The sequence below is a fragment of the Platalea leucorodia genome (genome assembly GCF_965183815.1).
Source record: "Platalea leucorodia genome assembly, chromosome: 9".
Classification (NCBI taxonomy): domain Eukaryota; kingdom Metazoa; phylum Chordata; class Aves; order Pelecaniformes; family Threskiornithidae; genus Platalea; species Platalea leucorodia.
In genome coordinates this window covers 16,311,591-16,455,769 of record NC_138831.1, presented here as the reverse complement: position 1 = coordinate 16,455,769, position 144,179 = coordinate 16,311,591, and the positions used below count along the sequence as shown (strand labels likewise).

The following is a 144,179-nucleotide window of genomic DNA, read 5'->3' as shown; positions in this document are numbered from 1 at the left end:
TTAACACCTGAGTCAAGCTGGGATCACATCCAGGCTGATAAGTCCTTTCTTCTGAACCAGTCACCCACCTGCACAAACCTGCAGGAATCACAAATATGTCTCTGCCTTCAATCCCACAAAGTGCCTCACTCACAAGCATGCTCATTAACTGCTTTTTCAGGCTCCTAAAACAATGCACACAACCCCTGTCTTAAAAATATATATTCTCTAATTTGAAAGCTGTTTTTTACATGGATCCTTCATGATAAAAGATACACGTCCTCTGAATTCACATCAACAACAGAAGTGCATGCTTGCGTATTAAAAGCTCTCCCACTCCAGTATGTCAGGTAGACACAAGCATTTCTGATACCCAGCAGATGTCAAAGCCTAGAGTGCCTTTCAGGTCATATAGATTTCTCTCAATAACTGTTATTTTCTGAGTTGACTTCTACAGACAGAGAAAAAATAAAACAGTTTCATTTAGCTGCCGACTTCCAATAAATAATGGAGAGCGCTACAGAAGTCCTGCAGGAGTTGGCTGCAAGTGCAACTGCTCTGCCACCCTTCCCCGTTTATCTCATCTCCCCTCACTGATATATACAGGTCACAAATTTACTGAAGGCTCCGGCAGCCTTGGAAACAGCTGCAATTTGCAAGCATAAATGTACCTTTGTGTCTGCATTGTAGATATCGCATAGCTCAGACATTTCAGGACAGTGCAAACACAAGCTGCGATGCTGGATACAGCATGTACAGCATTTGTGGACAGCAGTGCTGAGATGAACTGCAGTGAGTGCTCATGCTCAACTGCAAGGAGCAAGTAACAAGGCTGGCCAATTGCTGTCCAATATCTCATCCTTATCTTTGGTGCTGGATTTTGGGTCCTTACCTGGCTGAACTCTATGCTTTTCAACTTGCCTCATCATCTACTCCAGGCAAAACAAGGGGACACTGAAAGGTTCGTGTTTCATCCCCACACCAGTTTTTTTTTTTCACAGAGGTACACAGACATTAGAATATCAGTTAGTGTCAGCTTGCATGTGAGGTGCTCCTTGGGAAGCTAAATTAACTAAGCTAACTTAGCTTGGGAATCTAACCTGAGCCATACATTAATCGATCTGCTACAGGAGGAGACTTCTCCTTAATAGGGCTCAAATGAGCTAAATCATCACTGAAATTGGATTCAAGAGTTCCTTCATGCCACGCCTGGTCTCAGGGTAAGAAGGAGGTCTGAAGTTCTCTACAGCCGCTGTGCCGAAGCTCATCTTCGGCCATGAAGGCCAACTATGCTCCTTCTTCAGTCTCTGCTAGCTGTATTTGTAAGGTACAGGTCTTTGCATTATGCCCTATTTCCTCATCTGAGGCTAAATCAAAGCCTTCAATCTCAATATTCACACACCTGGAAGCTCCATACTCTTTTTTTTTTTATATTGGGAGTAGCTAAAAAAAGATGTAAACACATAGTGGTATTGACTTAATAAATCTTAACAAGTTATTAATATATACAACCAATGTGTTTTGTTATGCTTCATACGAGTCTGTCATGAGTATAAAGAAAAAATCATGCAGCTTTGTTATACAGAAATCTTTATCTCTGACAGCATACTCCACAGTGTATTGCTTGTCATGACAGAGGCATGAAAGATATATGGAAATATATCTCCCTGAAGATCACCACAAGCAAACCATGCTTGTGCATGCAGGCAGGAACAAGAGTCATGCTGTGGAAACAACAATATCTCAGAGTGTGATATTATGTCAAGGTGACTTTTAAGTTCCCATTCAGATTTTAAACCCACTAGTTGTCACCTAGCAGCACTCCCACCTCCAGACAGTGCAAAAAGGTGTTCCCTTTTATCCCTGAAGAAAAGGCAAAATGGCAAATGCTCTGATTTTACAGTGGAGGCACATGTCCTTTCTGAGGATAAGGCAAAGAATTTGATGAACTAGTGAGTATAGAATGCACTTACTGAATTTAGTTCACAAGTCCTTGGATATCAGTAATACTTAGGACAAGTATGACATAAAGATTTTGCTTTTACTTCAAAAGGGATATTAAAATGTTTATCTTTGCCATGGGGCTTATAGTATCCCCAAGGCTTGCACTGAAGCTTCCCTCCACCACAAGACATTCCAGGGCTGCCAGCAGTAAACATCAAGCACTTAACAGTGCTCATGTTAGTGCTGTAAGGTGATACCATTCAGAAAAAAGCAGAGAAAGGGCCTCCAAATTTCTATCCCAGCTGCTTATACAGCATGGGTATGTTTAGCCTCAGTGAAGAGCAACAGAGCTTCATTGACTTCAGCAGAACTGCTGCCACTTAAGTTGAGAGACATTTCTCTCCATTGGTTGTACCTAAATTACCTGTTTGAAATGGATGAGCTCTAATCATGGGCTTTATCCCTGACCTTCCAGCTAACAGCTGTACATCTCTTGGTAGCGTATCTGCATGAGGATTCATGGCATTGAGTCCATGTTATCTCCTCTCCCTAAGGCACATTAATGCTTTTAGATTGGTGTCCAGCAGGAAGGGAGACGGTTTGTCCGGCACCGCTGCCTTCATAATGCCGTAACTCTGTGATTGCTAAAATAATTTAATAATAACTTGTCTCATCCCTTTTGGGGGAAGCAAACCTCCCTAAGAACTACTTGCACAGACTGTCCATGCATAGAGAACAAATGGGATAGAAGGTAGGTCAGAAATGTGCATCTTTGTTGTTTTAGAAGGCTTCACATTCTTCCTTGTAAATATCCATGAAAAAACTTCCTTTGTTTTACAAGCACATTTCTCCAGCAGAGGACTGCTAAAAGTGTATGTCATACGTTTATTTAAGGGAAGGCCATCAAAGAAGCTCCCTGGTTATTCTTAGTGCTGGGTTACTGTTTGTTAACAGTGCTCTCTTTCAGCTTCTTGGAGACCTCTGTATCCTCTGTTGAGTGATAATTATGAAAGTAACTGTGGAGAAATCAACGTGCTGGCTGAATCAGAGAACAGGCAGAGAATATAACCGTGATCTCATTTGTTCCCAACCAGTAGTAGCCATCAAATCACCAGCTGCTCATTTGCATCCCCTGCGATGCAAATAAACAACAAAGTCTTCGTAGAAGAAGAAATCTAAAAGAGTCCGTAAAAGGGTAAGACTAAACAAAGTGAGCATTAACAACCATCGCATGGTCCTGGCTGTTTGTAGACTAAGGTGACAGACTGGCATGAAAATCTGTGTAATTAAAAAGGCTCCTACACTCAAAGATCACCATTGACATGACTCTGCTAAGCCACTCACCAGGAAGCAGGAAGCTCTTGGTGTGTACTAAGCAATACTTGGGTGCTCTGGTCATCACTTGTGTGAGCATTGGCAGGTGGTACAGGCTCCAATGGCTGAGCTGCTTTTGTGATCAATTGATGCTTTAAGGACTAAAAGTGTGCTGGTGGCAATATCTCCAAGGTAAATAAAAGCACAATGAATCCAAGAACCATACATCTCCAAAGCTCTCCCTTCCTCCAAACACACAGGCCTGCTCTCAGCTCTTACAGGACACCCAAATACTTTGGGCAGTCTGGCAAACAGCTCACCTTTCCTGAACTGTTTTTGCATTTGCAGCTGCTGCATTGAAAAGTTCAAATGTTATAAAGTCAGGATGCTTCAGACCCAATCTCTTTCTATTCCCAATCTCTTTCTGTTCGCATCTCTTTCTATTTCCACATGAGACGTTTTAGAATTACAACAAAAAGTCTGTTCCTAGAGTCCCTGTTTCTGGTGTTCTGCCAAAGTGAATGCACTCAGGTATTTCGCAGCCTAGCCCTTTGAAACGTAGACAAATACTGCTATTTAGATAGGTACTATCCAAAGTGCTCACACAGCACTCATCCCCAAAGTATCTGAGTGCTTCACAGAAATCAGCAAAAACTTGTCAAAGTCTTTTGTAATACACTTTTTTTTTTTCCTTTTTGCTTCTGCACCTGGGAACAAGTGCAGGGAGAGCTGGGTGACAACTCATGCTTGAAAATGAAGAAAGGCAAAGAAAAATTAGGCTGGAGATGATGATAATTTCATCATCTTCCTTATTATTTTTGAATAAAATACTATGTCTGGTATATTAGTTGTAATAACCCATTGGATTTCTCCTTAAAATGCTGTTCATCCTATAATTGTAATGATGTTCTTCCCTTGTTGGCTTTCAGAGGTCAATAAATATAAGCAGTACAGCAGCTGCTTGGTCCAGGGCTTGATTTAATTAGCTCCACAGAGCCAGCTTGTGAGAGTGGAAGTGAAGCAAAATCCTATTTGGATCCTAGTTTAAATAAATTGCTCCAGCCATGGAAGATGAAAATGCCAAAGAATTCTCCACTGTAAAATGGAATATATAGACTGGTGTATGGAGGCGAGCGCTGATTGCTGAAAAAGCAGCTATTTTGATCAGAGTGGCAACAACTTACATCAGTCCTCATTTTGCAAAGCATTGATAACTGCAAACACAGATTTGCTTATTCCAGGCAGTCATCAGCTAACCCTAGTTACTTTGCCACAAAATTTTACACAAGGTTTCCAAAGGGTCCTCAAACGACAACGGGGTTCAGCAAACTCAGCTTTGAAATGCTATTGCACACATGTATCCCACAATCAAGTTTCAGGACCAAAATATGCCAGTTGATTGTTAACCTTAAGGATGTTTCATGATACTTTATTGGCAACAGCATAGTATGAAAAGTCATTTCAGTTTAATGGGAAGCAATTATATAGGAGAAAAAAGAATTTCCACAAGACCTTCTTCTTCCCTGTTTGGTGGAAGAATTCAAACCTTCATTTTCAGCCCTTCCTCCAAACATTCCAGTCTTCTCAGGAAGGTTAATTTATGTGGTGAAGAAATCCGCTTCTCAGCAAGTCCTCGGACAGCACTCAGAGAAGAAACAAGAAGGAAGAAATTAATATAGAGTGGCAAAAATGGGGCTGTATGACAAGCTAGTGAGATACTCGAGCAGAAGAGACAATTTGGCGGTCCAGAGAGGTCTTAGGAGAGGACTGAATAGATTTGATACAATGAGGGGAAAAAAAAGTTTTGCACCACAGGGGAAGAAGAGAACCATCACTGTTTGTAGACATGGGTGGGAGGTTTGTTTAGCTTCATGGTATCAAACCCTGGATATTTTGCTAAGATACTTTTTATGGGCTCACATCTCACCTAAATGAAATCAAAAAGGTTCCACTGCTCAGTCCATGCAGAGGATTCGATCTGCCATGTTTATACTGGTAGCATCTCCTTTTCATTTCATACTCTATAGATTAACCTGCTGTGTTTAGAGAAAGAAAAGTGTACTGTACTCTGCTAATTAATTTTTAGTACAGCTTGACAGCTTTGGTGAACAAACTGAAATAAGCTGGTTGTCTCTGTCTCCTGCACATCTTCATCTAGTGGAATATAGTCCTTATTTTATGATATTGAGCACCTGGTTTCAGAACTGGGCTCACATCCAAGAGTTGCAAATTACTCTTCACAAATGAGCCAGGCTGTGCAAGAGTTATTCTAGGTCAAGATTAGAAGAGCAAGTTTGGATCTGGATTTTAAAAATGCCTTTGACTGGGAGTCTCAGTTCAAACTTTGGTTTCAGCTCTTTCTGGAGAGATGCTTAAGCTGCAAAATGCAAACCTTTTCACTTTCACTTTTGCTAAAAGCCAGGATTTTTTTTTTAAGAAAAGGAGGCATCAGTGTTAGGACAAGCAGAATCACAGCTATAACCCTGACAGTTGTTCTTAGGTTGATATAGAATTTTCCATCAAAGCAAGATTTCTGCATAGGAAAAACTGTCTGTGGTGCATGTGAGTGGGGAAAGTTTTCTAGGAAGGAAACTTCTTCAAATGTTTCTCGGAGCATTTTTCCTGCTTCCTGATCATCTGGCTCTAATGTGCCCATATTAATCTTCCATTCAACAGATGGGCAGAAATTGCTAGTCTGCTTATGCAGCAAGTAAATCTTGCATTTAGTCCAGCTTATATGTTATAAGAGGACCATACTATCCAGTGCCTGACTGAAAAAATAGCTCTGTCAAAGAAAAGAGACAAAAGAAAGTATAAAGCATTAAATGAGAGAAAAGAGAAAGAAAATAGGAGGAAATTAAGCAAATGCAAAACCAATTATGTATCTCTGAATTTTGTTAAAACCAAAGAGACAGGGAGAGAGAGTTTCATCCTTCAAAATGGGCATATTTTACCGTAGGAATTGTTTTAATTGCTTTCGTTCTAAATTGAGGTGAGTAATCACTATTATAGCTTTCATTAGATATTACATTAGCGCAAAATTGTCCCAAATCAGAGATGGGGCAGTCCCTTGATACTGTACACAAACATAGCAAAGAGGATCCTTACCTCAAAAGGGCCCGAGTACAATATAGGAAATGAGAAGCCCGTGCAGGGAACCTTGTTATTCAAGTGCACCGTGCCCACAGGACACTATCATGCCATACTGAACAGAGATTTGGTGGTATTTGAAGGCGTATAGCATTTTCACATTTTTTTAAAGTGAAAAATTGAAACTTGTCATAGAAAGCAGATACTTTCACAGGAACACATCTTTTCCTGAAAACTCACTTTTTTTCCAGCAGAAAGCTTTTTCAGTCAGTGGATTCCAAGCTGGATTCCATGTGGTGGTTTGTGAGGCCACAGAAATGATGCTCCATGGTCAGCTCTCTATGGAGTCATATTATCTTCACAACTTTTCCAAGTAAAGCTTTGATGGAAAGACTACTTGGTGGAGTCATTTGGAAAGTCATGGAAAAGAGGATCCAAAAGAGTTGGGGAATCATGCGTCTAGGTGAAGCATTTCTAAAACACCAAGATGTAGAGGACCAATGATTCGGCAGTTACTATAATGCTCCACAAAATAGCAATTTCACCATTTGGAAGAATTCCTTCTTCCATCTGCACTTGTTCATAAGACTACTACACACACAAACACCAAAAGCCAAGAAAAATGTAATTCCTTTGTCTCTAGATCTAACCTAGAGGTAGGTACATGCTTTTCCCAAGTTGCTGAAGAAGAAAAATGCATACTGCGAAATCTCTGATAGAAATTTCTAATAGAAAAGCTTAGTTGAATAAGATGACCATTCACAGATGGAACCCCGTCTGAAACTATTAGAAGTCAGAAGGGTGCCTGCATCTTATCAAGCTTGTTCTGAAAGGTCTCAGAAGAGATGGAAAAATATGAAGGCTTTCTTTTATCCTATGGCTTGGCTAAATGACCTCATTATGGAAAACAAACCCTGTTCCAGCCAGCTGTTATCATTTCATCCCCACCCCCCCGTGCTTATGTCCTTTGAAGTTGAGCACAATGTGGAGATTTCCAGAGACCAATGTGAGCTCCCCATGCTCTCCCTTAGCTAAACAGTGTGAAGGAACAGCCTTCCTCCCATACAGAACCCTAACCACAAGCCTCACAGCTGCTCCAAAGCAAGCCACAGAGTCAGCCAAGAAATGCTTGTAATAGAGCAGTCAGGAAGGTGCTGAGACACCCAAATGCTGTTGCTGGGAAAAACACATTTCAGTCCTTCACATCTGGATCTCACAGTTGATGATAGGGTCACCTCATGTGTGGCCAGAGACACTGCCAACATACTTAGGAAGTTCACTGCTATCTTTCAAAGGTCACACTGCATGCAGCATGGCAGAATCAAAATAGAAAACACAACTGGAGAGCAGAGCTATAGCAAATGGGGAAGAGTAATTACACCTGCTATATTTAGCTCATCTTTTCAAGGTGTTAAGTTGGAAAGACAGTTTTGAAACTCAGCTGTAAAAATTCATCTCTCATTTATGTGCTTTTTTTAAATTGTGTTCCATGAAAACATGAGTCACATTCTTACGTAGTATACCAAAAAGAAAAATCAAAACACAGAAATATTTGTTCCAGGAAAACAGTTATTTTCATTTTCAAAGTTTCTTTATGACAGCATATGCATGTTATTTTCTTTAATTCTTCTTAAAAAGCAGTTATCAGTGTGTGCATATTTATATTTATATACGGTAAACATATGTATGTACACATATATGCACACAATAATCAGTGTATGTGTGTAAATACCTATACAAGTACATATGTAAATATCTATAAACAATAAGCATATTATATGTATATTTAGATGCCTGACAGTTCAGTTGAATCTGATGAAAAGCTCATAATCTTCAAAACTAGGCTGTAAACTAACAAAACACAGGCTTTGTGAAGTTTTTCGGAGGCTAGGTCATACCAATATCGTAAGATACAATATGTATCAGCTACCATGATCAGTCGCTTAAGCTGACTTGACCAGTCAGTAGTTTAACTGAGGTCAATTGCATAATACTCAAAATCATGTAATTATGGGAGCACAGTCCTGGGAGGTAGCTTGGAGACAAACATAGGGACAAATTCTCTTCTGGTGTAATCCTGGTGAAGCCATTGGAAACCTGCTGAGAATAAGTATGTCTTATTAGGACACAAGAGCTGTGTACTTGCTCAGTGGCAGTCATTCACCCCTCTGGAGGGCACCAGTTTATCCTCCTGATCTTTCCAGGAGGTTTACAGAAGGATTTCTTTGAAGCTCAGGGCAGAAATTATCCGATTTGCCTATTACACCTGGATCCATAGTCCTTAAGAGCACATACCGTAGTTTCATTACTGTGGTAGCAAACCTCACAGGACTACACAGCACCCGCTAAAGATGGAACACTTCCCTCTCCGTCCCTGGATCCTACGGCAAAGGACAGCTTTGGTAGCCAAGCTGCTAAAAAGAAAATGCTGTGCAATTCTTTCCAGGAAGTGTCTTCTTGTCATTCTGCCTTCTAGGCACAGAGTCCACCCTAGGATCTACCACACTGTGTCATCTTACAGATGTTCTGCTCAGAGGGTGCTTAAAACTGAGCCAACAGCAACAGAAGTAACAAAAATGTCAATATTTATCAGCTTCTTGTAGTCTGTTTCAGTTTTGTCTAAGATGTCAGCTCTTCAGGCAGGAAAAAGGTATTTTTCCTTGGCATGCTTAGCAAATAATAACAGTAAATTGACCACGAGGTCTTCAGGACACACGGTATCTGTATATATGTTCATACTTTGTTCCCCCATAGATCCTACTCATAGGTTTAAAAACAACATGAATAAACTATTGCCTTGCTAATTAAACTCACATGTGACCCATGCTATATAGATTCCATTTCAACTGGTTATTTTATCACGTTTTGCACTATACCTACAAAAAAGGTTTCGTGCTAGATTAGTACAGATCAAGCAGATTGGGGTCTAGATATGTGTGGGCAGTGTGTGTGATACAAGGATGTGGATGGATAAACATGAACATATATTTCCTTTGAACTGGATTTTTTGTAAATCACTTTCCTAAATTCTCCTTCCTGTCCATTAAAGAAAATTATTAATTGAGTAATCTATATCTGGCCTACAAGGAAAAAGGAGGTGGTAGAAAAATTTCAGGAGCTTACTCCTGGTATAAAGAAGGATGGAATGCACAAATTGGCAAGAAACTCAGCTGGGCAAGGGAGTTTTATAGGTAGATCATATAAATCAGGGGACTTGCAAGCAGGGGAAAACTATGCAGTGAAAAACTGTGGAGACAGAGATAGGAGTGCTGAATCAATGATGTGAAGCAGAAGATAATGCATGAATTTGAAGAGGAGAGGAGACAAGCATGGAAGGCGATTACCAGCTTTGTTTCATGCAGGCCACGATGGGAGAACATAGAATCATAAAATGCTTTGGGATGGAAGGGACCTTTAAAGGCCATCTAGTCCCTCCCCCCTGCAATGGGCAGGGACATCTACAACCAGATCAGGTTGCTCAGAGCTCCATCCAGCCTGGCCTTGAAAGTTTCCAAGGATGGGGCATCTACCAGCTCTCTGGGCAACCCGTTCCAGTGTTTCACCACCCTATTCGTAAAAAATTTCTTCCTTATATCTAGTCTGAATCTCCCCTTCTTTAGTTTAAAACCATTACCCCTTGTCCTATTGCTATTGGCCCTGCTAAAAAGTCTGTCCTCATCTTTCTTGTAATCCCCCTTTAAGTACTGAAAGGCTGCAATAAGGTTTCCCCACAGGATTCTCTTCTCCAGGCTGAACAACCCCAGCTCTTTCAGCCTTTCCTCATAGCAGAGGTGTTCCATCCCTCTGATCATTTTTGTGACATGACTATTAGTAAATCTGAAAATGAGGAGGCTACACTAACCAGGAGAGAAAGCGCTAGGGTTTGGGTAACTTTTCTGTCTGAAAAGAAGAGACAGTTAAAAAAAATTCCTAGAGATAAAAATTATTCTGCAAAACGAAGTCACAATTCCCTTGCAGCATTCATAAATAGCCTAAAATCTTGTTTACAGTTGTAATTTCTATTTGATGGAGTTATTGTCAAAGAGATTAGCAACTCCTTTCAGTTCAGAGACATTTAAATTTAGCAGCAGGAAAAAGAAGTTTGTTGAGTGTGGAATCCACCCCTGCTGCTCCAAAACAATCAGAAACAGGAAAAAGTAATCAAAAGGGAGTTTTAATGAGTTATAGAGCTATTGTTTACTGGGGAGGGCTGAAAGCCTGAAGCCCAAGACTGGAGGACCTCTGTGACCCTGCACTGCCTCTCGGTGGCAAAATATTTGCTTGAAATTACGTCAAAACAACACAATGTGTGTGTCCGAAGGCCAAAGGGGGGGGGAATGTTGAGAAAAATAGTGGAAATTCCCTGTGTCTCTGAACGTACTGAAGGCTTTCCTTGGAAAAACAAGGCAATAAACAGCAGCTGTATTTGTACGTTCAAGCTAACAGAGGCAGTGTCTCCCTCAACGGTGCAAAGGGGAAGGCTGTATCTGCCCGACAGCCCAAGAAACACTTGCAACCCTTTGCTCCACAGCCACCAAGTGCAGGGGAACTGCAGGGCTGATCCTGCTGGGGCACAAGGCTGAAGGGGGCGGAGTGGGCTGCCAGTGTGTGTGCAAGGCGCAAGGCCCTCTGTGGCCAGCAGTCCCAGCGTACAGAGATGCTGCCATCGTCTCCTGAGGCTGTCAAAGTGAAAGCTTCACAGGGAGATGAGGAAGCTCTTCTGGAGAGGGGCTGAAAACAGGAAGCTCATTTTTCCAAGGAAATAGTTACACAGAAGTGCTGGGTTTTTGAGGAAGGAGGCTTTTGTTGCTTTCCCAGAACTCTCCCTGAAGTAAAAAAGCACAACATTAACTCAGTGCTCAAAAGCAACAGGACAATTTTACTGTGGTGCTCACCAGCAGTTATTTAATCAGTAGCATGTGTCTGAAAGTAGCCTGCTGGACCTGCCTGGTCAGGGAAAGATAGCATTCCTTGCTGCCTGTCCCTAGTGACTTCTTGGGTGTAAAAATCTCTGCCAAAATGCTCATGACTTGCATTAAATGCAAGTCACCCTCCAGGGAATGGGTACAGACTCTACCAGCCTTCCCAAAAGCATCTGAGCAGGAGGAAGTCAACAGGTATAAAAATAAGCAAAAAAAGAGAATGTTTCCCAGGGAAAATGGGCACATTAAAATGAACTGCAGACCTTCCCCTGGAGAAATAGCAACGAGCTCTGTGAACTGCTCAGACAGCAGAGTCAGCGGTGACAGGGGTGCAACATGTAGGCTTAAGTTATGTAATATGGCAGATGACCTGCTCAGCCACACACCGCATGACCTGGAGAATTTGTTTACCTGTCCATCAAAGTAATATTTCCAACACAACAATTCCGCTGGGGTACCAGCCAGATCCTTGGGAAAACTACAGTAAGTGTCATGGTCATGAGCTAGCTGCCCTATCTAGGCATTCATCTCCTGTCTTTTACAAATTGGACTCATACCAGTTGGTGGCACCATGCACAGCTTTGCAGCATCCCAAGAGATTCCCTTGGCAGCTGGCAAGGGACAGGTTTTGCACACTGTGGAGCCAGCCAGGAAGCAACTCACAGCAGCTTCCAGGTTAACAGTCCCAGGCAAATTTTGGTTCTTCCAATGCCCAGCTAAAAAGCAAGCTTTCCTTTTGCATATCACACCCTGGCCAGCATGATGTCACCAACAACCCTTACATTTTGTCATTATTGCCACGAATAATCAACTGAAAAAGACAGATGAGAGTCAGCTGCCTTACAGGTAACAGGGAATGCTATTTGACACGGTACTCGACGTTTAACACACATTAAAATTGCTGTTGCTTTGCGTATCTGTTTCACCAGACAAACTGCCAAGCCAGATCAAGTATTTTTATTTCACCAACACCTACTACACTATGAACAAGTTTGTTAAGCCCCCAGACTTTATTTCACGTTTACCTTTGTTAAAATTCCAAATAGCCATGTTTTATCTGCACAAGATCACTTAATCGGGCATATGGCTTTCTAGGGAAATGTAAAACAATGGCTTTGTCTAAAGTCATAAAATTTTCTATTCACTCATATCGCTCCACCAAGAAGCCAAAATATTTTAATTAGATAGAACGTGTAAAGTCAGGCTGCAAGTAAGAATTTAAAAGCAGAAAACACCCATAAAGAGACTTTAAAAGTGGCTACTAAAATTCAGATTCTTCAGCTTTTTGCAAGACCAGTTAAAGATTTTTAGCCCATTAACATCCACAGCACCTACAGCTGCCACTAGAGCTATAGACAGTCAGCATTTCTGCAGGTCAAGTTCAAATGAGCTGAGGCTGGACTCAACAAAATTAAAGCATTCAGGCCCACTGACAGCATCTGAAAATTTCATAAACACTCAATAATACATACTTGTACATTTACATCCACACACCTGATTTTCTAGAACATGTGCAGTCATGAGCAGTCCTAAGACCGACTAAGGTCTTGCATCGCTATAATTAGCATCTCACTTGGTATATCTATACCATACATATTAAGAAAAATCTCACCTTGATGTCGCGCATGTGTCTAAATAAGACCCAAGATGTTTGTTACAAGTTACTCAGTTAGTTAGAAGTATAATCTACAACAAATGTAATATAAATGAGCTAATACTACACAGTTTCTCAGCTTTTACCATGCTAGTAACTTTAGGTCAATTTTTTAATTTAGAATCAGATTACGGATTTGCATAGATTTACCAATACCTGTAAGAACATCGTGTTTACATACATTATCAGAAGCCTAATTACAACCATTTGTAATATTTTTGGCACTTATTCTTCAAAACCACAAGCACTTATTCAGCTGTCAATCTGGAAAATGCCAGCATGTCTCAAAATGTTATTTACAAATGAAATGCAGGTCATCAGCTTGACCTTTGGAGCAGAAGAAAAAAAAAAAAAAAAAAAAAAAATATATATTTTACGCTGGCAGAAAAAATAGCTGTAGTTTCCTTTCTTGATGAAGAAAAACATGTTTTGCCTTGTCTTATATCTGTAAGCAAAACTGGATCTGGGAAAAAAAGACATATAGTAAAAGGCACAACTACCCCCGCCTTCCTCACTGCTCACTCTCTCCTGCAATTGTGTAAAGCAAGGAAGTAAAAGGCTGGTAGAGACTGAAAAACATGTTTTTCTTTGAAAGTCCATCCGCAGAAATATTTATCAGCTGTTGGCAAAACACACAAAAAATAATATTCTTTTTTTAAAAGCCAGAAACAAATAGGTTCTTTTTTCACTGAAAAAATGGAGGATGTTTGAAGTCCCTGCTATGAAAAACATGTTTTTTATTTGCTGCATTTGTTTTTTTTACCGCTCACTAGAAGTCACTGAGGTCTTTCGCTGCTCAGATCTGCAGTACTGTCCAGTGTATTTTTGCCTCCTGGTCAGTCACAGTCTGCCTTCTTCATGAATGGATGTCACCAAAGCTATCCATGGAAAAGAGGATCTAAAAACCCACTCATTTATTCATTTGCTGTAAATAATTGGCTAGTAGAATGATCAGCCAAGGATGAGTATGTGGGCAGAGGCAGGCTGTGTCCGCACCATTCAGAGTAGCTGGAGCAATACGACTCCTGGCAGACTGCCTTCAGAAAGGTCTCTGCTTTGGAGGATGAAGGAGCCACGGTGGGGGCGGTCTCTGTAGAATACACCAGGTCCACAGCCCAGCCAAAGCCAAACTCCAAGCCTTTCTCTGGTTTAATGTAAGCAGCCTGGCAGGTCTCAAGGTCCAGGATGGTCTTGTGGGTATATAAGGACATCATAAACTAGGAGCTAAATCCCTCTCACAGTTCACCGTGAGTCCTAGAAACAGACCTCTTTCTTCCCAGCCTCTCTGGCTCCCTTCTCTCTTTAGCTTGCAGCAGGGAAAGTTGCTCCCAAAGGAAACACATTCTGAGTCCTTCCACACCAGTGCACAACAGGATCTGCCAAAAATGGACTTAAACTCTTCTCCCACAAACAGATGCCCAAGGAAGAAAAAAAAGGTAGAACAAAGTCTTTTTCTTTATTTTCCCACTTCATTTCCTCAGTGTCCATTATGCTGAAATCACAGCACTTCACAAGACTGTGAAGAATCCTTCATTATGGCAGGAAGAAGGATGCTTAGAAAATGTGGAGAGATACAAAAATGTCCCAGAACTAGCATGACCTGAATTCTAATGGCTTCAGTAAAGAGGTGTGCAGATACACACTATCTGTGTTGTAACGATATGGAAGTAATGGGCTAAAAGCACCGTGACACACAACTGGTTTCATCACTGTTGCCTTAACTAAGGGATACAAAAAACATCCTCAGACTGACTATGAAAGGGATCTGGTTCAGCCACAGCTAGAGGAAACCAAAGGTGTCCTGGAGTGATGGAAACCCGGGTAAAATATTGCCTAGCTTCCTGAAAAAAAAAAAAAAAATCCATAGATACATCACAAGCAGTTTATCCCACAATCCGGGCCATTGTGAAAAATGTTTCCATATTCTGATCACACCACTTTTATATTACCTCTCCTCATGCAGCATAACATCAACTTTTAAGAGCTAGGTTTAGGTTTTTTCCCCCAAAGAACAAGTCACAGAAACAGTGATGAACTGGAAACACCGTAGCAGCAACCTTGTGTCTCCTTACATTCTTCTTACATTTATAAGTAGGCTAAAACAAGAAAAGGTACATTCAGCTTGTATTTAGCTTAAAACCTACTGTTTCTTAACCTAATCTGGTGGGGGGAATGAAGGTGAGCTTGTCTGCTTTATGACCCAGGTCAGTCAATCTATCAAAATAAATTGCTTCTCTCAGCAAACTTTGCTTCTCCCTTTAAAAGTCACTTGCAGTGAAAGGACACGCTTCTGTGTGTATGAAAATCACAGGGAAATTACTGGGAAACCCTTCTGCTGTAAGGCTTCTCTATCCACTACTAGCAAAGACATTCAGGTGGCCTGGGTTACAGCAGACATAAGCCACAAGTACGTAACAGCTTCCCCCTGTGCTCAGTAACACATAGCACGTTCCTGTAGGTACAGGCATACATGAAATCATTAGCCGAGATTGTGAAGGCAGCCATTCTAGGATCAACAGCATAGCTTGCTGGCAGGAAATCGGATAGTCTGAGGGGATCCTCCCCGTAGCACTCTGCTCTCAGGAAGTATTTGGTGAGAAAGGAGCTGAACACAAAGGAAAGGATAACTTCTGAACGTTGCTGTGTCCTACTGCTCTATTTCCTTGAGCCTGAACACCAGGAAAAATACTCAGACATCCAAATGGCTCAGTTTTATGGGTGGAGCAGACAGGGACAGCTCCGTGGCTTTGCATTTGCTGTGAAAAGGTGAGCGGGTAGGTAGAACTTATGTCCAAAACCAAAAATAAGAACAAGGATTTCTCACTGTTTACCATTTTCACCTATTGCATTCGGTTTTATTCTGAGGGGCACTTTAACCCCCTGTCAGATACCTCCGTGCTTTTTTAAAAGAACCCACCAAATTTGAACTTCAAAGCCAAATTTTTGACTGTCTGTGCAAATACAGAATTACAGAAGTTAACACTCATTTCAGCTATGTTCCACTGGCTCTGCTAGCAATGGTCCCTCAATGATGCAAACTGCCAATTATAAGCATGTGTGTAGTTTTCTCCAGGACTATAGTGGACTGCATTCAGACTACAAGTGATTTTCTGAAAGCTCCACTTCAGACTTCTCAAGGAGGCCTAATCGTAACTGGGAAATTACTCAATGAGCAAAGCATGAGATGTCAATATTTTTTAGTCATGCAATACTTGTAAGATACAAGAAGTTGTCATTAAAAAAAAAAAAGGACTACATAAGATTAAGATACACCATGCAAAAAAACTGAGAGGGTGACAATGTTGCCATGTTCAGTTACCTCTCCAATGTGAAGCTGGAGGGACAATATTACAAAATTATGTTCCAGAGGTTGCTGACACAGGATCAATATTTAGTCATGAAGATGAAAAGCATTTACAAATGCTTCCAGTGGATAGTATTATCATCTGCTAATTAACCTCCAGACTGTTTAATGAGGCAGCAGCGTGGGCACAGAGGGGTGGGAGCAGTGCGGCAGAGACACGCACTTTCCAGCCTTCAGGGTAGATTATGGCTTGAATTATGACCTCCCACTGTATCCGTTATGGCACCCCAGCGGTTAATAGGAGCCTTCTTTGTCCAGGGGTTGCTGCGGAGACGGTTCCTGTACCTCAGGAAGCAGGGAGAAGAGAAGTTTCCTGTTTTGAAGAAGGTTTAAGAACTATTTTCCTCCAATCAGGCAGCAGATGCCTGGGCAGGAAATGGAGAACGCAGATGCCAGCCCCACTCCAGGTCAGTGGCGGTGCTAATCAATGCAGCCAAGGTTTGCCATAGCCAAAAAGGCCCCGGTGATAAGTGGGTTGCAGAGTTAAGGGGAGGACTTGTGGTGGAAGGTGCCTGGAGCGAGACTGACACTGGAGCGAGACCAAAACAAATCCAAATACTGAGAGGAAATGGGTGTTCGGCTTCCTCCCTATATGTACCTCTCACACAGCACATTGCACCCAGTATATGGCCCTGATAAAAAAGAGGCGTGTAATTAATTGTTGTGGTTCAAAACAATGCTCAGAGGTAGCAATAGTCATCGTTGCCATAACCTTTTCTCTCGTTGATGATTCACTGCCGAGGGAGACTTGCATGTATTGGGGGTGTCAAATGCATAATCCCATCAAACGCAGGAAGCCAGTAAAAATTTCTCCACCTGGGTGGGGTTTTTTTTTTCCTCTTTTTCAGATGAAATTTAGCAAGAGTGTTTGCTGACCTACAGGAGTGAAATTCAGCTCTGGCCCCAGTGAAGCTAGAACTGCTGTTGACATTGTTTATGCCAAGTCTCAGCCTTTTTGACTCAGTGCCCAATTTTTCTTTCACTGACATCACTTTTACACCTGCATAATGCTTGACCCTCAATGGTATTGCTCCTCACTTACACTTCCTCACTTTTAGTGATGCCTGAAGCACCCATCTGCCATCCTTCAGCTCCGAGCTCACAATTTGATTCTCTGTGATGTTATTTCCTCGGGTGCTTTAAGCAACAGACAATGTCAGAGAGGGCGTGAAAGGCTGGAGAAAAACAAGACTAACTGCAGTAGGTAAATCCATAGAAGTGTATTTTCAGCTACTTCTCTGTTTGTTGCCAGTAGAGCTCTACTGACATTTTGCAAATACTGGCATGAAGTGCTTTGGAGTACAGGATCGTCACATCCTGATAAACATGTTTCTGGACACATCCTTGCTCAAGCTAAATTACATTAAATGAAGCTTTGCCTGGGTAAGACATGGGCCAAAACCAAGCAAGGACTCGAGAATTAGGCATCTGGGCAGCTGAGAAGGAAAGAAAATCTCCATGGCAGTGAGAAACGAGTGGACCCAGCTGTGGCGTTGTATAAGCTCTCAGATTTTGTACCATTGCCTACAAATATTCTTTTTATACAAAAATCCTAAGCAATAGAAATCTCAGAAACTTGATGCATCAGAGGAACCTTGATGGAACCATGAACCTGAATGGAAGAACATAAACCTCCTTCCTGAGAGGACTGGTGCTCTTGCTAGGGGCCCTTTACTGAAAATGGTGAGTGAAACAATCAGATGTTCATTTGATTAAGTAAGAGTCAAAGACATTTAGATTATTGCACAGTTGTATTCCTTTGTAAGGAATACAAACACAGACTGGTCTCCCAGGAACTGACTCCACTATCCTAGCCTCCCTCTCCCAAAGCATTCCGGGGGCTGTACGCATCAGCCATCCTTCAAAATCTAGTATCTCCTGCAGTCTGTGATGAACTCCCATAACTAGATAATGGACAGCATGTTTTCAGTGTTAGTCATGAATAACTGGTAATTGTAATCCCTTTTCTCTTATTGCAAAAAATAGGTACTGCAAAAAAGATGCTACAAAGTAACAAACTTCTGGTACAGGAAAGAATATTCATCATCTTCTAGCTATAACTCTCCTATTCTTCTCTTCCTCTCCACTCCCTTTGTGTTTGTCTTCACTTGTCTTCTCTTGACTTTGATTAGGATGTGAAATCTTCAGGGCCAAGACTGTGACATATGTTTGACAGGTCCTTTGCTATCAGTTTTCATGTAAAGAAGAGCACAAATGTAGAGTGAAGGCAGTGAGCAAACTGTCTATCATAAAAGGTACATTGGTGCTCAAAAATAGGAAGAAATGTTCTTTATATACCAGAAAGTATTGCACCAAGATGAGGAGATAATGCTGTCAACTTTGACATGAGCAAGCTTCACTTTAGGATACTTTTAGTTTAGCTAGTTGACGGGCTCCTGGAGGGTCAAGGATTTCATCTCAGTTCCCAAAAGACTTGACAGCATTTGTTTGAATTTCTCTCTTCCAAAGAAGGGTTCACCACTAATCTTTGAGATATCATCCGAGGCATGGTCCTTCAGCTTCCTTCTCTACCAACAGCTCTCAAGAGAGCGTTAACTTCAAAGTGCAGGATCCTGAAGTGCTACAGTGCTACAGACCTAAGACACATTCCTGCCAGTGCACCTTAAATCCTAACACAACACCTCTCGTGGCTCCCCAGGCAACCGGCCAGTGACAAGCTGTCATGTACAGCACTCCCTACTATTCTGGCTCTGAGCCCCTCAGTGTCAGGCAGGCTTTTGAGCAGAGATGAAAAAGAAACCAAGAAAGTGAGGGAGAGATGACATACCAGTCACTGCAGGATATACAAAGTTCCACAAACACAGGAATTTGTCATCAGGCAGCAATGACATCAGTCTACAACTGCCCCCAGTGCTATTCCATCACAGCGAAGATAAATATCTAAAAAGTGTTTACGTACCAGTATTTACCATAGGTGGCTATTACTATACTCAGCTCATCACGGCTGCCCACATTTTACATTTACTTTTATATGCTATCCCAAGGAATGCATGTGGTTATTAACATGTATTCACTCTTTTCCATCCTGCTTTAGTAAATGATTTCACTTTTTGTGACATGCCACACCAGCTTACCTGTGAATAATTGAAATGCTTATGTACGATAATGTTAAAGCAGACTGGATCAGCAGTAATCCATGCCAACATTACAGACTTTCTGCCATATATTAAGCCTTTCAGATGTCCCCGGCACCCTTACAGAGATAAACACAATGGATTAGCTGCCCTATGTATTCTGTCCTATGGATCTACATGCTTGGGCTTTGCCAGATCACCAACAGGGATGAGTGCTGTTACACCACCTCTCCCGGTCCTGTGGTTTCCCAGGTGGCGTACTGCCAGCTAGAATGCACCAGGAAATATCAAAACAACATGGAAATAGGTGATTTCTCAGGCAACTAAGACCAGATGCATGTAAAGATTTATAAGGTGATGTCCATTTCTGAAATTATACATACTAGGAAGTAGGAAGTTTAGTTCAATGTCATTTTGGGGGCAAAGCCCCCCTCCCTCCCTCCCCAATGCTGTATTCTTAGTTCGATGCCAGAAAATTTCTTTTAGTAAGGCCACTGACACCAAAACAGTAAAAAAGAAACCTCCAAAACCCAAACTTATAGCCCCTAATGAAGAAGAGATAGCAGGGTGAAAGATCATGAAAAATGCCCTGAAAGACTGCTTATAATGAAGAACACCTCTTGAAGAACACCTCTACGTAATAACATAAAGAGGCTTAAAAATAACAATTAGGATGCATAGGTAGTGTAGTATGATAGACAAAGTCTCGAGAGCTTCATTAAAATGGCAAACAGAGTGCTAGTTTATGTTACAATGATAAAAAATAAGACTCCAACATGCCAAATAGCTCTGATCTAATATGGCACTTAAGTACATGGAGTAGCCCTACTTAAAACAGATTATGCACTTGCTTAGATTTAACCATGTGCTTTAAACATCGGCTGGATCAGGACCTATAAGCCTAGAATGTTCACCTGAGTTTTAAAATTCAGGAAACTTATTCAATGGATAGTTGGATTATGTTTTGAAGGAAATCCTTTGTTAAAAGTCATCTTATTATTAAAAATTAGTTGGAATTATTTAAAAAGTATATGTTTCATTTATTTCAGTAATTGAGTAATGAAAAAAGATGTGTCGATTTCACTTCTAGTCAATTAAGTCACGGATTGTCCCTGGGGAAGATGGTTCCTCTGTGCTGAACCCTGCTAGCTTCAAGGAGTGTTTCATGTGGTGTGGCCTCCACCCTTCAATACTCTTCATTGCAGTATATGCTCTTTTGGCCACAAAAGTTTAGTTTGACCTTTCAGCATCTCCTGAACATGTTCACGTGCATTTACCTTCACACTCTTCCATTTGTAATACAGACCATTCCCCATTATTTTTGAAGAGAGTTAGAGGATAAACTGACAAATTTCAAGCAGTTCTTTTATGGTTCTTATTTGCATTTAGCTATAAAGCTCCTAAAGCTTTTCATCATTTCAGTACAGGAAATTATACCCTGGATTGTCTTTTAGACTGACAATAAAGAGAATATAAGCCTTTTGCTTACTAAATATACTTTTGTTGTTTTTAAGATAGCGATCACTGCACAGATGTTTGTTTCTTTTTCCCTATTGCACCCAAATTGTAACTTAATTGCCCATGCAGCAGAGTCCTTGGGGTCCAAAATTAGTCTGAACTGCTCAGGAATACATTCCTTGGTGAACAGTGCAATATCTTGTAGCAGTGCATGTGTTGCATTTTTAACCAACACAAACCAGTTCAGAGTTCAAACCAATCATGATCTGATGAAAGAGAGGAGTCAGCGACTGCTGGAGGTACCCTGGCACCCTGCCCTTTGCAGCAGGAAGCAGATTTGAGAACAGGCAGACAGGAACTTGTGAGGAGCACTCACCCTTTCCAGCGCTAGGTCATAAAACTAATCATGGGTAATGCCTGCTCCTCAGCCAGACTCCGAGGTATGGGCATAATGCTAGGAGCAGGAGTTGCTCCTTGTTGTTAAGTATAGGGTTCTGCTGGAGTGTTTAGTTCCTTTCACAGGAGAGAGAAAAGAGTCATTCTTTGCTCCATGAAATTTTTCACAAATTGGTTGTTTGGATCAAAACCTGTGAGTATCATAGTTCTTTGCCCTACAGCGGACCAAAACGGATTTTGAGTGAAGTGCACATTAGAAATAGCACAGCAACTACAAGACCACCTGACCTATTTGGAGAATCTGTTTTACAAAGGCTTTGTTTTGCTATTAACATACTTAACCAACATTTTTCCATTATGTTTCTAGGTATGAGAAAACTTAGCTACCCAGACTATGTTTTTCAGGTTATTAGGAAAATCCCCCAAATTCTGCAGCCCACATTCTCAGTTCTTCTATGAAAACATGTTTCTTTCCTTCCTGCTGCTCCCTCCCCTAGTGCATTAGTATTTTGCAGCTGTTTAACCAAAAAGTTATTCTGCTGGAAAACATATTTAAGGAAATTTTTCCAAATCACCTGTACTGTGCTTGATTATTTTAGTTGTGCTTTCTTTTCCATTGTGTTACATAAATTTTTTCCCACACTTTGCAAGACCCTAAGTCTGTATTCCTGAAGCTGCTTCAGATGATGCTTTCTATTGACTTAAGTTATTTGTGTTGATTGACACAGACATAAGGGCTGCAGGTGGCAAGAATAAATCAGGGACCAGTACATGAAGATGGGAGAAGGCCAGATGACTGCTGGCCATAGGTGGGCCAGGGAAAGCCATTTCATTCCATGCACTGGGGCACACACCAGGCTTGTCATGCTATGAGGGAGTATATAGGCCTTTCCATCTCCTCATCTATGTCAGCCAGAGTAGTAATGAAAGAGCTGCTACTGTGAATGTACACGTCTCCAAAACCATACAGGATTACAAATGCTTGCTTAGAGGTATAGTGATATAACCAGGGTCCCCTAGAGAACCAGAACCCAGCATTCCTGGATACCAGCCTCGGTGGGAGAGAGACTCAAGCCCACAGAAAGAAGAGTTTAATTCCCATTTTCCTCACTGGTTGCTTTCTCTCTTCAGAGGTCTGTGCACTAATGTGCAAGGCACTCTGCACCCCATCAGTCACAGTGAAACAGCATTGAAAGGTCAGGAAAAAGAGCTTTGACTATGCTACAGAGCATCTGCCAGCAGGATGATGTTAGCTATTAGGTACTTTGCAAAAGCAGAACTAACAACATTTAAAACGAAGTTGCTCTGGATGATGTTAGCAATAGTCCTGATTTCTGTGGGATTCAAAATGTCAAAGCAGGACCTGACTGCTTCACACACACACACCCCCCCCGGCCTGGACACTGGGCAGGTAGAACGTGCTGCTTCTCCCCCTCCCCAGCCTGCTGGCATGCAGGGCTCTGGGATGGCTACGAGCAACCGTCCTGCCCCGGGGAGGAATGCCCCCCCCCCCCGCCCCCCCCGACTAGGGAAGCGACCCTTGGGGTCAGCTCAGCCCTCCTGGGGTTCCTTTGCCAGGGCAGGGACATTTGCAAAGTTGCGCTTTCTTGCGTGAGCAATACCAGCTCCCCTGGGAAGGGAAGCAGGGCTATATTATGCCTCCATTGAGAGGAAGAGGGCGATCCAACCTTGTCTGGGGGTTAGTGCTGCTGCCAGCCCGAAAACGGGGAGAAGGGTCCAGCCACAGGATGCCTGTGTTAACTTCGTTGAGCCAGGAGCTGGTTTATGGGAGAGGGGAAAAGACAGCAGTCTGGAGCTGCCTGAAACTGCTCTGAGCAAGCGTGGTTTGTATGCGAGGGACCGTCCGTGGTTTCCCTGCACTCGGACACCGCTTCCAGCAGCAGGTGCTGTCGGCTCCGCAGGGATGCTCCGGGCCAGGGGAAAACGCCCGGGGCGGGGCGGGGCTGGGGGAAGGGGGGCTTCCCTGGGGGTTCCGGGGTCGGGCCGGTCGTGTCCCACGGGGGAATGGAGCGGGGGGGGGCGCGTAGGATGGGGGTGTGTGTGTGAATGGATTGGGGAGGACGGATGGAGGGGGGGAAGGATGGAGAGGAGGGAAGGATGGACGGGAGGAAAAGGATGAAGAGGGGGAAAAGGATGGAAGGGGAAAGGATGAAGGGGGAAAGGATGGATGGAGGGGATGGAGAGAAGGAGGGAGGGAGGGGGGATGGAGGAGACATGGAGGGAGGGAGGGAGGGGGGAAGGCGGGAGGGGGGATGGAGAGAGGGGGACCAATGAGGGTGCAAAGAGGGACCAAGGGCGGTGGAAAGGGAGTGGGGAGCACGAGAGGGGGGCGCGCGAAAGGGGGGACGCAGGACCGGGCCACCCGCCGCGCCCTGAAGTGCTGGCGCCCCTGGGCGCCCCCGCCGCGCCCCCGCCCCCCCGCGCCCCGCGGGAGCCCCGGCTCCCCGCGGCGGGGGATGCCTGCGCGGAGCCGGCGCGCCCTGCCCGGCCCGGCCCAGCCCGGCCCCGCCCGGCCCAGCCCCGCGCGCCGCCGGCCGTGCGGGGCCCCGGCCGCCGCCACCGCCCCCCGACGGGCCGCGCGCGGGGCAGGGCGGAGGCGCGCGGCGGCGCTGACCGCCCCCGAGCCGGCACCGCCGCCTGCCCAGCCCGGCGCTCCGGCTGCGGCTGCCCCGCCTGCGCTCCCATGCCCCCGCAGGGGCGGTAGGGCCGGGCGCGTCCGCGAGGGGCGAGGGCGGCGGCGGCCCCCGGGACCATGCGCTGAGCGCCCGGGGCAGCCAGCGAGCGAAGTTGCGGTGGAAGATGAACAGCGCCGGTAAGTGCGCGGGTCCGCCGCGATGGCTCGCCGCCTCCGGACATCTTTTCCCCGGAGCCGGCAAACGCCGGGCGGGCTTCCTTCCTCCGGCACCGGCACCCTCCTTCCCTCGGGCCGGCACACGCCGCCTCCGGGGCCGGTACCACCGGGATGGCAACCCCCGTCCGGGCACTTGCTCCTCCGGGGCTTGCACCCCCGGCCCGGCCCGGCATCCCTCCTTCGGGGCCGGCAGCTCCTGGGCCGTGCCACCGGGGCTGGCGCCTCTCCTCCAGGCACCCTCCGTCCAGGGCTGGCCCTCCTCCTCCCCCCGCCCCGGCGGGTGCGCACTGGCTCCCCGCGGGGCGCCGCGCACCCCGGGGCTGTGCGTGCCCCGCCGCTGGCCCCGCCGGGCCGGGGAGAAGCGGCGAGCCCGGGCCAGGCGGGGGTTCCGGGGCCAGGCGGGGGCCAGGCAGATCGGGAGGGCCGCGGCTCGGCGCCCGCTCTTCCCCCGGACACGCTCAGCCCTTCACAAAGCCCCTAGGAAATTTGCTGTGACTTTCTTTCCGAGAGTCTGGTTTTTGGGGAGGTCATGTTTTTTGCAGAATTTTCTCTCCAAGGCAAACCCAGACCCTTCCTCCTTCCTTCTGTTAACTTCCCAGAATTTTTCCTTGATGGAAACTGGGAAGGTGAAAGAGACGGGATGAGAAGGGAACCGATACTAAAGACAAGACCTTCAACAGTTAAACATTAAAAGAAGTCACTGGAAAATTGGGGCAAACTTTAAATTCTCCACCAACACCTTCTGATTTTCAGGGGTGAGGCACGTGTGTAAAAAACATAACAATCCAGGAAACAATTATTACTATGGAGTTATTTAGAAAAATCTAATGCTGCATCTAGAATTAAAGAGGAAGAGAAACAGTCCCTTTGTGTTAGCCCTAAAATTTTCCACTGTGTTTCCTTGTTCCAGAAGGTGAATGTCGCTGGGCACCTCGCTTGCATGGGTGCATCCTGAAGCCCAGAGGTTTCACTGCTAGATACCTTGCCCTACAACTGTCATGTGTTGGGAAACTGTGAATCACTGTTTGCCAAAGCACAGGAACATAGGATTGGAAAAGATCTTTTAGGTCAAACCCAGCCCTCTGCTGTTGTATCAGCATGTTGTACCACTCCTCTGAGTTTAAAGCAAAAGGTTCTCTTTCCCCTTGGAGCGGGTAGTGAGACACTTTCCTACCCAGAAAGTGGTGACCTTTCCATTCTGTTTTCTGATCCTGTCTGGACCGGACTCTGTCCCTCCCAGGAGACAAACTCATTTGAAAGTTAAGTGAGCCAGCCAAAAATTGCTTTAGCCATGATGCTCCAACCTCTCTTTCTTCATCTCTCCATTATTTAAAACAGACCAGCTCTAATCTGATCCTGGTGTCAGTGGAAGAGCAGTGTAAGGAGTATCAGCTGTATCCATTTGTAAAGACCTGAATTTTATTAGCAGTTTTTATTTTTCAGGAGTGTAGGACTGAATGGGACTACCTTCATTACCAAAAGCAGTACCCGTTGTTAGAGAGCACAAGGTCATATTACTCCTTTTCTTAATTCATCAAATTATATCTTAAACCAAAACTTTTTAGATAGCTCTCCTGCTATTCCTGTCACAAACCAAGAACCTCTTACCATTGCCAGTTCTCCTAGTTTCCAGACCAGATTCATCGCCATTTATTCTTGTGATTACATTGTCCTTTTGCTTAAAAATAGTTCTTTTCCTCCTCTGGTGTTTACCTCCAGGTTGTATTTATAGAGTGCTCATATCCCTTCTCAGCCTTTGTTTTGTACGTTCACACAATGCAAGGAATGTCTCTCCCATCAGTGCAAAGCAGAACTTCCTACCGAATCTGAAGGAGAGGGGCGTTTGTTAACCGGCACAACTCAGGGACCGGCATTAGCGATCCTTGTATTACCTTAAGTAATACATAGCACCAGTAAGTAGAGTCGTATGTGCAGGCATATATGGCAGCCTTGATCCCACAGAAGTTAAAATAACAACAGACAGAAAACAGGAAGGGAGATATGGATTATCCTCAGAGATGTGGAACTGATATGAAAAGAAAGATGAAGCAATCCACCCAAGGTCACAGGAAATCTGTGGTAAGAGACAAGAGACAGACCCCCATCTCCCAGCCTCGTACCTAGGACCTTTCCAGCCTCTAAGTACCGATTTGTTTGCCAGGTGCTGAAATGATGCTGCCCATAGGAAGAATGTACAGATTAGTACATACATTAGTAGATTAGTCTCCAGATTGTTCAGAGGTGTAAGCAGACTATATATTCTTTCAGGTGCTACTGAAAGTGATATAGGAAAAGCTGCCATATGTACCTGCCAGAGAATTTTAACCAACGTCTTCTTTGGCTCTTAGGAAGCAATATATGAAACAACAGGTGAATATGAGCTGTCTGCTGCAGTGTGAGCTTCCTGTTGTGAAATCACAGCCAAATTGGAAACATCACAAACAGTTACAGTTACATTAAAAAGAAATATATGCCAGTAGTTTAGAACCAAGATTATTTAATTGTCATATACATGTGGTTTTTCATAGTCAGGTCCCCCAGCCCTACCAAGACTTGTATGTACAGTCTGCTAGAGACAGTGAAAATGCTGGAGAATTTTCAGGATCAAGATTTTTTGGTGTTGAAATTCATCCTTTTCTGCTTATATTCTCTTTAGATTTTTCCCCTGTGTTTCTCTGTGGGACGTTATGCTGTTGTATTATATTTACAGATGGCTGCAATAAAGTTATATAGTAAGAGAAATTTGTAAGCTATTGATCTGGTATCCCAGAGTCATAATGCATTGATCTAATCATAGAGGATGGATTCCAGTAACTGTGCAGAACAGCATTTTATTTCTGCAGAGTGGGATGTGCTCTCACAGCCCAGCTGTTAATATTTCAATTAAGATTTGTAAGAAGACAAAATTCCTATGGGATAGTTACTACTGACTGTAGGTCTGTCTCCATACTAGAGGAACCTTCTTGCTATATACAGAGTACTTTTGATCACACATTTGAAGAACATGCTGATAAGAGAGGGTAGATGTTTTTCAAAAGTATCAGACTTATGCAAAAGCTGAAATACCATTTTCATAAATGTCTGAGGCATTTAGGAGCCAATGACCTGCTGGCTTTGAACAGGACCTCAGATCTCAAGTGCCTAAAGCCCCAATTCTCAGAAGACACTTAAGTATCTAATTCCTGTTCAAGTCAAAGTGGGAGCTGATACCTAAATCTGGACTGAGGTCCCATTTGAAAGGGAGACTTGCGCTCCTACGTCATTAGAAAATCCTAGTCTAAATACCTTTTCCATTTCAAGTGACTTCCATGCAACTGTTTTCATTTCTTATGTAACTTTTGTCATTTCAAACTTTTCTGACAGTGTGAAATAAGTGATGCATTTAGATGCTGTAAAACAAAGAGAATTATTTTTGCAGTGAATATTGCAAAATTAATGACATCTTGGTTATTTACAGTACATCCTGGGGTCCTACCAGTGACAGCACTGGTGTTTTATGAATTGAACCCCTCAAAGGCATTATACTTTCCTTGTAAATCATGCTACCTCATCTATTTCATCTCCAACATATTGAAGCAGGTTACACAGTTTATGCTCGGTAGTTAATTCAGAATGACATTAAAATGGCTTATCTACATAGGCAGCTTAAACACACCCTCACTGTCTGACTTGGACAGCTGGCAGAATTGTAATTACAGGTTGGAACCTACAGCTTCCTGTACTGGAGATGTAATAAATGAGTTTTAGGAGACTCTGCTTGGCTTGCCTTACATTCCTGGCAGCATTACTACAGTGGTTGGTGCCCGTGGTTGGTGCCCGTGTTCTGGTCAGGTCCAAAATCAGCTCTTCATCTGCAAAGGAGAGCTGTCCATTTCACTTACAGTGAAGCTCCATGTGTTATTTTGCTAGGAAGCTCTGTCTACCATTCTCTCAGAACAATTTCTTCTCTAAGGAGTAAGCACCATGGTCAAAATATAAACCCATGTATTAGACAAGCTGAAACAGACAAAGGTACAGAAAGTCCTGCTTTGTTAAGAACTAGGTGTTGGTTTGGTAGCTGAGGCGTGGAAACTTCTACCTATGACTGTGCAGTGCAGTCACACTGTTTCCGTGAGTTTCTGGGTTTGTGCAGCACTTGGCACACGTGGCTTTTGTCAATGGTATGAGCTCTTAGATAGCACTGATGTGCGAGGGAGTGTGAGCATGATGGCTGCTGGTATAGATCAGGTTCTTTGTTTCATGTCATTGCCTAGTTCATAAAATAGAAATGCTACCATGAAATAACTTCTATCCTTCCTGGTCCAGTTAATTTTTATGTCTATAATAGTGTTTCAGCAAGTGACATGTAAATGAATTCCTATATTTACTGCTAATCTTAAGGTTGCTTATTCTCATTTCCTCAATTGTGGGACTTTGCTTGCTTCAAATGGGGAATTTGATCCCAGTCTTTGGAAGAAGTTACAGATTTCCTTGATAAAGGCAACTGTATAGATGCAAAGACAGACATGCATTGATGTCTCCGTAGTATTTTAGTAGTGCATTCTGATTTAAGAGAAAAGGACTTATAACAGAAATAAAGTCTGGGTTAATTAGACTGAGGACTGGATAACTGGCAGTAGCAAATCTCTGTAGTAGTTATCTCTGTCACATTATCAAATGGTGGTATGCATGGTGCTGGGACCAGGATTATGTTGACACTGTCCAACATTTTCCTTGGTAGGAAAGGAAATAGAAAAGTATCAGATGACAAAGTTCACTTTATGATGTAAAGATTCGTGAAAGGGTAATTAACAAAGTAGGCAGGGCAGTTATATAAACAGATCTCAATCATTAAGTTGGATCCATTCAAACAAATTATGCTTAATGCATATTATAAAGCTATCAGTTTAGAGACAATGAACAGGCAACACAGCCTTGGGAACAATTTAGAGGTCATAATGGACAAGCAAGTCAACCTGATACAGTAACAAGCTAATGGAGAGTAGTGAGAACTGGGTCTAAGAAAGTACTGAACTCTGTAGACAGCATCATCAGTAGCCACTGTGGAATTCTTCCCATAGGTCTGCCCCATGTTGGGGCCCCCCAATATATATGTCCCCCATATGGGGACCATTGGAAAATTGGAAAAGATTCAAAAAAAACCCAAAAGAAAAAACTTCAGGAAAGGAGAAATTGTCCAGCTGCAAAGATTTAATGAGTTCATTTGTTCAGTTTACCAAAAAGAAGAATGTACCAAGACATAGCTGTGGGAAGTATATGTCTTCCCTAGAGAAATACTGAATAATAAAAGGGTCTTTAACCCAGTGGAAGAAACAATAACAAATGGCAGAGATAGAAGCTGGAGATAGAAGCCAGGCAGCACTAACTGGAAATAAGGGCTTTATTTTAAAAATGAGCGATTCATTACAGGAATAAGATAAGGATGATACTAAAGTACATAGTCCACCTTTTGTTGACTTCAGACCACAGCCTTCTAGAAGACAAGTTTTAACTTTATCCTGATATAGCTGAGTGAAATTATACAGCTTCTGATCAGAGCTGAACAAGACTTTCTGATGCCCTTGTCTGGACATTCTCCCTCTACCTCCTGTTTCTCAGGTGAGAAATCTGTGGATTTCAATCTCTTCTTCCTGGGCAGAAGCAGTGACAGACAGGACTTGTGTGCATTGGTTTCCACTGGGATTCTAGGTTTGGTTGGTGCAGTCTTATCCCACTGTTGCAATGTGGTCCCTCCACCTGCATTGTCACTTCCATCCGAAAGCTCTGCAGATCCCTGAACTATGCAGTGCATTTCTGTCCTCTGCCCTCAGTCTCTCTCCCATTTTAACATATGTCTGAGTTGAATTAATGCCAACGGTATGAAGAAAACACAGGTCCATAAAGGTTCGTTGGTCAGAAAAAGCTACTTTCAGCATCGTAAGAGATGCCTGAACTGGATTGTGGTACCAGCCAAGGCTGGAACTGGTATCTGCACTGTGGAGCTAAGTCATTTCTTGGGCCACCATCAAAAGACCATGGGCCTGGGACATGTCTACAAATATCCCTGCAAATGTGAAACCTCGGTGTTTAATTAGGTCTTCACCCCAAAACCAGCTGCTTGGGGTGGTGGTAGATATGGTCCCTTATAAGCCTTAATTAAATTCTAGGCTAATTCCTAAATCTGGAGAACATTTGAAAGTGGGTAGTTGCAGTGTTTCAGGCAATACCTCACTACAAAATGTTTTTTGTTTCAAAGAAACACTTGAACAGTGAAGGCCGTATGGGTTGATGATTGCCATTCCAGGAGAGCTGCTAGGCTGCTCTTCACTGCTTAGAAACTTGGAGGGGAGGAGAGTAATGTAATTTCATATGGGCCATGGCAGGAATGAAACCATGCTGAAATGCAGGTTTGCCTGAAGGAAGGTGGGTAAGGAGAGGAAGCGGTCCTTGTCAGTACAAGGAAGCATCGAACAATAAGGGGAGGAGCAGGCTAAAGAAATTCCTATTCCCCAAGAGTTTCCTTTTAAGCACAAGGTGGGTGTGTCTCCCTCCAACATAAAACACATCCTAAAATAAACATGCACAATTATTTGTGAACATACACATTCCTTATGGTGCAATGTTGTTTTGTGTCCATTTAGAAGTTACAGCCAAAACCTTTCAAGTGGCTCAGACAGTAAAGGAAGCAGAAATTGAAGCAGAATGGAATTGTTGTGATAAAAGGCAAAGAGTGGAGCTTTCTTTTCAGTAATTGTTTGGGTTATTTTTTAAACAAACACTTGTACTCCTCCCACTGCCCTCCTCCCCAGCCCCAAAAGAAAAAAAAAAAAAAAGGAAAGTTGTTCAAGGAGCCTCGTGAAAGGAAAGATCAACACACAGAGCAGTTAGGAAAAAACTATGGAAGGAATCAGTAGTGACCAGTAGCTGGCACAAGTGGGTAAGAAAGAGTAGGACATTACAATGCCTGTTATTACCATACTATGAACAGGGTCCATTACTGTAAATTCTCTTCCACTGAAGGTAGCAGAAGGAAAAACTCAAGATTACTTGATGCCTTTTGCTGTAGAAAATTACCACTGGAGGGAAAGTGGGTAACTATGTTTAAGCTGTATTCTTTTTTTTTTTAAGTGGATGTCTGCATGGTTATTTTACATAAAGGAAACGAGTTAGTTACATTATTTTATTTCAAATTTGTTTATAAGACAAAGCTTGGGAGATCCTGGCATTCTCTACAGTCCAGTCTTTTTCTCATTACTCAGTGTTTCAGTACAGACACTCTGGCAAGAACAAGGATGCAAATGCAGAGACTGTGCTCAAGCCTTGTCACATCCCAGGAAAGGAGTAGGTATATCTGTATCCTACTCTTGGATAGATATTCCTAGGAAAAGCCAGACACTGCCGGAAGTGGTATAATACCTCCAAAGTGATGTTTCTTCCTTGGAGTTAGTCCTAAAAATGCATCGTTATGGTGGTAAGGGGTCCAATGCTGATTTCTGGTGGGAAAGGTGTAAGGACTCAGTTTTAGCTAATAAAAATTTCATGGATTTTGTTACCAGAAAGTTAGTTTAGGATGTTTAGTCGTTGCAATAGCTGATTTAAAAATCCAAAAGGTAGATCTGGCTGGGGAGCCAGGCTTAGAAGATACTCAACCCACTTTTATTCCCTCCCTGTTTCTGACTGGCAACAGTTTTCAGCACTCTGCAGCCTTCAGCTGCTGCAGACTTGCCGCTGGCTGCAACAGAAGCAATGGTACTTCAGCGATGGTGAAGTGTTTGGCACATAATGTTTCCAAAATAATCTGGAGGGAAAGATTAGCTACCCATTCAGTGATTTCAGTAATTAGACAGATGCCCTGCAGCTCAAAGCAGCAGTAGCTACTGTGAAACAAGAGTACACACTACAGTACTGGAGACTGGCGAATATGCAGTTCTCTTTCCCTCCTTTTCCACAAGTTGTTTTAAGCCTCACACACATGAAGCTGGATTGGATAAAACCCCAGATACAGAATAATTCTTAATCAGTATATGTGATAAGGCGCCTAATTAGAACAGCCTTTTCACTCTTTCTGGGCTGAGCTAAGATCACTGTCTCAGTTTTTAACTTAGATGAAATCTCTCTGGTGTCTCATAATTCTAGAAAGACTGCTTTCTGGCTACATCAGAATGCCAAATTGTCAGCATCTTTCTGAGTATTGGAAGAAATTTCAGCAAGGTTAAGAAGATCAGAAGAAACAGCCTCTTATATCTCCCAGAGGCTAATCAAACAAATATGCCAGTATTAGTTCAATACAAATTACTCCAGTTGGACTAAGATACCAATAAGAAAAGTACCATGACACCAAATATCAGAACAATCAGAGAATCATTTTTAAGCAGTTTGCATATAGTACTACTTTATTCTCAGTGTGGTGCACAGCTGCATTTTAATTATCTTCCCTTCGAGATGTCAAAAGTCTGCATTCCAAAATACTCAAAACATAACAACACGGTAGCTACACGTCCTGAAACTTATACCATGATTTAGGATGGGATTTCGCATAGGAACCATGTCCCAAATGGTGTCTCTTGAGATGCTGTTCCCTTATTTCCTGTGTGTAGGGCATGAAGATTTTGCACAACGAATTGTTCCTGTCTCTCTCATGGTGAAATCATTTGTCTTGTGCTTTTCTTTACAATGGATAGCTGCACTTTTCCCACTAAAATGTGTTAATTAAAATTATAAAAAGAGTTAGAGATTTCTGATTGATTAACCATATAATTACCTATTGATGGTTAGGAAACATTAGTACGAGCAAACCCCTTCTCTTTACTTATTACCATCTGTAACCATTTGGTGCGCTGGCTTCTTCACACCACATATTTCATCTCATCTAAAATCTCATGAGGGAGGATCCCTATTGTTGCCTATTTATGCAGCCTTTCAGCATTTCGTTCAGTTATTTAAAGAATATTGATTTCAGGACCAAGATAGCTGGCAATGGCTGTGGCATGTAAACTGTACTGTTGAGTAAAATGGCCATATATGACTTAATTCATATAGCTTCAATCTAGCTTATTGTCAATCTACTTGAATTCCCCTACACATGTGTCAGCACTTCCACTAGAAATAGTTTAGAGACCCTGACTGACCTTATTTTGCAAGATAATTAATTTTTTTAAAGTATATTTTGATGTTCAGAGAAGATTGTATCTGCAAGGGGTCCAGGCATTTACAGGAGGATGGAGGATCTTTTGACTAAAGAAAGGACTGAAGAAGCTGTACACTGACAACTGAACTTAAGTTTAAAGCAGTAACTCTCTTCACGCTTTGGGTTGAGGTATTTCATTCAGTGCATTATAGCCTAGCTGCATAATCAATGTAAAGTATTATCCAAGCTTTTAGCAAACCATCTTATCCCTCATGATTATGTTGTTTGACAAACAAAATGTAACTCCATATTTTGTTACCATGGCAATGGCATATGGGAAGACTGTGTGTCCAGGCACCAAGTGCTCACTTCGGTTTGGCTGGGTTGAGTTAAACCTTGATCTGTTGGTAGAACTAATTTTGTTCAACGCTGAAATTCTGCAAACTACATATTGAAATTAAAATCATTACTACAAAGTGTTTGTACTGTGTTATAAGAACAGCCACTATGGCTGAAAGGCATTTCTTTCATTGCAGCGAAACACTGCAGCATCATTGAATCAAAGTGCTCATACTTAATCCTAGGGCAAACAGGTTTCTGTGGCAGAATCAAAAGGTGTCTAGTGTCATTAGTACTTCTGAGTGCGGGGAGTGTTACCCATCTGTGGGTATCTGTGTATGATATACCCCTGGCTCTGCAGCTGTACATCTTTCTCTCCCCAAGTGTGCTAGGGCTGCATCTAGTTCAGTTCAGTTCAGTTTTTGACCTTAAACCCTGTTCCCTGGAATAGCTACAGTGCCACGTGGAAGCACAGCGCATATGCTTTGCTTCTTCAGTTCTCTTTTCAGAGCTGAGCCTTTTATTGGCTGGACTCCTTCTGCATTAGAAGTCACTGGTATAAGATAAAAGTCTACTGTAGGATATATTCTGCTGGCTTTAATAAGAAACCAAGATGACTAACATGGCTTTTCTTTCTTTTCTCCAGAAATCACAAAGCCACCACTAGCACCAAAACCAAAGATTACCGGTCATCTTTCTCCAGTAGCTGTCTCCAAATTTTCTCCTTCACTACCAAGGGCTGATATTCTTCATAGCCCGAACTCTATGTCTAGAGGTCCCAAACCACCTATTGCTCCCAAGCCAAAATTCTCAGCTGACACTGAGGGCAAATCCAGTGTTTATGCCAACAATAACTTAAATATATGCTCAAATGGGAAACTGGTATGTCTTGATGGAGAGCTGTATGAAGGAAACCAATGCAATGCTGATTGCCCAGAATCTGAGGCAGATAATGAATACATTGTAGTTCCTGAAGCTCGGCTGACCAGCAAAGACTGTAATGACTTGGAACATGAGCATGATCAGAACCTGGATTCCTCTGTGGAAAATGAAGTCTCAGAAACTCCAGAAGAGGTAGAGAAGGAAGAGGATAACATTGCTAATGATGAGGATACCAGTAATCAAGAAGTCACCGAAGATGAGCACCATAACTCTTCAGATGTTGCTGAACCAATGGAACCAGTGTCAGAAGAGTCAACCAGAGACTGTGACCAGTCCGAAGCACTTTGTGAGGAGTCCTCAGATACCCCTGATGGGGATAATGATGCTTCCAAGAATGTAGATGAAGATGAGGATGTTGTAGGTGATTGTAGTGAAACCAAAAACAAGGAGGAAACTTCTAACAACCTGGAACTGGTTAAGGACCATAGTGATTGTAAGACTGACACTGATAACATTTTGAATAGAGATGAGGAACTAATGGATGATGTCTGTAAAGATACCATTGTAATGCCACTACCTGCAGATGAATCAGTCCCAGGTTGTGAGAAGGCAGGGCAGGAGGAGGAGGAACTGCCTGAGATTTTAGAAAAGGGAGATGGGTGTCTAGCACATGATGGTGATCACAGTGTGCGTGCAGAGCTTGATTTGAACATGGAAGGGGAGTTAGAAAATGATGACTGTGCAAGCCCTGACATGCTGCCCAATGAGGCCAGTGAAGAAGCAGCTCCTGGCTTAGAACTGTGTGAAGATGAACCCAGTGCTGAAAATGGTTTAGGAGAGTGCATCCATCAAGCAGCAGCTGAAGAGGAGGAAGCAGACCCAGATGAGCACAACAATACAAACACAGGAAATGCCAGTGATGGCTGCCAGATCACTGAGAGGGCAGATGAAGAGAAGACATCAGAGGTAGCCTGTGAAGCAAGCAAAGACTCTGGGAAAGGGGAAGAAGAAACTGTGAATGCAGAGAATATGGATGATGGCTGTCAAATTGCTCTTTGTGAGAATGAATGTGGTGAGGAAATACCCATGGAACATTCAGATGAGAATCTTCAAACAGAAGGGACCTCTCTGGATGAAGACGGTGTGATCTCTGATAGTCTACCTAGTAGTCCAGGGATGGAGCCAGAGTTGGAAGATGTGACTGTTGAAGAGCATAGTGAAAGTATTGTGGAAACCTCTAAGTCAGATGAGCTACAACTTGAAGACAATGAGGTGGAAGCAAACAGCCTCAGCAAAAGTGTCCCAAGTCCACCTCAACAGCTCCCACTTGAGGAAGAGTTAGAAGTCCATAAGCATGCTAAAATGAATGCAGCATGTGAGACCAGACCTGTCTTGCATGAAAATCGAGCAGTCCCTGAGGTGGTCATTGTGCCTGAAGAATCAGAGGAAAGAGAAAGTAGCGGTGATTCCCTAGATGACCCTTATGTGCTTCCCGCAGAAAATGAAATTGCTCGTGATGGGCAGACTGATTTGGGAGCTGATCACAGTAAAAGGGATGAATTAGGCATGGATGGTGAAAACAACTTGCTGCCCATTGATCGTAAAAGCATTGTCACTAGAACACGGTCGCTTTCTGGGAAGATGCCAGGCTATGTCCCAGAAACAGTTCCGGAAGAAACTGGACCTGAAACTGATTTACCATCTTCTCGCAATGGCTCTGGGAAAGAAGATTTAAGCAATAATTTATTTTCAGCAGAAGGAAAACCAATGGAAGCCAACAGGGCATTACCAACCAAGTCAAGACGTTTCATTTTATATCCTCGATCTTATTCTGTTGAAGGGAGAGAGATACCTGTCTCTGTTTACAGAGAAAGTGATGGCTGCATACTGGATGATGGTAGAATAAAAAGGACAGAAGACAACTTGTCTTTGCCTTGTGTCAATGGTTCATCAGGTGGTTTTTCCCAGAGAAATCATCTTTCATCATGTGGCGTATCTACTCCATCCTCAGTTGTTGATATACCACCTCCTTTTGAACTTGCCTACATCACCAAAAAGCCAATCACTAAAAGTTCTCCTTCACTTTTGATAGAGAATGACTCACCTGATAAGTATTCCAAGAAAAAGAAATCTTCCTTTAAGAGGTTCCTCACTCTAAAATTCAAGAAGAAAACTGAAAGTAAAGTCCATGTAGATGTTAATGTTTCCTCTTCAAGGTCCTCATCAGAGTCTAGCTATCATGGGCCTCCAAGGCTGATGGAGCTGGACAGGAGGAGCCTGAGTAGCTCACCTCAACTAAAATCACATGTGGGGAAGTTCCGTGCATCTGAGTCTCCCTCAGCTGTTCTTTTCTATAAGGATGGTAAAAGAAAAGGAACGCCTAAGTCCTTCAGCAGGAGTGTGTCAAGGGTGGAGTCCTTCGAGGACCGGTCCAGACCCCCTTTCATGCCGCTCCCACTAACGAAACCTAGGTCCATTTCTTTTCCCAATGCCGACACGTCTGACTATGAGAACATTCCTGCTATGAGCTCTGACTATGAAAACATACAAATTCCTCCTCGAAGATCCACCAGAGCAGGAACTTTTACTGAGTTTTTTGAAGATCCCAGCAGGGCCTTATCTGCTGCTAATGAGAATGACGGCTATGTGGATATGAGCAGCTTCACTGGCTTTGAGAACAAGCAGCAAACCACAGACCAGGAAACAGAAAGGTACTGTAATAAATTCTTATGTAAGACCTGCTAGCCTTGGCCAAACAGGCAAGGCCTCCCTTGCTAGGTATCATTGGCAGATCCTCCATGTTGCTTGGCTTATACCCCCTCTCGGGAAATGCTTACAAGATTCGAAGGATACAAGATAAGCCTCTATCAGTGAAAAAAAAAAGACACCAAATTAACTCTTTACCTTGTAAATGTATACTAACAAGTCCAGTGTATCTGGATCCTATGGCTTACAGATACAAACCAAAGAACGTTTAAAAATATTTGGTTTATCCAATGGATCTAATTTTTGTGGCTTGGGGCGGGGGGGGCGGGGAGAGCTTGCTTTGTTCTTCAGTAAGAAAGGTTTCTGACTTCTTAACTGAATGAAAAGAGACCCTATTTGCTGGAAGGGGTCTTGCTTCATTTTTTCATTCCTGTCAATTTCTCAAAGCAACAGTATATATATAATCTCTCAAAGTACATCAGTTAAGTATAGACCAGGAAATCCAAATCATGAACTAATCAGACTAGACAATTAATTTTAAAAGTTGCTTTAAAGCCTATCATTATGGCCCTTTGACAGAGCTGCTGATTTATAAATTAATTAAATAGCTCTGTCTGAAATCATGTGCATTGCTAACATTAATAACAGTCTTTCATCCCATTCCATTAGATTATTTGCAAACAAGAAAATGTCTTTTTCATAGTTACATAGGAGCAATGCACCCAAGACCTTTGAATTTGAATCTGTTGTCAGATTATAGCATACAGTCAGTGGAGTGCAGAGATGTAAACGAGAAGTGTGTCTTCCATTAAGTTCATGCTAAACAGGTAATGAGAAAACAAGGTGCAAAGCAAATGAATGAAAATGAATGTCTTTAATGCAGTTGCATTTTGTTAGAGCTGCGTGAAAAAGATAAACATCTTAAAAGCAAGGTTTTCATGTCCATTTTCATCCATCATTCTTCTAAAGATGTAATACTCCTGTTTCTTTGCAATATTTATTTTTTATGGTCCTCTCCCCTGTCATTGTGAATGGAAGAAACCATGGGCATTTCACACATCCCTCTTTTGATATTTCAGACTTGGGGAGTAAAAGAACCTTTCTTTAACACCTCTGAATGAATCTTGCAAACCATTTCTAAGACAAGAACGATGTACAGTGCTTTGTCTTTCTGAGAGAGGCGAGAACTGGTGGGGGTGGGGGGGTGAGTATGACATGGGGAAAGAGATTGCATCAATGCTTAAGCTGTGGATCCAAACGTGCCTGAAGCTGAGGGGTCTGGGACACAGGCCTGTGGTTTAGCTCTTCAGAGATGTTGGCTGCCTATGGTGTTGGGAGCCGCAGTGGTGCTGACACTGGGACATGGTGGAGTACAGTGCAGCTTCACAACGCACACAGCCACATCCCCGGAGCAGTGCTCAGCAGAAGCTGCCTTAGCAGGGCCTGATGGCCCATTAGTCACACTGCTTTCAACGGTTTGCATTGCGCCCAGCACGCTGACGTTTGCTCTTGGAAAAGCTGGCCAGTTCTTTGTGTCCATGAAACGCCGCCCATTTTAGGTAGTTCTTGAAGAACCAAGTTAAAAATATTAAAACTACGTCAATTGCTGTGACTTGGGCCCATTTATGAACTTCCTGTGGAAGCCTGTTGTTTCAAAGGGAGAGCCAATCCAAACTGGTTCAGGAAGTCTCAAGGTCAAGGCGTGAACATAATTTTTCAGTCTGCTGCTTGTTGTGCATGCAGTTTTTGCTGTTGGGGGAGAAATGAAGGCTAGGCTCCTGAACAAGCCCTTTATCAAGATAACCGGGGTGGAGGGGAAGAGCATCAGGCAGACAGCAATATACACACATTGCTGCTGAGATAGCTATTATTTGCTATATTTGTCAGGAGGTTTTGGACAAAGACATGCCTGAAAAGCTTTGATGAAATGTAAATGGGTAATACACATCCAATGGCATAATATACTTGGAGAAACAGTGTATGGTCTAATTGTAAAGCAAAGCAAATCGTACAAGTACATGCACATGAACCTATTTACGCATGCATACATGATGTATGGACATGGATGTTTTATTTCCTGCTAAAGCAGTTCTGCTTAAAATACCTCTCAATAGATATAAGCTTTCTAATATGAATACCTATCAAACACAGCTCTACCACAACCACACAGGGATAAAAATTACTTTGAACTCCAGCCTGCTCATATCCTGAGGCTTATTTCAACCATTGAGAGTACAAGTGTGTTGGATTAAACCCTCGCAATACGTGAGACTTGAGCCTGTGAATTTCTCTTTGGTGTATTCACCTGCAGAGCATTGGTATTTAGCATCTGCTGATACCTTATGGAATTGCTACATTTTGATGAATGGCCAAGTACAACTCTTTTGTTACATTTCAGAGAACAGAATATGAGAGTGCTATAAAAGATTATAATAGTCTGGGAACCTCCACTACTGTGTGTGATTGGGGGAGAGCGGGGTGGGAGAGGGGCTTACAGAAATTGACAGATGAGAAGATTCACTGTTTAATTTTCTTGCTTAAAAGGGAAGACCATGTGGAGTAGATTTAAACCAATAATTTCTAATTAGAAGCAATCATGTTTATAGAAAAAGTCCAATAATGAAAGCGTTCTAGAAATATATCTTAACTTAGAATTACCATTGCCAGAATAGAACTGGGAATATTGCCCCCTGAAGGGCAGTTATTGTGTATCCCCAAAATTTAGCTATCTGGTATTAATAATTAAACTCTGGTTCGAGTGTATGACAATCTAGATCATCATTAGCCTTCTGTACAGTGTAGAAATAATGGGACATAAGTAGAATTGGACAAAATTCCCCTGATCTTTCCCCAGTCCACATAGCCTGAATCAGACTCAATTTTCATTTGCTTTTGAAAATTCTCTTTCTAGCCCCTTTTCTCTGAAGAGTTGCACTACAAAGTGCAAAGCAACACAAACCAAGTGTTCAGGCTGAAAGCAAAAGGCAGCTGTGCCCCACCTCTGGGACAGTACACGGTAACCTACAGCATTGCCTTGACCCTAAACAGCTATAAGTCAGAGCAATTTCACCAAAGTTACTGGCTAAACTTTCATCAGACGAAAGTCAGGTAGAATTCAAGTATGCTGGCACATGTCTTAACGAATAGCTTCACTAACCCAGCTTGACCTTCAGAGCATCAGCCATGCATATGGCAGTGGGATAAACATCAAAGGGATGGGAAAGAGATACCTCAAACACTCATTTCATAGTCTACCACAGTATCACTTCCAGTGCTTTTAGGAGAGATGGAGACAATCTTTTATCAGGGTTTAGGTAAGGGCAGGAAGATGGCATAGGTTGGGTGTTTTCAGAATTTCATTTTCCCTTTTTGCTTTCTACTTAGAGTCCATAATTTGGATTTACCAGGTTTGCTAAGTCTCAATCCTCCTTTCTGCTAAGATGCTCAAAATCCAGAGAGGAAAGAAGATAGGGAGAAGAGAGGAATAAAAGGAGTATACCTGCAGTTCCACAGATAAGAGTGATGTTGAATATTCATAAGAATATTCAACATCACAACACTGTGATGTTGAATATTCATAAGAAATGAGCTAAAAGCCCATGTTGATGTTACCTGTACATTCCTATATCCTTCTACATAAAATGGTCATCGATACATACTAGAAGAACCTCAGTCTGATTATTGTACTTAACTAAGAGCAGGACTTGCTCAGACTTTGACTCTTAAGTGAATTCTTAGGGGCCAGTGTGGGGATGCCAGTGCTCTGTGCAATTACACCAAGGCTCATGGTAATTCCTAATAAGTCTCTAGAATTGCAGTCTCATGCCTGTAAATTACTCCCAAGGCTCCAGCTCTGACTTCCCACTGCTTTTCAAGACATATGGCACCTATCTGATGCTTCTCAGCTTTGGTACCATCAAGAAAGCTGATCACCCCTTCAGTATCCTATTCCTTTTAAATGTGTTTTATTACCAAGGGACGTGCTTCTTCAAGAAGATGGAGAAAAAATACTCTTTACTAGAAAGCCAGGAAAAAAACATAGTTTATTTGTGTTAAGCAAGTTACACCTTTCCTTTAATTTGGCCAGACTGAAGCAGGAACACACGGGTGCTTAGGGACTGATACAACAGTGCTAGCTAGCGCTGGAGAGGATGCTTCATGGGTAAGCAGCTATGTTAAAAGCTTTGTAAGCAATCTTCTTTGCACATAGCCATAGAGAGTCTGGGCTTCTGCGAGGTCTACGCACAAGATCACAAGGACTATGTCAGCACAGACCAATTCCAAACTGTATACCAAAATCATGGTATAGTTAGAGAGCAATAGAACCGCGGGTTATGCTTGATGGGCCATAGAGAATGCAAATCCCCCTCCTTTAAAAGGAGAAAAATCCAGTGGATGAGCAATTACTTCCCGCTCCAGTGAGTATTTAGCTGTCCCCTTGCCTCACCACTGGATTCATCAACCTATGTTCTGTCAAATTATGCCACTTATATCCTCTCTGCTCCCTGGAGGTCATCAGTCACTGATTAGATCCAAGACTGCGGGCAGGGACAGTCTATATGACCGCCTATTCCCTACCCTTTCATAACACACACAAAAAAAGCCTAACAAAAGCTGAGCATAATAAACATCTTAGAACATGAATTCTCTGCCTAAAAATGGTCTGAATAGCATGCTACTCAGACCTTCATATGCCCTTAAGCTTAAGGTGAAATTTAAACCATTGGAGTGAATTTCCTCCAACATAGCACATGTTTTTAACGAATGAAATCAAGATGTCGTGTTCCTGGCTCTCTCTGCTCCTTCAAATGAGAAGCACATACGTTATATGAGATTAAATCACCAGCTCTTAGAAAGGCACAGTGTGGTATCTAAGCACAGCATATGAAGGATAAGGTGAAAGTCTAGAGATAATTATGTAATGGAAGCTTCAGTATAAATAGTTCACACACCAAAATAGCAATGACCAAGAAAGGACAATCAGTGTTTTCATATTTAAAATAGTAAAAGAAATATACAGGAATATTATATATCTTCTGTTATAATTGTGAATCAATGTCATTTATATAACCTCAAGGAAATTCACTGTGCTTTAATTTACATAAAAGACCAGTAAGTTTCCAAATAAAAAGAAGGTTCTTAGAACACCCAATGCAGCGATACTGCTAGGTTTGTCAAAGTGGCAGCATGTCAGAGGTGCTCAGATACTGTAGTGAAGGACAAACGGGCGAGCAGGCAGAGAGATGCTTATTTGGGGAGAGACGCTAATGAGGTTAATAAATGCACCTGATATGTTTTCAGAATAACTACTGAAAGAATCCATGAACTCTTTATCAAAGGCTGATGTGGAATTCAGCTCCACTCTTTATCTAACATGTTTAAAAATCAGACAAGTACTTGCTGAACTGAGGCTCAGTAAGGGTGCCAGTTAACCTACAAGGCTGTTATTTAATGCTCAGAGCAGAGAGGCACAGCTTGAAAGTCTGATGTATGCAAGGGCAGAAGCAAATGTTCAGGACTGTTCTTCTGTGAAGTCCCGCAGAGTAAGCTGAACTAAACCTGCATGCAACTGCACCCATTAAAGCAGGGGGAAGCTGAAGATGCCACCTCTTCATTTCTTTAAATTAGTTGAATAAATCACATTTTCTTCATCAGTTTCTTCTCCCCACTCCCCTCCATTGTCTTTTTCTTTCAATTAGTGAAGACATCTGAAATAACTTAATTTAACTTCTAAAGTCGGTCAAATAATACCCGCACCACAGAGTTAATCCCCAACCATGATACGACTGAAGCCTGTAAGAATGTCTGCCTTCAAATGCCTGCCATAGATCATAGCCTTTGTATGTTTTCCTCATTGCCAAAAAGTTCTGGAGATAGGTATTTTGGAAGGTTGTAGTTCACGCAGTCAATCTGTCATTCAAGAAAATGTAGCTGTAATTGTGGTTCATAAGACAACTCTGTTCTCTCATTAGAAAAGAAACCAGAACTAAAAGGCTGGTCTGTTTTACTGCTACTTCAAATTCACACACTTTTATACTCATTCCAAGAGTATCAGAGAGCTGGAAAGGTTTCTGTAAAGGATATTAGAAGAGTTTAGGAAGTCTCTTCACAATTTGTTAGAGATTCCTTTCATGCAAATATTAATCAGGCAATCAACAAAGACTTTAGAGGATTTTACAGAAGATGGCTGAGATTAGAGTCTGGCCCTGCGGATCTCTATTGCTTGTAAGCAGAAAGCACTTTTTCTTTTGTTATAATAAATGTCACTAACATTCTTTTCCTTCAAAGACTTTTACCCTTTAATAAGAGGGTAAGCAGGCAAAACTTTCCTCCCCTCTAGTGATCACTGGCCCCATGTGCTGTAATCACAGATAGGTGTGTTTGTAAAAGCCTATATGTAAGAAAATGGGTGAGAAAGAAAAAGTGCATAGAGTAAAAGAGGAGATAGTCTGCATGCTAGAGAATTAATTGTAGAGCTCATGCCATCCAGTGTCTATGGCTGAACTGTGTAGCACTGGAAAGCCCTTAAATACAAAACACAGTGTGTTTGGAAGGTTATTGTCATTAAAACATGAACATAGAGATGCTAATTCCCTGCTATGTTGAATGCAATTGTAAGTAACTGAGCTTGGCCCTCCAGCCGGTCATTCTTCCATTGACACTTCAAGGTTGGACAGTCAGTGGAGCTGATGTTGGGGTGGAGATTTTGCCTGTGGTTCTGTCAGGAACACTGTGTGCAACTCTCTGGAGCATGGAATCAAGCTTTTTGACAGGTTTCAGTGAATGCATCTTGCCAAATTCGAAAACATCTTCCCGCTACTTTATCTCTTGGGGTTTATATTGCATTTGGAAGGGAAGTCCCAATTCATGACCTGATTTAAGTAAGGCAAAGGGCAAGAAGTAAAACGGCCAGATACAGTGATTTGACCAAAGGTCATTGACCAAGTAAGGACTTTTCAGTGTCTTCAGTGAGAAAGCACGTAGATGTGCCCCCTGCAGTTGACCGTGCTGCTTTCCCAAGTAATTCTTGTTGCAAGTTGTGTTTTCCCTGCCATTCTGTGGACATTAACACTGTGGATCCCAGCACACAACCAAGTTTTTGGGGAGATCACTGGTGAAAGAGAACAAAAAGCCTTCCCAAGACAGTAATTGTAGCTGCACATCAATTTACTGTTATCGCTGATCTCCCAGCCCCAGGGAATGACTGGTCCTTAAATTTGTGCATTCATGGATCCCATATACCATCTCTATTGCAGATCAAAAGTTACCCAGGAGCACTCTCTGAGGGTGTGGCAGGTTATTGTCTGTGTAGGACTTGTTTCTGCCCTGATGCCTGATTCCTGCAGCAGTTCTACAATGCAAAGGCTCTCTGTGAAAGCAAAGAAGCAGGTAGAGTGGGTCCAAGCAGGAATCATCACTTTGGCGAAGACCATAATTGCTGATCAGAAAAGGATTAGGGCTCCTTGGTAAAGTCTGAGCAAGTAGCACAAGCAGGTATGACAGTGGTTTAGCATTTGAAGTGTGCTAGTATGCAGCTGGCAGGAGAATCCTAACAGCAATGTCACCATTTTGATCAGCTCTGAGAAATACAGCTGTGGTATTGCACCAGATGAGCACAGAAAACGGCCACTAGAAACTCCTGAAGCCTTTCGCTCCCTGGATAAATACAGCAGCAGCAATAGGTACAGCTAAAGCACCTGATTGCTTTTAATACAGATGCAACCTGCCCCTTCCATTGATAATTAATTCAGTTGAACTGTGGCCCTAAGGAAACCACAAGGCTATCGTTGTTTCTGCCTCCACGAAATAAAAATGAGGGGGAAGAATTCTACAGAGAGCAGCAAAAGAGCCTCATACATAAGGAGGACTTATGAAAGGAGAGGCAGCACCAAATTTCCAGTTGTTTCTGACATTTCCTAGAAGATAGAGGTGGAAGAAAGCCACATGATTTGTTAGGTGAAGAGCAGGTTTTGCTCTGTAATGTGCTTGCCCGTATGCTGCCCATATCAATACTATTCTCATCCCAAAGAGCAGCCCAGTTACCATAGTTTCTTGTTTAGGGTAAAACGCAAGGAGGGTTTTGTCAAGAAGATAAAATCAACTTATGCTTTGTTTTTTCTGCTTGTTCCAGCTAGAGCTGCTCAGTACCGGCATGGCTGTTAGAGGATATCCAAAAAAGATCCCCATTTTCAACACTGTTCAAACTGTCTTTTGGCTTACTGCTGTATACAATAATAGCAATGCTGCCGACATTAGTTCATGCTATTTTACCATGCATTTGGAGTAGAAGCAAGTTAACTCTAGACTAGACCTGGAGACAAACCTAGGCAAAGCAGGCTCTCAAGGCATCTGGACTTGGGAGGAAAGTTAAGCCCAGAGCTAGAGATTCGGCCTAGATTTCAGGTAGTTGTTTTGGGACACCTTTCCCATCCTTTCCTCTTTTTGCTTTCTCAGAGAAACAAATCCTAGCTGCTGATTCCACTCAGTTCCTAGTTCTCTGCCCCATAAATCCCTGCTCTGTGCCTACACTAAGCTAGCATGCACCCATAGCACTGATGAGAAGCATTGCAAAAGAGAGAATTTCCTTTTTATAGGTCAAGCGCGTCCCAGGGCTGAGTGATAATATTAATTATGGAGGTAGCACTGAAGTGGTCTACTAATGGGGCTCAGGTCCCTTAAAGACTTGTACAGGTCTATTGTATGGAATTCTGCTGACAGTTATTAAGCCAAGGAGAAACATGATGATCATAAGCATTGTGAGAGGTTCTTTAAAGAAACATAAATTATTTTTAAAAACTTATGCGTATATAAATCTATACATCTTTATCTCAATGTGGAACACGTGCTGCACTCTGGATCTTTTAGATGGGAGAAAGTCCCATAAAAATACTGTAACAAAGGGAATGAGGACCAGGGATTGAGCCTAGAGACAAGGGAAAGAGACATTTTCACTTGTGGTCTGGTGAACATGATGGAAAATAAAATCTCAGCAGCTTTCATCAATTGTTGCAGTTTGCAGCATAAACCTGAAAGAAAGTTTTGTACGTTCATTGCAGAGCAAGAGACCCCAGTACTATACCCTGACTTCAGGCTGTACACAGCCTATTGAAATTCTTGACAATAGCCACAGCCAGCTCTGACATGAGTCATGTCTTTATTTCTGTTTACTTTAGTATTGTCTGAATTGCCACAGGGAGTTAGAAGGTGATAGCGGTTAATGCAGGACTTCCAGCTGCTCAGAGACAGGGAGCAGTCTGCGGGAGATAACCCCTTGCTGGTCAGGTCTGGGCACAGTGCATGCTTCACCTTGTATCCTCAGGCATAAGAGGGGTGGGGAATTGTCTTTCCAAGACAGAAAGGACAGAAAGACAGCTATTAAATGCTCGTTGATGGTGGAGCTTTTCAAACAAGCACCTTTGAGAAACAAGCACCCTGTCTCTGGACAGGATCGGTAATGTTATATTGATACTGAAGAAAGAGAGATTTGTCCTGGTTCATGCTGGGGATGCAGGCGTGGAGGGACAGTATAGGTGGTCAGGAAGGCAATGTGCTACCCGAGCACAGCTTTGCATTGCACCTCACCATCCTGCACACACAGCAGATGTATCCCAGCGTAGCCTCAGAGGGCTGCCACTGCTCAGCCTCAACATGCTGGATCCAGCCCTGGTTTCGTTTATGAGGAATCACAGTCCCATATACCTCCCAGGAAATGGTCCTTAGTCCTCAGTAGATGTTGGTTTATTAGCAGCTGGATTCCACTCTGATATAGCTACTTTTCTAATTAAATTACAATGCAGAGAAGGAGGAATGTATACATCTGTCCATCTTCATGTCCTGAGGGCTTATAAGCCTGGGTAGACTTCTTTGTCTTCTCTGTTTCCATTATATGAACCAGAAATATATTTCAAGTGGGGTTACACAAGAGGAGGGAGTCTGCTGTGTATTGCAGATTTGCCCTGGATGATGTTTATGGGACCTAGAAGTGCTACTGGTGTGATTTAAGCATTCCTAGCACCACACAGAAAAAAGCATGTACTGCAGACAGGGTGATGAGACTGCAGATTGGCAAGATGCAGCCTGTTTGAAATGGTCAGGACTTTTACTGTCAATGAGTGTTCTATGCACGCCTTTCTCCTCTCCCACCCCCACCCCGAGCCTTACTGAGAAGATTTATTGAATGAGAGATTGCACATTACAATTCTGCAGCCTTTCCAGAATCCACTGCTCGATGATATGGTGTATATCTCTAGATTAGATTTGTAACAACAACGACAAAATGCTATTGCATTTTAAATGCGAATCTAATCTAGTAGTTTACGGTTTGTTGTGCCACCCAGCAAAGTTATTTATGACGTATAGTGCATTTTTAATTATCCTACAAGAATTCTTCTTTTACAGGACCCAAGGGGGGTTAATGTAAAAACTGCCTTAAAGATTTGCTGTTCAGTGGCATACAACAAAATTAATTTTATCTTAATCGACCAATTAGAGTTAATGGATGGAAGAACATATTTAAGAGGCACTGTCTGTTTTGCCAAGACCCCTCTTAAAGAGCTTATAAAAGGACCCTTTCACTTGAGTAATTGGCTGGATTAATTAGATGCTATTCTTCAAAGGCCTAGAGCAAGCAGATTCAGACCTATCATCAGTGAACACCTTTTGGTGCTCTGTCTGACTCATGCTATACCAGCTTTATCAGTATCACAGGGATGTCCTCAGACTTCTTGTTCTTAAAGGAAGTACAGCTAGGTACTGATGAACTGAGACAAGTGATAAGTCGCTTGGATCTGTGTTCAGTGATCTCCATCCAGTCACTCTCAGCTGTCTCAAATTAAATACCTCTTCAGTCTGTTGGCAGTTTGTCCTTATGTCTTGAATACATTTAGTAAATTTGGGCCAAAACCTCGCATATTAACCCACTACATCTCCCTGATGGGCCCTCTAGGCAGGTGGACCTATTCAAGAGTAGCTAATTTGGTGTGGCTGATGAAAGTTTCTCAGTGAGGCTTGTTGACCCTCTTGCATTTCGACTGCATTCTTAGTTCTAAGAATTGGCTAGAAGAGCTCAGAAAGGTCTCAGCACCTTGCCTTCAGAAGTAATGGACTGCATACAGTACAATAAATCTTTGCAGTCAAATCTCCTGGTCCTTAAATAGATAAGGACAATATGTGAGCTAAAACTGAGCACCTCAGAATCTTTCCTTTAAACTTTCTGCTTTCACATTGTCAGGCTTAAAAAATCCAGACAACGGCAGTGAAATGAAAACACACCACAGTGAATACACTGAGGGTGAAGAGCCACAGTGAGAGTGACATATAGTAAGATGAAAATAATGTAAAAACATATTTTAAACTGTGATGGACAAACAACTTATCTTGTCATTTGATTGCAGTTCTAAGGAAAAACATTGCTTCAGTGGCTGCAAGAGAAATAAAATATGTGTGCCTAACTGAAAAGTCCAAGAAAATAAAAATAAAAAATAAAGGAATTCTGTAGTTCCCAACATTTTTTCTGATTATTTCATTTGCAAGTAAAAAGAAAAAAAGATATGGATACTGAAGAGAATTCTGAACTAAAACATACTTTTGAATTGCAGAATTAAGATGGTTTTGATTTTCCAGAATTATTGGCGGAGAGCAGAATTAATTAATAAATTAATCCCAGGCAAATGTCACAAATCTATGCAATTTTTAATCATGCCAAGCCTGATTTTTCAACTAAAAAAGCCTCAGCCAAGCAAAAGTGCAGCCAGCTCTAATTTTAATCTGGGAACTAAAACTGATGTCTGAGGAGACAGAGGAGAGCCACTGAGCACTTTCATTCGGCCCTACATATTAGCAGTTGAGCTCTGTTTCTCTCCGTTTGGAAATATTCTGCTTTAACAACTGGGTGAATCTGAAATACAAGAAAATTCAGTTCACTTGATGTTTCCCCCAAACTCCAGGAAAGAAAAGCCAGATACAAGGTCTTGGTTAGTTTAGAATTCCAGGAGCTCTGTTTGTTTTCCTGGTAAGGCTGCAGGGTAGTTGAGTCGCAAATCCGATATGTGCTTTCAAGTCCAAAGGGAATCCCTGCTGGAAGGACAACTGTGAAGATAAGAGGTTTCTTAGTAGTGTCAGTTCTTTTCATATGTCCTCAGATCTCTCTGAAAACTGATAGGAAAAGCTGCCAAACCTCCCTGCCCTTCTGATAGGGAGGTATTTATGCACACCCAGCTTGCAGGAGCTCAGGAACTTCAAAACCCAAGAGACTGGGCACTGCTTTGTTCGGGACTGGTCTTTGAGAGGGGGAGAGAAGCATTCTGGACACGGTCTCCCTCACACTGCTTGAGGTGACTGAACCTTGCAGCACCAGCACTAAGAAGCACTATTTACAATCATGCAGGAAAGAGATGATTGCATTTTTCAATGTTTTCCTTGACCAAATGACAGGACAAGCATATGCTGGCCTGAGAGCAACAGACAGCTCAGTTTTCAGCTTGTGTTTCGAGGGATCTGCTATCTAAAACTCCCCAGCTCTTTCCTAGTAGCAAGATGTTGTTGGGGATCTTAGCATGAGGCTAAGACACATTTAGCACTGCTTCAGAAAGTCTCTGTGGGAGAGATTTAGGCCAGGGCTGACCATCTATGAAAATGGCCCTCAAGAGTGAAGGACATTTTGGTCGATAACAAGAAAGGTTGTATAATCTGTACAAATTCCTTTGTGGCTCTGGCAACACAAATAGCTGGAGTAATGTTGACAGCAGTAAGAGAGGAGTTTGTAAAGTCTCACTCCAGTCAAAAATACTTTGTTCTGTTTTGGTTTTTGTTTTGTTTTGTTTTGGTTTTTTAATAGGAAGTATTACTATTGTCATCTACACAGGTTTCCTTCTGATCCTAGCTTCACTGCATTTTTCCCCTGGTTTGTTCCCAGACCTGGCTGCGTGGTGTTGATAAAGCAACTGATCCTGCTAGTACAGGGAAATGACAACTCCCCTTCCATCTTAAGAGTCCTGCAGGGCAGCATGGTGTTCATTATGTTGAACTTAGTGTGAGTATTTTCCATGGAAAGTGTGGAATAACGAACCGGCAATAAAATGAAAATAGAACATAAAGACTCTGGTTCCAAGTTTTAGTGACTAGGTTACACTGCCAAAAATAAACAAAGAAAGAATAATCAGGAACATACCCCTGATCTCCAATCTACGATATGTGCCATGTCATCAGACAGTTTCTTTTTGTGAAATGTATCATCTTTTTCTAACTGGATCCAGAACTTATAGTCAGAAAAACATTGCTAAATGTGTCATAGTCGGAAAAGTGACTATATAAGTGGAATCTGGATGAGAAAACGATACTGTGCCATATGATCATTTGAGGTACACTGGCATGCTCTGTTGATTTGTACCTCTGAGGATCTGAACAGCTGGTTATGATTTGACTGCCCTGATAATTCAGGCTAGCACCTGAAAATAGAGCAAGCTGAAACATTTTCCAAAAGAGAAAAATTCACAAAAGCATTCTGTGTGAACAATATATCTGTTTTGACAAAGTTTAAGGGAAACTCCTATATGCTGTAGCCTAAGATATAGAAAACCCAGTCTCTGCTTCTCCCGGGTCTGGTTTTCATCCCAGATCACTTGGAATCAGTCAGCACTGGGAGTTAGATTCTGAGTTTCTCACGACCCAGTGCCTAAAACACCAGCCACAGGGAGAAAGCAATACCTACAGGTTTTTGTCTCAGAGCAACCAAAAATGGACACAGTTCTGCTTCATTTCTAGAACATCTGAAATAATTTATTTTCAGTTTTCTGAGGCTCAAGAATAAATTTCTAAGCTTCAGATGTTGCAGCAAAGAGAAACAGTTGTCTTCTGGTAAAGTCCTCTACAAACTGAAGTAACAGTTCAGATTCTGCAGTAATCAGAGTTTGCCATTCTACATGTAGCAGATAAAATACCTTTTTCATCACTGCTTTAAGCTGTGAAGGAGTTCAGAGCATCTGACTTTCAGAGTCTGTGTAAAGTAAGCGTGTCTCAGACGAAAAGCTGGGTGAATGGGATGACAACTCAACCAAAAAGCTTCAAGGCATAAAGGGGAGTGACACTATAGCAGGATGCTATTTTAAAAGGTATCATCTGAGGACTTTTCACATAGATAAACATGGCATCACTTGAACCATGGAATCTGTGTGACAGGCCAGGGACTTCAGAGAATGGGACCATGATGGGAAGCTGGGAAGATTTGTTGCAAAGTCTTGGAGCATCCCCTACTTAAAGATACTGATTTGCATTTCAGTGATAAGTGAACAGATATTGTTTAGGGCAGAGAACAGTGTACGTGCTGCAAAACATCATGCTACACCATATGGTATAGGGCCAGACAAGATCTTTTCAGAGTGGTTACAGTTCCGTCTTGACTTTTCACAACTTTTTTTGCCAGTGGTTTCAACACCACAGTTTGTAAAGCAACACCTACCTGCAAAGGGGTTGTTGAACATATCAGTGATTTCCCCGTGTCAGCCAGCTATTTCCCCATGTCTGTCATGTAGCCAACCCGCTGGGAGTGTGTGAATCACTCAGGTTACCACATCTCTTATTCTACCAGTGTACATTCATTCCCAGAGTAAGGAGAGAACTAAAACAGCCATGTTTTGATGCAGCAGGCAGAGGGTAGCTGCAGAGAATCACAACAGAAGATGGTAATAGGGCATACCTGGATACTTTTAAATCTGTAAAGAGTAGGCAGCTTCACTGCGTTTTCCATGGCTCATATGGATACTGCCTTTCCTTGCACTGGTCTCCTTTCTGATCCACTGTATGATACACTGGTCTTCCTGCCCACGGTGCCCTCTGAAAAGTAAACAGCACAAAGTGGTTGCAGAATACACTGCAGAGATAAGCAGGACTGTGCGCACACCAGGACACACTGGTGTGTGTGTACCCCCCATGGCCCCGTGGCCTTGTGCAGCCCACATTAAAGCCCTGACTATGGTGTTAAAACAATTTAAGCTGATCTATTCCACTACTGCCTAGTCCCACCCTCCTCCTTGACCTTGGCCATGTCATCTTCCTCTACATTTTTCCAAGGGCTTGTTTGACCCCATTCAGACAGGTAAATGGGCAAAACCTATTCACTTTCCTGGTGTTGAGCTAGTTTCAAGTTGAGGACCCAGGCCATGCACACTAGGTTTATTGGTCAAATAGTAATGGAGGCACAGCCTGACTCTCCATACTACAGTTATGCTGCCAGATCTATGACTGCAGTACACACACACAAAAGAAAGAGTTTTGTCCCCTGGAAAGTGAACCAATAAATGTGGAGCAAATCCTAAATCTGCCTGCACATAGAACACTATTACAGAGATAGAAGCAAGATTAAGCCACAGAAAATCGCTTGACAAGGGCCAGCTCTTGTCTTTTGTATTCCTGCTTCAAGCTGTCATAACTGGGCCATGGCTTCTGGCCACATCATTACACAAGCTCCCTGGGCTGACAGTTCTGATGTTGCTTATATTGCTGGCTGCTTCTGCTCGCCCCCAGAGAAGAAGGCTGGGCTGCACTTTCCACGCTGGTCTGTTTGCCGAGCTCTCTGCCACATCAGTGAAGTCAATGGGGGTGCCACTTGAAGAATGATGGCAAGAATTAGTGCTAGTTTAGCCTGTGTGGGAGGTGTAAGCGCTGGGTCATTTGATCTGGGGGGGACAGAGGAACACTCTCAGGCTCTCTCTCGAGGAATTAGGGAGGCTGTGTTTAAAATGCTTCTGAGGCTTGTTCCTCTACCCTTATTGCATGGCATGCTGTTTCATAACAGAGCTCATTCCTCATCTTTTCTTGTTCCTTCACAGTTTATAAGGCATATGTTACTCCTTTTACTCCTAGGTCAGGAAGTCTGCCACAAATTGGCTGTCTGTCTAGGCATTTAGACTTGCTTGTTGCCCTAATACATGCAGCAGAGGAAAGTCCTAGCCCCCACTTAAAGAGATTCCCTGATACCTCTAATATATAAGCATCAAGGTTTGAAGCTTTGGGACTTTTTTTATGTCAGTATTCCAGTTCTGGAGCTGAACAATAAAGATACAGGAGTGCTAAACGTCTGATTTCAAGCAACAAGGTTTTGTGTACCTGTGTCATTGTTGTAATCTACCTGCCATTTGAGTGCCATGAAAAATTCTCTTTCCACTTTCCATTAAAATCTCATGTCAAGCAAGCATCCAGATCAAAATAGATAGTACTTTTTTACCTTCTCGCATTGCTCTAGCAATTTTGATGGACTTGGCTCTTAGGAGGCAAATGCAGAATGCGGATCTTAGGGCTTGAATTTGAAAGGAATAGGCTGATAGGTTTACAGTATTTTGTCCTGAAAATGTTAAATATCACTTTGGGGCCCCACCCAAATCAACATTCTTGGGTTTAAAATTAGCACCTGAACTTCATCCTGTAAATCCACCTCTTTATGGCTTTTTTCCCCCATAAAGTTTACGTTTGGGGTCCATAAAGTTTTCTTTTTGGATCCATTAATAATTTGGAACCTTAAAATCATTCATCAAGCCTCAGAAAACCTGACAGAGTCCAACCAAATTATTGTTTTTCTGCAGAGTTGGCAGCCTGGGATGCAGTTTGACACCTTATCAGCATCCACTGTTCCTGTACCTCTCCCTTAACTCCCCTCTAACCTCAGTACCATTCTCAGCCTGAGGCACATGTCAAATGAAGGGTTTATGCCGAGTTACTGCAAGGTTAATTCTTTGACTGCAGGACAGAAATATGTAAAGCACAGTGATATCCCGTGCCAGCTGCTACTGAAGGCACTCACACTGCACACTTGGGAACTCTTGTACCGCTGGATCTGAAAGACTGATGTTGTTACTGCATTGAAAGGGACACCTTAAAGCCATATATTGCAAGTGTCATTTCCACTTCAGAAATGGCAATTACAAATCACAAGTGGCCTACTGTTCCTAATACCACTTTCGAAATTCATTGCTCTGCCCTTATTCTCCCATGTGCATAAGCAACTGTTCTACTTATGCACAAATGAAACTGAAATCAGTAATGCTATAACAATGCTTAGAGATAGTTCTCTTATTTGGACTCATTATCATGCAAGGTGTTTGTAACCACTTCTAAGCAAGGCAGTTCTTGCAAGAAATTCATATATTGTCTGAGTATTGGAGCAGATTTAGACCTTGTGAAGTATTAGTGGTGTGTTACTGCTACTTCTAATTTAAGAATAAAATCTGCTTTTTTAAAAGAAAGAAAAGAAAAACTGAAAACTGTCATTACCTGCTTTGGAAGTATAATTTTCTCTGTTATCTAAAAGGCTTTAGGAATACTAATTTTAAGTCTTTTCCCAACACAACTCCCAACAGCTTAAAAAAATCCAAGAATGTTTCCCACCACAAAACCAAGCCCTCTGTCTTCCACCAGTTCTGCTGTCTTTTGGAATAAGAATTCAGTTTCCTATTAATAAGTAGGTCACTGAAAATTCTGGCTGCAGCAAATGATGATTGATTCCAGTTCAGTTTTGTGTTTGCTTTTCACTGACACCATTTCCAACCTGGCATCCTCCTTTGAGTTTTCACTTCTATTATCACTTAAGAACTATGCTAAGCTGGATCTTCTGAAAGGATTATAATGAGTTGGATCCCTTCACTGCTGTAAATGATCACATTTGCCTAATTGACACCTAATCACATCTCAGTCCAGGCTAGATTCCAGAATCAATAGTGTAGTCCCAGCTGTACTCTGAGTTTCAGGACTACATGTGCAAAAGTACAGAGCAGCTGCTGTATTGCACAAATCTAAAGATACTGAGGAAAAAGACTTGTAAAGATATTCTAGTTCTGTGTAGCTCAGTGTAGTCAATAACCTCCTTGTGCAGCCATGATACACATCTGGACCCAGATTCTTACCTATTAAAAACTCTTTATTATGCTTGTAAGATAGCAGAATCAGTCCACCAACACCGAGTACCTCCAGGAGAGCCCACTGTGTGTTACAAACATGCCTTTGTTCTGCCTAGCTCCGTTTGCAAAACTCCCAGAATGATTTATGCAGGCCTTTTTCTGAAGTGTCTATCTGCAATTTTTTTATAAATTGCAATTCCTTAGGCAAGTAGCACTGCCTAAATCTTCCATTGTTGGTGTTCTTCTCCAGTGTGTGCCTTTGTGCAGAAATCATGCCAGCTTGACTGCTTGAAAGCAACTGAAAGCCTATAACTCAAGAACCCCCACCGCCCGCAGAAAACAGCAGCACTAGCAGACATGACTGTTAAATGGTTCCAGATAGAGTTCTGTATCTCAGCTTGGCTACAAGAATGTAAACGTTATGCTGTGCCTTAACTTAAATAAGCACGGGCATGATCCTGGGAGTACCCATCCCTGTTTGACTTAAGGACTGGACCGGAACAGTGAAATCCCTTTTAGTTTGCAGTCAACAGGAAGAACAGAAGCAAAGCTGTGCCCCAAGGGGGATGGACAGAGCAGTTCTGTTTTAGATGCTGGTAGGGATCTACAGTGTCCAAAGCCTTCAGTGTTACCTGTATTTTAAACATGACATTGCTCTGGGATTAACCACTTTACACAAATGACAGCCAAAGCACAAAGAAGTTAAGAAACATGCCGAAGATAATAACAAAGAATTTGTAGTAGGGCAGGGGTTTCAGCTTTGCTTCCCAGATAGTGGTCTCCCCACAGAGGTGTACTTCTTGTACTCTGAGATGACCATCAGGTGACTAGCTGAAGGTCACTTCTTACAGGAGGTATCTTTTCCTTCTCCTTATTAATCCAGTTCTAGGCGGTTGGCTTATTCTGTCACTGATTTATGAGAAGAGTAAGTCTTACATAGGGTTCAGAGTGAAATCAGAGGGTCTTATTCTGCTCAAAGATCACAAGTATAAATATAAAATGACTCCACTAAAGTCAGGGTGAATTCCTTCCAGTTTTACACCACAGCATCCAAAGTCAGACTGTCACTAAGATAAGTCATTTTATATGGGAGAATAGGGCAAAAGTGCTGAGTAGTTTCATTGTCAGAGGCCATTTGCGCTGTGCCTAGGGGTTGCTCAGCAAATCACTTGAAACCCACACTGATAATTAGTGGATGTTTTCCTTGTTATCTTCTGTCCCTTGACAGATGTGCAGTATGGAAAGTTTCAACATGATGCAGATGTATGGCCTGCAAGGTCTGGGAAGGAAGAAGAGTTTCACAGCACAAAACAGAGACTTTTGTCACTGCCAAGCACTCAGGTCTTCATGTTGCCCCTCTCAATTCAGGTTTCCAAGCATTGCAAGGATTCAACATAGCAAAACGTTACCAGAGATGGGGAAAATATGGTGCTGGAGAACAACAGGGCTGTGATTTAGCAAGGGAAAGAAGAAAAAGAGAAGCATAACAAGAGCTTTGCTGATGCCTTAAGAAAAACCTCTGCTGGTGCTGTTGGATAGAAAAGTTCTGGGTGCCTGTGAAGCTAATGATTTAATGAAAGTAAAAGCTCTGTGGTGGCTGACATGCAATGTAAATAATGTGCTCGAAGGAGTCTATAAAGGGCAGAGCTGCCTTTAATAACCTATTATGTATTATCAGCCGCCCCATTGTACCTTCTGGCATGGTGGGGCGTTGGGTGCGGTGCAGCTGAGCGTCAGCCCTCGCTAGTTCATTGCCAGGTCATCTCTGGGGAGGAAGTGTTCCCTGTTTACAGGAAATGCAGGACAAGGGCCGGAGGGCCAGGCTGAGCGCAAGCTGAGGCCGCCACAGCTTACCGCCTCTCCAGAGTGCCTGGGAGAGCAGGGAGGGGGTGTGCCCGTTGTCCGAGGCCCAAGGACACCGTATTTTGTTTTCAGGCATGTCCAGCTTTTACTGTTGCTTTGTTTTTCCTAGTGGTTTAAAGCCGCAGGATCAGGGAGGGGAATGGTGCTCACAGACAGTGGTGCACCTCTGGGTACCTGTGGCTGAGCCTGAAACATGGATTGGCTGTGCAGGTTTGTGCAGGTGCCTCAAAGCAAGAGCAGCCCATCCATCCCAGCACACCTGGGACATGGCTAGTGAAACCTCACTGCCAGGCTTTCTCTTATCCCTCCTCTACTTATACTGCCCCAGGCTGGGCCAGAGGACATTCCCTGAGATGCAGCCCAAACCCCTGTGTGCTCCTCACTGCCTGCAGAACTAGACCTAGACCTGAACTAGACCTGCACCAGCACTGTTGTTCTGTGAGCACCTCCAGGAGCAGTGGTTGAAGGTGGGAGAGTTTTGTCCCTAAAGTTCAGAACAGAGCAAAAGCCTTACACACCTGACCAAAAATCCTCTTCCCCTCTCCTATATCCTGCACCACACCAATGCAAGAAAGAGCAAAATTCAAACTGAAACGTTTGTGGCATGAGGAAGAATTCCTTTCTGGCCTTGGCAGGCAAACAGCTTATGCCTCAGAGTGTGAAATGTGATTATCCCTGTGTTACCTTGCCCTGTCAGCCTATGTATGTTATTGGCAGACATTGTGTCTTTCCTGCCCTTTTCAGACTTAGCTGCAATATTTGCCTTGATGATCTGCCATAACAGGGAACTGACTGGCTAAACCCATGCTGTACTAATAGGCATTTCCTTTTATTGGCTTTAAATGCATTCGGACTTTAATTTCCTTCAGTAATGAGCCTTCCTTTTGCAGAATGAATTTTAAAAGTCATTTACAAATGGATACAAGAAAATAAATAATCAGTTTTAATAAAACAGGGTCATTCAGCACCCCATTGCCTATCCCAATTACGATCACTGCATTGAGTTCATATGATTTTAATTTTTTGCAATAAGGATATCACTGTCTGAGTAGTAACTGCTGGGCATGTGACTTGAAATAAAGCCAGGGAAAGGGATACTGCATGTAGAAAAAAGCTGCATTCAATCCATTTGATCCTAATAATAGAGGGGGTTTTGGGGTTTTTTTTCCTCTCCACTGAGTAGAGGGGATTTTATGTGTGTGGGCTTTGCATAACCCAGCTGTGTGCAGGTGAGATTCTGGTCTCCCTCTTGCATCCAGTACATTATATCCAGTTATGAGCTAAGATCCGTATGACAGAGGAGTCAGAATGGGTACAGGCTGGAGTCTGTGGATGAGAAGGTTATGGCAGCAGTCTACTAGTCATTTGTAAACTGAGCATGTCTGATTCTGAGTTGGTGTGTCAACCTCATCACCACTCAGTTGGCTTCAGGGCGGTTATACTTGTAGAGGACGTATCCCAGAGAGATAATAACTGTTTATACCTTCCTAGGTAGTTCCTACAAACCTGCTTTGCTGACTCAGGGCAAATAATTGCCAATGCAATCACTAATACACATAGAAAAATATTTAGGGTCATAACTGACATTCATTTCAGAGCTTTGGCGGATCTAGGCCTAACTGAACTCAACACCACTGCCTCTCCTTAGCAAAGAATTGAAAGAATTGTCCTTTAGCAATCCAGAACTGTCATTTTGCTAATGAATGGATGAAACATCCTAGACAAAAAGACAGTATGCCCCCCACAAAAGGCAGAGCAGAAGTCAGCATATACCCCAGAAACCCAGAGAGTTCACTTACTTCCCATTCCCACTATGTGGAAACAGTGAATATGGTGAGCCATGTGTTGATAATTACTGGCAAAAGCAGCTTTTAATAGCAGTTGTTCTACTGTAGGAATGGGACCAAGGATGTGGTTTCTAGCCTCTTCTGCTGCTTTCTTCGTCTTGCGGTGACATTTTGGACCCAATACTGCTTTGATGTTTACTTCCAGGCACTTTTGAAACCATAAGAAATTTTCAACAAATAAATTAGGAGGCTCTTTGGCCCTTCAAGTATGTTGGCGGTAATTAAGTTGCATCATCTAATTTGCAGTTTGCAACAGATGCAAAGAAAAGAAATTAGCAGGATCTCTAGAAAAAAAGGTTCTGTCTTTTTTTTTTTTTTTCTTTTTCTTTCTTTCTTTTTTTTTTTTCCCCTTTCAAATTCTATTAAAGATAGATAGTGTCAAATATTCTCTCTTTCTCTGTCCTGGCACTGACTGGGGATGTAGAGTGAAAGACGGCAGGGAGGTAATCCAGTTGTCATTAACTGAATGCTGCCACAATGGTTAAAACATGAGCACACCCTGGACTCTGTTTCTGGAAACCATTAAGCAAGGTATCCCTTGCCTGACCTCTGCGTATTATTAGCTCGATCATCCTTTACGCTGTATATACCTTATGGAGACAAATTATGGGTTCGGTTCAAATATGAACACAGCAGAGGTTCCTTAAGTGCTGCACTTGTTTGTACCATTCTTTAGACTGAAAGGATATTGAAACCTACTTCCAAAAGAAACCAGTTTACTCCAAGGAAGCTAACTCATGCTGGCTGGTGACAGTGTGTTACACTCCTGTGATTGATGATAAGCTACCCAGTCTCTTTCTCCAGAAACTGCATTTTGGAATACTGAAACCCAATTGTAGAAGTCCCCTGTCCCTGAAGGGACACATGAGAATGAAGGAGGTGCTCAGGAGCTGGGATGGAGGAATCTGGATGTCCTCACTGGCCACATCACACTTGCCCTGGAGATGGGTCCAGTCACAGGAGTGTCCCACTGGCCTGCTCCCTCCCATATGATTAACATGGGGGGAATCACTGTGGCGCTAAAGCTGCACAACATCTGAACCCTACACAAATGCTCACTGCTTCAGGGAGATGCTGAATTGCTCTTGATTGACCAACACATTTCTAGCACGCTTACACTGTCTGAGCAGGTTCAGTTGCAAGGCAGAAATATGTTGTAAGTCTGTCCCAACACACATGATCATACTTTATAGACACTGTGATGGATCTGCTGCACTGGCATTTGAAGGGACATTGCCAGCACATCTTAACAGCCTAACCAGCTGCATTTCAGATGTATAAGAGCCACTTGATGGAAAGGATGGATACTCCACAGGTGTCATAAAGCATAACTGAGAGGTCCAGGGATACATTAATATAAATACCTTACAGGAAAGAGCACTCCCCTTCGCTGCTCATGATCACTGCTGGAGCATGGACCATGAAGCAGAAGGCAGGTGAGATTTATGAGCCTTTCTTTAGGATGCATCACTTGATGTACAGATTCATTGAAAGCAAACTGCAGGCAATCTGATCCTTACTGGTACAGAGGACTTACATCACCTAGTGGAAGTGACAGGCCTTAAGTTTAGATTTTCGCCACTTCAGCTTTTCTCTTTTTTTTTTTTTTTTGAGACAGTTTGTGACTCTGAAGGAGGAAACAAGGCATCGCTTGTGTGTGTGGCCAAGAGATGAGCATACAGCTAAGGGCATTTGTGTCGTTATGCAAACAAAAAACCCCATGGTCTTCCTAGGCCTTTATTGTAGTAACCTTGGCTGGGTATTTTTGCCACTATTAAATCCCCCAGTTAAATTCTTACATCTCACTAATGCTGACTGGATAACTTCTAAAAATCCTAAAGAATTGATGTGATCATTGCAGAGGAATGGGGTAGAATTTGCAAGGTCATTTGAAGGACAGGTGTGGAATTAAAAGAAGGGCAAGTATCTCTGAGAATTGCACATTCAAGCTAGACAAAATACAGTATTTGTCAGTCTGTGAATCATGTTCTATGAGCTCTCACACCTGTTGTGTATCTCCACAGTGCTCCCTCGCTTCCCATGCACATACCATCTGTGCTCAGACTTGTCCCAACCTGTGCTATGGAGGCATCATAGGTAGTAGAGACTTGTGTCTTGACTTTATTAACAAAGGAGCTAGTGCTATTACAATGATCAGTTCAGCTTCCCTCTCGTTGATGGCTTCATCCTCCGCTCAGTCCACAGATCCTTTTCCTTTGAGGTCAAATGTAAACATCACTATAGGGGCAGGATAACCAGAGAGTCTGTAGACTCCAAAACACCTTTTCCCAGATGTACCAATAGGTGTTCACAGGTGAAGGTACATAGATAACTAGTAGAGTGCATCTATACAGTTTCTCCCTACTCAGTACCTATCAGCAGCTCTGCTAATTATAATGTAACTGGTGCTAAATAAAAGACTTCTGTTGCACTGCCTCCTCCTGCATTTATTCCATCAATTTAAGGTTAGACTGTCCCAGAAGGCCCATTGCTTCCTTTGTTGTGCTGGCTAACTCTTGAAATGATTACAGACAATTGCTGGAGGAGCAGCAGATAATGTGTCTGCAGTCTGCTCTCATTCAGCCATATCATTGCTACAAGGAAGAGAATTAGTTGAGGATTACCATGTCTATTGAGATACTACCAACTCTGGGACTATTTCTCCCCTTATTCTCCACACCCACACTTTTATTAGCATCTTCCATTGCATTAAAGTTCATTGCTTGCAGTAAGTTTATTTAGCACTGTTTTTAATGAGCTAAAGAAAAATATCATTTAGCAGAATAAAGAAACACAAGGTTTTGAACATTTGTGACTCATGTATATTATTGTATATAATTATAGGTTATATATGCATAATTATTTAATTATTAATTATATTCTATATAATTATAATGCTTAATTTTATAGAAAATCTTAGCCTTGTTGCAGGTGTAGTTTAAGGTAATGAATTTGGCATGGAGTCATCTTACATGCACTTAGATATACCCTGTAAGTCACACAAAGTGTCAGGATCCATTTGAACTCTGAGGGAGAAAGAGAAAACTGCTGTAGCTGGTGAACAACCATGTTGTTTCAATAAACACCGATGTTATTATGGCAGGTCTGTAAAGACACTGGGCACTGAGGAGGAATAAGAGGGAAAATGAAGGTAAGATATCCTTTTGTGACAGATCTATTTATTTATCCACATTCTCAGACCCATTAGAGGGACATTTTCTTTGCAGGAGTCTGACAATAAACTTAGTGAAAGAACAAATAAAACTCTGCTGTGGGTTGTTGTGGGTTTTTTCCTTGCAATTCAGCACAACAAAATAGTAGTTACTTCCAAAAAACCATCTTGTTGACTTGTGTCCAATCCATGCTGATTATCCACAATGATCAGGAATGTTTTTTTTATACACTGTGTGTATTTTTGCTTCCCTCAAAAGTACAAGGATTTCTTGGGGCACAGGGTTTCTAAACCTGATGGATTCAAAGGCAAACCCTACATTTCTAGTGCTGTGGGGATGGCAACATCAAGACATTTTCCCTTTCTTAATCGAGCACTAGGGAACAACTAGGTGGCTGCTGAGCTGAGAAACGCTGCAGCACTGATAGCTCAAGCTGCTGTAGGTTCAGTGCAGAAGCTGGTATCAGTTCCTAATAGGCTGTTTGAGAAAAGACAGAAGGTAAGTTCCTAATCAGCTATCAGGGAGTAGCACTGTCCTGCTTGATCTGGATTCAAGGGAAGAAGCAAATGAAATAGCAAGTGACTGAGACAACTAGCAATTTGTTGTGTCACAGGTTTATGCAAGAAGCAGAGTTTGCAATTCAAACCACTGAGACTTTCTGGTGAGGTGCATAACTGCAGTCTTTACTAATCACGTCTGCAGCTGTACCTGTTCACACTTCACTCCTCCTGTCAAACTCCTCTACTTGTTCCTGCCCAGTCAAGGTGGCAATTACTATGAAATCTGGCCTGTATCCCCAGTTGCAATGACCTAATCACAGATTTGGAGGTAGTTTCCCATATTCTGTCCTGTCTGTGATTTTTTTTCATCATTTCTAGACCCATTTCGTTGTGAAATACAAGGTATTGCTTGGGTTTTCTTATCAGGAACTGCTCAGCTCCTCTTCCACCAGGAAACCAAAGTGCGCTTCCTCTGAAACTCAGCCTCACTTTATATCTTACAACAGTTAATGAATTCTTAGCCTTAACCAGACTTCCTAATAATGCCACTGACATTTGCAGAAGACACTTGGTCATGAAGATATTATGCTGGAGACATCTCATGGGGTCTGTCCAACTTTTTGACTGAGAAAAACCTCATGATCAACAACGTCTACATGCTTTCCTAGCAAACTTGCAACCCTTGCTGCTCACTCTTTCAAGGATGGAGGGAGAGCAGAGTCAGGGAAATGACAGGAGAAAGAATAAAAGCAAAAAAAGATTCTTTCTGTGGAAAGAATAAAACCAAAATCAGATGCCTGAAAAAATTTATGCCCGTCGGCGTATGGGTTACGTGTGAGTTTGTATAGGTCTCCTTACCTTAAAAGCATGTCTAGGTTCATGGTGTAATTAAGTGGTAGACGATTAAGGATGTGGGAACTAAAGAAGGGCTCAGCCAGGTGAATAGGGGACTGGGGGCAGATGGGTGGAATATAGATTTTAATCACTGGGCTACGGAATTACGACCCAAATACACTTCTTAACTTCTAAGGGCAGCCTGCCTTGAAGAAGGCAGGCCACAGTTGGTGGAAAAAGAGGTTACAAACTGCAGTGAAGACAGAGACCTGATGTAACATCATGTCTTACTGGTTAAGCATTCTTAGCACTTGGGAATGTAATATCTGATTTCCACATTTGTGTGCATCAGGAAATCAAGGCCTGAACGCAAACCCCTGCCTTTTATAATCATTTCATGATGCTCTTATCTGATTGAGTTACAAAAAAATTGAAGTGTGAGGTTTAAACACAGCAAAATATTTTTGCATCCAAAGGACCCAATGTGTCTCTGTGTTATAAACGAGACATTAATTAGGGGCTCCACTGATCATGACAAAGATGTCATGGTTAGAGCTCAGGATTTTTGTACTTGGAAATGCAGCTAGACAACAGCACAACTTGACAGTAACTGGACTGTAGCAGTGCACCAAAGGAAGTTTACAGAGGACTGTAGCTACCCAGAGATGCCATCTTCTACAGGTTCAACAGTTGCCCTAAATGTGAATGTAATGACAAGTCCAAGACTGTAGTCAGAATGAAGTGATCCCTTATTCTGCAGGACAGAACTCAAAACAAAAAAAATGCAAAGACAGACATGCAGTATCTTCTCAAAGAGGTCAGGGATAAACTAGGAGTGACCCATTCAATGCAATTACTTACGTGAAACATGATAGTAGATTGGAAGGCAATAATAATGGAGAGCAAATATAAATTATCTCCAGCTTTGGACCCCAGCAGGAATACTGCATCCAGCTCTGGGGTCCCCAGTACAAGAAAGACATGGACTTGTTAGAGCGGGTCCAGAGGAGGGCCATGAAAATGATCAAAGTGCTGGAACACCTCTCCAGTGAAGAAAGGCTGAGAGAGTTGGGGTGGTTCAGCCTGGAGAAAAGGCAGCTCCATGCAGACCTTATTGCAGCCTTTCAATATATAAAGGGGGCTTAAGTTATAAAATAGCTTACCAGAAAGATGGAGAGAGACTTTTTACTAAGGCCTGTGGTAACAGAACAAGGGGTAACTGTTTTAAACTGAAATTGGGTGAGTTTAGATTGGACAGAAGGAAGAAAATTTTACTATGAGGGTGGTGAGACACTGGAACAGGCTGCCCAGAGAAGTTGTGGGTGCCCCATCATTGGGGTGTTCAAGGTCAGATTGGATGGGGCTTTGAGCAACCTGATCCAGTGAAAGATGTCCCTGCCCATGGGAGAGGGCTGGACTAGATGATCTTTAAAGGCCCCTTCCAACCCAAAGCATTCTGTGATTCTATGTAGCATTTTCAGTGTTCCCAGATGATGGTAACAAAATATGAAATTAAGAGAGGTCAAAAGACATTGGTATCCCATTGAAGAGTCTCCTGCATATCTAGGATAGCTGAGAATTATATTGGATTCATCTTGAAAAGCTACTGACTGTTCCAAACCTGTTTCAAGAGCACAGATGGACAGATCTAGATGGAATGGTTTCCAAAGTTTCTGCAATTGAACATTAGGTTAACATAGCTATTCTTATCTCCTTTTACTTTCCACCATAGTAGGGGAAATCTTGTAACTAACCACAAGAACAATGCTGAGAATTTCAGCACAAAACTAGCTAAAACCAACTTCAGCAGTGTAAGCTTGCACTAGCAGACATTTAAAGGAACTGGAATTCAATGGGATTTTAGTGTCTAACTGCCTTAAGTTACTTTACAAATCCCATCTGCACTTTCCTGTTACCAGTAGAGAAGCAGCATCAGCATTACAATCTTCTGCTTGTAGCTGTTTTCCCCATTTCCCTGCAATATACTTTAAAATAGCTGAACAAATTCTGGGATTTCTATCAGGATGTGCATGGGGCTGAATGATGTTTTTCTAACTAATTGCTATAGTGAGCTCACCTGATTTTGCCTGAGATGACACTGTCCAAATCAGTATTGGGAAGTAGTTGCCAGATACTCTTCTAGAATAACTTCATTGAGCTCTGCAGAAAACTGCCATGAGATAATGTAAGTTGATACCACTGATTTTGCGGCCTTTCAATACTTAAAGGGGGCTTATAAGAAAGATGGGCACAGGCTTTGTAGTAGGGCCTGTTGCAATAGGACAAGGGGTAATGGTTTTAAACTAAAAGAGGTAGATTTAGACTAGATATAAGGAAGAAATTTTGTATGATGAGGGTGGTGAAACACTGGAACAGGTTACCCAGAGAGGCTGTATGTTGCCAATCCCTGGAAACTTTCAAGGTCAGGCTGGGCGGGGCTCTGGGCAACCTGATCTAGTTGAAGATGTCCCTGCTCTTTGCAGAGGGGTTGGACTAGGTGGCCTTGAAAGGTCCCTTCCAACCCAAACCATTCTATGATTCTCGTTCTTGGTTCATGAGATCATTGCACTCATCACTTCACTATTCTTTCCTAGCCTCTATCATCTTATAATTTCACACAATCTTTCATTCGAGAGCATGTTAGAAACTCATAGGCAAAGATCACACAGTTCCTGAAATGGAGCTTCTTCTCAAATACAACAGTTGTTGTTTTAATTCAGTGTTTCTGTATCCTCTTACAGAAAGTAATTTCTCATCTCAGTTTGTGTGCATTTTTAAGATTTTATACTAATGCTGCTCTCAGAAGCTGTCACTGGGAACCAGTAAGTACCACCTGTGACTGTGGGGTTTGTGATCTGGACATGTTTCCTGAGGGAAATGGGCTGGCAGTCTCTGTCCTGTCCAGCAGAGTTCTCTCCTTGTGTTATCCTGTGCTGCAGCTTGCAGTTTAACTCGGTGGTTCTGCTGTACCATAGCTTTATAAAGTTAGGTTACTGTTTGTCCATAAAAGGGTTATTCCTTACAAAACCAGACTGAAAGGTACTTCAGAGACACCTAAAGTCAAGGTGCCCAGAGAAAGGCTAACGGTATCCTGGGCTGCATTAGAAAAAGTTTTGCCAGCAGGTCGAGGGAGGGGCCCTTCCCCTCTACTAGGCACTGGTGAGGCCACACCTGGAGTGCTGTGTCCAGTGCTGGGCTCCCCAGTACAAGAGAGACATGGACATACTGGAGAGAGTTCAATGAAAGACCACAAGGATGATTAAGGGACTGGAGCACCTCACAGTTGAGGAGAGGCTGAGAGACCTGGGACTGTTCAGCCTGGAGAAGAGAAGGCTCAGGGGGATCTCATCAATGGATATAAATACCTGAAGGGAGGGTACAGAGAAGATGGAGCCAGGCTCTTCTCAGTGGTGCCCAGTGACAGGACTGGAGGCAGTGGGCACAAACTGAGATACAGGAGGTTCCTGTGAATATCAGGAAACACTTTTTCACTCTGAGGGTGACTGAGCACTGGTTGTGGAGTCTCCATCCTTGGTGATATTCAAAAGCTGCCTGGACATGGTCCTGGGCAGCTGGCTCTAGGTGGCCCTGCCTGAGCAGGGGGTTGGACCAGATGATCCCTTCCAACCTGCGTCATTCTGTGATTCTGTGATCAAAGGAGATTAAACTGCTTTAGAAGAACTACAGTGACTATTTCCCTAGTATTAGAGATGGACTCTTGTCATGATCAGTGGTTACATCTCATTAATCTTGGTGACTCTATTATCTTAATAAAGCAGTTTATTTTTCTGTTCTTAAATATCGAGTTGGAAGGTTCCTCCAATAGTAGCAGTTTACCAACAACAAAAGCAACGTACACAGTCTCTTGGAAAGTGCTAAAACATGTCCAGGTGATTTTTACAGGGTGCACAGCAGCTTGTACTAAGATAAAAGACTTAATATGCAGTTATGGTAACTGGGCATACCTGAAGGGTTTGCTCTGTGGGTAAGACCTTGCCTTGCATTAAAATTACTCTCCATATTGTCCTTTTATAAAATTTCCTGAAACCTTTTGTGCCTCAGAAGTCATCTGCCACCTATCCCTGCATCCTTGGTGTTTTCCTCCAGGCACCTGGCAGTGGGATTAGTGAAGATCAGGCTGCCCAGGGCACCTTCACTTGGTGACTGGTTCCTGGGCACAATTCGAGTCTTCAGGAGCTAGGATTGCTAGAAGACCACAAGAGCATAGACATATAAAATGGATGAAAGGATGTGAATTCATTGGAGTAAAACACATACTGGGTATCAGGAAAGGTGTACTGCCCAGGAGCTCTATGACAGTATAGAACAGTATCAGAAGACCTGAGTGCTGCTCGAGTAGCTGGAGAAGGGCAGGATGGAGAGGGTGGCACAAACATGCCTGCGCCCATCCCACGGGCAAATGAGACCCATAACATTTTCGGACTTCTCTTTAAACACAAGCCAGTGCCACTGAACTGCAGGCCTGCTATAAATGAAGTCCATGCAACAGTTCAGCAATATTGCAAGTTTTGCTACTGTATGAGCCTTTAATAATGCCATTCATAATGATTACCAGACTAATATACTGAGGCATTCTTCCCAAATTATAATGTGTTCTTACATTAACATAATGCATTTATCTCAGAGAGAGAAAGAGAAAGAAAAGGAGGGAGGGAGGGACTTAATTTCATGTCTGCTGGGGCAAACAATTACAAATTGCAGAAAGGCTGTGCAAGTAAGGAGGGAGACTGGCTAAACTATTAATAAGCCTCCAGAGCTGTTGCTGTATCTGCCTTGCTCTTGCTTTCACTTGTGCTGAGGCCCTTTTGTTGTTGTAGCTAGGCAGGTTTTCGGAAGTGCTGTGATGCTGCCCACACTGAAAAACTGCAGACACTAATAATAAACAAAAGAAGACAATGGTGAGGAACAGTGCTGCTGCTTGGCTCTTCGCCCAGCCATGGCAAATGCACCAGGCAGCTTGTGAGAGCTCCTTGACTCTGCGCATGAAGGCAAAGCTGGCGGCATAAAAGAAAGGCTGGCAGCTGCACCTGCATGGGAGGCAGAGAGCCCTGTTTGCAGCTTGGAAGTGAATGCAGATATGTAGGGAGTTTCCTTTCCGAAAGGAAACATGAGTCTGGTCAGTGGCCTTGGGAGTCTCTTTCTTCATTGCCTTCCCACTTCCATTAACCCATCTTTGCCCAGCCTCCTGTCACTCTAGCATTGGCTTTGAAGCTTTGGATTTGTTCACATCTGGGATCCCCAAGTGGGAGACCAAAGAAAAATAAAGAGATGAGGCAGACCTGTGAAAGCAAATTAATAATGCTTCAGAGGAAATGAGAACTAAAGAAATCATATACACTGAGTAAGCCAGGCCCATGTTACCGACTGACCTGGTTGGCCAAGATGTCTCCTGGAACACACAGAGATGTCAGATTTTGTTTCTTAAGACAACAGACTTGCCCTGTTGGCTGAACGCTGGAACCTGCCCCTGGAAATGTAAAAGGCTTGGGGCCACTCTGGTGTATAAGCTGTATATAAGCTCCCAGAATGATACTGTGGCCAAAAATACTAATCTGTAAAAACACAGTAAAGTCAGGTAGGAATAGATGGGTGTTACCACTGGTATACTTAGCACTTCTTTTGACAATGCCGGAATATTGAGTCTTGTGTTGCAGTACCAAGAACAGTACTAAAACTGGCTGGTAGTAAAAACTGGTGCTAAAATGGTTAGTAAATTGGATAATGCTAATGGATAACTGGAAAAAGTTCAGAGATTTTAGGATGATTAAATGATAGGAGAGTTTATAACCTTTGGAAGAAGGGGCAGGCGACTCAGGAGGACTACAAGGATGTCGGGAGGTTATGCAGGGAGAAAATTAGAAGGGCCAAAGCCCATTTAGAACTTAATCTGGCTGTTGTGGTAAAAGACAATAAAAAATGTTTCTACAAATACATTAACAGCAAAAAGAGAGCTAAGGGGAATCTCCATCCTTTATTGGACGCGGGGGGAAACAGTGACAAAGGATGAGGAAAAGGCTGAGGTACTTGTTGCCTGTCTTTAAGAGTCAGACCAGTTGTTCTCGGGGTACCCAGCCCCCTGAGCTGGAAGACAGGGACGGGGAGCAGAATGAAGCCCCCATAATCCACGGGGAAATAGTCAGCAACCTGGTACACCATTTAGACACACACAAGTCTAAGGGGCTGGATGGGATCCACCCAAGGGTACTGAGGGAGCTGGCGGAGGTGCTCACCAAGCCATTTCCCATCATTTATCAGCAGTCCTGGCTCACTGGGGAGGTCCCAGTTGACTGGAAGTTGGCAAATGTGACACCCATCTACAAGAAGGGCCGGAAGGAGGATCCAGGGAACTACAGGCCTGTCAGTCTGACCTCAGTGCTGGGGAAGGTTATGGAGCAGATCATCTTGAGTGCCATCACACGGCACGTACAAGACAACCAGGTGATCGGGCCCAGTCAGTGTGGGTTTATGAAAGGCATAAAGGACGGGTGTACCCTTCGCTGGGTAAAAAACTGGCTGGATGGCTGGGCCCAAAGAGTTGTGGTGAATGGAGTTAAATCCAGTTGGCAGCTGGTCACAAGTGGTGTTCCCGAGGGATCAGTATTGGGGCCAGTTCAGTTTAATACCTTTATCAATGATCTGGACAAGGGGATCGAGTGCACCCTCAGTAAGGTTGCAGATGACACCAGGTTGGGTGGGAGTGTTGATCTGCTGGAGGGTAGGAAGACCCTACAGAGGGACCTGGACAGGCTGGATCGATGGGCTGAGGCCAACTGTACGAGGTTCAACAAGGCTCAGTGCCAGGTCCTGCACTTGGGTCACAACAACCCCATGCAATGCTACAGGCTGGGGGAAGAGTGGCTGGAGAGCTGCCCAATGGAAAAGGACCTGAGGGTGCTGATCATCAGCCAGCTGAATATGAGCTGGCAGTGTGCCCAGGTGGCCAAGAAGGCCAATGGCATCCTGGCTTGTATCAGGAATAGTGTGGCCAGCAGGACCAGGGAGGTGATGGTCCCCCTGTACTTGCACTGGAGAGGCCACACCTTGAGTACTGTGTTCAGTTTTAGGCCCCTCCCTACAAGAAGGACATGGAGGTGCTGGAGCGCGTCCAAAGAAGGGCAACGAAGCTGGTGAAGGGTCTAGAGCACAAGTCTTCTGAGGAGCGGCTGAGGGAGCTGGGGTTGTTTAGCCTGGAGAAAAGGAGGCTGAGGGGAGACCTTCTCGCTCTCTGCAACTACCTGACAGGAGGTTGTAGTGTGGTGGGGGTCGGTCTCTTCTGCCAAGTAACAAGTGACAGGAGGAGAGGAAATGGCCTCAAGTTGTGCCAGGGGAGGTTTAGATAGATTGGATATTGGGAAAAATTTCTCCACCGAAAGGGTAGTCAGGCACTGGAACAGGCTGCCCAGGGAAGTGGTTGAGTCCCCATCCCTGGAGGTAGTGAAAAGATGTGAAGACGTGGTGCTTAGGGACATGGTTTAGTGGTGGACTTGGCAGTGCTACATTAACAGTTGGACTTTATGATCTTAAAGGTCTTTTCCAACCTACACAATCTGATGATTCTATGATTCTATAGGAGACACGGCATAGTAAGACACCAGGATCTTCACCTGTTTCATATAATTGACAAAATGAAGGGACAACCTGAATACAGCCTGTGAGTACCTGCACAGTAACAAAATTTGGAAGACTGCCTCGAATTCAGCAGACAAATGTTTAACAGGATCCAGTATCTGGAATTTGGAGCTAGGCATATTCAGATCAGCAATAACAGGGACCTTTCTAAGGGAAAGGGCAGGCACCATCTCAAGAACCTATCTTTAGTCATGCTCTGTGGAGGTTTTGAAATCGCTGGCAATTTTAATTTTAAAAAAAGATTTTTTTTTCTAAAAGAAAATGCTGGGAAGCCACTGGCCTGTATTACACACCATATCCAGGACTCTTATCACATCGCTTTCTCTGGGTTTCTGGAGCTGAATTCAGATTCCCTTGAAACAACTCAAGGATTCTGGGATCTGAGTACCTTGTGCTTTAATTGATGTCATTGGTATTACAATTATACTTTCCTCATCCTTCTGACGTTTTCCCAGAAAACGCATTGTTACAATATCTAACTTCCATTTTTAATGAGCACTGAGATGTTAGTATGATTTTATTATATCCATTTTGAGGAGTTGACTAGGGAGAACAAAGCAGTTCTGGTTGCAACTAATGAACTTTTTGCTCCAAACTGAGCCAGAACATTGATCTTCTGGGGAAGGTTGCACAAGTTTGGTTAACTTCCCACTGCTCCTTTCAGATCCTTCTACTTGCCTAAATGGTTGCTCTTGAACCTGGCACCAAAAAATCAAAGCTTGAGAAATCTTGCTTTCCAATACTAGCAGGTCTGCAGGGATTCCCTGCCCCTGACTGGTTATCTCTGGGCAATGTGTGTTATGATTTGTTATGTCTGAGCAAGAGTGAGTGTCTGGGAATAACACCAGTGAGCTAGTCTGGTTTTTCTCTCTGCAGTGCCTACACTGAGCCCTACAAGGTGTGCCCAGTCTCTGTGATACCGACGGAGGTCGTGACATCAGATGAGGAACAGAAGAGTTCAGAAGATGATGAGAGCAGTCCAGGTGATCCCAGCCTCATCAACAAGGTAAAAGAGCTAAAAATGGGGAATGCATGAAACCTGGAGAGGGAGAAACAATTTGCAGAAGAACCTGGATTCTTATCTCTGTTCTTTGCCTGGTGCTCATTTAGAAATGTAAGAGCCATCAATCCTTTACTCCCCCAGTGCACTAGCAACAATTTACCCATAGAGCATGTGGCAAAGCCAAAGAACTGCAGTCCTAAGATGGACAGTGGAGGCAACATAGCCAGCAGGAAAGGCCTGACTTGAATGTCAGGAAGAATGTCTCACTCAGAAGAAGGATTTAGCTGCTATCTTGAGAATTTTAAAACTACATTGAATAAAACAATGACAAATACATTATTGGGACCAGTTCTGCATTGGCTGGGAGATGGAGTAAATTATCTAATAGGTCTCTGCCATCTCAAAATTCTCTCATCATGGGAAAATGCACTCATGTTTGGGTTTATTTTACTGACTTCTGATGAATAAAACAGCTCTTAAACAAATTATGGAGAAGACCATGGAAATGTAACTACAGCTTAAGGCCATACAAGGCTGTTTGAACCTCCAGTAAGCTGACTAACAGTGCAGTTGTTAAAGAAATGGCACTGAGCAGTTCTAGGCAAAAATTTATCTTTGTTTTTCACAGAATTTTTTTTGTGTGTGTGTTCTTAAAACCTAATATAAGCCTAACAATCTAACGTTGTATCTCTGAGTACAAGCACCCACTGCATAGTCCATTTGGTATGCATGCAACAAAAGGGTATGTTCTTCTGAAGTCTTCCAACTTGAGCCCCAGGAACTAAGGCTGCGTAGGAAAACAGCAAATCCTGATTTCCTACACCTCTCTCTGCCATTCATTTTGGCCTGGTCTCTCAGTGTCAGCACAGCTATGTGGCTTCCTGATTGTAGATGGCTTGTGTCTGGTCATGGGCATGTGTCAGAGCCTGCAAAAGTCTGTGCAGATGGCCCTCCAAAACCAAATGATGGCTGAATAAGGGTCAACTCTGTCAAGGAGAAGCATAAGTATATTGATTCAAGGAAGATCAGATCTCTTCAAGCATTTCCAGAATGTGAAGCTTTGTTTAGGGGCAGGTGTAGAGAGAGCGGGGAGCAGAATTTTCCCCTTACCAAGGACACCAGTTCTTGAGAAACAGAAAAAGAAACTGCAAGCGGAATGACAGTGAAGGGCAAATGAAATTGCTCTTGCTCTGATCTCCGAGGGATTATAGCATCCTTTGATTTCCCTGTATGCTGTATCACTTTTAGGTCTACCTTGCAGGGTGCTGAGCTGCCTCTGGTACCAGTGGAAAAGACTGTGGTTTGATCTCCTTGCTGACATGAAACAAATGAAACAATTGCAAGCAACCTTATCTTTCTTCCTCTGAGATTCATGAAATTTTTTTGGTTGTTTGTTTTCACACTGTTTTGGAAAGGCAAAAGCCTTTAAATTCTGACATTCCCTCTTAAATGAAAAATATTTTTCCTTTCAGTTGTATTAGTTAGCTGACAAACCACTAGCGTTTATAGAGCATACACTAGTGTGTTATCTAAGCTGGTCAGGTTTCTCAGCATCTCTTAGTTGTGATGCCAGTGGAGAAGTGACAACAAAATTGTGACTTGAGTTCACAAGGGAAATGCATGCAATCACTATGCACTTGGAAGCAAATTCAAGGCTGCTAAAACCAGTTTATTGCCATTTTTGTAGGGTTTACTCAAGACACTAGGAAATGATGGTTTTCTAAATGGCTCCCTTATTGCATCTCATGCATTTTAATTGTTCTGTTGTGCTGGGGTAACCACACTGTGTAGCTGTCATAGGAGGCGGCAGCACTTACTTAGAGAACAAGCAAGTGCTTCAGAGTCTAACTAGCGGTATCCCTCCCACTCTTCAGGCGAATACAAACTAAACGTCTGCATGTGCCTGACAGAGAACATCAGAGCAGGTCTGGTTGTTTGGCTGGCCTTTGCTTCCCAAGCTAATTGTCAGCAAGGATCACAGTACACAGGACCAGACTTCCACAAGCTCCTGGGGAGCTGTCTTAAAACAGCTCCATTTGAGTACAGGCCATATTTCCAAGCTGGCTGATGAATTAGTGCACGTGGCTATTTACCCTGCCAAGAAGCAGGCCAGGAAAGTAGACATAATCTGATCTGCCTGTTATAATTCTGGCTGTAGGAAGATTAGCCGCTCTGCAATCTACTGGGCTGTAGCTACAGACTCTTTAAAAAGAGGTTGGAGCAGCAGTAATTTCATCCCTGGATAAGCCATTTGCTTAGTAAGCCAGGTCAGGGAGCTATGCTTGTATGTGGGACCAAGAAAAGATCTAGAGATGGGAAGTGGCACTGAGACACTTTTGAGTGTCTTTGTTCTTGTAGCCCCACTAGGGCAGGCATCACTTTGGGCAGACTAAGGGGGTCCTGGGGACCATCCCGTCCAAGCCTGTGTGTCCCAGCTGTCCCCAGAACCCAATCTGTTAACGGAGATACCTGATCTGGGCAGTCAGAGGCCATCTAGCATCAGGACTCTCTTGCCACTCTGTAGCAGCCTCAGCATCACTGCTGCAGGCTGTGTGAAGCAACAACCAAAAGATGGCCAGGGAAGACCCAGTTTCCTAGGGAAAAGTCAGTGCAGGGTTCTGACATGAAGGATGCAATATATTTAACTGTTGTCTTTTGCCCATGCCAGCCACAGAATAATAGTGATATGGGAATCTTCCAAGGTCTCATGCGGCCCACGCTGCAGATTCTCTGTCAGACAAGGGCTTCCAGTTCACTGTAATTAAGAGTAAATGGGATAAATTCCATCTGTCCACAGTTCTTGTCTCAGAAAGCACTGGTGTCTTTACAGAGGACTGACAGAGGACTGTTTCTCCGACCCTATTGCTCCTGCCTCTTTTTATTGTCTTCTCATGCAAATCTTCTGGGTGCCAAGGGAACATTAGCCGCCCTGTCAAAACCTGTCCTGTAATGACAAAAGGCAAGGAACTTGTCCAGCTCCCTGATGAAGCGATGTATCCCTTGGAGCAAAATCCTCAGGACAGCACAGAGTGGCTGTACAACATTAAAGAGTTCAGAAGCACTGTCACTTGGGGAGAATTGGCAGAGACATGTTGGTCTGGATGCCAAAAATAGTACCACGGATTTCAAAATGAGCTAATCTTGTTAAAACAACTGTTTGGGGCTGGCCTACTAAGAGCTGAATTTGGATTTTAAAAAACACATACGCACACACAAAAAAAACCTTCTCGGGTTTGTTGGTTTGATTCCTGTTTTTCTCCTCCTCAGGGAAACTTGGTTTAAATAAAGGCATGAAACAGCCTAGATGATAAAATCTCCTCCCTGTGTTCAGATATATGATTTTTATTTGCATTGAGCTGGATTCTACCTGCTGCCTTTCACTGTTATGATTTAATTCCTGTACCAAAATGCAAGCAGCATGCTTTGGTTTTTCTCACCTGCTTTCTCCTAGCCTGCTTGCTGGAGAATCACGAGACTTTCAGTTTGCAGCAGAATTTTTTCCTCTGATGTTTCTTTTTAAGGCTCATTTTTATAAGTAAATATAATTTTAAAAATTAGCTTTGTACACACATTTCCTGGTATTGTTTCAACAGCTTGTCTCCTTTGAATCCCTTCTCTCCTGGGGACCAGATTCACATGAGTGTGGAGAAATTTTTAGGGCCTGCTGGAACCCCTGTTCTGTAAACAATTTGAATCATAGCCAATAATATATATTGAGGTAGTTTTTACATTATATCAGCTTTATTTTCAAGAGCAAACAAAGAGGGGCTTTAATCTCTATTGTGTTACAGGAATTTTTATTACTAAAAACCTATTTGGAATGGGGCAGGTATAAAAATGTAAAACAGGAGGTAGGTTTCTAATTTTTGCCTTTATTCCACTGGGAGTACCTCAGACCCTGAGAAGCTCAGCATTTGTCATCAGAAGTCACCCGGTGGTTTTGATTCTTCTGTATAAGACTAACAGTGAAAATTCATTCTTTCTGGTTAAATAAACACTTTATTTCCTTCTCTTCAGTCTGCTGGCATATGATAAAAACTTAGAGAACTCAGAGGCTGTAAGTTTTCTTAACCTTTGTGCTTCTACCTGGTTATATTATAAAAAGCGATGCCCTTCACTTACACTACTGACGGAGAGTCGCTCTGGCTTTTTTCTCCTGCTAAGCTAATTTAGAAGAGCTCCTGGGCCATCTCTCATTCATGTGTCTTTTATATATGTTCATTTAATTAAATCCCTCCCAATTTATCAGAAGGTGACACATGGCTTTTCTGTAGTGGGCTCTCAAGGTTATATGATGGCATCTGAGCTGCCTACAGAAAAAAAAAATTGGAATTAGGGATTCCAGTTAGGAACAAAAAACTTGTATCAAATAAAATAAGGACTTTCTCTTTATCTCCTGCCTCTGAACCTTCACTCACTAGACAAATGCTCAAAGTCCAGGATGTAGAACCCCAGATTTTTCCTCTCATCGTTGAGCTGGATTCAAACATGAACTTCGTGATTATTTTTTACTGCTAAAAAGAGATAAATCCATCTTGCACCCACCCAGCTAATGAGCATTAAAGGAATTAAAGGAGAAATGAGCTTAATGGTTCAGATTTGACTAGACACTAACTTCAAACTGAGTTCCCTTTGACAGAACTTAGTTTTTGTAGCAGTCTCAGAATTTCCAGTTTTAAAAAGATCAGAAATAGAGACAATATAATCTTGAAAGTCTACTTTTGAGAAGCTCAGCTCCATGGTTTGAAATGGACTAAAACCAACACATGCTGGTACGTTTCACCTATTGCTGGTTATGATCTGAGTTTTTGAATTGCCTCGGTAGTTTGAGGAAGATGCTGCATATGCTGAATCATCAGCTACCCCTCCCTACCTTGCGCCTCTCATTTTAGTGTCAGAATCTTCAAGCAAGAGTCTTCAGACAGTTCCTTTCTTGTAGGTACTTTTTAAGACTGGATCTTCTGGCCAGTTGACCCCTTTTGTCACTAACCTCCTACAACCTCCAATTGTTACGAAACTGAAGTGAGCCCCAAGGCAATTCTTTTACCACACGTAACCCTCCATCTGGCTGAAGATAAGGACCCAGCGGGAGGAGTGACTTTTATGCTGGATCCAGAGAAGAGAAAAAAACCCTCTGTTGCAGATTAGAGATCAAACTTGCAGGCAAGGCAGACAGCTAGGTACTAGCCTTTAGGTTCATTGTGGGAACACCAAGCCTTTCAAGGGATTCACTAAGATGATGGTATCATCAGGAGTGCATCTGCCCTCCTACCACTACATTAACAGCTCTGCTTGGAGAAGTAGGTTAGGCTTGGGGAAGGGCAAACACCTGTGGGACAAACCACAGCAGGGAGATGCAGCAGAAGCCCCATGGTGGTGTGAAAATTTTCTGAATAAATACATGGAGATGAAGCATCGGGTTTGGGTTCTGTGGGGATGGGTAAGGGGCAGGAACCCATCTGCCAATTTAAGAATTAATTTTTCCAGCATCTTGCAAAAAGCCATGCAGACGGTCCTGTAACAACACTATAAAGCGTGTTGCCTTGGACTGGGCTTCAAGAGCTATTTCCATCACACTGCTTGATCCCGACTGTCACACACGTGCTAAAGGTGTGCTGATCAAACAAAGTAACAGGCTTAAAAATAACCCCAATAGTCAATGGAAGGCATTTAGACTGCGATCAATTGCGCAATTTGCACCACAGTGATTAGAAACTGCGTCTTCCTTTACAGGGTGCCTTTGGAAGGAGAAAGCAGTGGCTGGGTAAACAGGGTGCTAGGAATACTGTAGCAACATCAGCTATTTTAAGAACTCTGTTATAGTTAGGAATGACATATAGCAAACCCTCCATTAAGCTACTAGGCAAAGGAACAATTGAAAACGCTCTCTTAAACCTGTCTGTAAACACAGGAGGGAGTTTGATCTGAAAAACTGAAGGGAATCTCAGCAGAATAATAAGAATGTGATTAATCTGGGTGAATACCTGTAAGAACTATAGTCTATAAAGCACTCAGGAAATAAATTAATACAAATCCTAGGACAAGTAATAAAGCCATAGCTGGAACATAAAGACATTTCTTTCATCCAGAACACAGATCTGCCTGCCAGTTAGCCGTATGGGAAATCTAAAAGTAAACCAATCTGTACACAAATACTGAGTTGAGTTTAATCTAAAACCAGCAATACGTTACAAGGAACTGTATACAGAGAGCATAGGAGAGAGGTGATCTTACTCTGGTGGCAAAACGTGAAAGTCTGTAGTGAGGTGAATAGTGTGTAACCAGAGCAAAATGGTATAAAGGGAAATCAGACCAGATGTGGCTGGATTTTATGCCAATGAAAACCCAAAGCATTCTGGCTAGTCATGTAGGACTTTAGGTTTAATATATCTAATCCTAGCCAGACTGGGGGCGTGCTCATTACTATTGTATGGGAGGAGGGCATGAAGGGGAACTTCATGCAGAAACGATCCCAATTGCTGTACTTGTGAGCAGGCAGCACTGGAGGTAGGATGCTCCACCCTTCTCCCAGGTATGAAAATAAAAGGCAGTGGATAAAAAGGGGGGCAGCAACCCAGTATGGCAGATGGAGAGGACCTGCGCCCTGCCCAAGCAGGGAACGCTAAGCTTAGCCACAAAGGTCTCACAACAAGCAGGGCCGCTACTGTCTCATGGCAGCAGTACATAAAACTGCCTTTGCTGCTCCTTATCCATTTCCACTGGGTGGGCTTGGTTTCCAGACTCCATTAATCATTCTGTTTTGCAAACCTTTAACCTTCACATATTAAAACACACACACATGCACACACACACGCACAAAACTGAAACATGCTGGAGTTGGGAATGACAGATTTGTATGCCTTGAGGAAACACCTAATTCAGACGCCTTTCAAGGGACAGCTCCTGATTTATATAATTACACAGATTCATTCCCTGGGAGAGCTGCAATCTAGCTCTTCAAGGAAGGGGCCTGTGAGACAGGACATGTGGACTGCTTTTCCTTCTCTCTCACTGATTCACAGAGCCAGCCTGAAAAAGTCACTTGTTCTTGTAACGCCTCAGTTTACTGTTGGCACCACTGTGACATCACTGTGAACTGCTACATAGTTCATAATAATTACAAAAGGAGCATTATGAAGTCACTCAGCTCAGAGGCTGAAGCTTGCAAACTGCTGTCAGCCTCCGATTGTGACAGTAGCACTCTTGTGCTGGGTACCATCCAGCTACTATGCACCTACCCTGAGGAGTCTGTCAAACAAGACACACACATAGGAAAATGCACGAAGAGATGCAGTTTGTCCATGTCAGCATGGCAAGCCAGTGGCACATACAAGAATGGAGCTGCTGCTTTTATGTCTTGCGTAGCTACCCTGCTTTTGAAATGCAAAGTACTCCAGATGAGTGGCTTGCACAGTACTAATGCTTCAGTTTTAATGAACTGCTCTGTGATCTACTTGTGCTGCTCTTAGGCCATACAACCCCGTTCCAGCCCCATGGAGTCAGATTCACCCCCAGCCCCACAATTTTTTAAGCTGGATCAGGAGACCAGTCTGGTTCTGATCAAGGTCCTGCAAACAGCTGGGTCAGCACAACTGAGAGCTGTCACGGGGCTCAGCGGAGAGTGACTGGCACTGTCACCGAAGTACCATCTAATCAAAGCATGGCCTCTTAGGGTCCATGTCAGATGCCTTGGCATTGCTCAGAACAAAGCCAGAGCATATAAATGACTCAGTGTGGAGACATCATCCCGACAATAATGGGATCACTACCGCACAGAGAACGGAATCCTGCAACAATGAATTGCCACATTAGCACCCTCAGCATGGGCCATTAGCCACCTTTCTCCACCATTCACTACTTGCCCCTTCTCAGCCCAAATGTTTGTTCTATCAGGAGGCATAAAAGGGACATGAAACCTAAAGTTTTTCAGTTTGAACTACCGAAGACTAGTACTTCAGTGCTGCTCACGCTTGTGCTCTGTAAAGAGCTGCAGACTTTTAGGTCTTTATTGTTCTAAACAAAAGCTTTCTGGTGGTGGTGTGCCTCATCATTATACATTGGGAAACATCAGCTCTTGGAGAAGGAGAAACTGAGCAAGTCACAAGTCATCTCTAGGTCTTAGTTTTCTATCAGTAAACTTGGTATCCATTTGGAGGAGGGCTGTAGGGCTCAGTTTGTTAGCCAATGGAGAGATGATTGCACAGTATCACCTTTGCTTCGCAAGTTATGCTGATCAGCTGAGCTGTAGCAACTGTACAAGCTCTTAACCTGATTAAAGGGCTTTCATGTTTGCGACCTTCCTGGCACCAGCATGTTTTTCAGAGTGGAGAGAATGGGGAGATATTTCAGTTATATATTGCAATTTTATATTGTATATTGCAAACATTTTATTAAGCATTTGGTTTTGGGGAGGATGGGGTGATGAGGCCATGAGACAAGAAGATTCAGTGAAGCAGAAAGCCAAGAGTCCCCACATGGCTGCATGGCCTCCATCTGCTAAGCAGTGGCATGCATTGAGGCTTGGAGTGCAGCTTCTCAAGTGGGAACTGGGAAGGAACACACAGGGCTGGGCACAGGACTGGCACAGGACTGGCTGCAGGGAGTAAAGATTACTAAAAAGGTGGCAGCTTGGCAGTGTTATAATAATCACTTGCACTTTGTTTCAGAAACTTGATGCTTGAGGGACCTGCACCCCCTCTATCCCCTATTCCCAGAAGTCTGTCTCCGGACACTGTCGTCAATCTCAGAGTTCATTTCCTGGTTAAACAAACAGCAATTAAATAACAAGACAGGCAACGCCTAGAGACTCTGTCTCAAACTCGCCCTAGACAGGCCACGTGACACTGGGGTCCCTGTGTTTTGTCTCTTGGCTAAGACAAATTAATCATAAGGGAATTACAGAGTGCGACAATGTGTGTATGCAAAGGGAAAGTGGGCCTGGCCTGCTGGGGAAATGCACTCTGCTTCTTGGCAGTGCGGAGCCAGGCTTGTCCACAGGGGACGTGTTGGGCAGCCAGCATTGGGCCAGGTGACCCAGACAGAAACACACCCCCTTTCATTTGCTCTGCTATGCCTGTGTAGAGAAAATGAGAGAGAATAGAAAACTCAGTGCCTCTAGCGTGTTCCTACAGCAGTTGGGACAGCCAGGAGAGGCACATCATGATCTTCAAGAGGTGTTCACGAAGTGGAACCAGGGGGAAAGGGGCAATCAAATATTTACTCCCAGCAGGAAAGTGAAACTAAGGAAAAAATGCAAGATCTTTCTAGTGCACTCTATTAAACTGTAATATAGTTCTCCAAAAGTAAGTGATTCAAAGCATGCGCTTTGGTACCCATCAACTGAAAGGAACAAAGCACTAGGGGACATGCCCTCAGACTCCTGGTGCTAGAGGAGAGATGGATTAGACATCTGAGACTGATGAATAGTTCACTCTATATTTCCTTTGGCTCTTGCAATCTTTAGTTGCCTCCCAGTAAAAACACACAGAAATAAACTAGAGATGAAAAAAACGTCATTGTGACACTGTTCATTTTCTGTACGTGAAGCCTCATTCATTTAACCCATCATCATCAGGGTTCAAGGACTTTTTCACTCTCATTCACTATTGATCAGATCTTAATCCTCCTTGGGGTCCATCACCCTCAGGGTGAAAACTCAGAGAGCAGCAAGGGATCTTCAGTCTCCTCATAGAAACAGAAGCCTTTCCTTTGCTCATGTGTGCAGTCAATACTGACATCTATTTGCAACACGCTTTGACTGGCCCTTGGTTCCTCTGAAATAGGCAGTGGTGAATTCACTTGTTGGTGCTTGAATTCCTTGCTTTTGTAATGAATGCCTAAAGTTATTAAAACTGGAATAATCTTAAAAATATAAATTCTGTTCCATCACATATTCCTCTTTTAATTTACGAGTGTTGGGCAGTGAAATTGCTTCAATTATGTTTCAGTTGACCTTGCTACTGGGTTTTTTACACTCCAAGTATCCACATGGCTGAATTTCAGCTTTTAGCACTTCAGGGAATGTTTCATTCTTTCCTGCACTGTTTGCAGCTTACTGCAGGCAGAACCAGAAACTTTGGGAGGGGAGGAAAATCCTGATATCCAGAAGGTGATCCCTCTGTAGATACAAAAAGTAGCAGATGGTTCCCTGTGATGATGGAATGGGACTTTGAGCAACTCAGATTGTTCTATCGTGTGGCAGAACACCTGCCTCCCAAGGGAATGCTAATGAGGAGGAAGGACAGAGAGTGAAAAGTCTATAATGCATTTAGGTTGAACTGACTTAGATGTTTTTTACTGCTCAGATCTACTGTGTAAATCCCAATTGTGTATCATCTGATCTACCAAGTGTGATTTGGGAAGTCAGCATTTGTGGGAAGCTGAATTTGGGTTTGGGGTCCTATCAATACTTTTTATGAGGGGTCCCAATTAAGCTTCGTGTTCCCTGACCCCTAGCAGCCCTCTCATGCAGAATTTGTGGAGGAAATATAGCCACAGACTTCCCACCTGACTGTTATACCAAGGGACTGCATCCTACCTCAGCAAGTCCCAGTCTCTCCTGAGTAGGCTTTCAGAAGCAGGATCTGTAAGCAATGGGTTTCCAGCATACCTGGCCTGGCATTCGCCAATGTCGCAAAGTCTTGCTGCTGAACTCATCTCCCCTGAGTCCACTTTAGGTCACTGTGGGCTGCTTTTCTTTACTACTACTAGACTACTGTTTTAGTTCCCTACTTCACCACTGCTAAATAAGTCAAACTTTTCCCAGTAGATTCCTTTCAGTAATTATTTCCGTGCTTTGGTTATTTCTTACCATAAGGATGAATCATGAAATAGGAGCAAAATACCCTAATTAGCCACTTGCAATTCAGAGCCATACACTTTGCTTCTTTCACAGTTTTCTGTGTCTTCCGAGATGCCTACCAGTTAAGTAGATGCCACTGAGATTTCAAACAATGTTGTCATCTGGAGTACTGAATTGTTTGCTTTCTGGAGATATTTATGGCCATTTAGCTTAGACATTTTGTTTAGCATGCAATAAAGCCCTTTGCCCGATTTGCTTCCACAGGTCTCACAGCAGTCAGAATAGTTTGGAATATGACCATTTTGATAAAAAACTCCCTTTTCCATGTAATTAAGAGTACTAAACACATGGTATGAGCCTCAACAGCCATGAAGCTAGCCTATTCAAAGCTAAGCACTTTCTGCTTTTGGACTTGTAAAAATCAACAGAAAAGTTCTCTCCTCCTTCAATAAGAACATGTTTTTCAAACTTGACATCTGTCTTAGCAGCTATTATGTTGTACTATATTACTAGCATTCGAATTGCAGAAACACCCTGTCATGTAAAGGACTTCAGGATGCCAGACACTGAACAACAACGAATAAAAGCCTGGTGACTATTTTTACTGAAGGAATATGTCAGTTCAAAGTGCTCTCTAATACTGTTTTACTTCTCGGAATGAGACATCTCTTAATTGTCCCTGTTTTTTGCTGCTGACAGAAAGAAGGCCAGTCCAGAGCTTACCTCATTGCCCAGGAGCTGATGTCTTCAGAAAAAGTGTGAGTTCATTGTTACAACCTAAAACTGAAGCTGCGCAATCCACCCTTCAGCATTGGTTTGACGGTAATTAATAAAAGTTTGTCTCTTTCCCCAGATACGTGGAGATGCTCCAGCTGTTATGTATGGTAAGTAAATAATTTTAATCACTGAAACCTAATTGTTCTTTTACTTAGCTGCAATTTAGAAGACATAAAAGCATTGAAGGGACTGAGGTGAATTTGAGGAGGAATGTCTTACTGTGAACCATTGCAAAGGAATATGTCTGCCACTAATCTGCTCTTGCTACAGATCCTCAAATCTAGCATTTGTCATTCACAGGGAAAAGTGTTGGCCAACAGTGGTTGCTGGGGCTCTGAGACTGGTGTAAGATGCAGAATAAACCTAGTGCAGAGAAGGAGATGGTGATAAACAGGGGTGAACCCTCTTCTTCAGAGAGAGGCAGATAGGAGCAGAGCTATGAAGCATGGGGATTTGGTTTGAATGGATTCACTCTGCTTCCTTTTAAGCTTCTTTTTTTTTTGATAATGCAATATCACTAATATCCAGCGTGGCCTGGATATCCACGCTGTGACACAGGTAGTCACCGTGGGCAAAATACGGACTCTGGTGTCAGAAACTCATGAGGCAACACACACAAAGAATCACTTGTAGTGCCTGATATAGAGAGCCCTTGCATGGTATAAACCCACTGGTGGCTTTGTCCCAGAGGACTTTGTGTCTCTTTAACAGAGCTGCCACTGCTTCCCTGGAGAGTGGTTCACAGCTTAGATGATAGCCTCGCTCTCAACATCTTTCTTGGCTGTTAGTTGCAAGGCAGCAGGGAATAACAGCCACCACACAAAGCATGCCCACTGCTGCTTGGAAAGAAATTCCCTGAGAAGACAAAAAGTAGCCCCAGGTTGTCCTTGGAGGACACCCCAAACCCTAGCAGTGGACAGGAACTCTGATGGAGAGAAAAGTAATGAGGTCAGCATTGTATTGCTGCCTGCTCGTTGTGCCTCTCAAGCAAGCTGCCAAAGCTTAAGAGCCTGCTCAGGCTTGGGCAGCAGAGGCAGGAGGGCAGCCTTAAATGTGATGAACACCTTGTAGAAGATTGCATTTCAACAGATCAGACACTGCCAAGCTGGTCAGCTGGGAACCAAACACTTTGAGAGACTTAGCTGCTTAGCTGGAGTCTACCAGTATTTTGATAAATTTGTGATAACCTGCCTAGCCATTTGCCTCATCTGTCCTGGCTTTCCTCTGATTTCTCCACAGCCAAACACATTATTTGACACTAGTGAGACACAGTAGTAGTTATCCATTGTCCTCTGGGGAAGCCCGGGTGGTTTCTTCACCTATGGACTACAGGGCTTCTGATCGTTAAGAATACCCACAGAACTCCTTACTGAAATTAAGATTTCCAAAAGTATCACCAAGAAAAACAAAGAGAAAAGCCTCTGACAGCTTCTAAAAATAGAAGAGAAACATACACACAGGAAATTACCATGCGCAGAGAGTATTAGCCACTCTGCACCTTCATTAGATGCATCCAATTAAAACTTTCTTAATGTATTTAATTTTCCATTTCCAAGTACATTTGTACTTTGGTACATTATGGACAGCATGTAAATGCAGGGCTGAACTAGAGTGCATGTACAGTGCACTGTATTTAGTGGCGGTGTCTAGGAGAGGCCTCTCCTTTGCATTATATCTTAGCATTTTCCATATACCTCTAGGAGATAAAAGTGACTCACTAACATGGCCTGAAAAATCTTCGATTTATACATCCAAATTTTGCAATGCACTTCAGTGCCTTTAGCCACAGCATGAATGGCTGCACACCCTCATGGCTGCTATAGCATCATGTTACTGTCAGGCTTCCTTGCCTATGCTGTTGCTGGGCCACGAAAGGGATGCTTCAGGACTTTCCCAGTCCCTTCAGGACTTACTTTGCCCTTTTCTCCTTCTCTGGTAAATCCCTATGTGGTGAATTTGGCTCTCAGGCTATGCATGTAAATGAGTAATTTATGCATTTTCACAATAATCCTATTTTCTGCCTGTAGAAATCATTTGGAAGGAACAGGAAATGTCATTTTTGCTCTCTTTTCCAAGTTGACAACTTTAACATGGGACAGGGGGATTCTGGTTTATATCTTTGCTAAAATTTTTTAGTTTAGAAACACTTAGGGATGCAAGTGCTTGCTGCTCCCCTCCAGCTGGATGGACTCCAAACTGTGGGTAATCCCTAATAAAAAGAATCTTCATAACAATTACAGCTCATAGGTTAGTTAGGGAAAAACTCTGCTTGATTGCTAATTTTATCTGCTGCAGTGCTCCAGAGCTGGCTCAAAGATATGAGGGAATGAAAACAGAGAGTTTTCCTGGCTTGACTCAAAAATCCTGCTCTCCTGTTGGGGAACTCAGACACTTTCTAAGCAGAAATGTTTATTATAGAAAAGAAGTAACATTACCTGGCCTGCCAGTCCTGGAATTAAGATTTTAAGGCATGAGGGAAATTGGCTCTGTTTTAATCGTACTTAATCACTAGGTTTGGATCAGCTGGTTAATTTATCAGGGAAAAGATACTGGTAATAGCACTCCTATGACTGGGCAAGTTCTTCTACTTCTATCAGTCATCAATTTTAATTGGAAGCACTTGTTTGGTTTTTGTATATGTTTCAGTCCTCTAATGGAATATTCCACTGAATCCTGTTTTGCTGGGATTTTGTTTCCCTGCCTGCCCATCCCACTGGAGTAGAGGGATCTTATGAGTGTTTTGCATATGCTTGTTATTTCCTTAATTATGAAAGTTAAAGCACCAAAAGAGGACCTAAAATTTCAGATTAAAATAAGAGATAGGGCTCAAGTAAACCCTTGAATGAATGCATTGGTTTGCAAAGTTAAGCCTCTTATAGGTTGTGAAATGTCAGAATCACTGTAACAATGCACTCTTCACTTTCCCTGTCCCAGTTCCCATTGTCTCAAGTTAGAAAGTTCAGAAAGATCTGCATCAATTTTAGGATGAGATTTTGGGTGCACAATTTTGATTAATGATTTTCTTCTGCAGTGGAGAAGTATCCTTGTCATCACCAAATGCATACACTCCTTTAGGGGCTACTGGAGGCTTTTTTCAGCAGAGTCAACAAGGAAGTTTCTCAAATAAGATTTAATTGTTTCTATGAGTTGGCTTTCTAAGTAGTGAGGATGTGTGAATGGCACCTGGGTTAGAGACTGAGGGAGAAGAGACAAACAGCCAGTCTGTTTTCACACTTGACTAGCTAGTTCAGGCACTCCTTAGTTTAGAAGAAATCAAAAATCTTTATGGGAAAAGGATCAGAGGGTTCATTCTGTGTTTTATTGGGTGCCTATAGCCCTAGCATACCCCGTCTCTACTGCTATAGGCTGATGTCTGCATGATAGCTACCTACTGCAGTGGCATTCAGAAATAATCTGCAGGTTTCTCTGTTGCAATCATGTTCAATCTAGAAAGCCATAGTCCCACGGTTCCTGTTACCTTTCCCACCCCAACTACTGTTGGATCTTTATATTCACCTGTTGCCCAGTGTATTATTCCAGAAATCTAGAGAAACCATTACCAATTTTACAACACGTAAGTCCCTCAGGCTACAGTGCTATTATTGCCTAACTGAGGCTTTTCAATACTGTCACAGTGCAAAAAGTTACAGTGAACTAATTACTCCTTTTTGCATATCTGAATAGCTTTAGGAATAGTCACATCAGTAAAAAATTGTGCTTCGCTGTGCACTCGCTGTTGACACAGGTCTCACTGACAGATGTCACAAGCAACCACCAGTGATCACAAAGTCACCAAACTGCCCTCAAGGTACACCACCAGTTAGGACCAAAGGCTTCCTCGACAGCATAGCTCAGCTCAGGCAAATATATCTCTCTGTTCCCCGTCACCAACTTTCTCAAGGAAACAGTTTCTAAATGCTCATCTTCAAGTCTCAAGTCTCATCTTCTTACATAAACCCACATGTTGGTAAGAAAGGCAAGGAACTAAACCACACCCTAGCTGCTTTCAGAAAGGAAAAAAAGGCTTTTCTTAAGCCTGCAGCAGGAGCAGTTTCCCATCTCATTTCCAGACTTGGCTGGAGCTGCTATTCATTCAGCATAACAGAATCTGTTTGGCCTTTCAGCAGAGACTTTAATAAATTGATTGATTGCCAAAACGATGACATTTCCATACACCCACTCTGCTATTGAACTGAAAGAGTGGAAACATTGTGTTAGCTCACAAACTTGGTATCAGTTGGTGTGGTAGTAGTGATAATAATCTAAAGGGTTAGCTGTTATTTGCCCTACTCAAAGGTAATGCAATTCTCTGGAGCAGGGAGCTAGTTAAGAACTCATTCTGGACTGAGCAGATGGGACTGGCAGGGCCTTGCAGTCCAAGTCCCTGATCTCTTGGTACTAACAATTTAGTTTTCCAAAGTTGATTAGTCTTTGCATTTCCTTCAGGATCATCTAATCCTCAAACTTTGTCATTTGTTTCTCCTATTTTTCTTCCCCAGTAATGCAGGCTGCACTTGTCATCTTTTTCTGAGTGCTTGCTCCTGAACAAAAATGCTGCAGGTTGCTTTCTCAGGCTAATGTTTCACACATCACCTTTGAGGACCAAGAGTCTGGTTTATTTGCTTCCCTTCAGCCAGTCTGTTTCAAATGACTTTACTAGATGTACACAAATCAAACTTAGTGTGACTCATACTGCCTCAGGATCCCAGTCTGTATGGGATCAAGCATTTGCTTGATAGTGTACCATGTTCACATTTATTTTGTCTTTGGCTTTTGTACATAAAATCACCTTTTTTGTGCATAAACCCCTTTGAAGTCATTATTACTTCCCTCCGAGGCATCTACTGAATTAAGGTACCTAAAAGGACACCTCTGCACTATAAAAACACCAGGCCCAACACCTCCCTGTTCAAACAAAGTTGATCCTGTTTCCTGGTTTGCATTTTCCTCATAACAATGGGCCACAATTCTTAGAAACTCCAAGACCCAGATTTATGCTTCCTCAGCATTTGAAGATATGGATATGAATATGATATGAATAGATAAACCATGCCCTGGTTCTCCAGCCTTTGGAGCAGTTTGGGATCCAACTCTGCACTGGGCATCCTAAGGCTTCTGACTCCAAAATAAATCTTCGGAAATAAAAAAGAACAAAATCATCTTAGTGCTCAAGTCACTAACTCAGAGGTACCTAAATGCAGATTATCATGAAGGCAGGCTCACTGGTTAAACTCTACTTTCAGAATTCTTGTGGGCAGCATGTTCTCAAGAACAAAAAATAAACATCTGATTTAGGAGCCACTATTACATGTTAGACAAAACAGAACTCCATCTTTCTAATTATTTACACTTCCAGTGAATGATTGGCTGAGCCTTTTTTACTACTGTAAATTTCTTGGATGCTGTTCAAAGTTCTGCTGGACCAATCAAGTCATTACTTTCCTAATTAAATGCTTTAGTGAATGGAACACGCTGGCTAAATGAAGAGCTAGCTGGCTGTTAGACCCTATGAAGCTCTTATGAAAGCCTAAAGATGCACTGTCACAAAAGAATAGCCTTCCCTTACTATGGGCTGGCTTTTTTCTCATTTATTTATTCATTGTTGTGTTCATCGGCAGTGGGAAAATAGCTATGTATCGGCTAGGGAGCTTCTGCAGCGGGAATGTTGAGCCAAAATAGCTTTCAGATAATCTGTATATCTCTTAAAAGGAGAGGGAAGTCACACTAGCACATTTGGCATCAGGACAATTCCCTGGTAACAAGCCCCACTGATAGAGTATTTGCAATGCATACTGTACAGCTTGCCAGTTCTGAAACTCATTTGCAGTGTTTTGGATGAATGTGTGTATTTGACTGTGTGTGAGTGTCTGTTGAGGTCAGGGTTCCTGACCTAGATTGTACCCTGCAATGGCAGGATAAGAGACTAATTGTGTCTGCTGTGATAGTATTTTCTGCTGTTCATCTAGCATTGTTTCTGCTGAGCTCAGTAATGAGAAATTTGGGAAGATCACTGTTCGGTGCAGATCAAGGGTCACTCACTCTGCTACAGGAGATGTGCCACTTTTTAATTCAGGGGTGCCACTTTCACTTTCATCATTAGGAGAGAGGCTGCTGGCCATAATGAAGATACCTCCAAGAATCACCCATGAGTCAGACTTGGCTCACAGCGTATGGTACAGCATCTCATGCCTGCATTCAGCTTTAATAATAACTCTCTTCTCCCCCATTTGAAGTCTTTGCCCTCCCCTCAGGTGTAAGGCTTAGATGTCCAAAAGAGCCTTGGATCCTGCAGTATGCAGTATCTGTTGAACCCACCTTCATTTTAGAAGTGAAAGTGGTTGTAAAAGCCCGTACTATTTTATGCAATCAGTGCAGACTTCAGTTGTATAAAGTTTGGGCTGCAGTAAGATTTCCTGTTGTCCTCCCTGGCCCACTCACAAAGGGTCAAATATGCTTACTTCCCAATATTATCAGTTCATTAACATAGCAGCATGACTTGGGAAGAAATTACAATTCTAGATATACACGCAAAATGATTTTTGGAAGCATGTATGTTTCATTATTTATTGAAAAGTATAGAAGTCCGGATGCTAGGTGGGAGTTGTGGCATGAGCAAGGCAAATGTGCTGTGTGCAGACATGATTTCTGCAGCTGAAGTGCCAGTATCCCCACCTGGGGACTGAGACAGAAAAATGGCCATGGTTTTCCACTAATGTACCTGCTCTGTACACTCCCTTTTTAGTTTTTTTTTCTCAGCTCTGTTCCCTAATGGAAACTCACACATCTCCACAACTAGAATTCTCCTTGAAAATTGTAGAAATATCCTAGGTGAATTTATTCACCCATCAGTCCTTTCCTGTTCTTTAACATAGAGTAGAGGTATAAGAAGGGAAGCTGATTCAGCCATGACAGCATTAGAGATCAGACCTTTGGTTGGTATAAATTTATATAGTTTTTCTCTGGCAGGTGACTGCAAGAACAGGAGATGATTAGCTGCTTCAAAGCACTGCATCAGACCCCTTTTGAGTTAAGATTCTTTCCCTCATTATCAACATCATGAAGATACTTCAGAATCTGGGAAGCAGTTGAGCTCTTCTCTGCTTCGTGCATTATTGCAGGTAGAAGCTTCTTTTCTTCCAGTGAGACAATGCAACAAAGAGCAGGTAGAGACTTTGCTTCAGCACCCCAGATCTGGAACATACTACTTAGACTGCAGGCACTCAGAGCTTTTCCAATCCAGCCACAAAATCTAGCAGTCTGGTCCTTCTAGTATAATGGGCACTTTTTGGTCACAGAAATACTTTTCCTTTCAGATATTTCTCTCGAACTGTTAAAGTGTGGCTTTGCTCTACAACCACCGTCTTCTACTAGAAATTCACAGTTTCTGGCTCAAATGCAGGCCTGATGCTGGGAACACAGTGCTGAGAGCCAGTGAGAAGGAACCTCCATTCCTACCTGTAGAGCAACTGCTCGTCAAACTGTAGGACTGTAAATTACTATTGGCAAAGCCAATATAATGGTGTTGTACTGCCTTCTCCTTCTATTCTCCTGCCATTGTAGTCAATATGCAAGAACTAGCATTCCATTATGATTGGATTAGCATCTTATACACTGCTGCTTTAGAAGATGAACAAATAACAACAGAAAACCAAGGAGATCTAGCAACTGATCAGCATTTCTTGACCAATTTTAAAAGGTTTAGCTACACCTTTAAGTCAAAATCCTGGCTTTCTCTCCTCCAGTCTACTCACCTTTCCAGTCTACATAGTTGCTTTCAGCCTATTGCAGGTGGCAGAAACATCAGCTTTTTACAGTGAAGGCAGAGACTGATTTCAGTCCTAGTCCTATTGTTTCCTAACTACTGCTACTAGACTGGTCACAGTAGTCGCTGGTTCCCCAGGGATGATCCACGGGCCATTGGATGAACTGATCTAACTCGGCCTATTCTGTTATACACAGAAAAAGCAAACAGATATTCTGGATCCGGACTGAATTACTGTACCCTGGATTATTTTCAAGTAGAAGTTAAAGAAGAGAAATCACCCAACATAGCAAATATATATCTATATATATATACAGGCAGTTTTTTCTCCTGGGTAAACTGCTTGCCTGAAGCAGTGGTTTAGCTGACGAGAGATTAGTTTGCCTTTCTTTCACTAGGGTCCTGCAAGGTTAAATGTTCTCAGGCTAATAACAGCTAACTGGCAGCAGGACTGAAATGCAGAAAGGACCACAATATGTATGGGATGTATCCATCTTGCAAAATGGCTGTTGATATGCATACAGGATTGCTACAATTGATTTTTGCAGCTGGACTGCAAAGCATATTCAGCCCCATATTGGAGAGATTTAATACACAACCTCACCATTTCTGCATCTGCTCACAAAATCCTGGAAGCAAAACCCAGAACTAACTCTTGTCCCATTAACTACCCCTTTTGCCTTTGGATTAGAATATCACATTTCACATAGATGTTGAATCCTGCAGAGAACTTTCTTGCTAAGTCCTCTACCAAAAACCTCTGGCTGCTGGCATTGCTCACTCCTTTGAAAGAGTACCTGGAGGTAACTACCTGCTACAAAGATTTCCAGGTTGCTGATCCCAGGTAAATTGGGCTACCTTTCTGTAGCCCTGAGCCAGGTACCTAAATCTTTTTTTTTTTCCAGAACTCTCCTGTAATCACTGTTTCCTCTTAGCATTGGCAGGCACTGCCAGCATCTCTAAAGCATCTCATATCCCAGCACCCTACAGTGAGCCTCATCACCTCACAGAGGGTATCAGATTCTACTGCAAGAGCCAATGTGACAGTTGTTAGGCAGTGCTGTCCATAAACCATAAGATCTTATTGAAACTAACCCCGCATTCTTCCTTGTCTCATGCCCTTATAACAGGCTCCAGGTTACAGTCCCCATTTCCAGCAAAGAAGTTCTTCAGAGGCATTCTTGGGGAAAAAAATGTAACTTGTGTGTTAGTGATGTGCACAAATAAAAGAAGAAAAAAAACCCAACCAACCTTTGTGGCTGTGGGTTTTGATCCTTTTTGCTTCACTTAATTATTTGTAGGGTTTATTTCAGGGATGTTAGGGATTTGGCCATTGGATGGCTGTAAAGGGCCTATTTATGGGTGCCCAAAATGTAATGAAAAGTTTTACATTTCAAAAATGTATTTTTACAGCACAGTTGCTAACCTTCTATGTCACCTAGCCAGCTTGGGTTATGCTATCACATGCACGCACAAACACTGGTGCAGGTGGAGGCATAAGACAGGAGTGAGATCTGTATGCTCATATACCTGTGGATGAGACTGAGCTCTGTGGCCATCGTGCCAGAGCCTCGAACTGAACGACTTCAGTTCAAACTTCTGTTCTAAGAAAGTTTTGACCCAGGAGGGAATTATATGGACTCAGCGTTTGGTACCTTCTGTGTTTAGACATGGGGCTTGGGTGACAGACTTGGAGACCTTCAGGTGCCATGATTGATTCGAGTTAGTGAGACTGCAAAAGCACTTTGCATTTGATTAATGGCTTCCCAGGCACTCAGCATCTTCAATAGTGACATAATTATTTTTTCTAATGGGTGTTCATAGTGATTACTGTTATGCTGCAGGTTTTTTATTAATCATTAGGAAGCTGGCTATCCAGGCAACTGGAATTAAATAATTTGTCTGAGAATTCATTATAATCAAAGGGGCAGGCAATTAATGACTAATTAAATCCACTGAGATGCTGTGGGAAAGGAGTGTTAATCTTGTTGCTCAGCTATGGTGGAAAGTGGACAGATACAGAGCTGTTTGATGTTAATTTGGAAAAGATGACATTTCTATAACATAATAGGTTACTTAAGCACATCAGTAGTGAACTTACTACAGCTATTCACTTCCCCAGGCACAATAAGCTGAAAGAACCCTTTGGATTCTTTCCCTTTCCCCAATCTGGATTAATTATGATGACTGAGGACTTTGAAAGGTTGCAGCTTCCTTTGAGTTAGGAAAAGCATCCAGAAGATGGATTGACTGATTTAGTTGGTTGGAAAGCCTCTGGAGTGTACGCTGGCTGAAATACGTAGTTAGATAGGCTCACACACACACCAGAAAATAGGAGCTGGAATAGCACAGCATTGGGATTATTTGTGGTACTGGGACAGGACACATAGTGGAAATCAGACCCAGATAATTAGGAAACACAATAATACTCCTTCAGAAATTTTTATGATCTTCTTTTATCCAGGATATAGTTAGTCAAAAAGAAAATTGTCATCATGATCTTTTTTTTACCTAGTTTTAGTGGCTTTTCAGAAAACAAATGCTTCATTTGTTATAGTTGCTAAAAAAACATAGTGTATGTGCAACTTTCCTTTTGGCTAGTATCTGTTAGATATTCCAGTCATTCCAGTTCATAGTGAGCCAGTGTGTACATTGCAGTTGACATTGTTACAACAGAAAAGCCAGGAATGAATCCGAGGAGACTAAAAACTGCTCTTGCTTGGAGTCATTTCCTGCTGGTGAGGAGAGAGGAATTTTGAAGTTCTTTGCCCAGAGGCTCTCCTGATTCTTATAGAACCTTACAGTAGGACCATAGTCATACCAACCAGATCCCCAGCACACTGAAATCAATACAGCAACCTTGATTGAATCAAACTGGACTATCTAATGTAAAATATGGATCCCCAGTGAAACATACTCTGTTGAGTTGCTCATACCTGGACATTAGCAAGTTTCATAGAAATCAGTTCTTTCAGACTCCTCTTTAATTACTCCATGTACTTATAAAACTTACCTAGACAGAAGCCAGAGTAATGAGAAATGCCATGGTAAATCCCAGTATGGCCCAGGGAAGTTCATAATATTGTCCCTAAAATTTCAGGGAACAGAATTGGACTTTTTGTCAATAGGTTTCATGATCACTAGATCCTGACAGAGGAAGATACTCAACCTATCCCATCCTGGTTCAGGGCTGGATAGAAACAGCTTGGCGTCTTTCAATGAGCTGTGTGACCTTGGAGGTTTCTTTTTATCAAGCCCCTGCTTCCTTTCACAGCACATTTGGCCACATCACATACAGGGGGGTAGGAGGCCAGGAAATGGTCTCTGAGTGGAAAAATCTAGCTGCCATTTCGATTAACTCATCCAGCAGAATCACCTTCTCAGTGATTGTTAGAGCAGCTGCATTTTTATTCTGATGAATTGGCTTCTATGGGCAGACAGAGAATGTTTTTAATATATCTTTGAAAAAACATTGGTTTTAATAATAACTCACTGTTTGCATAGTAGTGTGTGAAAAAATATATTCACAGCATGGATCTGGCCAGACTGGTCAGACACTAAAGCTTTCCTTCACACTAGATCCTGGGCTGAAGCAGAGCTCAGTGCGAACCTGCTGGAAGAACAACTCCTGGTGTGACGGCCTTAGTCTGACAAGATGCAACCAGGGCTTTAACACCAGCTCTGCTGTGACTAGATGCTTGGGCTTTGTATGTGGTTATGAGCTGCCTGACCCTTCATGAGGTCACCAAAAGCCCCTTTTGGGACTTGTTTTTTTCCTCAGGATGCAGTGTTAGCGTATCCATAACATGTGGTAGATTCTGGCTTAAATCAAAGTTGGTTGTTTTCCTAGTAATGCTATTTTCTAGTAGGTCTTGTGGTCTGGGCTACTGACCAGACGACACTAGATCATATCATATCAATATGGTCCCTCCTGGCTTCAAAGTCAGTGAATCTAAGTATATTCAGCTACAAAGCCCCCGTTCAAGTATTTTTAATGATGAATTTAAAAACAATACCTGATTTGAAGTACTTACTGGAAAAAAACAGCATGTGTAGGCTGGCTAGCAATAAGAGAGAATGCTACGATCCCCTAGCCTTACCTTCATACAAAAAAAAAGAAAGGAAGGTCAGATAAGGACAGTTAGTATTTTTATAAGGCAGGAAGCTTTGCAATCTCGTAGTCTGCAGCTGCTGCACCAAAACGAGTCATCAGGAGCTTTCAAACCTCACAGTTAATGTGGCCTCTCTACTGAGCTGCTGTTTTGATTATTTACTTGGTTTTCACTCTCACCCCTTTTTTCCTCATCTTGTGCAATAAAAACTCCATGCACTTCATGGCTTATTGGGATGCAGAAAAACGTTGGAAAAGGCACTCACAGAACTAGTTTCTAAGCAATTGTATATGAATGCCCAGTTTCTGCTCTCGTCACAAACTGGGATGCACTTATGTTTCTAATTGTTCACTTATTTTCATAGAAAAACTGAGATTCAGATACTTTGCCCATGAAAACCTGAATAGCAGATATGGGAAATTCAACAGTAAGAGCCCAACCTGACCCTGATGGAGGGACACACAGAGTCATCTCCTTACGGGGAACAGAGAGGAGAATTAAACCTTTAACAGTTCTGCAGGACCATCCTCAGGCAAACACTGAATGCTATACTAATGCCTTTCAATTACTTGTACTTCTAGCAATACTGAAGAAGCAGGTGCTGAAATCACACCCTTTTAATTTTATCGAATGAAGGCTGCTGCTTTTGAACACCAGATACTGCTATGAAGATAAACCATCTAGTTACAGTGCCCTAGCTCCTGGCAAATGCAGCCAGAATCTGTGGGTTAGGAACCTGCCTCATGCCACTCAGCAGCAAAGCATTAGTTATACCTGTGCACAGCATCAGCTTTCCTGCCTTGTTGTGTTGTGCATTGCCTTGCACCCCACTGCCACAGTTTGCATTCAGACCTCCACAAAGCCGAGGCAGCTTTAAATGCCTGAGCTTCTCTAGCCACTGCCTGTGAAGAGGGGGTGTGTCTGGCAGCAGCCAGCAGGGGAAATGGCAGTGGCTGGTAGGAACCTGGAAAGGGCCAGGGCACCACAGGGGCCAAAGCCTCTTGAGTGTATCCAGGTGCCAGCAAAGGCTCCTTTACAAGTCTGAAGTAAAGAAGATGGAAAAAGAGGAAAAAAAGCCTGTAGGAATCAGGCTTTGACCTGGAAACATTTCAGCATCCAGAGCTCTGGATGAAGGAGACTTTAAGCAATGTTTTCCGCACAAAATATTTGCTGTCTGCTGTTGGGATGATTTTCTAATGCCTGGGGATCTAATACAGATTATCACTGCAGTTTCAGATGGAGGCCTTATTCCTCACTTCCAGGTCAAAGCTGGGGAAACATTTTGCTATGCACTCTTAAACAGGTGCCCTATTATGCACCAGAGTTGGCTACATTTTAATATAGAGGAAATTACTCCTGTGCCCACATAATTTAAAAACCACTTCAGGATCAAAACCATTTCTAAGACGAGGGAAAAAGGTCTCAGTTAGGTTTCATAGAGAAAACGGTTTGTTCCATAGCTTAAATTTATAGCTTCTTCCTCTCTTTAAATTCAGATTTGGAGACAAGTGTTGCAAATTTTAGCACAAGACATGTAGACGTTGTTTTTCATGTCAAGCTGTTGGACCTAATGAAGTGATGGTTGAATATCATCCTTCAGTTTTAAAAATTATGTTTCTGGTTAAGAAACACTATAAAAATGAGACCAACTACACCCAGAAAAGCAGGAAAAAAAGGCAAATTAAATAAGAAGATACCAAACTCATTGTATGCATAAGGGTCTGATGGCTTGGTCAGGTGAAATGATCAATTTTGGGTTGACAGCATTGTGGAATTCAGCTGAAAATGTGTATGAATTAATAGATGGAAGAAAACATATTCTATGATCTCCTTGCTATACTGAGCACACTCTATCACTATTGGTGGCATATCTTATAGTTCCTAGAAAGCACAGTTTAGAAGTCAAGAAATTGCAATGATCATTTCAGAAAAGAGACTTTAAGTCTGTTTCCCTAATTTCTGTCTTGTTTTTCACAGGATTTCTATGAAGGTATCTTGAAAGTGCTTGGAGAAAAAGATGAAAATGAACAGGAAGAAGTTAAACTCAAGCAGGGCTTAAGTGAACTCCCTGAAATTTATGAATTACACCAAGACATCCTGGGAGAACTGGAAGAAAGAGTCCTTAAATGGTAGGTATGGAATGGCATGGTTTGATGGCCTTAACATACCCTCCACAGCAGGTGGGTGAACTCGTCAGTGTTCCCTTGACCCCACTAGCAGGAAGGCTGGGATTCCAGCAGAGATGAAAGGAGCAGAACCTGAACTACTTCGAAAGATTTTGCATAGAGGCAGGAAGGAGGTAAATGTAGAGGCTGTCAGGCTAAGAAACCAAATACTGAAACATTTGTGCAGTGCATAGCCCATGTCTCCAAAATGGCCCCGTCAGTCAGTGTGAGGACAGCCTGCTTCATATGCATTATCCTCTGATGCCTGTTCATAGTCATCACCAAGCGGCTTCACACTCATGGCCTGAAGGTCACAGACTCATGCCATGGGAGGCAGGAACAGCAGACATCAGAATTGATCCTAAAGAACATCATCTGCTTACAGAAATCTACATAGCAACTGTGTAGCTCTCAGATAAGGGACGGCCCCTCGCTCCCAGCGCCAAGGCAGGGCTCTGCACAGGCTAGGCTTCCAAGCCAAACAGACACTGGCAGCCTGCTGAGGGACTCCACCTAAGCCAAACATCCTCACAGGGTGAAGTCTTTCCATAAGAGAATAAGACCATGCCTAGGACAGACAAAGCTCCAAAATTCATTCAGTTAAGGAGACCTTTGACTTAAGCCAGGATGCCAGGCCCTAGTCTATCAAACTGCTGAAATAAGAATGTCTAGGAGAAATTACCAATGCAGACCCAGGCTGACTAAACCTACAGCAACCAGCAGAGCCCCGGCCTAGATTGAATTACGCTGGCTCTGACAGCTTATGATAGACCATGCAGCCCCACACCTCCACGCTGCTGGACTCCAGGAGGCAGTGGTCACTGGCAGTGGCTGATCCTACTCCAGCACTGCCACTGAGCAGTTAAGGAAGTCAATTACATCAGGAGAACTTTTCAGTAACAATCCTAAATGCAGGGCATAGCTCTCCGTGTCAGCCCTGCACTTTCAAGTCAAAGCACAGAACAAGGAAAGAAAAGGCTAAAGGGAGCTGTACATTGGTTCGTGTCAACCAAGGGACTGTTACGAATGGCAGACAGACTTCAAAAATTTCATCAATGATTTATGGTCTATACACTCATAACACAAACAGAAGTGTTTTCAGCTGGGATCTAAAATGACTTGTGTCCTAAAGAAGTCACAGCCCTAATCTAGCAGCATGCTGCCCGTTCCTTAAGACAAAGGGGACACAGCTGGAAATGCCCTAAGATTCTGTCCAGAAACACTCTGTGGCACTGGGGAAAAAAGAGAGCTGTACTGCAAATGCTGCCAACACATGGCGTAGGGCTGCGCTCGTACAGGTTCCCAGGTCACCACCACCCTTGAACCTTCCAGTAAGTCCTTCCCTGTGCCTGCGCTCCCCCAGGCACTGTTGCTCTGACATCCTCAGGAACTCATGTTCCTCTCTTAACTATGATTACTCTTTTGTGATCTCAGATTTTGTCCTATTCTCTCCTTGTACATGCTTCATAAATATTTCAATACTGTGCAACTGAGTGCTGAGACAGATGGTGGTGGGGCAGTGCTGAGAAGGGGGCAATGAAGGAGAGCTGAAGATATGATGTTACAACTGAAGACGTTATAGTATCCCCCACAACCAGTGCTCAAAGCACTGCAGCAGCTGAAAGGTCTGTTTAGAGAAGTGGAAGCTGTGTCCAGAAAGAAGACATCCTACCCACTATGGACACACAGTGCTGCCATGGCAAAGGCAGAGCCGAAGGATCAACCCCTCATGGTGCCTGTTCTACAGCAGCCCATTTTGTTGTCCACTATGTCATTGAAGCACTCCCTCTTTCCTGCCATTTAACCTAGACTTTAGCTGCACAATGTCCTTAGCCACTGTGGGTTTAATACAGTTTAATACAGTGAGAAAGATGTATGGCTCTTCTTCTTTAATTTTTATTTATTTATTTATCTGCTGATTCTTTTCTTTCTGTGGCCTTAGGGAGGAACACCAGAAAGTTGCTGATGTTTTTCTCTCCAGAAAATCAAGGCTGAATCACCACACAGCATACATTATGCAGTTTGATAGGAATTTGGCTTTGCTAGATGAAACCTGCCTTAAATATTCCCAACTGGCTACCATAATTCAGGAGTTTGAGGTAAGGCTCCCATGTTTTTTTACTTGCACTAATGCGTGGTTGTACCACAGGGCTTACTCAAAGATATTTTTTCTGCAACTCCACCAGTGTTCACATGGGGTAGAATGGGAGAACAGCTCTCTTCACATATCCTGGTGCTAAAGCTGAAGTGAGCTGTTCACGTGTGCATGATGTGTTTCTGTTCTGTGTCTGTTGCCCACACAGCCCTGTGTGTGCACACAGAATGTATGTTTGTGAATCTACAGATCTGTGAGTATATTTTGCTGAAATATATATGCACATAGTGGAGTAGTTTCTCAGTCACATATTAACTTATCAAGCTCTTTGAGGATGTGTTAGAGTTCATAACTATTATTATTACCATCTCTTCATATTTTCTCTTCTTTCACTGCATTTTCCACCCTTTCTTTTGTACTGGGTCTGGCCAGGATGAAGTTAGGGTTAGCCTGTATAGGTGCGTAGCTGCTGGCAGCGACCAACCCACATCATCTTTACAATTGCATTTTTCTGCATAAATGCCTGTTAACTGCTTCCTCTGTTTACAGAGGATGTTGTGACAGGCAACACTGAACTGCACAGGAAGACACAAACTCCACTGGCCAGACACATACAGGGTTCTTTTCATCTCAACTCCCTGAATGGTCTGTAACCTCTAGAACTGTAACCTCTGGCCCTGTAGCAAGAAACATGTGTTTTCCAGTTGTGTTAACTCAGTCATCTGTGCTGAATAACTAAAAAACACCATCAAGATACATGTGACAGAAATTCCATGATTCGTGATTACATTTTAAACTACTGGCAATGTGGCCACTTCACATAATTTCAAAAACATAAACCCATATGTGGATGGGAAAGTTCAGTTGGGCTACACTGACTCTATTGAGCTAAAATGGTTAAAAAATGTCCTGTTTTACTGTGGGTCTAGAACCCCTGTTTCTTACAATGTTTACTTGGGTGGCAGAGGGGCTGTAAGGATAAATTAGCAACCGGACCTTAAAGGTTATTTAGAGTGCAAGCTCTATGAGGTATGGATTGTGTTTTTCTCTGCAGCATATGTGAAATATTAAGGATAACAATTAATTTCAAAAGACATTTGGAAGTCAGCATTTACAAACAGATACCTTGCAGTCACCACAATTATTTCCTGTTAGCAGCTGAGGGGAGTTCTGATGGCTCACACTGCTCTGAACATGCACTTGGCAAATGCAAGCTATCTGCTGAGAGCCTGTATTCCCAGCATCCCTCCCAGCCACAGGCCTATACACTTCTGTCTTAACTATCAATCTCTTATTTCTAAGAAAGCAGATGAGGCTTTCCTAGGATGAGATCAGCAGGATTTTGCCCTAGAATCAGTGAGTTCTGTAACTTCTTGCCCCCTTGTATGCATGCATGCATGCATACAGACACAAATGAGGGGGCAGTGTCTCTCAGTCCTTTCCTATTGCATTTTTTTAAAGCATGACCACTATTAACTTTCCAGTCTAATAACACAGAATTTAGGGCCTCATCTTGTTTCTGTCACCTTTGACTTGAGTATGGGTGACTGGCAATGCTCAGCAGAACCCTGAATGCACATTTGGTGAGAGCAGTCAGCCAATTAGAGGAGTAATACAGTAACATGAAACACCTCTACTGCCTTGGAAAATGCTGTCTCTTGCCAGCCTTCCTTTAAACAGTTAGATTCCTGTTCTCCTTTTGTCCCTTCACAAGTGGCAAACACTTCAGAAATGTTGGTCAATGAACACTGAAACCCCATGAAACTCGACTGAGTTTTGGACTCAGACCTTGTAAGGAACCTACTGGTTTTTGTGCCACTCCTCTCAGGTCCTGTAAGCTTCTGTTTCTTGGTGCCTCTGGAGATGTGGAGACTTTTGAGGATTGAGTTTTGTGGCTTACTGTTGTTTTTGCAGCAATGTTGTGACACCTTTAACAGATATAAAACAAGTTTCCTATTTTAATTGAGCCCTTATAGAACAGAATCATCTAGGTTGGAAAAGACCCTTAAGATCACTGAGTCCAACTGTAAACCTAACACTGACACTAAACCATGTCCCTAAGCACCACATCTACATGGATTTTAAATACCTCCAGGGATGGGGACTCAACCACTTCCCTGGGCAGCCTGTTCCAATGCTTGATAAAACTTTCAGTGAAGAAATTTTTCCCAATATCCAATCTAAACCTCCCCTGGCACAACTTGAGGCCATTTCCTCTCGTCCTATCGCTTGTTACTTGGGAGAAGAGACCGACCCCCACCTTGCTACAACCTCCTGTCAGGTAGTTGTAGAGAGAGAGGTCTCCCCTCAGCCTCCTCTTCTCCAGGCTAAACAACCCCAGCTCCCTCAGCCGCTCCTCATAGGACTTGTGCTCCAGACCCTTCACCAGCTTCGTTGCCCTTCTTTGGACGCGCTCCAGCACCTCCATGTCCTTCTTGTAGGGAGGGGCCCAAAACTGAACACAGTACTCAAGGTGCAGCCTCACCAGTGCAAGTACAGGGGGACCATCACTTCCCTGGTCCTGCTGGCCACACTATTCCTGATACAAGCCAGGATGCTACTGGCCTTCTTGGCCACCTGGGCACACTGCTGGCTCATATTCAGCTGGCTGTTGACCAGCACCCTCAGGTCCTTTTCCATTGGGCAGCTCTCCAGCCACTCTTCCCCCAGCCTGTAGCGTTGCATGGGGTTGTTGTGACCCAAGTGCAGGACCTGGCACTGAGCCTTGTTGAACCTCGTACAGTTGGCCTCAGCCCATCGATCTAGCCTGTCCAGGTCCCTCTGTAGGGCCTTCCTACCCTCCAGCAGATCAACACTCCCGCCCAACCTGGTGTCATCTGCAACCTTACTGAGGGTGCACTCGATGCCCTTGTCCAGATCATTGATAAAGGTATTGAACAGAACTGGCCCCAATACTGAGCCCTGGGGAACACCACTTGTGACCAGCTGCCAACTGGATTTAACTCCATTCACCCCAACTCTTTGGTCCTGGCCATCCAGCCAGTTTTTTACCCAGCACAGGGTACGCCTGTCCAAGGCATGAGCAGCCAGTTTCTCCAGGAGAATGTTGTGGGAAATGGTGTCAAAGGCTCTACTAAATTCTAGGTAGCCAACATCCCCAGCCTTTCCCTCATCCACTAAGCAGGTCACCTTCTGATAGAAGGAGATCAGGTTAGTCAAGCAGGACCTGCCTTTCATAAACCCATGCTGACTGGGCCTGATACATGGCAACATGCAATGGGTCAAATCTAAAAGGTAAAGGTAAAGAGAAAAATGCTACTTCTTTTCCATGTGTGTGTTAAATCAGATCACAACCTCACTTTATTTTCTTGTAAACAGTCTCTGGACATTCAGTTCCAACTCAATCACAGGGACATGCTTTGCTGTATTTTGCTCAATTCCATGTCTTGAAATAAGATGCTAAAAAGTTGCAGGCTGAAGAAACTTTCAGCCCAAAAAAGGACAACGATGACAAGCTTCATTGAGATCTGATACCTCTGTCTTCAGATGCCACCCTAAAATCTTTATCCAGCCTTTACCTTCTAAATGGTATTTGCTTTCCTCCCTTCTTCCTCGGAGTCCAAACTATTTTTGAATGATGCCATAGGAAATAAACTGTTTACAGTACTTCTTTATAGTCACAAAGGCAATACCCCCTAGCAAGCTGGGTAAATTTCAAATGGTTCAATGGAGTTTGTGCATGCAACTGGTATCAAACTTTCATAGTACACATCAGGTGGAGATGACATTTTGCTGCTGAGCTCACACATCCCTGATCTTTGTGTTTCCTTTCCCTTCCATTGAGGACAGCAGAGCTCTGGTGGCAGCCCTCAGAGTGTGAAACACCAGCTTTTGAAAGTAGTGCAGCGTGTCTTCCAGTATCGTGTGCTGCTCACAGGTCAGTAAAATCACTCTCAAAGGTACTCAATGGAAACCCTCCCATGATGTTCTGTGCCTCCACTGTGCCACATGTTGATGCCAAGACAGCTAAAATAGGGCTGAAGCAGTGTGGGATTTCCTGGGAACTTCAATATGCTTAGTACAGGCTTCAGGAAATGTCAGGGAGTCTGGGAAGGAGCAGGCACTTCTTCAGCACAACCATGCTGAAAGGTCACAAAAAAGTGTAAAGCCATTCCTTCTCAGCTTTTTCTTTCTGTGAATTAGGAGAGGCAGAGTTCAGCCTCATTGCCAACAAACAGCTTTGATTTTATTTATGTCAAGGGCAATTATCAGAAACAGTAGAGGACAGCAGTCCCCAGCAAGGGGACTCTGCACTACATCCTATATGACAGTGGCAAGCACCATCTCCTTCCACTCCATCAGCAAGGCAGTTGTACCCAGTACTGCACCGTAAGCCCTGTGTACAGTACTCCTAAGGCTAGTGATAATTTTAAGTCAAAATCCCGGTCAAATTTCTCTGCATTGTAGAAGGCAGAGATCCAAATTTACATTAACAGCACATTTACAGGTTATACATTTACAGTAACACCTTCCCTTTACCTTCGGGACCATATATATCACTCCCACCTGGAGTCTCTCCAAGGGGGGTTGTGTTCCCTCTGATGGCTCATTCTATGCAAGCCACAGCAAATCTAGCAAGTCTGAGCCTGTGAGGGGAGCAAACTTTCTGGAGCAGGATGTGGCCCCTAGAAAGAATTGTGAAGTTTAGGTTTGTAACTAATGAACTGGTTGGGGAAGGAAATGGCGAAATGTAATAATGAATTTCAGTGTTGTCAAGTAATTTAGTCAGATCAGACCACAAAAGAGCAGGGATCCATAGACATAGATGGAGAAATGCTTTGGGAGTATGTGTATGTGTGGGTGGAGAGGGATGCAAGATGAGTTATGCGTGGGACAGTAAAAAGGAAGCCATAAACTCTGCCCATACTCAACAGATGATGAAGGGCACAGCATATTAGAAGAGACTCCTATAAATGCAGCAGAACAAAGTGACCATATGAAATTTTTATTCACAGCACAGATTAGCAGCAGTTTCATCTTGCTCCAGACACTTTGATCAAGGATGCAATTCATTATTCACAGCTGGTTTTGCTTTTTTAGTACTAGCAATACAAATGAACACCGGATGCCAATAGTAGGCCTTTTTATCTGTCTGACTTGCTTGCCTCTCTGGGTGTGTCCACATTAAGGGCAACTTTCCAGACTTGCGGGTTGCAATACTTAGTAGTCTCACATGATCCTTACAGTGTTTTTTTAGTGCATGCACACAATACTGCATCTAAGAAAAAGGACTTGGCATGTCCCTGTCAGGGATGCCCCCACTATACTCCATCTTCTCGGCCCATTTCTGTGGTCCACAAGGTAAATGGAAAACATGAAGCATGGTATTTTGTGAGAGAGCTGGAAGGGTTTCAGTGCAGCTCCAGTGATTGGATTCCATCTATCTTGATGCAACCTGAGCTCCTCCTTGTCCCAGGTACTGGCACTAACTGGGAAAATGAAAGTTTTTGTGTGTAGTGAGGTAAGATCTGCTAGATTACGATATTCCAGAAAACAGGTTTACTGCTTCAGTTCTTCACCTCAAGAAACCAAGTGCCTCTTTGCCTGCTAGGACAGGGTGGGTCTGGAACAGTGCAGACCTTCAGATTCTCTAGACAGCGTAACAAAAAATTAAAATATGCAGGTGTACTTGTGTGTTCAAAACTGGCTGTTTCTACCAGATAAGGAAGGGTATTTCATGAGGATATTGGTTGCCAATTACTGCACTACAGCCAAAAGGAGTTGCCCACTCAGTTAAATGTCCATAGCCAAGGACAGAGCTTGCAGCTATGAAAAGGAACACTAATTATTGCCTGGTAACACCGCACAAGCCCTTCCTGCCTGCCTGAGTACAGGCAGATGCTTTCCTGAATGCACATAAGCCAGGTAGATTTCAGGACACCAGGGAGGGCACAGCACTAGAAAGAGAAATGTATATGGATAGGACATTCAAGGGAACGGCTGTCCATGCACAGCACCATTCTCAGCACAGAGGCCTAGTTCTTGGATGCAGAATTTAGGAGCCTGGGTTCATCAGAAAGATAAGAGTGCAGGATTTCAGGATTAGGGTTTTAAAATGGTGGTAGTCATATACTACAGTCATTAAAAGCGTAAAGACCCAGACACAGAACAGACAGATGATCCAAGGCAAATAGTCCAAATAAAATTGACAGGTTAAAGGTTAGTATATAATGCAAATATAATTTCTGTAAATGTAAGTCATATTGTGTGTATTTTACAGAACCTATTTTCAGAATGTGATTGAGTTCAGTAGTAATCATTGAACTCTGCATGTACAGAACCAGAGTTTCCTTCCTGTGTCTATAAAATGCATATAATTCATTTACTATAAATATAGAAAATCAGTCATTACAGCCAACACCATTCATTCAGATGAGAAAATAGAATTCATTAGAAGAATAGTTATTTGTAAAGTGGTGCTACTCAGCAATTCTCTTGGCTGAGAAAGAAGGAAATATTTTTGTCACTCTGTTTATTCGTTTATACCTGCCAAGTTATGTGATGAGTCCAAGTCTGTATCAATGCTCTTGCATTGATTCTCAAAGCAGAATGCAGTCAAAGATGAGTTTTGCTTTGGAAAGAGGCTATATGCACTTAATTATTTGGGAATAAAAAGTGATATGGGACATTACTGTGGATGCTCCATCCCTGGAAGTGTTCAAGGCCAGGCTGGATGGGGCTTTGAGCAACCTGGTCTAGTGGAAGGTGTTCCTGCCCATGGCAGGGGGCTTGGAACTAGATGACCGTTAAGGTCTGTTCCAACCCAAACTATTCTGTGATTCTATGATTAGGATTTTATGTTTTAGCTAATAACACTGAAAATTATGTGGATCTGTATTCTGATTACTGGATGTCTGTGTTTGTTTGTTTATTTTCTACAGATTACTTGAATAATCTTTGCCCTGATTCTACAGAGTATGAAGCCACACAAGGTAAAATGAAATGGGTAGAACAAAAATTCTGCTTTGCTAACTCTGCTTCTAAAGAGGTACAGGATCTGTACTGGTAGTATATGGAAGAGGATTATTTTCAAGATTTTGTGTTAATAGGTTAATATTTTTATATATATATGTTAATATTTATATATATATAATGTGTTAATAGGTTAGATGTAAGATCTATAAGAACTGATTACTAATTTAGACAAATTATTTAGGGCAAGAACCCTATCTTTTTTTCATTGAAACTTCTTGGGCTTCCTATGGTTTTGACACGATGAACTTACAGAAGAAGAAATTATCATTTATACAAGCATGGTGCAGATATTGTAGTTCTGCCCCGGGCATCAGGGAAATCCTAGTCCTCTTTGGCTCTGTCCATAGTTGGCGTGGTCATTGTAAAGTCAACTGGGATGGCTCCACCTGCTTGTTTGTGTGCCATTATCTATGGTATGCCTGCTGTGCTCCGTGAAGTTTGGAGAAACCCAGGAGGTTTTAACTGTATATCTGTATTCTGGATTCCTTAAGCCTAAGTAAACTTGAAAGACATTGCATAAAAATCAGTTCTGCACAATCAAGAAGAAGATATCCACATGTTCAGCTGCTAACACCATCCTTTCCAACACATCAGATGGATAAAGCAGAAGTCTCTTACTCCCACTGAAGTCAAAGCCAGGTTTAGCTGTGGCCTCAGTGGGAGTAGCTTCCAGGCTGGAGTAAGCAGGAATAACATTGTATTAATGAAACCAGTTTACTTCTCTGTTACACTGAGTGTAAAACCAAACCAACTCCTAGCAATAAAGTCTGTGCCTGACTGAAGGTCAGTCTGTTCTGACCGAGAGTAGAGTCTTGTGCAAGATTTAGGACCCAGTGGGACTACAGCTATACCAGTGATTTAAACAAGGCCAAGGCAGATGCTCAAGCCCTATGGCCACAATTGCCTGTCTTGGCTGTGGTTAGCACATGCTTGTCACATTTCTGGCCAGCAATGGCTGGCTTGCTCCCAGATTACGCCCAGAAACAGATAGGATGCCCTGTTCCACAGGGGAAGAGATCTGAGATAAGGACCTGAGCCATGTTATGTCACTGCTCTTAGGGCCAACATGCCCTGGCCCAGGTTATTTGCCAGTGGAGAATCCAGGTGTTAATTCACGTCACCACTTCATACACACTTCTGTCAGAAAGGGATGACCTGTCCTCTCCCTCAGCAGTAAGGGGAAACCGGTCACCTTAGATTGCCATGCTTTTGGATGGCTAAAGCTGGGTTACATTAATCTCTCCCTATCACAAGCTCCAACTGTCGAAAGTCTGCAACTAGAAAACATCACAAAAAGATTTTGTGCCATGCTAGGTGCTTAAAAGGGACCTCATGAGCTCTCTTGGTCAGCAAAAGTATGATGCAGAGTTTCACACAAGAGAATGATGAAGGGAAGGGGAACTGACAGCACTGTGCTTAAATTTGCTGGGCAGTTGCATTCTGAGGGTGCCAAAGAAATTAAAGGAGCTGCTGCTGGGGATGTTGTTTGCTTTTTTTAAAAGATGCCTTTGCAAACAGAAGGGATTGGCGTTATTTTCCTACTCTTTTATGTGATTTATGGTGTTTGTTTTGCTTCATCCCTCAGCTGCCTTATTCATTGTTTCTGAAATCACAGACCGAGCCAACGACAGCATGCTCCAAGCGGTGAGTCCTACCATGACACATGCTCTCCTGACCGATAGTGTCTTTTCTGCACATCTGCTGAAGTGAATGCATATCTCTGCTAAATTCTGAAGCCTCCTCCAGGGTGAGACTCAGGGGTTTATACAGATCTGGTTTACAGTATTGCAGATATGGAGTAGGTCTATGGCCTTTAGTGCAGCTGTGCAAGATGTAAGTCACCGTAGCAAGCAGCACGAAGTTTTTTTCCCTCTTGGGATTGCTGAAATGGTGTGTGGAGCAATGAAGTGAGAGACAGGAATTTTCATGGTTCTATTTCTAGCCTGGGATGGTTTTAGATATGAAATGTTGAAGACATCACAAATGTACTGTCAAAGATACATTCTGAGCTCATTTACATAATTTTTCCATAATTCTAGAATCCCATTTTACTTCAGAATAGGTCATGGTTTATAGTCTTGCAAATGATCACACAACCAAATACACTGGCCAAGACTTTCATAGGTTAGAGCTCATGTCTAAATTCAGATTTAGGTATCTAAATAAGTTATATAGTTTTCCAAAGTAATGAAGAGTTTCTGTAAGGTCAGTGTGATTTATTAATATTGCTTACATGATAGTAGAGTTCTAATTTACTGGCAAAGATAGCCTGCAGATAGCTGGTCTTATGATCATTTGTTTCCAAGGATCTAGGTGTGATTTTTGTCTAAGATGGTAGGAGTTTTCTATTGACATCAGTAAGAAGCAGTACTGGGAGGCATAGGAGGCAGCAGAGACTGTCAGACACAGGATCCAGCAGGTTCCAGAGGAATTCAACTTGGTGGACCTCTAGGTGACAACTAAAGGTAGTGCCTTTCTTTTTGTAATACTAGCCACCCACACCTGCAGCTAAATTCTCTCCTGAGGTCCACGTTTGCTTTAGCTGCACAGACCTAGCATTCAGCTCAAGTAGTGAGAAAGAAGTACCTACAGTCTTCGCAGTCTAATGAAATGTTGCTCACTAAGTCCGTAGTTTCAGAATCATTCTGTAGAGTGGCCACATTACATTTCTTTTTATGATAAAACTCTAGGTCTGTTTGTTAGACCTAGAGAAAATAGTCATAATAGAGCCCAAAATTTCAAAAAATGCCGTTTCTAAGCACTTGTTTTCAAGGCATTTAGATTACCAAGGAGTACGTGAAGTTGCTAAGGAAGATGTTGACTATCATGATGTGGTTTGTGTTCAACAGCATGCGTGTTAGAGAACAAAGCACCTCATTCCAGGCATCCTGCATTTCATCTAATAGTTAGTAGTTACACTGAAGTGTTTCTTTCTCAAAAGATGTCTCATCTGAAGCATTTTATCATTGCATTGGGTCACAGGGATTTCAAGTGATTGGAATGTATCATATCTTTTGGGAAGCTTTCACATTTTATTTCTCATTTGAACAGTGCTGAATTTAACATCCTGCATTGGGATTTTGTTGTGCATTTGCTAAATAAAAAGATCTCTTTGGCATTGCAAACATCCTTCCCTATGGTTAATTACAGATGGCATTCAATTCACTTCTTTATTATTTCATTTACTAAGCAGAGTGAGGCTTGTTAATAATCACTCAAGTACCAAAACACAAAATTCAAGAGACAAAGAGAAAAAAACACCTGGGCATCAATGCAGACAAAGGGAAGAAATGAAATGTCAACCCTTCTTAGTAAAAGCTTGTTTGCAGGTAGGATTTTAAGGTTGAAAGAATGAATGCACAGGAATTGTTAGGGAAAGACACATGCTGGAGGCCACTACAGCTACACACCAGCACTGCTGACTCATCATATTCCCTTTATCGCCTTTGTCCTCTGGCTGCAGTGGAGTGGAAGCACTGGGTGAAGCAGTGAATTCAGACTGTGTGACATGGTAAAAACGCAGTAGGTCAACTAGATGAAGGATGTTTTTTGCAACAGCTTGGGAGGTAAGAATGAAAGTCTGAAAACCCAAGGTGCCCTTCATCTTTTAAAACTGAAGCTTTCATGCTTTGTTCAGAGAAGTGGAAGCATCTGCTTGCAGCAAATGAACCCAAGAGCCAAGAATGTCAACTTTTGCTCACATCTGGAAATCTCGGCTGCTCAGGTTTAAAAGCCATGTCTCTGATACGTGTGCCAAGGTCATAAATGGATCCCGTGTGTTCATGGGCTGTTTCAGAGCACCAAGTTCAGTGATGATCTCCTCATGGCCAGCGACTGACAAAAAACAAGCCTTCTAATATTTGTATCAGAAAGGGATAAGTTGTAGCTAAAACTACTTACTATCTCCTGAATAGAGAAACCTGTCTTCATGGATCTGCCTCCTTCCCCATCTGATTGATAGCTAGAAACTGAGACTGAGGCTCTGAACCTGCTTCTCCGGAAGCCAGGGGCAAAATTACCACAGACCAACATGAAGTCCAACTGGTGGGTTTCTCGTTTTGTGCAGAGATGATCTCAAGCCATGATGACAGATCAAGATTTTGAGCATTCTGAAGTTCAAGGTTTTTAAGGTCAAAACTCAAAATTCAGACCTGCATTTTCACTCAATGCAAACTTAAAAAAGCTTGGACCTATTGATTTGGTTTAAGTCCATTTCTGCTTTTCTGCTCCAAGCTTCTCCACCCCCAACCCCATCCCGGCACATCTACCTCAGAACACATTCCCTCTTTATACAACAATGTCAGCCCATTTGCTGTGTTGATGTGGCTCTGTGACAACCCAAAACCTTCAAACCTTCATTTTAAAGACAGCACTTTTTTTACTCCTCCTGATTGCTAAGAAGTTCCAAACGTGGATCATGTGTAAACAAAGCAGCACACTGCTTCAGCAAGCAGACAGCCTCAGCACCTTTGCTGAGTGTAAACTATCAGCTACACTGATCTCTTTGGTTGCTTACTCTCAGCTTTATTTAAAGATGCTTCAGGTATCAGCACAAACTATTCTGTCATCAGCTATTATAGTAGATAGGATGGGGACAAAAGTTGGGAGGGAAGTCTTTGTAGGTGAAATGGTAGTTGCATTACAGCCAAACGTAATGGTGAAGGAGGAGAAGGAAAGGAGAGAGAAAGAAGCATAACAGAAAAGCAAGATGCAAGAAACAATGATGTTCACACAGACTAATTTGGAGTGATGATGTTCAGCATTGACAGCAATAACCAGTAGTTAATTACTACATATACACTATTCTGTTACCAAAACAAAAGAACAGATGTAGACTGCAGGGAGATGTGGTCTAACAAGCCTAGAGTTTTATCATAAAAAGAAATGTAATCTGGCCACTCTACAGAATGACTCTGAAACTATGCACTTACTGAGCAAAGTTTTAAACAGGTTTGATTCTCATTTTCTTTCTCCTCAGGAAAAGAATTTATAATCATACTTTTCCATTATTAAAGCATTCTTTGTACCAAAATAATAAATATTTCACCATAAAACTGAGATCTCAGGAAAAGTTGCCACAGTAATCTCAGAGCTTTAGGGATACCTGTATTAGAGGTTGAGAACTGTAAGAGCTCAGTTCCTAACAGATCACAGTCACACATCTTTTTCTGGTATCTGTGCTTCCTTAGATTTCACTCAGATTTATGGGAGATGTGTATGAATACTTTTCTGAAGTTAGAAGTATACATAAGTGGCCAAAATCAAATTTGCTGTGTTGCATTACCACGCAATGATTTTATATCTCCACTAAGCCATGCTTTGATTTGAAGAACATCACCATATCATTACAGACCATATAATAATTGCTGTTAATAATGTCTGTTTTGGAACAATTTCATCACAAATTCCACATAGATTTTTACACTTAATTTTTTATCATATCATCAGAGCACATCTGCTCTTTTTCAAAACCGTGGCCTGGAAGAGATGAAACAAAATTTCCTTCTTTCCCATCTGTGTGAATGCTGTGGGTTTTGTGGAGGTGCAGGTTCATGAGAATCAAAGTTCAATATTCTGCCAAAACAGAGGTTGTCCTCCTGAATTAATATCCCATCCACAAAAGCCACAACCAGCAGTTCTTTTCTTTCTCTCAGATTTTAAAAAATGCAAAGAATTTAAGAAGTTTTACTCTAATTACAGAACAAACTGAACAATGCCACTCAAGATAGAGCATTAATAACTTGTCATGTACCTGGTTGCAGTTCTAAGCAATAATTTAGACTTGGCATGTACCTGGAAGGAGGAAGATTTCTGCTGCCACTTATCAACTCATCAAACTACACTCCAAGAATTTGACAGGAGCATTGAATCATGATCTACATTTTCTGCAGAATATCAATGATTCATTATTAGCTTTTTTGTTTCATGATAATAACACTTCAGCAGTTTTTCCCTGGGAACTATTAACCCAGGATTTTCAGACACACTATGATATTAACTACCTCCACTGCATTTTCATCAAGTAGGAAAATATTATTCGCAATTTACAGATGTGCAGAGGCATAAGGCATACCATCACTGCATAGCATTAAGTCTATCTGTAACTCTAGGAGACATTCACTACTTGAACGAAGCAGGGTTTGTAGTGCTCTCTGAACTTCTACAATCTGTTAGAGGCTCTGAGATGCAAAGAGCTATAAATCATTGTTGCTATTAACAGCTGGTGAATTCCTTGGGGAGGTGTTCCTTCTGCATAGACATAAGGATAATATGATAGAAGCTGCAGTTCCCTGCTAAAATGGCCTGAGAAGGATTTCAGCCACCCACATCTGCAGTATTAGTTGGGTGGAGCTTTGTTTTAATTTTTCACTAGTAGCTTGTGAAGGATATTTGAAAGGAGAATTATGATAGTTTTAAGGAGAATGAAGAAAACTATATAAACAGGGAGTTTTAGGAGAACTGTAGGGAAACTATACCCCCCTCAGCTGCCCACATTCCCAGATAAATCACTGTCCTTCACATGTGATGGCTGTTTGACTTCCTACAGGAAATGAGTTTGATACATCTCTGTCCATTTCCTGGTGAACATGTGTCCGTATTGCAAATGTCAGCATTACAACAGGCGCCTCTGCCAGCAGTCCCCAGAAAAGCTGAGGTGTATCTGAGCTGCAGCAACTTCTCTCGCTCTTGTAGAAACCCCAATGAGTAGTACTAGCATTGGCCACGAGCGTGATCACAGGAGGGCACTGCCTTTTCTGCGGATGAAGACCGTGTTTCCATTGTGGAAGCTGTCAATTTGACAAGTTTTGCTAGGGCTAAAACACCCTTTAGTGATGGGAAAGTCCTTTGCAAATGTCTTTTGCAAATGTCAGCTGTCCCATGATCCCTGGTATTTCCTGTGCTATTAGTTTATATATTCTGTTTCCATTTTGCTGGCCTATAGTATTTTAGAAGTGACCTGAAAAATTCCATTTGTTACTTCCTGCATTGCAAAAGAGATACTTGACAGCTGAAATTCTTGAAAATGTGTCAAGTGACAGTTATATTGTATGGTCACAATGCAGCCCTGTGCTGGTCAAGGCTTGTAGGTGTTTCCATATGTTTGATATGCGGTTACTGATTAAGAACTAAACTTAATATCATGCTAAACAAGTGTAATATTTCGCCAGGGCAGTAACATATGGAGGTATTTCAGGCTTATCTCAAAAAGCAAGCTGAAATAGGTACATTAATTGTGTTAGCTGAAATCCAGGCTAAATTAGCCTTGACAGACCATCATGTTGACATGGATATGCCCCTTCTGGTATCTGTGATAGCTTTCTTAATTAGCTGATTCTGTAGACAGCACTGATTTGTATCAGGCAGATACATTGTACGATCTAATTGAGTCTAACTAAGCCCAGGGGTATCTTAATGCCAGTCAATGGAGCATAGGAAAACAGAGCATTATCTGTCATAGCAGAAAAGTATAGTCAAAGGCTGCCAGGTCATGAAGCTATATCAAATATGGTCCTTAGTCTGTAGTTTATCTGGGTGTGCAACTGAGGATTTAGGATACAACGGCTAACTTAGACAAGAGACTCCTAATTTTTAGACATATTCTAGTGATGACTCACTGCTGCTGTGCAGCCCATTCTACTGTTCTGACCAGATAAAACCACAGCTGAATCCTATGTACAAGCCTCGGTTTTAGCAGCCTAACCTCCTAAATGGAAGGAGATTTGAAAAGACTCTAGCAATATTGCAAAGGTACAGACATCCCTTCTTCCTCCTTTGTATACTCCTTCAATACCATCTTTTTTATGAGAGCACAGGCTTAGCTAGATTAATCTTATTTACCATCTTCATAGATAAGTTCATGTCACATGTCAGTGCCCACTGACTGACTGTGCTTTAAGGCCAGATAGGCAGTTAATAGTATCAGAGTTTGATAATGAACTTCCTGATCTTTGCAGAGCATCAAAAGAGAGATGCAGCTTCATTGCCTGCTTACTAGTTAACCTTCTAAATACCCTACTGCAAAGCCATCAATCTGTTATCACAGAATATAAACCTCCAGATAATCCTAGCAACAGTCTTACAGTATCAAAGCATGCTTTGGATTATCTGTGTCATGACACTAATGCACAGGCCTTTGGAGCAGATACTGTACTTTGTCTCTGCTTCCAGTTTATTAGTTCCCAGAACAAGAAAGTGAGCAGAGGCGAATGTATAAATACTGTATGGAGTTAGCAGGCCCTTTTGAAGGTGAACTGAGGTATCATCAGAGGTAACAGGAGTGTAGAAGGCCACAGAAGATATGAATGCAGGTGATGAAGTTTTATAAAACCTGTAAGGCTGGAAGAAGACTTTCTGGGCCTAAAATCCCTGGGTTCAGTTCTCTCTGAAACCTAATTCTGTAATACCACTTTTAGAGAAATAAAATGGTGGGGAGAGGTGAGGGAAGGTTTGCCTGCTTGTCTAAAGAACAGTCACCATGCGGTCTCCTAAACGCTGTTTCTCTCCCCCAGGAAAACTTGCAGAAGCTGGTACACATTGAGCACAGTGTGAGAGGGCAGAGTGGCCTCCTCCAGCCAGGAAGGGTGAGTGCTGCAGGCAGACCTATGCTGATAAGGGCATTGTTTCCGTCCAGCTATATCTCTGATTGTGTGGATGGCCAGATTTCAGATGTCTACAGGTGTTGTTTACTGAGCTACTGTGATAAGAGTTGAAGCACTGGTTTGTGTAAAAAGCCATCATTCTGGCAATGCGCAAAGAGATGTGCTGAGAGCCTCAGGATGGGGAAGACATGCATTGCCCCTGCTTTTACACAGAGCAGCCATTCAACTTTTCACTCCAGCTGTCCCAGCCACCCCATGTGTAGTGCTGTTTTCCTCCCTATATACTCCTGTTGAAAGGTTGCAACACTAGCAGGAATCACTTGCAGCCTGGAAAGGCTCAGAGTTTTATTTGGCTGGGTAAAAGCCTTAAATCAGGGGAAATCATTTGTTTTCAAATTTTTATTCTCACCATTCCCCAGTGGTGCTTTTAATGCAAGACATAATTTTTAAGCAACGCATGAACAGAAATGTGGGAGAGTGTATAGCTCTGTCTTGCCATCCACATCAAATGCAAATTTCTTCTCCTGGCTTTCAAACCTATCCAGTTTCCTCAGCTCCAACCTGCCTCTACACTTCAAAACATTTATTTCTTGAGTTCTGCAACTCTAAATTTCCCTTCAGTCCCCCAATATCTTCAGCAAAACTCGTGAAGCAATTTTCAAGACATGCATACTCGTAGCGTAAAAATCTTCATCAGCCAAATACTGCAGCCAATCTCTTTTTTTTTCTCTAACATCAGTAGTCTCACTTGCCCTTGCCAGGTAATGCTTTAACAAATTCTGCAAAGCCCAGCATACAGAATTCGTGGGATTGGCCTCTCTCATTATAAATTGTTCTAGAGTGGAAAACTACACCAGATTCTATTCTCCACCAAAAAGAGTAGATGACTGTTAATCCACTGAAGTAGTTCAGTTATTCTAGAACTTTTCAAATGTTATTGCAATCAAGTTCTAGTATACTGGTTTAGCTGCTTACATACATAGTCCTTTCTATATGCATAGTTAACAATATGGACTGACAAAGTATTGTGTTTGCAAACATGAACAGATTATGTATGCAGGCATACTTACGTGGATGTAGCGTGCTGAAACCTGCGGTTTCAGCTTTTCTTTTTGGTCTGTCTATTTTAGAGGATTTTTAAAGACAAGAGTTCTTTTCTGAAGCCTGTTACATGTTAGCTTTGCAATCTGCGACGGTCACCTCTCAGCACAGTCCACGGTGCAGAAGCAGTGGGCTGAGGACAAGTGGGTTTCCAACCCATTCAGTTCTGATACAAATGCAAGCCATGAAGAGCAGCAGGGCGAAACCAGGCAAAGACTAAGCCAGATCATAAGGAGTAAGGCTAGAAGCAAGTGTTGAGGTATCTATCTCTTCCTGTGCTAATGAAAGCAGTTAGAGTAGCTCTTTCCCCAGGAAGAATATTCTCTTTCCTCAATAAGATTCAGAATGAGAAGTCTCAGGATTACAACCTGCTGTTTTCTCCTTCAGATCTTTGTTAAAGAGGGAACGCTGATGAAAGTCTCTGGCAAAAACAGGCACCCTCGGCATTTGTTCTTGGTAAGATTTCTTTTATGTTTTTACTGCCTCTCCCGTATCTTCTCCTGCACTTATGTAGCCCTGAACCCTGGCAGAAATTTTCAGGCTGCAAGTCATTTAACCATCAGCAGTGATGTGGTGAGTCAGTTTCTGTTGCTAACAGGGCTGTAGCCCTTTCCACACATGTCCCATTGGCCCTGCATACAGGAATACGGGCTGTGCAGCCCTCCACACACACGCCACAGCGACATACAGCCTTGAATACGCCATAATTTTGCAAAGGACTGCAAGTTTCCAAGGTGATCAGGAGGATGGGAGCTACTGAATACTTTCAGCAATTAGGCTTCACACTTGAAAGTCCAAACCTAAGGCCTCAGGAGATCTGATTAGAAGCAACAGAGAACACCCTACTGCTAAAGTTTGTGAAAGCTTTCTTTGGACTCACTTGAAGCTCAAGGACAGGGTTTTAGCTCCTGCTGTCCACATCTATGTATATTACCTGATAACTGTGTACATTGCCTTGGTATAGTCCCTCTGAACACACACCTCCAGCTTTCTGTTGATTAGAGTAACGGTTTTCAATGATAGCTTGCAAACTTCTTCTAAGATAGTTAAGAAAAATGAACCTTTCATCAGCTGGCTGGAATACCCTTCACAAGAGTCCACAACCCTACCACAAAAATTGCAAGTATTTGCAAATCAAAACAGATTAAAACCCACTGTTTTGGAGATATGCTATTAACACTCACGCTTTCTGTTTTGCATTACACACTACATTGAACACTTAGTTAGAGGGGATCAGAGACTCCAGGCTCCTGAACTCTGTTCCTAACTTTTCAGGTAGCTTATTGCGTAACCACAGGCATTTTTATGCATTTATCGGTATGAAGGGGAAAATAATACTTGCCTGTGTCTTAGGAGTTTATTATCTGCTTACCTGCTAATGTTTGAAAAATTCTTTGGAGCGCCTTCCCAGAAAAGAGCCATAAAGAACTGAGCATTACTGCTGCTATTAACATTAAAGTACTGTTTGCAGAATTTATTTTAAAATAAATGGCTTATATACCTGGAATACGTATTTGCTGTGGCATCTGTAAGTGCTGACAGCTTTTCACCCTGGGACCATTGTGAGAAGGAGAGATGGCGTATTGCAGAAGTCATACATTTTGCCATTAATTCTTCTTATTTCTCCCTCTTATTAATATTTCCTATTTGTGCATCAGTGGATGCACAAGCTTCTTTGCCTCCTCAATCATGTATTGCAGTAGTAATCAAAGATCAGATGGGATGGTACACAGTGCTGGCACTGTGCTTTTCTGATGGCTTCATTGGTTTCTGTGAAAATTCAGACTTCCATGTATTGAAAGTGATGGATTTCACCTAAATCTTCAAATATGAGATTGCTGCAGTGCTGTTTCACTGAGTTGGCATCAATGGACTGTAACAACAGTAATAAATGTCAAAATCATGACTTTGTTGCAGCCAAGGGAAAATGGCCATGCCAGAATCTCCAGGAACTGGTCTTAAGAAACAGTGTTCTCAGGAGTTCACTCTGAAGCCTACTGATGACCACTTCATAACAGATTATACTTGCTTCCTTACTGATCTCTCTTCTGAAACACTCGCCTTTACTAGTATTACAAAAACATTTTGGAGTTGTGGCTAAAGCTGGGAGCAAATTCCAAGAAGTTGTTACCATTTCGTCTTCCAGTGCGTTCGTAACTGCCATCATAATCCACTACTATGGCAAATACTGAAGCATCATAAACCTATCTATTGTAACTAACTGATATACACAATTTAAAAGGAAGATCAGAAATCACGTTGGTAATAAACACTGAGAGGAAAGTAATTTAAACTTGGGATAAAGTGAGATAAATTTCAAGTAGTCCAAAATGGTTGTATCAGCTTGAAGGTCACAAGAGGCTGAAAGTATTACTAGAACAAAGAAAGCACAGAAATGAGTTTCTGGCACTTTCTAGTTTAGGAACTATTTTTGATTCCTGGGGAGAGTTCAGCTGCTCAAACCCGGATGTTAACTGCAAAGACAGAAGTGTCTCTTGGCAGCTGGAGACATTACAGTAGCCAATGTCCTGTTGTTAATAGATGCTCTCAGTATTCAGAAACAGTGTTTTTTTTCTTCCTTTCAGTGAGAAAGGCAAACTGTGACCAAATGTTCTGTCATGCAAAGTATGTGGTGGAGCTAGACTAAACCATAGTGGTCACTTTCAAGAATGAAGAGACACATAAAACTGGCTTCTTTCCTGCTCTAACACACTGAAGTTGCAACCACTTCAGGCTTCCTGTATTATGTCTCCTCTTGGGGCGGGGCAGAGGTGATTGGATCTTGGAAATAGTTTGAAACTTATTAGCAAATATCTGCCTTTGGGTTTAATGATTTTTTTACTCAGTCTCCTCTACCCTGAAAGCTCCTCAGGTTGCAGAGCAATGCCATGTATGGTGAAATTGCTGGAAAGCGAGTCACTGTGGAATATGGTAATTCCTGCATTAACAGCTGAATGGTTTTGCGTTATCTGCTTGTCACCACTAATGCTGTGGATTCTCTGTTGTGCCACCACCACTCATGCATTGCTTAATGGACTACTTAGCCTGTGGATACATTAAGACAACTACCACATAGCTATGGCAAGATATTTTCATCTTGGCATATAGCATCTTTACTGCATCAGTCTTAAGGCCCTACCAACCATCACTGCCAACACCTTTTTGTAACATGCCTGCGTGAACGTATCCTTCCCTCTGCCAGTGCATCTAGCCCAACCCACATGCTGTTTTGATTCTGATGCCTGGGGACACTGTGGAAAAAAAACCCAACCCACAACCACAAAACCCCAAGACGAGAATAATCTCCTGAACACTGTCTTTTAAATCCCACGTTTATTTAAAGCCCTTATGTTCTAAGGACCATATCATAATCCTTTGAAGCCACTGGCAAAACTCAGGTAGGATAAGAATTTGTCCTAATGTATTAATCAAAAAACCTTTCAGAACTGTCTTTTTTTTTCGATCCTTCACATGTCAGCTGCCACTCAAAAAGATCACCAGAAGCTAACGTGTGTAGGTGTAGTTTGGTTTAGCTTTGGATGAAATAAGTGTATTTACCTTAGCTACCCAAAACAGATATTTACATGAACAGCATTTTCTGAAGTTCTTAGTAGTGAACTTACTCTGGCTGAAGCTGTCAAGCCCAGGACCTGGAGAGAATTTCAGTGGAAGGATAACCCTGAGAATTTAACACCTACACATCCCAGGAGATGAGCCCACCAAACTAAAGTTGTAGTTAGAATATGCTATAAAAATTGGGTGTGGGCCAGACTCCTACTTGGCCTGTGCATTCAGGGTGTGCTTTGGTGGTGTGCATGCCTCTGCTTTGAATATATGCCCATAAGGAGCATTGTATGTCTGTGCACAGCCCATATAGGCATGAGTGTGTAGGACGCACATTTAGGGGCTTTTGATGTGCATATGTTTCTGTGGGTGTACGTATGTTATGTGTATCACAAGGTTACTTGAGCTGGTTGTTTTGTGCAGGCTGATGGTATTGTTGAATCTGGTGTTTCCTGGCAGGATGTTTGGTGAGTTTTGCTGTGCGCCTGTTTCCTGAGTCCAGTCTCTGTTTACAAGGATGTTGGGGCCTCTTTGCAGCACAGTATGGGCTGCTGACACTGGCAGGCCCCCTAACTGCCCCCCAACCACAGGACTTTGCAAGTCAGACACTGTCCCTTATCTCACCCTTCCAAGAATTTCTCTACAAAGGCTGCTTGTGTTGCAAGTGGGGTGCGGGAAGCTGCTATCAAATGGGAGACTGTTTAATGCTCTAGCTGGCAGGGCTGGAGTATAGGAGGTTTTAGAGTCAGAGTGTGGAAAATGCAGCCCCAGCACACATTCGGGCTGCTCCACTGACACTCAGGGGATGTTTAATGCAGACTTGAATAGAACAACACAAGGTTCATAATGAACTACCCTTTAAAACATTCAGAAAAACCAAACATGTGGTAGGAGCTTTTAGACAGATAGGGCATTACGTATGGATGCCAGCAGTTCAGCAAGGCATAGATAAACTTGTTTGGATCAATAAATTTGGACACTGTAGGTTAGAAAACTTGCACTGACCTCTGATGTTACTGAGTTCCCGTCACAACAGAGGGAATTATAAAAAAAAGGGGGGGAAAAAGAAAAGTAGTAACAGAAAAAAAGACAATTAAAGAACAGACGTATCCTTCTTTGTGTTATCAACTGTTGTTTTGGGGACTGTGTGTGTGCATGGAGCAGTGCAGAACAGGAATACTTGCTCCCATATCAATATCTGAGCAGTTCGGGGATCCCAATTATTCAAAAATTTTCTGGCAAACAGGAAGTGGGTCTGAAGCCCAAGGACTTCTGGTAACTCCCCTGGAGGTTGTTGCAGTTGATCTCTTCTACCACAGATTCCTGAGGGGCTGCAAGATCAGCTTTTATCATGGCCCAGTCCTCACTGCTTCAGGGAACAGTGTGCAGTGTGAAGCAGGAGGATGCATGAAACCACTGGCGCACTGCTGCTGGTTCTGTCAATACCATTCATAAAGCTACCACTCCATGTGGCAAAGGAGACAGCATCAAGTGCAAACATTTTCTTTCTTCATGAATATGTGTGCCTTGCTTGGCAACCTTTGAAATATTTGTCATAATTTCATTGTGTTAAGCTGTGGCTGGTGGGACCTCAGAGTCACAGTCCATCGCTATATGCTGTGGGGGAGAAAAATAGGAGGAAAAAACCAACTCCAATGGGCAATTATAAAGCAAAGTCATCATTAATGTTTAAGAAAATCTTGGGATATTAACCAGAGCTGTCGTGACAACGGTATGCACCAGTGTGTCATTTTAATCAACAGTAATTAAAGAATGAACTGCTTTTTAAAGAAATATACAAGTTTTTAAATAAATAAAATAAATTGAGTTTGCTGTTCAAGAAACCCAGTAGCATATTATACCAGAATCCTGAGAATCTCTCTTAGGAGTTCACTTCCTTGGGCTTAGTGCCCATAACTAGTTATCTTTTCTTGTGGTTTAGAAACAAGCCTTAAGTACAGGCACTAATGAGTGGCAGAGGAGGTCCTGTTTTCTCATATAATCCTTTGAACATTCAGGAGAGAGCAGAATCACCAGGCAAATACGAGATTTCACTGGTATTCTTGTATTTCACAGTGTTCTCTTAATGTTAGCAATAAAGTCTGCCTGCCTTTTTACCTTTTTCTCACCTGGCTGCTGGAGTCCTGGTTGCTACTAGTAATATCAAGTGAAAATAGCTTTCATCTGCTTTTCTCCGAAAAGTTTATATTTGCTCAGTTTTTTCTGCCTTAGCCTCCAAGATAGATACTCACTGTGGAGTAGGTTGTGATGAATTTTCTGGTTATGCATAGCCCTGGTTAAACTGGGAATCATCATGTGGTCAGTACTGTGCAGGTGTCACTGTGCTGATTGGATTAATGTTAGCATAGAGGGTAATTTATGGAGCAATAAGTAAATCACCGAAAAACTCTGTGACAAGCCATTTGTCACCTTGTTCTAAGGAAATTCTGTTGTGTTGTTGCAAAAGGAGTAAATACTCCACTTTAGACTACAGAGAACATGAGACTCCTATTCTGACTCGATAGTATGCTTTTGTATCCTCAGTTGAGAAGCGTTATATTAAAAGAGCTTTAAACTCCACTCAAGTTAAGACTTACTAGAAGGAAACAGAAATACATAGTAGAGTGGCCAATGCAGGAGAGCATGGGAGTCTTTTTGTTAAAATGTTAGAAGGAAATGTTTCAGCATTTTCTACAAAAATATTGGCAGATCCTAATCAGTAAACTCAATTCAGTTTTTAAAAGTAGTACAATTTGATGTAAAAGTTTTGGGGAAAGTCACTCTTCAGTATATTTTGCCTCATGTTAACTGGAATCTGCATTTTAAAGATGGGCAGCTAATGCACATAAGCCTGATTTGCTGTGAATCAAACAGCTACTTAATGAACTGCTGTCCACAAGTGAACTCATGACCCTAATAATATAGGCAACAACAGTTTTGGTGTTAAGTCCAAGGTGAAGGATTTCATCCCATGAGTATTAATTCCATGTCATTTTTCTTTAACCATTGTTCCTGCTCTGTAAGAAAGCTGAACTATGACCTCTTAAGAAAACATGCATAAGGCTCTACTTTCCCTTTTTTTTTCAGGCAAGCAAATTAGTGAAAATTTTACACCAGCAGTTTAGGTGGTGAGGCAGCCCTATCAAGACCCCAACAATTCCAGTCACACAGGATGCATTATTTTATTGCCAAATCATTCTTTAGTTTCCTCCCTTCTTCTCTGCATCTCTTTTTATGACAGTTTTCCTTCCAAAATATAATATTATTACCATCCAATTGGCTATATTTAAATGTCTTTGTCACCGAGGAATCCAAGTGAAGATGGTTTCTGTCTATGTTTTAATTTCTTGAGAATTTCTCCCTTTAAGATGCCTTGTCTCTGGCATCATACAATATTACCTATGCCTTGGTTTTACATTGCCTTGCACATCTTTGTTCATAGTATCCCGGTAGAGTAATCAAGGGGCTGTCTGAGTTTATGCATATTGGTACTGATGTGAGAGGCCTGGGAAAGACAACAAGAGAACATGACCTGCTCATTCAAGTAAAGCAGAGAATGCATGCACGCAAGTGTTGCTCTGGCAATGTTAAGGCACACCGATACTGCTTTTCCTTCTGGTAGTAAGGGAAGGAGAGGGCAGCAAAGACCTACAAGGTCCAGTTCTGCTGTTTCATTTATTTGTTTGTTGACACGAAGGTAAAAGGCTGCAATAATGTCTATGATTTAGGCAAACAGCAGAGAAGATCTGATCCCATTTAGTATGAAGCTGTTTGAAAAACATGCATTCTGCAAGGAGCTGTGAGAACTATGGAAATATTTGGGGTGTTAAGATACAGATATTTTTCCTCATAAAATGAAAAGAAGTTTCTCATTTTTGCCCTTCCATGGTCTCTGCTGCAGCCCACAGACTCAGCAAAGCTGTCATATGTCTAGGCAAGTTTTGCTAGCAGTGAAGTACAGTTACTGCTCTCAAATATCCAAGCCATTCCTCCCTGAATCATTCTTCCAGACCATGGCACCTCTCCTCACCTCCACTTCCTTTTTGCCCAGAAAATGGAAGTCTGTGAAGCCAGCCCTACCCCTGGCGTCACTGCAGCTTCAGTGTCGGGGGAACCCTGAGAGAGTCACAGCTGCAGCGTCCTGGGCAGTCAGTTGGTATTGCCAGGTAGTAAATGCAGAACCTGCCTTCTGAACTTGAACATGGCATTGCCCTTAAAACAAGCAGCTGTTTCACCCAAGCTGAATAAAAAAGAGCTGATTATCTACTTGCTTAGCCATTAGCAACAGTCAAAAATGGGAAGAAATCAAAGTCCTGGATGCAGATTCGCCAGAGTTTTGTGGAAATGCAAGTCTTGATCTAAGCCGTGTGGCTTGGGCCTGTCTTTAGTAACAGTCCTAGCAGTTCATCAAGTTACTGCTTGTTCCGTGTATCCCCCCCAGGAGTAATGGGCAGGCCTGCAAGCCATATTGCAAATTATTGATTTTGTCTTTCTCTTCATGTAGATGAATGATGTTCTGCTGTACACATATCCCCAGAAGGATGGCAAATACCGACTGAAAAACACCTTGGCTGTGTCAGGCATGAAGGTAACACCTCATCTGTATTATAGGTTGGAATTAAAGTTGTATAGTGGGCTGTTAGTGTTTTGCTGGTTTATGTCCCATATCCAGCTGAGGACAAGGGGAGGGAGGGGATGGACCTCTTATCAGGGGATTCCCTTGCCTCTTACAGGAGATAGAAGGAAAAATAACATAAAGCAAACATTTATATAAAAGATTATCTATAAGGCTGTGACCTGGTACGACAGCCTTATTCAGGCTGCATAAATAATACAAGCCAAAATCAGGTTTACCATCTGATCATGAAACTGGAGACAGAAAAGATTTATTATCCCATTTTGTCCATTCCTCTCTTCATGTCTCCAGCCAATATATGGTTGTTCCCTACAACATATTCACTAGGGCTTAGTCTGCCTGGTTTTAAACTCCTGCCACTCAAAATTTACGTAAGCTTTCATTCGCCTGGTTTTCATGTGCCCTCTAACTGTTTTCATCAAAAGCATTAATGGGTTCAAAAAGTAATTAGCCAACTTTATGGGGAAAAGGTGTATTGGGAACTGTTATATGCAATGATATAAACAGAGTCTCTTCTTCAGTAAATTTCTAAATTGCAGATTACAGAAACTGGACACAATTGTCTTGTTCTTACACTCTTTCCCTAAGCATCCATTGGCACCAGTACCTGGTGCAACAAGAGGTATTGGGCTGGAGGGGTCTTCGCTTCTTACCTAGCCATCCATTACATATGTCCTGCCAGGAACCTTCATAACTGTTCTATAGCTAATATGCCAAGTTGTATTTATGTGAAAGAGGACTTGAAGTGGCAAGTCAGGAGTTTGGGAATCTAGGAAACATGCAAGATGAGAATTACTAATCATTAATTCCAGCGGAATGACACGGGTGGGATGAGGTGTTATGAAAAGGTGGGAGGCTGATCACCCTAGAGACCTGATAGTCTAAAACTAACTATGGGTTTTCAGCTGGGGTAGGAATTGCCAAAACACTCTACTGTTAAGTGAAAAGTAGTTGCAGAGCAAGTACTTGTTGGGGTACATTTGAAACAGTGAGTCCCTGGCATAACAGATGCTTGTTAATAACAACATATCAGTACCACGAAGCTATGTTTCTCCTAAGTGGCTGTTGCTATTAGTAGGCAACTAATACACCACATGGCAGGGAAAAGGTTTTAGCTGAGCTGCAGCTCTTAAGTATTGTTTTTGCTCTTAAAGACCCTTGCTGCAGACAGACATTCACTGAACTGAAGTGCTTCACTGTATAATGTCTGCGTGTCAGGAAGAAAGTTATTTCCATTAATTCCAAGAATAGCCAAAATTTTGCCCAAAACGCTCTGGCACTTGTCAGGCTAAACATCTCCTAAGCTTGTTATGTTAAAACTGAACCCTGATTGATACTTTATCCTTACCTTTATAGTTGGATTAAATGATTTTTTTCCTTTAGCACCACCACTATATTGAAATAGAGAGCATTCCTCATTACAGCAGCAATACAAAAGGGAAAACCCTACCTGCCCATCTCTTTGCATTGAAATATGAAACAGATGACTGGGACATCATAGATCCATATGCATTGAGACTTGTATGGTGTACTGGTTGTAGACAGTTTAACTCATGTCCACATTCATGTTCATGGCATTTGTTTCTAGGTCAGCCGCCCAGTGACAGAAAAAGCCCAAAACATCCTGAAGATTGAATATGATGAATATTGCCTGACCCTGTCAGCAAGGTACTGTCCCCAAATAGCCATGGCAGAGGGTGTTACATTCTAGAGCTGTATCTCTAGATCAGTCTAACCACTACCCAAGACTTAACTGGTGTCTCATTCTTTTTTAACTCAGTTTCAGTCTGTGCTATTGTGACAGACAATGGCTGAGTGCTTGATTACACAATGAAGATATTCATTATAAATGTGAAGCTCATAAACTGTAACTAATTCAACTCATATACCAAGTAAAGATTAGAATTCGGCTCTCGATAATATCTTAAAAGAGAAAGAGAAGAAATTCTGTTACTAAGAGACCTGAGTCCCTTCCATTATCTTTCACACTTTTGCCCTGTGACACTAAGAGTATGTTACATCTCCCTTTTATAAGTTCACTTGTTACCTCATACCACTAGGATTGCAAAACTGCTGGAGAAAATAGTAATTAGGTAATACCATGCAATAGATATAACAGCATTTCATAGTGCTTAAATGACAAAGACAAAATTAAACCTTACTGGCAACCTCATGGGTCTTTCTAATAAAAGGAATTTCACTAATGAGTTTGTGTAGTGCTAGTACTGATTGTAACTGGGAGTCAGGATCTCTGTCCTGGGATCACAAGCTAATGCCAGAGAGAGATTATAAGTCAGTTTCTGATCAGAAGATAGCAGTGTACTGTATTTTTTCATGCTCCTAGCCCAAAATTATCCTGCAAATTTACCTAGAGCTACAGCAGAAAGGTGGCTGGCTTGATTTTCAGGTGTAGTTTACTACAAAAGACATAGCACACTAGCAGCGGTATTAAAATTAAGTCTTCCAAATAACAAGGTCTTCAGTGCTTTTAAGTACTGACTTTCCCACCATCAGTCTCCAACTACAGCATGGCTGGAAACACAGCAGACTTCCCTAAATTACACAGTGCAATAGAAAGACAAGGAGGGCACTTTCTTATTCAGAATCAGAATTTGGAGCTCTCATCCTTCCCAGAGCACTTGCCATCTGTGGACAGTGCTCAGATACCTGTCAAAGCCTGTTTGTCAATTTCCTTTTATAACCAGCAAATGAGAAGATATCTAAGATTTTCTTAGAGATGCACACTCATCACAGCCCTCAAAATATACACGCAGTACTTCTGAATTACCTGCTGCCAGTTACAAAAGCAGGATGTGTACAGTCCTTCTGTATTGTAGAGAGGAAATAACTGCTGCATGTCCCCTTTATTCAGGGTAACTGAAGTTGGCATCCCTAGTGAGAAGCTTCGGATGTTCTGCTTGCATTGTTATGTTGTTTCTTTGCCTTTTGTACTCATATCAAGTCTGTGCTTAGTTAGCCTAAACAAAGCACGTGAGGCCACTGCGAGCTGTGTTTCTTTGGTAGTAGATAGAAACAGGGCCTGAGACTAAGGTTGCCCTTCTGATAACAGCCAGACAGAGACTGACTCTTATCAGAGCACTGGGATAGAGCCCCTTTCCCTTCCTTGTGCTGCTCATTCTGGGACTGATCTGCCATAAGTCACCCAAGAACATTTTTTCCTCTCCCGTTCTGTGCTGGCTGGCAGAGCTGATGAGACACCCGTGGGACAGCAGGCTTTCCTAACGCCACTGCACAACATCTTTGGCTTGCTACACTCACCAAAAGAAGCACCAAAGACAGAAAAGTACCAGAAGGCTTCATGCATCCCTAAAGACTGTATCTTTTACTGCTCACATTGAGGTGCTGCAAGTCTGCACTGAAGGCCAGTTGTTAACAATCACAACCCAAACTTCAATGCCTTTACACTGGTATGAGACAGGATGAATGCACTGAGGAAATATGGCATGAGTGCCAGGGACTGAAGGCAGTAGAATGAGGACGACCAAAGCTCAGAAGTCAGCGGGGCTACATGAGCAGATGGCACTGTAAAGTCTTTACATCTCCTGCTGAAAATGGCTTGATCACCTGAAGAGCCATGTTAACAGCTTGCAGTGAGCTGGTAACAGATCTGAGCACAGAGCCTTTATGGAGAAGGCTCATACTGCTCTTACACCCTTATTTGCATTTCAAAAATGTTACCCCTGGACACACGGGTAACCATGTGGTGCCCATATAAAATACCAGAGCACTGGGAGAACGCAGTCAGTGTTACCTCCCTAAAAGACTAATTCAGAGTGACAGTGATAGCACTGCAACAAAATCCCATCCCATCCCAGTCCAGTTTCTGTGTTCCATGGATGTCCCCTGCTGACCAGGAGACTGCAGTGACGAATTTGACCTTCTCTTTCTATTTGCTTGAGGAAGAATATATGAGCCAACACGGATAACTGCTAGCTCAGCACAAAAGGTGCAGCCCAAAAATCACACAAGGACCAAATGTGGCAATGGTTAATCAAGGTCTGAGCTTCTCGAGCCTCAGACATTCAGCGAAAATTCCTCTGAGCCTTCATGCAACCAATGAAATAGCTAATTAAGGATAGGCCAGTGCCAATTGACATAATTTATCTTACTCATCAGCAGACAGGTGTTATTCCCACATTTAGACACTAATAACCTGTGATTACTGCCTAGAGATGTTTAATGGAGTGGAGAAGAGGTTAAAGGGGCCAGTTAGGTATCAGGCTTTTAATAGCAGAAGGTCCCTCTTATCTGTCTTTCCCCAAGTGGCTTTAATTTACACCACTAGATGGGCCATGATTTCCTTTGTTTTTTCAAATCATATCTTAATTCTCAAGTGAAGAGAATTTCCAAGAAAGAATTAGCAAGAGAAAGGTTGAAGCCAGGACTTCTTTTAGTGCTTTGCAGGCTGCAAACATGACTTGTCTGGAAGATATAGACAACTTCAGGTTTCTTAGAAAGTGTAATTTGACATGACTTTCGGTAGCAATAAGGACTGACTAGTAGTGTGACTCTTGCCGGAGATGATCTCCTGTAACATAGCTGCTTGGCTTGCAGAGGTTAGCCTATATGCAAGTAGATACACTGGCTCAGAGTTTCTGCTCCCATTTCTGCTCCAGGCTTGTTGAATTTTACAGAGGCTGGTGTTTTTCAGACAAGGGCTTATGCTCATGGTGCAGAGGGATGTTAAGTCAGAGACCATTGATAAAATCTGGCATTTCCTCCCTTTTTATGCCTTTTTTTTTTTTTTAAGACCACAAAAGACAAGTTGTTCTCAGATGTCTTGTTTGGTGGCCTTCATGAGGACAGTGTGAGGAAATCACAGCTGAACAGCAGCTGGCAATAATGCCACTGCTAATTTTTACAACAAAGTCTAGTGGGTAGCTTTAATGTGAGTGGCTGGTATGACTCAGGGAGGGGAGACCACACTGAGTTGCATTCCCTCCTGTGACTGATGCTGGGAACAGCTAGAGCTGTGCACCATTTCAGCTGGACAGGAAGCGCACAGTTTGAAGTCACAGCAGGAAAACCAGCTAACACAGGCAGGACAGCTTATGGCTGTAACAGAGCGAATGCATCTGGGAAGTAACAGGCACTAAGAGCCCTGCTGCTTTTCTGGGATAGCTGACTGGCAGAGAAGCACAAAGTGCTTACTGTTTTGCCTTGTGCAAAGGGGGCATCTAGGGGCCGGTCTGGAGAACTACTGGCCTCCATGCATAACTGCAACTAGAGGGAATGCAGAACTTCCTTCCCAAATTGCTGTCCTGGCCTCTTGCCAGGAGACTGGAGATGATTGTCTGTGATGGAGCTAGAGGAAAATTCACATTCACATTTCTACCGTGGGTGACAGACTTCTGCATTTCCCAACAGGCAGATCATCTAAGCATCCCACTGTAGAGATGAGCATAAACATGCTTACTTTGAGCAACCCATGCCAACCCTACATGCCCTAGACTACCTAAAAGCTAGGGCAGACATGACAAAAAGAGACATTTCATATTGTCCTATGTGATTTAGGATTGAGCAGCTTATAGTGAAGTCAGAGACTACTTTGAAAAATTTTCTGGGCATTTAGTTCCTTCTCAGTCACAGTCCTAGCCATGGACCTACACTAATCATCCTGCTGAGTATGTCCAACAGTCAATTTTGTTCCTTGTCGGAAAAGAACAATGCAGTAGCGGGGAAAAGCAAACATTCATAAAGTGAAGCTTTTCTCCTCTGATCCAGAAACAGCTTGTTTCAGTCCCTGCTGTGTGTGGCATTGACTGCTCTGCTGTATTTCATTCCACAGCTCTTGCTCAGAAAGGGATGACTGGTACAGCTGCATCAGCAGACGCATCCCAGATGACTACAAAGCTCACAACACTTCCACTTTCCACAGCAGCGTGGAGGTAAAAGGAGACCAACTCTTGCAATGCCTGAAAGGGGAAGGGGGAAGGGAGAGAAAGAGAGGGGAAAGGAGGAGGGTTACAAAATGCAGAGTTCCTAGTGGGAAAACATTCTTACTACTTTCATTTAAACCAGAATGCCAAGCTTAAATAATGAAGCTCATTACAGCTCATGGGACACCTCTGAAATGTTAATCACACCCTATACTCTGTGGTCTTTGCTTAAATAGGAGTTCTTCTGGAGGAAGACTATTTTGTCCTGAAGGGTAACTATTTTGGATGAACTAAAAATAGCTACAAACTTCATAGATTTTAAGAAAACAAAACTACCCAGTAGTTACAGTAATATCGTACACACAATAGTCACTGCCAGTGCAAACCCCACCAGCAATATTCTAATTGTACCAGCACAATTGATGTATATTATTGTTATCATCTCATTCATTTCAGTTGTACTACTCCCAGTTAAGAAGGCAAAGAATGCATCTGACAAAAAGTAATAATGCTATTTTCGGTTCTGTAGAACCCCAGTTTTACTAAATAAGACTAACTGGGGAAAAAAAAGTGCTGTTAAGGCCACACCTGGAGTGCTATGGCCAGTGCTGGGCTCCTCAGTACAAGAGAGACATGGACAGACTGGAGAGAGTTCAACAAAAGGCCACAAGGATGATTAAGGGACTGGAGCACCTCACAGCTGAGGAGAGGCTGAGAGAGCTGGGACTGTTCAGCCTGGAGAAGAGAAGGCTCAGGGGGATCTCATCAATGGATATAAATACCTGAAGGGAGGGTACAGAGAAGATGGAGCCAGGCTCTTCTCAGTGGTGCCCAGTGACAGGACTGGAGGCAATGGGCACAAACTGAGACACAGGAGGTTCCTGCGAACATCAGGAAACACTTTTTCACTCTGAGGGTGACTGAGCACTGGCACAGCTTGCCCAGGGAGGCTGTGGAGCCTCCATCCTTGGCAATATTCAAAGCCACCTGGACACAGTCCTGGACAGCTGGCTCTAGGTGGCCCTGCTTGAGCAGGGGGGTTGGACCAGCTGACCTCCAGAGGTCCCTTCCAACCTCAACCAATCTGTGATTCTGTGATTTAATTTTTGAAGACTTCAGGAAGTAAAAAATGAATTCAAAAAACAAAACAGAATTTTCCTTCTGGCCTGAAGTGAATCTACGTTCAAATATTTAACAAGAAAAAATGAGAAATTAGTTAGTACAGCAACTTAAACCAAATCCTTTTTCAGCAAATGAAAAAATAATTTTTTTTGCAGCTCTGCTTCTGATGTAAACCTGAATGTGCGCAAGGAGAAATTTGGAGGAATTTGATTTTTCTGTATTTAAATCCTATTTGTCTGCAGAAGTCTATTTTCCTCATAGGAAACCCTCCTAACAAACAGTCCTTCAAAGGCACAAGAGCTTGCACTACTTGTGCCAAACACTAAGCTGCTGTGAACTGACAGTGGGGTACCCATAGTACTTTGGTGCTGAACCTGAAGTAACACAGCTTCTCAGCACAGCTTATTAGATTGGGTTCAGTTCTACATTGACCATGGCTCCCTGGGCTTGAAGCAAAGGCACCTGTACAACACTGCAACATGGTGCATTCCAAGAAATGGGAACAGTGAATATATTTTCTAAAGCTGCTTACATATATTCAGATCAGCCATGGAAAGCATGGATCAGATTTGGATTGTGTGGGGGTACATTAATCTTTGGTTTTACTGTTTTCTGTACTCTCTCTTCTCCGATCATAGAAGTGTCCCAAGGTATAACGGCATAAAGAGCTCAGGCCCTTTTCGACTGAAAGCTATAGAGCTTTTTATGGATATTATTTCAAAAGCTGTTAATAAAAAGATGGCTTTAACTCATGTCCTTACCTGCAATTTGCATATGCAATGAATCAGATTCTTCCCTGATGCAGAAGAGTGTCAATGCCTGACCAACAATAGATCTACATGGATTTTTACCTGTTGTGATTCTGGCTTTAACAGCGCCACGTACTGATTGGCCACAGTCTTTCAGTGCTGAAGCAGCTGTATCTCACTTACAACGTGCATTAGGAATTAGAAAATTTGGGGATCTTAGCAGGTGAAGGTAGGCTGAAATGAGACGAGAATTGTATGTGATGGAGGAGGGCTGACTGAGCGTACTTTGGAAGTGTGGATGCTTCTTCATTTGTTCTTGTTTGATTTTAAGCTAAGGGAAAGGCTTGGAATACCCTTGGGTGAGAGGCCTCCTACTTTGGTACCTGTGTCCCATGTCATGATGTGCATGAACTGTGGCTGTGACTTTACCCTCACTTTGAGGCGACATCATTGCCACGCCTGTGGGAAGGTAAGAGCTGTACAAGCTTCTCAGGGAGGCTTTATTCACACTTCTAGGACACTGGGTGCCACTGCTGTAACTTTTGCAAACTTGTAGCAACATCAAGACCAGAATTTGACTTCTCACAGAACCTCTTAGTGCTTTGCTAAATTAGGTAATTAGGTTTCTAATGACTCTAGTAGGAACAACAGTAACCTTCCCTTGAGGGTCAAATTAATTCTCAAAGGCTAGTAGTTGAAGGCTTACAGGGTAATTGTTGCTGAGTCCAGTCATTATATCTGATATACAGCTAGCTCTAGAGACAATGAAGCAATACACCAAAAATATAGGCTCTGCTCTAGACGAGAGCAGTAGCACATCTAGTCTATGTCCTGTCCCTAATAAAAGCTGGTAAAATCATCTTCCAAGGAAAGTGAAGAAACTCAGCAGCAGAGCCTGGTTTGGTCAGTGACCAAAGGGAAAGTTTCTGCTGTGCTCCACTGAAGAGCTGCTGCCTTTTGCCCTGAAGCCAAGGGGATCTATAAGCTTTCTTGGTTTTGTCCCTTTATCACTGACTCTAGATATTTGTTTATACACTTAAACCTGCAGTCCTGTTTTAAACCATGGCTGTCTTTTAGCCTCAGTGATATTTTTTTTATCAAACTACCAGTAATTTTTGCTAGTACAAAAAAGCGTTTACTTCATCTTTTTTCTAATTCCACAGAGAAGATAAGTGTGTACCTACACAGGGATAGCGGGAACATGCAAGCTTGCTTAAGAAAACAATGATGTTACTAACAAAGCTATGAAAACAAAAGTAATACTGATGTATAAATTCCTGGGGAGTTGGGCACAGCAATGGTGTGCAACCAAATACAGTGATCAATTCTGCTTGGCTTACAACAGTGTAAATCTACAGCAATCGCATTTCAGTCAGTAGACTTGCCCTGACTGCTACAGTTTTAGGAGAGTCATATCTGGTCCACTATCCATCTTCCTCTCCCAACCAGCTCAGAAGATTTGCTTTGTATGTGCATGTATATAAATTTAAGTTATATTTATGGGCATCTCTCCTTGCTGGAACAGATTGTATGTCGAAATTGTTCAAGAAACAAGTACCCTATGAAGTACCTCAAAGATCAAGCAGCCAAAGTCTGTGATGGCTGCTATGTGGAACTTAAGAAAAGAGGTAAGGTTCCTTCATTCTTGGCAAAACTGACAAGCCCATTTCCTGCCTGTATAATGGGGAGGATTTAGGATCTGCCTACCATGTTAAAGAGGATTTCTCATTTCAAGCACGAGGCATATGTATTGAGGTCCCAGGAGTGCCAGGCTGTATGGCAGCTAAAACTGTTTTAGCAAGCCAGGTTCTCTGAGGGTCTCCTAGCCTTTTGATAAACCAGAAAAATGATAAAAACTATGTCCTCTGAGGAGCGGCTGAGGACATGGGGTTTGTCTAGTTTGGAGAAAAAGAGGCTGAGGGGCGACCTCATTGCTCCCTGCAGCTTCCTGAGGAGGGGAAGCGGAGAGGGAGGTACTGATCTCTTCTCCCTGGGATCCAGTGACAGGACGCGTGGGAATGGTTCAAAGCTTCATCAGAGGAGGTTCAGACTTGACATTAGGAAACATTTCTTTACCCAGAGGATGGTCAAACACTGGAACAGGCTTCCTAGAAAGGTGGTCAATGCCCCAACCCTGGCAGTGTGTAAGAGGCATTTGGACAATGCCCTTAATAACATGCTTTAACTTAGATGATTGTTGTAGGTCCCTCCCAACTGAACTATGCTATTCTGTGATGTAATTATAGATAATAGCTCTTCCCTGTCATTTCTAATGAATTATCCATTGAAATGAAACAATGGCTTTACAGTTCCTCACTATCCTCATCCATGTTGTAGCTTTTACAACAACAAATGCTGAGGTAAAGTGCAGAGTCACTAAGAGCTTTTCTACATGGCGAGTTAATGATGTGGTTACAGATGAAAGCATGAATTCAAAGCAGAAGAGCCTGCTGCCTAACTAGAACTCTGTATTATTGCCCTACTATATAAGTCCCTTTTCTGATTTAAATACACATCCGAATCAAAGATAAAAGCAGGGGTTACATATATATGAACAGAGAATCAACAGAAAATAATGTTCTTGCACAACTATTCATGTAGACAAGCTCTAAAAGTAGGCACATTATACTGTCAAGGATAAAAAGGTGGGGACAGATGAAGTTTAGTTTTTCCATCCTGATTAAAGAAATTCACACTAACCAAGCAAACACATGAACAGATGCCGCCACAACAGCCAAAAAAGTATCCCCAAGCCACTGCATGTCCAAGAAGTGATAACTCACATTTGTGCTAAAACAATGCTGTGCTTTACTAAGAGCTTCCAGACAATGTGTGTTGCCAGAAGTGAGATCACGAAGATATGAACTCAGACAACTGGGGTTAATGAAGATTGACAGAGACAGAATAACTCCCATGCAGAACTCAAAGAGAATGGTTCATACAGAAAGAATGTCCCATTAGTGAATCTATCTTGCAAAGGTGTTACAGAACATAGAGGGCATAGATGGAAAAGCCATTTGCTTAATGCTGATTTTAAATTAGAAGAAAACAAACTATGTTTTGTGCTTTGTCAGCTTTCTTGCAGGCTTCTTTGAAGTAGCTGTAGGTTATTACCACTAACCTAGGGTGCTATGAAATCCACCCATCTAATTAGACTTAAAGGGGTGATTTGAAAGAAAAGCTAAAATAAAAACCGGCTGTGGAGGAGGCATTGCAGTTTCCTTAGTCATTTGCATTAGTGTATTGTGTGTCTCTTACCCCTAGTCTGATATGTACCAATTCATCCATTTCCCCCTTCCCTTTCTGAATTTTCTTAATCTTGCAGAGCGGCCACTAAGTGTGAGCTTCCCTCCAACTTCATCCAGGTGTTCAAGCAGTGCCTTCTCCTCTGTCTTCCACAACATTCATTATTCATCTTTTAAGAAACAGAAGAAGATCCCTTCAGCTCTTATGGAGGTAGGACCAAGCTGCCTGAGAAAGGCAAGGAATTGTAGAGAACTGTGTGCTCATACTTTAGCAGCTATGTTTATAATTTATTCTGTGTGCAGTGGGCTCAGCCCATGCCCTTGTCTACTTTACCATGCAATTATTTTTTTCTGTTTTTCATAATAGTGTTTAAAATACAAAATACTCTGAGCTCTGAAGATACCACAGAAGCTTCTTGAGCCCACTGAGAAACTGAATTAGAGCAGTGTACTTTAATTTGCTCATCAGCCTGTGAAGTCTTTAGAAAACTAAGATGACTTCAAGGTACTAGGTAGTACAACAAGGCAGTTCACAGACAATGACAAGTATCAACAGAGCATGATATACTGTTGACCAGTTACCTTTTTGACAAGACTCTTACTTCTGAAACCTTATTCTGATTTCAAGAGAAATAAAATACCACTTACTTAGGGAATAGACTCTAGTCCTTGGCAATCAGTTCAGGAGCATACATGTTTAATCAGGCACTTTCCCTCCAGCTCAAACCAAACTATTTCAAATCAAATGGTTAAAATCTTGATCCCACCAAAATAAACAAATAAAATTCCCACCAATTTCAATGGGGCCAGGATTTCTCCAGCTATATTAATTTTCTTTCCAGAACAAGGTGCCAATGATGTTGATGTAGTCTAAGTTGCCCATTGAACTCAAGCATAGTAAGGTACTCCCATTTCACTGAAATCAGCAGGTATTTATCGTTGTATTGAAGAGAACAGGGTGCAAACATCTTGCTGAACTCATTGTACAGTTGAGACACTGGAATTTCTTGAGGTTTGTTTGTGCTGAGGTGAAACTGAGCCAAAGATACAAGCATGTAATACAAACACATGAATACTGAAAGAACCGGCAGGCAAAATTTCAAGCCCCATTAGGAAAAAAGCATTGCCTTTCTATCCACAAGGAGGCAGCACACGTTTGTTAATATCAACTGTCTCACAAGAGCATTGCTCCATAACTTTTTCTAACTTGCTTTACCCAGGTCCTGGAACATTTCTGCTCTGCTGCAAAGCACTGCTATATTACTGCTCAGTCTTCTCTTGTGTCAGTGCTACAAAAGCTGGTTTTCAATCTCTGCCCTTTGTTTCTAAATCCAATACTACTGCAGTTTACTATTGTAACTAATAACCCATACTGCGTAGTGTGTGTGTGTGTGTATAGTTCCATCTATTCAAAATCTGGATCTTTAAGAACATTAAGCACTTAGATCTCAAAATACTTCTGTAAGAGGGGTAACTCTTCTCAGAAATATTATTTCACAAATGAAACCAAGTCATAGTCAAGTGATTAACATAAATAGATATAAAACCATTGCAAAATCCTAAATAGACCCACATCTTAGAAGTGTTCAGCCACAAGACTGTAATTCCCTTTTGGAAGCATATAGTTTTAATATACCAAAAAAACAGACCCGGGAAAAGGGACAAGTTCGGCTTCTCAGAACACAACTGCAAACTTGCTGACCTCAATAATAACTCAACTGCATATTTTCCATCAGAGTTAGTGAGAACTAAGTTTAACCAGAAATCTTCAAACAGTTAAAAAGAACCATAATACCATGCTTATATTTTTTCTGTCTTGATATTTTTAATGGCGTACATATGGTTTCATGGACATAGACCTTGTTGTCTGGTGTGATGCGGACACGCATAATCAGGAGGGGAAAAGCCTTTGCTGTTACAAATCCTGATTTCTCCTACCCTGCTCCAGGTGGCAGCCTCAGGAGAGGGAGCTACCATCAGTGGTTACCTCAGCAGATGTAAGAGAGGCAAAAGACACTGGAAGAAACGCTGGTTTGTTATCAAAGGCAAAGTACTCTACACCTACATAGCAAACGAGGTACTGTGCAATCTGACTTGAAATAGTTTCCTGTCTGAGTTCCCTTCTTTACTCCCTACAGGTGCCACAAATGAATGTGAAATGTATAAATGCCAGTTCTCACAACTACCTGCCTTCTGAGACCTGGTCCTAACAGACTGAGTCCCCAGGGAGCTGTCCTTAGCTGAGGGGCCCAGCCACAGCGCTAGCTGGACCTCGGCAACCCTCTTCACAAACTGCCCTTCATTCTTTGACTTCTTGCTATTCATGCTATTATATACCGTCAACCACTATGAACGTTAGTCTACATATTTACACCTAAAGACTTCAAGGTCCTTAGGCATTCTCTGGTACACTTGGTAACTGTCACATATTTTGTAGATTGATGATGCTATGATCCATTTATGGTGGGGAGGAGAAACTTGTAGTTTTGCAAGTATAAATAGGGCACATTTGTCCTACTCGTACCAACAGGGAAACACAGGAGGCAGTCTGCAGAGGTGAGAACACTGCCTTGTGTATTGGCCTGTAAGCTCCTCCTTACAGCCACGGAGGTTGGGTATCAACTAGATAACTTTTTATGTATTTTTTCTCTTCCTAGTCCCTTTTCTTATTTTAATTTCTTCTCCTTTGTGAACAGCTGCAATACAAATAAACTTGAAGTAAGTGTGATATAAAGTTTGGTTATAACTGGCAGATTTCATAAGCATAAGCATAAAAATTCATTTTGCTGAACAAAGGACACAGAATGCAAGAACTATAGTAATAGCAATATTTGGTACTTTAAGCCTTCAGAACACATTGCAAACGTCAATTATTTAAACTTTCATCACCACTGTGATGGTTGCATGAAGCAACATTATCCCCTTTAAACAGATGAAGAGATTGAGGCACAAGAGAGTTCATGATTTGGCCAGCAATTCAGACCATTAGCATCAAATTCTGTATCCGATACATTTACCTTACCTCTGCTAACCTTAAAAGTGATCATTTTTGGTTCAACAATAGGGAAAAAGCAATGGATATCTAATTACACTTTGCATTCCCAGTTTGCAATTTAGCTTCTAAAAGCAGAGGCAAAGGCAACACACACATATAAAAAATATTACCTAAATACAGTGACCAAAACTGCAGCTATCAGTAACAGCTAAACTGCAATTTGATTAAGGCTTATTGTTTTCTTTAACTTGTACAAAGCAGTGTCTGGCAAGCAAAATTCATCCATGTTTCTTGGGAGTAAATTAACAATTAATAGCATTACCAGCTCAGAAATTTCAAAGCAGCATTTTGGAAAGCAAGTGTGCTGTCTGAGACAGTGCAGATTTCTAAAAAAGTTGCTAGTGCTGTGAAAGGAAATGACAAGGTACCAAAAAGACGACTACTTGCACGCAGCAAATAAAAATGGTTGAAAGGAACATAACTGGCAGTGGGTCTCAGGCTTTCAGAACTGCTGCTGTACTGTCCTATACTCTCAGTAACCTCTAGTTTGCCTCCTGGACCATTAAGTCAAAGATAGCCATTAAAGTAATAGCTAATTTGACCTTCATGGCCATGTGGATGATCATGAAGAACTGGACTTTCAGAGTGTTTGAGTTCAGGACTAAGATGAGAGAAACGTGCAGTACACAGGCACTGCTTGTGTTTAGGTTAACAGCCACCAGTCCAGCAGAAGATTCACACCACTGCTTTTGCAGCCCTGTCAGAGAGGGGTTATATCATTATTTGGTTTTCAGAAAGAGCCCTAAAATCATTACAAGCCTTCTCTCTAAATTTTGGTTCATTTCTTGTTTGCTTTCAGGACAAAGTTGCCACAGAAAGTTTGCCTTTGTTGGGTTTCACCATTGCCCCAGAAAAGGAGGAAGGAAGTACAGACACAGTTTTCCATCTCTACCACAAGCAGACTCTCTTTTATAGCTTCCGAGCAGAGGATAACAATTCAGCACAGAGGTATGGGCGTAGACTTCCACACTAGCCAGTGCGCAAGTCCAAAAGCTTATGTAGGGCTTTTCCCTCTCCTTCACTTCAGAATGTCTTCATAACAGAGGAAACAGTGAGCTTTCAGAGTGTTGATTAAGCCCAATTGTATGTGACTGGCCTGGGTGACATTAAAAATCTACCTGGTGCTTTTCAGTTCCTTCAGGAAGGAGAATTTGCTCCCTTGCATAGGTAAAGAGGAGGGCGATTCTCAAAAGTCATGCCTAGCAGTCTGTCAAATGTGATTACTGTACAGAAACTTCTCTGATTTATGTGTTCTATTTATCTATCTCTCAGTTTCCTCATCAACAAATAATTGTTTAGATTTCCCATTCTAATGCTACTGCTTCCACATAAGAAAATAGTCATGAAATTAGTAATAAAAATGCCAGCACCTCAAGACACACAGGGAAGGAAATGAGTGTTTATGGGAGGTTTTGTTGCTTTAATCATACTTCAGTGGTCTCATCTTTCCTATTCTAAGAGAGCACTTGTATTATCTTTGAGATTTTACAATAAATTACTGGTAAAGGTTGTACTAGAATGCAAGAGTCGTAGTACCCAGTTCCCTGCTTTACTCACAAAACTATGGTTCCTTATTAGAGCTGGGATGGGAAATACAGTCCTCTTCAGGCTTTACATTCTTAAAATACTTATTTTTCTTAAAATACATATGTTCTTAAAATGCATGGAATTTTATATGTACCACTTTTTCTTTCCTGCCCTTTTTAGGTGGATTGAAGCCATGGAAGAAGCATCCATATTATAGCAGCTATCACTCAATGGACTTGGAATAAATTCTCAGATTTCTACACATTCCCAGCAACCCTCTTCTGTCTTACAAAACTGAACAGTGTATTTCAGGCAAACTGGCTACATACACTGGATATGAACTGTTTCCAAATTGCTCTTTTTGCTTCCTTCTTCTTACATCCACGTTTTTGCAAATGGAAACTTTAAAATAGAGAATATTTATGGTGATCTTTATGTCTGTGCAAGTTCAACCCGTACTCTAAGCTTCTTCTCTGATCCCACAGTAAACTAAGTCTAACATCAAGACAAGAAAATACATGGAAATACTGACTACAGTAAGTAACAGGCTCAGTTTTACTTACTCTAGAGCACTATCATATTTCATTGGGTTGGTTTTGATGTCTACCATGAAATAAGAAACAATGTAGTAAACAACAAATGCTCATTTAAAGCACTTTATTATTTTTATTGAACTACAGCTTCATTTTTTCATGTTTCTAAGGAGTTCTGTGGCCTGATTTATTACTCATCCATTAACAAAGTGCCAGCATGAAATTATGTCCCGCGTATGCTAAATTGATTCCACAGAAAATGAACGAACACCACATTCAATTTACCTGGTCTACCAACACTTCACTGGCTACGATCCAGGATAATTACTTACTATCAATTTATAATTTTACACCAATCACTGTATAATTTATTTTAAAGGGTTTAATTTCATAGCACTGCAGTACTTTGAAATGCACTCCAGTAGCTCTACAAATCCAGACGTTGAATAACTTCACTTCTCCCTAAATACCGCATCAGACTCAAACCCAAAGGTTATTTTTAATTTATTATAAACCTACAGACAGTTTTTATTTAACACTAGTCTACCTAGTAGTGTTAAGATTTTTATCATCTATTTAAGTAGTCTATCTTTATTTTCAAAGCTCCTGTTGTTTCTGCTGTTCTTGTTATGAAAAATGTCATCAAAAGTTTAATCCATTTAACCAGCACACCATTTGAAGTATGCTGGTGGGCTGAAATGCACTTGTCTGAACCTGCTCTGCTGGAGTGCTTTGGAACTCCTGTGGCTAAATGTATCTTATATCAGACTGCTGTTGTGCACTACATCTCCAGGGCTGGATTCTCACCAGCCAAGTGTCTGCATGACTTCAAAGATGCTGTGCTGCTTTACACCAGCTGAGGATATAGATCCCTGGAGTTTGGGGGTTTGGGTTTTTTTTGTTTTGGGGTTGGTTTTTTGTTTTTAGTGTTTTGTTGTTTTTTTAATAAAGAAGGTTGAGAAGCAGTGTTCTAATCATTGCAATAAAATGGTTTTGTGTCCTATATTTGTCATAATATTTGACTGAGGAATAGAATGGCATTTATGATTAAAATATAGCTTTGTATAAAAATACCATGTTCAAGAATTTACTTACATTAGAATATTGGGGGGGGCAATTTTTATTACTTTCATTTTTCCCTTTCTTCAAGAAGCTTAATGGATATCTGAATTTTTGACCCTAACAAACTGTTTAGACTTGTTGGTATTTTAAAGGCCTATAATATGTATCCAAATGATAAAGGCAGTTCAATTTATCACCTCGAAAAACAAGCTTAAAAAACAAATACACACCTACCACTAAATAAAAATATAGTTGTTCTAGGTTTTTTTGATACATCTGAGTCTTTAGTTAATGGATGAACACCAATGTTAACTCTTTGTTTCATGTTAGAATCATGGCCTTGCTACCAATACACTGTAAATGTTTATCTCCCCCTTAAAAACATTTTGCACTGACAAAAAAATAAGAGGATGTTGAATACAGAGTTAAGATCTCTAACCATGGTCCCAAACAAAACGAAACTGCACTACAGAACAACAATATTATGAAGATTTAGGTGCTGACTTTTAGTGACTGTTGTATGAAGTTTTCAGTTATAAGCAGAAAATGAATACATGAAAATATTTTGTTGTAAAAAATAAGATACAGTGCTATTAAACATTGTTTTAAGTAATGTGGAAAAATAAAAGATCAAAACATAACTGCAGTTCTACAGGCTTTTCCTTTATATTATTTTTACCTTCTTTAATTCGAGCTTTGCAGTTCCAGTTACTTACCTATTAACCAATTCTCTGACAAACTAAGGAAGAGCATCAAATCAGAAGATGGTGGTGGAGGCCTTCTGGTAGAAACAGGATTTAGACCTAATTGCTATGATGAAGTGTTTCAGTCCACACTGCATTTACCTCCTGTAAAACCCACCTACCAGTCAACTCTACTTCAGTTACAGATATAAATGGTCTCAATACAGCACAAAGAAAGAGAAAAAAAAAGGAAAATGTCCTCACAATTTCAGTCCAACTGTTAATCTAGTCTGAGCAAAGCTAAGCACCAGAGACAGAAATTACCTTCATTTCAGCGTTAATTCAGTAATTTTAGAAAATTTTAACATCTTAGAGGTATATACTCAGTTTTACTATATGCCATTTGATTACAAACAGCTCTTTCTTCCTAACTTGTAGCTAGTATTACTCCTTCAAAACAAAGATTTTGTTCCACACCTTCACAAATGTTTCAAGAAAAATTCAGTAATAAGTCACAATGTACTAGCTACTCAGTCAATAGCTCAGATGCAAGCTGATCTCATTTGTTGTTTCAGTGTGTTTCTGCTTATTTTGCTACTTATTGGAAAGCATTAAAATTATTAGCCATTATCTGCAACTAATATTTAGATCTATCTTACAGTATATGCCTAGTTAAAATCTCATTTTTAAAGAGTTACTAAATTATTTTTCCAAATCAAAGTACAAGTCATTCAGAGTTGGAGAGTATTCAGACATGACAAGATCCCATGCCATTTACACAAGCACTGCTGGTCTAGCCCTGGGACTACTGCCTTTCCTGAGCAGATTCTGTGTTGCTTTTACGATTGACGAAAAGCACACAGCTATGAATACCAACCAGGCTTTTCCTGTTTGCATGCTACTTTGGTACAAAAGCAATAAAGACTACTTTGGCTGTAACCACGTTCAGTGAATATCACTGCTTGTGAAGGTAAAGAAAGTGCCAATACTCAGCGAGAGAAAAAGGTATTCCCTTGTCACTTTGTGAACCTCCTACATGCTACACTTAAAACACTAGTCTAACTTCACAAGTTACTTGGGAACATAACATACAACCTTCTATGTATTAAAACCAGTGAGATCCTTCAGTCTGGATAACGCTGAGACACCACTTTTGATCAAGTTTAGACAAGAAAGTTTCTAGACTCCAGGGCACGTTTACAATCCCTTTCAGGGAGACCCAAGTGAAATAATTTAAAAAAAAAAAAAAACCAACTTTTTTTGATCTTTCCTAAAAGAACTGTTTCACAAATATTCTGAATGTCTTCCTTTTCCACAGAATAACAACAAACACCAGGAAACCTTTAAAGTGCCCACGAAACAGCACTGTCATTCTTTGCCGTGCTTTCTTTACATTATTATTACTAAATGACAAGGTTTTTACATTCTTTTGATTATTTTAATAGCTTTTTTTTCCCCAGAGAAGTGTTGCAGCCTGTTTCTAATCTACATGCTTTGGAAAGGCATGGAATACATTTTACATACACATGCTGATTTTTAAAATTTTTTTACTCGTAGTACTACATTTTTATGTCTTTTCCTCACTCGTCCAAGTTAAAATAAACTGGAGAACAGTTTAAACTGCCTAGTATTGTCTATAGTTTCATTTCACATACTATATGCCACGTTAGTAACTGTAGTACTTGCCAGCAGACAAATGTGATCTTAAAAAAAGCACCACAGGAACTGAAATTACTTTCCATCCATACTGGCGGTTCTTAGAGAGCAGTCAGGGCCTGCAGTAATAATTGAGTATGTCATATTGAGAGGTCACTTTAG

At 42.2% G+C, this 144,179-nt stretch overlaps 1 protein-coding gene across 3 annotated transcripts; it reads left to right on the top strand.

The window, feature by feature from the left end:
- Positions 1 to 23,917: 23,917 nt before the first annotated feature.
- FGD5 (FYVE, RhoGEF and PH domain containing 5) lies at positions 23,918 to 142,282 on the top strand. 3 transcript variants are annotated; one of them, XM_082322305.1, is made up of 21 exons: positions 23,918 to 24,049; positions 34,180 to 37,126; positions 71,750 to 71,879; positions 83,377 to 83,435; positions 83,531 to 83,561; positions 97,306 to 97,457; positions 99,436 to 99,592; positions 103,402 to 103,486; positions 106,491 to 106,541; positions 108,170 to 108,228; positions 115,095 to 115,166; positions 116,673 to 116,741; positions 124,354 to 124,437; positions 126,074 to 126,153; positions 130,295 to 130,394; positions 132,588 to 132,725; positions 133,782 to 133,884; positions 135,582 to 135,712; positions 137,450 to 137,578; positions 139,356 to 139,504; positions 140,264 to 142,282. In XM_082322305.1, exons 1-21 carry the CDS (start codon positions 24,037 to 24,039, stop codon positions 140,298 to 140,300), a joined length of 4,776 nt encoding a protein of 1,591 aa, XP_082178431.1. In that variant the 5' UTR covers positions 23,918 to 24,036; the 3' UTR covers positions 140,301 to 142,282. The 3 variants fall into 3 exon arrangements, with proteins under 3 accessions (XP_082178431.1, XP_082178432.1, XP_082178430.1); XM_082322306.1 differs by having other exon boundaries at positions 103,399 to 103,486; positions 108,200 to 108,228; XM_082322304.1 differs by having other exon boundaries at positions 103,399 to 103,486.
- Positions 142,283 to 144,179: the final 1,897 nt, after the last annotated feature.

What these genes read in the sequence shown, in the direction of transcription:
- FGD5 (XM_082322304.1), top strand. An exon ending in CTGATGTCTTCAGAAAAAGT is followed by an intron (nt 83,436 to 83,530) that starts GTGAGTTCATTG and finishes CTCTTTCCCCAG; the next exon opens with ATACGTGGAGATGCTCCAGC. An exon ending in GTATCGTGTGCTGCTCACAG is followed by an intron (nt 103,487 to 106,490) that starts GTCAGTAAAATC and finishes TATTTTCTACAG; the next exon opens with ATTACTTGAATAATCTTTGC.